This window comes from Jaculus jaculus, chromosome 10 (genome assembly GCF_020740685.1).
Source record: "Jaculus jaculus isolate mJacJac1 chromosome 10, mJacJac1.mat.Y.cur, whole genome shotgun sequence".
Taxonomy (NCBI): domain Eukaryota; kingdom Metazoa; phylum Chordata; class Mammalia; order Rodentia; family Dipodidae; genus Jaculus; species Jaculus jaculus.
In genome coordinates, this window is record NC_059111.1 from 76,673,763 (window position 1) to 76,817,941 (window position 144,179).

Genomic DNA, 144,179 nt, shown 5'->3' on the forward strand with positions numbered 1-144,179 from the left:
GAAAAAGGATTCCTAGACATCATTTCTGAGATAGCACAGGGGCTCGATGGTTCTAAGTCCCTTGAATTCTTAAATTTTCAGCAGCTATCATAGAACTGGAATGAAATTCTTTACAGTAACCAGAGAACATTCCCATTCTATCAGTCAGAACCCCATGATTCCCCATTTCCTGCAACAAAAGCGTTCATACATACGTGTCTTGTGCCTTTTGGTGGTTTTCCCTCATATCTTATGTTTAGAGGTTTACTATAAAGATTATTTCTGGACTCACAATATAGCTAACTAGTTGATCTGTTTTCGTATTTCATTTGTTAATGTTGTGTTTTTAGAGAGATTAATCCTTATACTGTCTCTGCCCTGATGTCCTAAACAGTTTTAGATGATATATTTTTAAGATAAGGTTTTTCCATTAAGATTCCTTTTGCACATCATAGGATATTTTTAAAAGGAAGGAAGAAATCACCATGGACTCACTAATCAAAAACAAACCACTCATGGCATTTTAAGTATATTTCCTTCATGTTTCTTTTCTGTGCATGGTGTATTTACATAGCTGTGAGCATATATACAAGTCTGTGTTCCTATACTGTTCCTATAACATGTTTCCTATTACAAAAATTCCTAAGCATCTTTGTTTAGTAGCTATGCTAAACCTAACAAGTGGTCCATCCATTACTTCCTTAGTCAAACCTCAACATTTAGTTGATTAAAAAACAAAAACAAAAGCATTATGGTTTGTTCTGAGACAGTACCTGTTTTCTATTAAAATATCCCCTCTCAGATAACCTGTAATTTTATCCAAGCTGCTAAGGAGTTGTAATAGTTGCACCAGGCTCACATAGTCATTTCCATGACAAATGTTTATAAATAATTAACTTCTCTGAAGAGACCTCAGGGAATCACGTTAATAATTGAAGAGAAAGGTTTTGTCATCTTCATGTTGAAAATATTACTTCATCTAGAATAGAAAACTTTCTAGTAACATGTTTTGCTTGTATGGTATGCTCTATCTGTGTTTGGTGTGCATGTGGGTCTGTATACGTATGACCATATGCATCTTCAGCTTGAGCTTTTCTTTTAGTCTAGTCACCAGACTGATTCCAGTGGCCTTTCAAATTCAGCACACATAAAACTGAATGCATCATCTTCCACAAGCAAACTTCCTTGTCCTCTTTGTTTTCCTGCACAAGGAAGGTGTAAGCTCTATCTACCACATTTGCCACTGCAAGGTTTAGTAGTACATAGAAAAACAGAGTGCTAGTGGGTTGGCCATCTTCCCTCTTTTCAAAATCAGCCACGTTCAATTACTTTTATCTATTTAATATCAATTCCTCCTGACTTTCAAGCCTACTGCTACTGCCTTAGCTTGGCCCTCACCATAGTCCATGTGGGATTTATCTAGAATTTCCTAATGAATTTCCCCATTCTTACATTTGTCCCATTAATCTCCTACCTGCAGATCTCCAAATGCAAGCAACATCTACGTTTTTCTCTTGCTCAAGTAGGCTCTCTGAAGTGTAATCTGGTTTTGAAATATTTCATAGTTCTGCAGTGCTCAGAAAAATAACAATGTCATTTCTTTATTCACTAAGCACCTCCCTTCCATATTTCCTTGCAATGCCTAAAGCAGACATAGATATCTTTGGGGTGTTTAGAAAACCTCTGTCACTTCCTTTCTGTGAGATCTGCACAACCTATCAGTTTGAAATTTATTTTGCGTGTCCGTTATAGTCCTCTCTGCATTGGCACCAGTCCCAGCTAATTGTATGAGAGATCTGAGCACAAACAAGCTAGAACAAGAACAGTATTTCTGTTGGAGTTGTTGGAACCCCAATCGAGGTCTTTTGTTTGAACTAAGGGATGGAAACTCAACCCATAAACTGAGACTGCCTTTCTCAGATTTCCACATGTGCAGAAAGTAGCTTGCTAAGGCAAAGAACTAAAGCTGATGTAGGCAGAGCAGCAAGATGAGAGATCACAAAGCTCCAGCATGGGCATTACACTCTACACAGAGCTAGTTCTATTCCCAAGTCCATTTTGGCTTTAGAATTATGCAAAAAACATCTGTATCCTTAAAAGAAAAATGTCATCTCATTTATAAAAAGTAGCTGAATAGATTCCTCTTACTTGTAGTCAAAGAGTTTTAATCAAGACGCCATTCATCTTCAGCCAGGGATTTCTCTTCCTTTGTGCTTCCCTCTACCTATAAAAACTTACTATTCCTGGGCTGGAGAGATGGTGTAGTGGTTAAGCGCTTGTCTGTGAAGCCTAAGGACCCCGGTTCAAGGCTCGGTTCCCCAGGTCCCATGTTAGCCAGATGCACAAGGGGCGCACGCGTCTGGAGTTCGTTTGCAGAGGCTGGAAACCCTGGTGTGCCCATTCTCTCTCTCTCCCTCTATTTGTCTTTCTCTCTGTGTCTGTCGCTCTCAAATAAATAAATAAATAATTGATTTAAAAAAAAACCTTACTATTCCTAACATCTGCCACACATCCTAGAAATAACTCTACCCATCTGTAAACAACTTAAGAACAAAAGAAATGTCTAAGGCATGTTTGTATCATGTCAGTGTCCATGACAGTCAGAGTCCATGGATGTTTAACTCATTTCCCTCACCAGAGATTATAATTTGATGACATATAGACAGTATTTATTCTGAATAAATAGTACATTTGGCCCACATAAAGAACATTTTGTGTTTGCATGTATAAAACCTGGTGTTTTACCTACTTTTCAAAGGATAAAGATCCCAAGACCATTCCTTAGTACTGCTGAGTATGTTGACCTCTTCTCTACTTGATAGATACTCCAGAGAATGCCATGTATTTGACTGATGGCTTCCATGAGTTTTGAGGAGGAGCCAAGTCAAACATTGACCACAGCACTTTGTTAGGCCCAAAGGGAGCCACAGTTATAAAGTAATTGCTGTCCTCACAATGCTACCAACATAGCACTTCCCAAAGCTATCAATGACTTTTTGTTAAGTTCAACGTACATTTGCCCCTTCTCCACAATGCCTTCTTGTATTTCCTTTATTGCTTGCAGGAAATTGATGTATCATCTCTTTCTTATCCTTTGATTAGCCATCATCTCCTTTTTAGCTTGTTTTGTTCAGTTTTCCATAATCAAAGTCTTTGCTATATTTTTCTTCAATTTTACTATATCCTAGGCTGTTATTCCTAACTATGGCTTACTTTTATTTAATTTGGACAGGATGCTAATTTCTCAGTGACTATTCCAGCCCAGGATTTATCTCTAAGATTTGTATTTTGAGTATTTCATATCAGCACTCCAATCTCAAACCCAACATATTCAAAACCATACTTTTAGCCTTTATACCCCCAACTAAACAACAATACAATAAATAACACCTTGCACAAAATTCTATATTTTCTCTATTCCTGAACCACCCCCCAGAGAAGATCATGCTATAAACAAGTGCCTTTTTCTAATCATTCCCCCACCATCAACTACATCCCATCTTCAAATGGCATATTCTAGTTAGTTCCTTAATATCTGTACAACTTAACACTAGGGTAATTGAATAAGGATCTAAAATCTAATCCTCATAACCTAAATTTTGCCTACATCAATTTTATTTCCTTATAAATAATCTGTAATTAGTAGTGTGATAATTCCAGATAAAAATCATTTAGTTTCAATGCCATTCCTTGCTAATGATATCCATACAAAGTGACATTAGGGCAGTTAGAAAGAAAGAGGACAGAGGCAGATTTTTTTATTTAAACAAGAAATATTGGGTTGGAGAGATCACTTAGCAGTTAAGGCACTTGCCTAAGAAGCCTAAGGACCCACGTTCCACTTTCCAATTCCCATGTAAGCCAGCTGCACAAGGTGACACGGTGTGTAAGGTTGCACAAGTGCACAAGGAGGCCGACACGACTGGAATTAGATTGCAGTGGCTGGAGGTCTGGTGCACCATTTCTCACTTCTCTTTCTGGTAAGAAAAATAAATACTTAAAATTTAAAATACTTAAATATTTTTTAAAAAAAAACAAATGTTTCCTGCTCATTTTCTTGGTGTTATCTCTGCTATTTAACCAAATACAGGTTCAAAACTTATAATATAACATTTGCTTAATGGCTTATTGACACTACTTAACTGGAAATTTTCCATGTGTGGAGCTCTTTGGAGTCCCAGCTAGTAGAGAGTACATTAGATTTTGCCCTGAGAAAACGGGGTGGCCCAAACCTATCAGGGAAGTTTGGGAGAATAATAGAAAGTTTTACTTCACCTGACTGAAAAGTTAAAAAGGAAATCACAATTCATTTTGGTTATTTCAATTTTAGTTATTAATAGGATGAGAAAAAAATAAAATTTTAAATCAGTGCTCTGTTGAATAATATTAAGAAACCAACAAGAAGAGGAAAAAAGAAAACCAGGGTCTTCAGCTCCATGCACAATGAGGGAACTAGAGTAAGCCATCCCTGGGACCACTTCCAGACTCAACACACGTGAAGGAGGGCATGGAGTGGATGGGTTCTGGTGCACCAATGGAGTTGTTATCCTGTGAATCCCGGATTGCAAGAGCAGCTTCACAGAATTTCTTAAAGCTAGGAAGCTTGTACTCACAAAAGAATGATGACAAGAGCTGCTTCTGATGTGACTCATTGACTCTCTCATGCCAACTGTGAAAGGCTCAGAAAACAAAGCAGCAGTCTTCATTGGCATTAACAAGGCGACAGAAGATTCCTTGTCAGCATTCAGAGTCTGGAGAGAAAAGTATTTGAGAAAAGGACATCTCCACAATTCCACAGTGACATCACGGTCTAAAGCCACCTCGTCAGAGTGCCTAACAATCTCCACAGATTAGTACTCTTTGCCCAAAAAAACAAACCAAGAACTTAGTACTGAGATAACTAGTCCTTTTTGGTTTTTATTCTACCTGAATTAAAACTCCCCACAAACTCAAGTTCTGCCCAAAGGAAGGGGCTCTAACTCTGCTTAGAACCAGCTCCCACCCACAGAGCGTCCAGGAAGGCTGCTGGGTTACCTGAGCCGCGAGCACCGCAGGCCGCCGCCCCGCTCGTGGCCCCGCCTCTCACCTTGCTGCGCTGCACTCGGGCTGCTAAGGTGCGTGCGTCGCGCGGTGATTGGCTGCGGCCCGGCGCTGCTGGCCTGCTATTGGCTGCCTGCCTCTCTTTGTTCCCGGTCCCTGCGGCGGCCCAACTGGGCGGCGGAAGTTCGACGGCGCCGGGTGAAGTGAGTGGCTGTGGCGCTCGAGTCTCCTTCCAACCCCCAGGAGAGGAGTGGGAGACCTGGCAGGCCTGGGCGCGAGATCTCGAGCGGAGGAAGGAGCTCCCCTCGGACGCACCACCACGGACCTGGAAGCCAAGATGAAGAAGGTGAGGGTACGGGTGGCTCACCTGAGCGGGCGGTGCCGCCCCCCTGGGCGCGGACGACCGAGGAGCTCTGCCGCTCAGGGGAGTCCCGGGGCTGATGTCACGTCCCTGTGGATGGAGGGCAAGCCCCTCCCTTCCGCGGACCCCGAAGCCCCCAGTGACCGTCTCGACTCGGGCTCCGGAGCCTGCGCTCCCCAGTCTCCTCGCCAGCCAGGGGGGAGGGTGTTCGAAACTTCCCTGAGCCTGTTTCAGCCGCGCCTGCCCAGAAGCCGGTGTTGAGAGCGAGGCTCGAGATCGAGACGCTCCTGCCTGCCTGGGGACACTCCGCTTGATGGAGCCTGTGTGGTTCAGGGGCACGGATGTGGCTTTGACAGCCCAGACTTCCTCCCTTTCCGAGAGAGTGCTGATGTAATGCACTTCCTTCACACCCGTGGCTGCTGATAACTCCTTCAAGTGATGACTTTTGAGGATGGAGGGGGTGTCACTGATTGCCACAGCCCTGCCTCTCTCCTAGGGGATAGTTTGCATAGTTTGCAGCCGGTATTCTGCGCCCTAGCCTAGGGAAACCCTTTTCTCACTGCTCCAGCGTGTCCAGGCCCGCGAGCGCCCACCTGAGGAGCTCAAGGTTTCGGGGAGCCTCCGGTAGCCTGGGAGAAAGAGGTGGAGACCAGACTATGTCAACGGAACGCTAAGATCACATTCCAGTGTAACGTTCTATATTCAAGCTCTTGTTCCTAGGAATTGCCCGTTTACTTAGCAGTAAATTTGAGTCACTTTTCAAATAGAGGAGGAAGTTGAACGAAGTGAGTGAGAAAACTTGACTTTTCTTGTTCACATGTGGTTGCTAGTATTTTTATTTTATCTTCTGACTTGTGCATTAATGAATTTTATTTTACATATAGAAGTGTATTTGTGAAATTGTATTCAAATGCAAGTAGGTTAGGAAGCTGTTTACCAATATGAATTCACAATGAAACTACTTTTCGGTCCCTTATGATTAAAATCAGCACTCAGAGGGGAAGTTGAGAACCGGAGAACATGCAATACCCTCGGAGTAGTGCAATTGCATTCTAGTCTCTTCCATTTGGGATCTTCTTTAGTTTTCCTAACATGGTTTTCTAGTTAATCTTACCACTAGAAAAAGAAAATATTTGCTGGGTAGTCTTTTGTTTATTACTGCATTATTTTTAGTTTTGTGTGAGAGCTTCTTGTGTTTTTAGTTTTGTATGAGAGCTACTCTCTAATATTTGTGTTTGGGGGGTGACAGGGGTCTTTGACTGTAAAAATTGACTGGAAAGCTACTTTGTAAGAAAGACCCTTAACAGCTGAGCCTCCAGGAAAAAAAAACAAAACAAAACAAAACTACTAGCCTCCAAAAAAACACTGCTTTGTAAAAGTCAACATCTTTTGAGACTAGGGAGGTATGAGTAGGCAATGACACTGTTTTGTATGATACTATCATGGTGTCTATATGCCACATGTATTTGTCAAAACCCATAAAATAGGTAATACCCAAAGCAAACCATAATATACAGCCTGAACGTTGGAGCTAGTGTGCTGTCAGTAGGGAGGTTGTGCTGGTGTTATGTGTCTGTGTGTGTGTGTGGGGGGGGAGACGGACAGTGGAGCTTTGGGGCTTTCTGCTCAGTTTTTCTATGAACCTAAAATAGCTTTTAAGAATAGGCTATTTACATCCAAAGGTGTTGTAAAAACTCCTTGAGACCATCAGTTATTCTTGCAGGAAACTCCAAAGTTAACAATGATATGAGGTTAGAAGGAAAAAAACATATCTGGATATTTATAAGCAATTTCCTAAAATGTGGGTTATAATAATGCTTTTTTAAAAAATATTTTTGGAGCCATGCATGGTGATGCATGCCTTTAATCCAAGCGCTTGGGAGGCAGAGGTAGGAGGATCACCACTAGTTCAAGGCCACCCTGAGACTTCATAGTGAATTTCAGGTCAGCCTGGGCTACAGTGAGACCCTACCTCGAAAACCCAAACACATCTTTTTTTTTTCCCCATTTTTATTGATTTATTTGAGAGAGAGAGAAGTAAATAAAGAGGGGGGGGGGAGGGAAAGAATAGGTGCACCAGGACCTCCAGTGGCTGGACATGAACTCCAGATGTATGCACCACCTTGTGCATCAGGTTTATATGGGTACTGGGGAATCGAACCTGGCTCCTCTGGCTTTGTAAGGAAGGACTTTAAATGGTAAGCCATCTCTCCAGCCTACAATAATGTTCTTGATATATGCCATAGCTTTCCTCTTCCATCCCTCTCCCACCCACCCACCCCCGTTTCTTTAAAAAGGATATCTTGAAGGTAGGGTCTCACTCTAGTTCTGGCTCTCCAAAGATGTCCTTTCAACCAAGCATTTTCTGTCTAATTTTACTTCTTTACACTCTCCCCCTAAGAAGGCATACATAAATGTAAAGAGAGAATCCCATACCATTAATAGTCCATCTTTCACTGTATTATCATTTCTGTCAATTCTTAGAACAGTCCTCTGCCAGTAAATCAGAATTAACTAAGAAACCCCAAAGGTGTCCTGTTTGATACCCATTTGCACAACCAACTCATAGTAGACTGGATTGGATAAAAGTTTCCCAGGACAAAATACTTTGAACATTCTAGGAATACTTTTTCTGTTCTACCATAATCTAAAACTCAACTTATTTTTAACTGTTTCTTAGCAATCCACTAGAAGAAAACCTTTACAAGCCTATATCTGACTCACCCACAGAGATTTCTTATTTTAATTTGTTATCCTGGAAATTTTAAGTCTCCCTTCTATTTATGAGAGAGAGAGATAGAGGACAGGCATGCCAAGACCTCTAGCAGCTGCAAACGAACTCCAAATGCATGCATCACCTTGTACATCTAGCTTTATGTGGGTATTGGAGAATTAAACTTGGGTCCTTTGGCTTTCCAGGCAAGCACCTTAATCAATAAGCCATCTTTCTAGCCTTCCCTTCTTTTTTGTCTTGAGTATACAAGAGAAGTTATAGGTTAAATGTACCATGGAAAATGCAACTTCAAAGTTGAAATAAAGAAAAACCATTTAAATAAAATGATACTGACTTGTGTATTAAAGATGTGTAACGTTTTTCTTCTAAAGTCTTTATCATATTGTTGAATTCATGAATTATTTTCTTTGGTCACATGAAAATGTGATTCTTTTCCCATGAACATTTCTTGTGGGGGGGAAAAAAAAATAGTGGGGCATGGTGGTGCACACCTTTAATCCCAGCACTTGGGAAGCAGAGGTAAGAGGATCACCATGAGTTTGAGGCCACCCTGAGACTACATCATGAATTACATCCAGGTCAGCCTGAGTTAGAGTGAGAACCTATGTCAAAAAACATTAAGTAAAATGAAATAAATAAAGGTTTTCCTTTTTGTTTAGTGACCTAAGTGGATGATACTAGTCTAAGATTTTTTGGATGACAAAAGAATTCCATATCCTTTCTGCAAATTTGAATTGATTACCAGTCAAACCCCACTTCTACAAACACAGGGGATTTTTCCTCTATTTTGTTTTGTTTGAATTCAGTGAATGGTTGCTAGGATGTGGAAGCTAGTTTAGCTATACAGAGTTTTGTTTTAATAATATTTTAGAGAAGAATTTGACTTTTATGTCCATGCCTTGTCTTCTGAGTTACTCATTGGACCTCTTCCAGATATCTTGTCTCATCTTAGCTGACTATGTGTAAGTAGAGTCTGTCTGCTTGCAGGAAAAGAAAAAAAACAAAACAAAAAAAAAAAAAAACAAAAACAATGCCTTTGAGAAGCAGAAATAATCATTTTTGTGGTGAATGGGAAATGATGGTCCACAGCCAGCTGTTTTCCTCTTTCCTTTTTGTGCTACTCTCCCATGAGAATCTTTTTTTTTTTTTCTTTAAAACATACCAGCAGGAAAGAAAAGTTTAGTAATTTCCCTTCTACGCCTAGAATTGAGAGAGGGCTTTAATTTTACTGTTTTTTTCTTTTGTTTTAACCTTTGTTCTAACCTCTTTCTTTTGATCCATCCTAACATCTTGCATGCCTTTCACAGGATTCTTTTCTTTATTCATTTAATTTTACTCTTTAAAAAAATGAGATGGGGCTGGAGGGGTAGTTTAGTGCGATTAAGGCGTTGGCCTGCAAAGCCAAAGAACCCAGGTTTGGTTCCCCAAGACCCACATTAGCCAGATGCACAAAGAGGCACATGCATCTGAAGTTCATCTGCTGTGGTTAGAGGCCCTGGTGTGCCCAATCCCCCCCCTTCTTTGTCAAATAATAAGTAAAAATAAAATATTTTTTTAAAATGAGGTTCATGTTAATGATTAAGTCACTGGAAATCCCCTCTCTGCCTCCAAGCTTATTTTAAAAGCTTTAATTATTGTGGCCCCATCCCCCCAAAACATGATGAGTACAGGTCCTTGCTACTGGGAAAACTAGGGAACCACAAACATTATTTGCATTAGAAATGAGAATAAGACTTCCCTAACAGGAGCCCCAGAGTGACAGGAAAAGAGAAAGTGTGTGGTGATACTAATTCCCAAATCTAACATTGGTTTCTGTGTGAAGCCTTTCTTGCTGTAATAAATATTAAAGCTTTTTTGCTGAAAGTCATTGGCATAGATGGGAGTGAAAGGGAGGGCCAGGCACATGTAGGGCCTTGCATTAGAGGGGGATACTCTGTCTCAGAACAATTGCAGAAGAAAGTAAAGTGGTCCTTAGCTTAGCCAGTCTTTGTTTTCTAACTCATGATGTGATACATTACACTGATTAGATATGAACTCCCTATTATTTTTAGTTTCACTGATTGCAACTGTTGTAGGTTTTTGCTGATTTCGTTCCTTTATGCAATTCTGTGCATCAGAAATTGAAACTTTTAAATCCACTCTTGCCTGGGCACCATCACCTCACCCTGTAACACTGCTTGTGCAGTAGTGCTCATGGTCCTTGTCCAATACTAACTAATACTTACTCCTCAAAGTCTACCCCATCATAAGGTGTCCTCTTCTAGGAAATCGTTCTCCAGGTTTCTACCTCTGTGGGAAAGCATTTTCGAAAATTCCCAAAGTATGTTACCTATAATTGTCTTAAGACACTCATTCTTCTCCACTGTGGGTTACTTACCTTTGTAATATTGCCTTGTTACCAAGAATGCAAGTTTCTTAAGATACAGATTTATATTTATTGTACTTGCATGTTTTGTTTGCTATTCAGAACAATCGTATGAAGACTTGAATCTCCTTAATTTAATCATCTTGAAAAAAGATGAAGTTGTTCAGGTAGCTTGAGCTGAAATTTACCATGAACTTGTACTATAATCTGCAGTCCTTATTCCTTTCTTCATCCCACCTACCTTCTGAGTCTAATAACAGCTTGCTTATCCACTAAATATATGTTGAGTAGAACTATCTCATAAAAAGAAATAAAATAGGGTACATTTAAACATTTACTTGTTTATTTAAAGAAATTATATTTGAGCCAGGCATGGTAGCACACACCTTTAATCCCAGCACTCGGGAGGCAGAGGTAGGAGGATTGCCATGAGTTCAAGGCTACCCTGAGATAACAGAGTTAATTCCAGGTCAGCCTGGGCTAGAAATTATATTTGATAAAACAGTTCCTATTCCACTGTAGTTTTCATCTTGCTATTTCCATGTTTGTGTGTTTATCCATGTTTTATGTATCCCCTTGAGTGTATGGTACTAGAGATGAAATCTAAAAACAGATTGTGAAAAGGAATTTGGGGAAGGCTTTTACAGGCAAAGAAATTGCTTAAGCTCCAATAGCATTCTTGATGTCATGTTCTAGGATTCTTCCAACATCCCACTTTGTGTTGGGAGCCAAGAGTAATGCTGTCTTGCAGCTATTTAATGTGTTGCTGAGCAGTCATGAGTCCTCATTTGGCTGTGTTTTGTGAGCTTAGCCAGTAGCATCTGAGTCTTCAGGGGCATTTGAGTGAGTTATAGAAGAGTGTGTTCTACCTTTGAACTCTACACTTGATAGGAATCTTCGTACATAATGGCTAAACTCCTTTTCCTAGTTACAGAATGCTCATACCACTGATGTAGTAGACTAGACAGCTAAAACAGAAACACAAAGAAAGAATAAATCAGTAATAAATAAAAAGAAAAGAATCAGACTCAATGCTGAGAGGCTATTTTAATTTCCACTTCTGCATACGAAAATTCTTATATTTTAGAAAACACCTGAATGATCAGCTCTACCTCGTGATTTTATTATGGACCATAATTGTGTGGAAAAGAATTATTAAATAGGACTTCCTAGAGAAAAGATAATTAATTGGAAAAATAGGGCTACTCCCTGTCTTTATTCTCTGAAAACTAGGATAAGAATATAGCTTGGGGGCTGGACAGATGGCTTAGTGGTTAAGTCACTGGCCTGCGAAACCTAAGGACCCATGTTCAAGCTCTCCGTAGATCCCACATCAGCCAAGTGCAAGTGTAAAGTTATAATGCAAGTGTAAAGTTGCATGTGTACACTAGATGGCGCAAGCATATGGTATTCAATTTTAGTGGCTGAGGCCCTGGCATGCCAGTTCTCTCTCGCCCTCACTCTTTCTCTCCTACTCCCTTACTCTCTCTAAAAAACATATATATAGTCAAATCATTGCAGTGTGTTTAGAAATCAGAAAAAGTCAGCTTTCTTAACTTCCATTATCAGTATATCTTTAACTTAGCTTGGGGCAGATGGGTAATACCTCTGAGTCTATTTTCCTGTGATGTTGGCCACTTTGGACCCTATTTTGCATAACCATAAAAACTTAAAAAATCAATATTAGAGACATGATTTCTAAGGTTCTTCTAAATTCTTTGACTCTTTTGGCTATAAAAAATTATGTCAGCAGTCTACCAAGTATAATATGCCATGGTATGTGAAATTCACACAAACCATGAGCATGTGGATATATACATATATATAGTGAAACAGTGTAATATGTATATGTTATATAATAATGTGTATGTATGCAAGCCTAAATGAAGAGGTATAATTGTAAGTATTACTAGTTTATAATAGTACAAGTATCAGAGTAGTATAGTACATATTTATTAATGTAAAGATAAAGATATCTATAGAACAAACAGTATTTTCCCTATAAGTTTTAGCTATATATTTTTATACTTAACTGGACCATGCTCATATTTGTACGGGCATTTGAAAAGTTAAATATAATTAAGTTTATAGTGTATTTCAAAAATATGTAAGCAGTTGTAAGTAGTATGGATCAAATAAGCCTAGAAATGATATGTTACTTGGTATTTTATCATGGAAAGGTGAAAAATAAAAGAGTATTGATTGTTTTTTTAAATTTATTATTTATTTATTTATTTGATACAAAGAAAGAGAGAGGGAGAGAATGGGCATGCCAGGGCCTTCAGCCACAGTAAACAAACTCCAGATATATGCGCCCCCTTGTGCATCTGGCTTATTTGGATCCTGGAGAATCGACTGGGATCCTTTGGCTTTGCAGGCAAATGCCTTAACCGCAAAGCCATCTCTCCAGCCCAGTATTTATTGTTTTTAAATATCATCTCTCTCAAATAAGATTCTTTGTCTAAACATTGCATTTAAAAAATGTACCCAGCACTGTTCCAGACTGTGGTAGTAGTAATGAAAAACAAAGACCCCTATGTTCATGTAAGAAGTGATAGAACAAAAACCTAAAAGAAAGTAAAAGCCCCCCCCCACACACACAAAAAAAAGTAAGCATGCTTATGATCGTTGCCATCTGTAAAGCCTTTATAAGTTAACAGTATACTCGACTTCTAACACAGGGTTCTTGGGTTTGCTCTTTATAAGTTAGCAGTATACTCAATTTCTCACATAGGGTTCTTGGGCTTCACTCTTGGTTTTGCAAACTTTGGGATTCGTAACTCCTTTATCTTAAGTAATGGAAAAAGAAGCTATAAAGCAAGTCTTTAGGGATTGGAATGTGAAAGTGATCATAAATGGATACAGCTATAATTGCAGTCTTGTATCCATCCAAAAAGTACCCAGTTTTCTAATGATTACAAATGCCTTACAAACGACTCATTGAATTTTCTGCTTTCAGTCACAGGGAATTTTTGTTTGGTAACTACTGCCATGGTAACTATAACTATTATTTTTAAAGTCATTTCATTAGGTCACTAATATGTAACACAGGAAATTATACTTTTTTAAAATGATGAAAAGTTCAATAAAATTATAAGAATTTTGATTAATGAAATAAACTTCAAAGAAGGGAAAATAAACAAGACTAATGAAATTAAAAACAACTTTTATAGCTTCATTTTTCATGATTTTAAAGAAAAATAACTTCATTGTTTAGTTCAATGTCCAGGTGTTTATGTCCAGTTTAGGTATATGTCAAGTGTTGTTATTAGAGGGCAGAATTTAAAGATTACTTTTCAACTAACTCGTTTTTATCTTTGATTCTCTTATAAAAGAACTACAGCCAAATTTATAGTTAGGACCATCTACTTCCGCCTTAAGTTTTGGTGTCTGTGTGACATAGTTGCATAGGCATTGTTGTTCTTACTTGGTCATAGTCACTAAAGTAAAATGCATACTTTAGAATTCTCTGATGCCCCCTTAATCTGCTGAGAATAGGGTTTGACTGGGTTTAGACAAGGTTTTTATTTATTTATTTATTTATTTATTTACTTCTTTGTATATATATGTGTACTCTGTTAAGGCAAGTTCTCCCATTTGAATCCAAGACTTTGTGATTCAAAAAATCTCACTAGCCAGTTTGCCCCACAAATTCCCTGTTTCTGCCTATTGAGCACCATCATTTATGTGGGGGTGGGGATCTGACCTTGAATCATGGTGCTTGAGGGTCAAGTACTTTATCTCCACTGAGCCATCTCCATGGGCAAAACTTTTATAGGTAGAGTACTTTATCAGAAGCCAGTACATGGGAAATGCTGAAGTGTTGTTTGCTTAGTGACAGCAAGGCTACTACTGTATGGCATGCTGACTCACCCTCGAACCATGAATGATTCAGCCTGTGTTTATAGAGTAACCTTCTAACCACCTCAAAACTGTAAAAAGAAGTTTCAAGAAGTTCATTGTGTAGCTTATCTGAACAATGAGCCTAACAAAGAAACGGGGCTAAAAGCCTCCTCAGGTGCTTTGGTGGGAAGTCCATTCATAAGTCAAGACCACTGGAACTCACTTTGCTTTGTTTGAAAATAAAGTGATATCACTAAGATGGATTTTTGTATTTACATGAACATATCCTCTTGATAGCCTTGGTGATATGAGTGAGTCACAGTGGCAGCAGACCTGTTAAGGTGCTTACCTTCAATATATGGAGCTGGGGCTCAGCAAAAAGCTTTTGTTTGTTTTTCCTAGAGAATATGAAAAATGAAATTTAAATTTAAGATGCCAGACTCTAGACTTCATTTTCAGTATCACTCATTGAGCTTATATAGATACTCTAAAACTGGTGTCAGCTTTGGACAAGAAACAGAGAGGAGGAAAAGTGGGAGGGAGGCAAGCAAGACACATTAGCAAATTGACTTAGAGTGCTGGGTAGGATGAAGTAAACCTTGTAACACTTCCTTTTGTCTGATACGGAACCACTTAAAGAAAAATCTCTCATGGGCTAATTAAAAATACAGCAAAAATGAATTACTAAAATAAATGACTATGCTGTTTTTTTTTAAAGTTACTAAAGGTAACAGACATAAAAATATTTAATCAAAGTACTTAACAACTCATAATTGCATGCTTTTCATTTTCTTTATATGGCCCATTATAGACTAGTGGTTCACAGCTTGCCAAGTGCTACGTTTTGAATAGTACTACGATACTTGTAATACCAACAAGTATTAGAGTCGCAGAGCATAAGTAATTAACTTTAATTGGATAGACTGAGTGTGTTTAATTGAGGCGGCAACTGCTATACAACAAACTAAATTTCAGGAGGTAAAGAAGGCATTCCACAGGAAGACTGACCAGCATGCTCCACAGGTCCATGGAGATGAATATCACTGAAGGCCTGCTTGTAGCTCACACCATTAGCATTTTCTGTTTGATTCTTCTAAAATAAAGCCATTGCACAAGGGCTACAGTTGTTTGTGATTTTTCCAGGGTACAGTTTCCAGTTCAGAAAATTATCATTGAGCTAGTGCAGAAGCCTTAGCTCCTTGCCCTGTAGCCTAATTATGGCCATCTTACAGTAAGAGGACATGTCACACTGTGTGCTAGTTAGTGTTGGTTGGACTTGGCTCAGAACTGTGTGTTGACATTGTCCTGACATGTATCTTTCATCCTACTGACACCACCAATCAGCCAAAGTTTTGTTTCTCTTTCCAAACAGAAGTAGCACATAGGGAAAGTGTGGCTTAGTGTCAATACCTCAGAGCCTAGGGTATTAGGATTGCAAAGTCTTATCTTAGTGATATAGTTTTGGTCCAGCAGCAGGTACTACCAGAGTGTCTGCAGCTCCAAGGACCCTCAGTTCGTAGTACAGCAACTCTTCAGTAGCCATCATAGTAACTTTCAAGCTTTCTGGAATTCTTCCAGAGGCTGGGCCTGTCATTATCTACAATTTGGGCTCTTCTTTACTTTGGCATCCTTAATTCTCTTTTTCCCTGCTTCTCTGGTACTCTCCATCCATTCTCTCATTGTTGCTGGATATGCCTGGACTGGAAGCCCAAGGAGTTCTTTTCTCCTTAGCCAACTTAGGCCGTTCTACCTGTAGTGAAGACCACAGGTGGACACAAAACACTTCTGGGGGTTTTATTGGGATCTGGGCTGCAGCACCAGGGTCACTGTACAAGAGATGCTGTCTTCCCCACTCCACCCCCAACTGCTCCAAGGAAAGTGAGAGGAACAGGTCTGCTAGTTCTGAAAGCAGTAACATATGTACACCATTTTCCATGGGCAGGCTAGGTGCTTTCCTCCCAAACAGATCCAAGGCTGCTCTGAGGAGGTACCAGGGCTCTGAATGGGGTCATCTAGAGCAGCCTTAGGTGAGTTCATCTGAAGTTGTCATGACTGCATCAAAGTCTCCCAAGGCAGAGGTGCATTGGAGAGGTGCCATGCCAGTTGCAGTGTTCCTACCTGCTTTGTGGTAGCTTTGATCTTCCCTGGGGCATTAGATCAAAAACTCTCTGAGCAGCTCTGAGTCTCTGTGAGTTAATGTGTGGATATGTGTGATTTTCTTGAGACAGGATCTTACTCTGTTGCACACACTAGCCTGAAACTCACTCTGCATTCCAGGCTGGCCTTGAACTTGTGGCAGTCCAACAACAGCCTCCTGAATGCTAGGATTACAGGTATGAGCCACTAAGCTCAGAATTAATGTTTTGTTTGAGATAGGATCTCATATAGTTCAAACTTGCCTTGACCTTACAATGGCTACTGTAAGTTACGGACCTCCTCCTTTCTTATATATTTCCACCGCCACATCTGGATTTTTTAAATTTATTTTTAAATAATTTTTTATTGGCAACTTTGTAATTATAGACAATAAGCCATGATAATTCCCTTCCCCATCACTTTTCCCTTTGCTACTCCACTCTCCATCATATCTTCTCTCAATTAGTCTCTCTTTTGTTTTGATGTCATGATCTTTTCCTCCTATTATGATGATCTTAGGTAGGTAGTGTCAGGCACTGTGAGGTCAAGGATATCCAGGCTATTTTGTGTCTGAAAGATTGTATTGTAAGCAGTCCTATCCTTTGGCTCTTAAAATTCTTTTCACCACCTCTTATGCAATGGACCCTGAGCATTGTAAGGCGTGATAGAGATGTTTCAGTGATGAGCACTTCTCTGTCATTTCTTCTCAGCACTATGGTGCATACCATTTGAATTATACCAGAGGTGACTGCCATCTGAAAAGAGAAGCTTCTCTAACCAAAGGTGAGAGAGAGTAGCATTAATGTATGAGTATGAACATGTAGAGAAGTGCTTACAAGGCAGTTTGGTTAGCCAGACACTAGCAAGTGTTACCCACCTAGGACTCATGACCTCCGCCATCATAGGTTTTTAGTCTCAGTCATGTGTTCTCTCCCATGGAGTGGGCCTCCAGCCCAATTAGAGGGGGGTTGTTTTCCCTCATAACAGACAAGCCATTATTGTACCCATTGGCTCATTTAGCCTAGCTGGCCAACTTAAGGCTTGCAGTGTCCACTGTTGTTTAACTCCACTGATGACTTCTCTCTCTCTCATGTAGTGTAGCTTTTTCCAGCTTTCAATCAGCTGGTGAACAGGGAGGAGGTGTTCAGCTCAGTTCCTTCAAGATTTCTTAGTGACTTTGCAGCCCTAGCATGTGGAGTCTTCGGCAGTAGGGTCTTACCATCTATTCCTAGTGGGAAACCAAGAGCCTTGGTAATAACCTCTAGTGATTTGGGGGCATCACCGACTTCCCTGGCCAACAGCTCACTGGAGATATCCCATCCCTGCCACTGAAACTTTTCTAGTTACAATCTATGGTTTCTGGGTGTGCCATTCTTCAAAAGAGTAAGTTTCCATATGGCTTATTCATACCTCCTTAGATTTTGAATAACTCTTCCCCGTACCCTCCCTTTACTCAATCTGTTCCCCTGACCTCACTTAGGCCTTCCTACCCCTAGTATTTTGTTCATCTACTTACTTATATACAATACCATCTCCTAAGTCCTCCTCTTTCTTGCTTACTGGCCTCTGCTACTGAGTTTTATTCCAATTCACATACAAGTCCAGACATTTGTAGCTAGAATCCATGTGGCACTTGGCTTTCTGGGCCTGGGTTACCTCACTAAGTATAATCCTTTCCTGGTCCATCCATTTCCCTGCAAATTTCATAATTTCATTTTTGTTTGTTTTGTTTCTACTGCTGAATAGAACTTCATTATATAAATGTACCACATCTTCACTCTCTACTCATCAGTTGAGGGACATCTAGGCTGGTTCCATTTCCTTGCTATTGTGAAGAGAGTGGCAATAAACATGGATGTGCAAATATCTCTAAGGTAATGCAATGAGTCGTTAGGATATGTGCCTAGGAGTGGTATAGCTAGGTCATATGGTAAACTTATTTTTAGCTGTCTTAGGAACCTCCAAACTGATTTCCACAATGGCTATATCAGATTGCATTCCCACCAATACCCTCACTAGCATTTATTGTCATTTGTTTTCATGATAGCCATTCTGACAGGAGTGAGATGTAATCTCAGAGTAGTTTTAATTTCCATTTTCCTGATGGCTAAGGATATAGAACTTTTTTTTCTTTTGGTTTTTCTTCAGACAGGGTTTCACTCTAGCCCAGGCTACCTGGAATTCACTTTGTAGTCTCAGGGTGGCCTCGAACTCATGATGATCCTCCTACCTTTGCCTCCCATGTGCTGGGATTAAAGGCATGTGCCACCATGCCTGTCGGGGGATGTAGAACATTTTTTTAGATGTTTATGTGCCATCTATATTTCTTGTTAGAGCTTTCTGTTTAGTTCCATAGGTCATTTTTAATTGTTTTTTAAATTCTTATTATTTAGTTTTTTGAGTTCTTTGTGTATCCTGGATATTAATCCTCTGTCAGATGTATAGCTGGCAAAGATTTTCTCTCATTCTGTAGGTTCTCTTTGCTCTTTCCACTGTGTCCCTTGTATAAAAGTTTTGTAACTTCATGAGGTTCCAGTAGTTGATTAGTGGTTTTGTTTCCTGAGCAACGGGGGTTATATTCAGAAAATTGTTGCCTGTGACAATATGTTGAAGAGTCCCCCCAACCTTTTCCTCTACCAGTTTCAGAGTTTCAGGATATCAGTCTTTTAAACACAGACACATCTGTCATGATGGCATTTTAAGGAACTGCTACAGGTGTGAGGGGCAATTTGATTGACAGCTTTTGTGGCTCCTGGAAATGGGTGAAGTTGTGGTTGCCACTGCCCCAGAGGGTCTTCTGAGCATCAACAGTATCATTCACAATCCAGGCAGGCTCAGGAACTGTGAAGATAGCAGCAGCAAGCTTCCTGTTTGACCTTCATCCCTGCCACCTCTGGGGTACTCAGTTCTTTACTGAGGCACCACTGAGTCCATAGGCATGGAAAGGGTCTGACAGTTGTCAGTCATGTAGCCATCAAGCGGCTGAGCTGTCTGAGCCAGACAGCCTTAGTCATTAGAGGAAATACTAGGAACACTTGCAATACAGAACAAACAGAGAATGGATATTCTTTTTCAGTGACCTTTCTCAAACAGTGACTCACTCCTGGCCAAATACCCTTCAGGAGGGTGCATCTGACTCTCATAGATGATGTGTCCCTGAAACAAGGGTTTGGAGCAGTGGAGGACCAGCAGGAGCACTTTAAAAAGTCACATGAGCCACTTCGTATGTGAAAGTAGTCACATTCCAAACCTCACAATTAAGAGGAAAAGAAGTTCAGGAAGCAACTGTGAGGCTGTGGCAGATATTTGTGAGTTTGATACTACCTCAGAGACATGAAAAATCGAGACCACTATTTCAGCATAATTTGTGCAGTGGTGGGATTCGTGGTAGGACTTGGGGATGCATTTCTGAAGATCTTTCATATCTTATAAGTTTCTGCTGCAATGATACCCTAAGTTACTGATACATCAAAGCTGCATCTTTGATCCTTCAGAAAGTCTATACAGGATACTCTCCAGTATCTCTCACTTGATTTCTCTGTTTTTAATAATCTAGTCATGCTTCCATTAGCTTTGAGACCCACGGGCCACTACAATTCTGTGAAGTGCAGATAATACCTCACTGATGGATTATTGTGAAGTTAAACAGTGTATATAAACATGTAGATTAGTGCCTGGCATCATAGGTGCTCAATGTTAATTATTTATAAACCCTGATCAATGTGCCCAGTTAGCTAGACCTAAGTACTAGCAGATATTTAAGAACCAGATTATATTGTGGCTTGAGAGTTTTAAATTAAGTTTATGGCCCTAACTCCTACTAGCTGTGTGAATTTGGCAAAATTACTCAACCATGAAACCTTAATATCTTCAACTGAAAATGAATTTCATCTATATACCGTACTAGGAGGATATTAAATGAATGTTTTAAAACACAGCATATGTATGATACCTACACATAGAACATATGCCAGCGTATCATAGTCATCACCATTTTTACTTTTGTTTCTTTGCTTGTTGCATGAAGATAAAAGAAAGTTAAATTAGTATGCAATTGAAATGTGGTCCTAGTTGAATTCATGTTTTAAAAATGTTCAAGTCTCTTGAACCATTAGACAGATGTAAAATAATGCTTGGTTACCTTCTTCAGTGGGGAAATCCTTGTCCAGAAGTATATGAACCAAACCACTTCTGTGTCCCACACACTGTCTCTCATTTTCCTGGATAAACCCAGGGCTTGATTCATGCTAGGGAAGCATGCTTCCACATCTCCCGTCCCAAATTGCTCCTCTAACCCTTCAAAGGTCATAAGGAATCTAAATTAGTTGAGGTTTCTATGTTTACAAGTACATCATATAAGCATAACTTTGTTTTTCCAGAGCAAGGGATGTTATGGACTGGGCAGACAGTTTATAGCAGATGTGAGGACCCGGCAGTAGGGGTTCTGCTTAAGCCCCCCCCCCCCACTTTTCAGGCTTCTAAGGCCTCTCACTGTGCTTCAGGCCTGGCTTTTGCTCTCCATGCCCATCCTTTCCTCAATTTCTAGATCTTCTACTGCGCCTTACTCTCTGGGTTCTGTTGATTTCCTGCTCCCTTGGGCAGCCACCTCCAAGACCACTCAGCCAACAACATGATTTTTTCTCTAGTCAGTGAACACATCTCTACCTCCCTCTTTCCTGTGTGTGTGCCAACTAGACAGTTAGGGACAAATGGCTATAAATCACATTATTGTTAGTCATCCTCCCCACACTATAACCCGTATGTTATAATAGGTTACTTCTGGAAAATGATGCTGTAGGTCTTAGGCATATCAAGAATGATTGAGCCGGGTGTGGTGGTACACACCTTTAATCCTAGCACCCGGCAGGCAGACTATGGTAGGAGGATCACCGTGAGTTCGAGGCCACCCTGAGATGACATAGGGAATTCCAGATCAGCCTGGGCTAGAGTGAGATCCTACCTGGAAAACACACACATACACACACACACACACACACACACACACACACACACACAGATAGCATTATTCAAGTTTGAGAGTAAAGAAGTGACTTAACAGTAGCCTCTATGTGTGTATCTGCCTATGTGACCCACTCTGTAGATCCAGGTGTAGCAGTGGTAACCAAGCCCAAATTAGGAATGCTTGCTGTGAGCCAAATTTTTTTACAAATCTCCTATAGATACCCTTTACATCAGGTTTTAAAAATCCCCTTTGTAGCTAATAAATATAAGGCTTTGAAGGTATGATGCTTAAGCTCATGTCATTGTGGAGTCCTTCAGTGCAAGCAGTCCTAATTAAGAAGCCATTTTAGCTGCAGTCATAGTCTGTGAATTGTGACATCTTTACAGCTTGCATTGTGTTTTCTCAAAGTTATAGATTTTGAAGGAAGGAGTCGTTCTCCTAATAGACCTTATTCCCAGAAGAGGTGTGCTATTGGTCAATGTGATATAAAAATTATTTTATAGTAGACAGTTAAAAATATTTATAAGGCACTTGCATAAACTATAGAGACAGACTACATTTCTTTTCATCATTTGCTTACCTAAAATAAGTGGAAGCCTTAAAAGAAAAATCTAAATTACATCACCCTGAATACTTTTGTGTGTATCAGTTAGATTTTTTTTTAAATTAAGAACATACTTTGTATAGATTCATCATGTGTTAGATTTTGAGTAGTTAAGTATGGTAGTTTGATCTGTGTGTCCCCCATAAACTCATGTGTTCTGAGTGCTGGGGCCCCAATTGATGGCAATTTGGGAATTACAGTCTCCAGAGAAGTTGTGTTGTTGGGGGGTGGACATGTTGGTGTTATTGCCAGCTTTCTCTGGCCAGTGTTCAGTACACTTTCCTGCTGCTGCTGTCCACCTGATGCTGGCCAGGAGGTGATGTCCAGCTTCATGCCACTTTTTTTCCTGCCATCATGGAGCTTCCCCTCCAGTCTATAAGCCAAAATAAACTCTTTCCTCCCACAAACTGCTTTTGGTTGGGTTCTTCGTGAAGCAACATGAAGCTGACTGCAACAGCAAAATTGGGACCGAAAGTGCATTCATTCCTGGTAGAAACCGGACTAAGGTTTTTGGTCTTTTGGAACTGATTTGTGGGAAGAAAGTGGAAGGATTTGAAACCTTGGACTAAGAAAGCTGAATGACCTTAATTCAGTAAGCACTATGGACTATGAGGTTTGGCTTATGAGGAGAAAGAGCTTTGTCCAGATTAGGCTAGAAACAGTTTGCATGGGAGGCTTGCTGTGTTCTGCCTCCCTGTGTCCTGAGAACTTGTGCAGGTTTGTATTGCATACAAATAGACTAGTGTGAGCAGAGGGGTATAGTACCAAAATTTAAAAAAGAGGAAATACAATTTTAGAGCCAGAACTGCTGTAATTATTGGGGAGATTATAGCTACCAAGATTGATATTGGGTCAGTTGATCTGCATTGGGATAGCAGGATTGACTTCTGAATTAAAGGACCTGAATGTTGAAGGAGTTTGCTGTTCTTCAAAGTTAGCTTATTCTCCCTCCCTGGATTAACAGATTGGTAGCCCACTTGGTCTTAGGGGGTATAACAAATGCAGGAAACAGAGGGTCATTGGGTTTGCAACACAGTTTTGGTTTTTGGAAATGGCCATGGATAATGTGAAGCTGGCTTGTTAGATTACCTGTGTAGAGCCTGGTGGATCCATGAGGATGAACTGTTGGTTGCATTGGAGAGCCAGTAGACATGCCAGGACTATAGGAATAGCTGCTAAGAAGAGCTGCTAGCACCAGGTGAAGTTTTTCTGGACTGTGAGTAGCCCAGTTGGAGGGGCAGAATTGGTACTTTAGAGACTTGTCCCTAGCTAGAATTATCGAACTTGGAGATTTGTCACTAGTTAGAGTTGTCAGACGTGAGCTACAGTTTAATGTTTGCCCTGTTTGGTTTAAATCTTATATTGGTTCAGTCTTTCTTTGTTATGCCTAATACCATATTTTGCAGGGTGAATGTTTACTCTGTGCCATTATGGTATTTTTCTTTTTTATTAACAGCTCAGTTAAAAGACCTTGGACTATGGATATGTTTTAAACATCATTGGGATTGATTAAAACTATGGGAACTTTTAAAGTTGGTCTGAGTGTATTGCATTTTACATCTTTTATGGTTATTGGTTTATGGGGGCCAGGGGTGGAATGTGGTGTGAGACCAAATATAACCATTTAAAAAAAAAAAGGCCCAGGCCTGACTTAGATAGAGCGCTAGCTGGCCAATGTGCTGACCTTTTGCTTCTGTAACCTTTGCTTGCTTAATTGCTGCCTTTCCCCCTAACATTTCTGAGGAATCTCCACTTCAAGGACATTGCAGAAACACTCCCTGGGGAGGCCCTCCAACTACCTGCTTAGATAAGAAACTGAGGAATCTCCACTTCAAGGACAATGGAGATGTCTTCATCTGCCTGGAGTGCCCCTAGCTCCTACCCCCAACTTTGCCCACTGAAACCCCAAGCCAATCAGAACTGTTTAAATCAACCAAGCATGTATCTATCCCCTACTTCTTTGTTCGAATTCCTATATGAACCCCTTCCCCCAAAAGAAAGGGGCTCTCTCCCTCAGTACCGCTGTGCTGGACTGTGGGGACGGAGCCCAGGCCTAGGCTTGCAATAAAGAAACCTGTTGCTTTTGCATTCGAGTGTCTCGGCTTCTGTGGCGGTTCTCTGGGTGACTGGGGGACTTGGCTCTTGGTGAGAGGTCTTGGTACAACAGTGGTAGTTTGATTCAGGTGTCCCCTATAAAGAATACTTTCCTCCCACAAACTGCTTTTGCTTGGTTTCTATTTGCCAGCAATATGAAGTTGACTGCAATATCAAGTATTATTGGAAATATAAGTAATGCTGACTGTAAGTACTTCCTAGATTGAATCCTTATAGCAGAGAGAGACAGTGTAAGAGACAGCCTCAGAATGCTAGGATGAACTTCCAACCCAGGCACAGTTATGGAAAGAGGGGAATTAATTTGAAGCTAAAGAACCAGGGAGAGTTGCATAATGGCAGAAGTTGGCCCTCTTTCATAGGCCCACACAGAGAGAAAAGCCACCACCACCATAAGCAAGCACACTGGGGAAGCCAGGCAGAACTCAGGCACTTTGCATATCTTAGGCAGGAATGCACGTATGTTCCCAGTGACATGTCCTCTAGCTAGGCGGGTGGAGGTCTAAATTACAAGTTTTGATAAACTTTTGAATATATTGGGGGACCTCCACTCAAAATACCACATTCCACCCAACAGACTAACAAACATCTCACATTGTAAATTGTGTTCAGTTCAATTTCAAAGATCCCCACCATCTTTACCAAGTTAAAATAGCTCCAAATTCCGAAGTCTCATCTGAGATTTAAGATTGTCTCTTAGCTGGAAGTGCTGTAAAATCAAACTAATTAGATATTTTGAACATAAAAAGGCACCGAGTAAACATTTCCAACTGCTATAAAGCATAGCAAGGAGAGAGACTGGAACAATGCAAACTCAATAACCATCAAACAAACATCATACCTCTGCAGTTCCAATCCAGTATTCTCACCAATGACTGGCAGGCTCTGAATTTTGCAATTATGCCCCTCCAACTGTGTGGACAAGCCATGGAAAACTGCCATCCCAGGTCAACAGCAATCAGTGGTAGCCCTTGCACAGTTGTGGTATATCCAAAGCATCGTTGGGTCTCTATGCTAGCCATGGTCCATCTTCCAGTGGTTTTACCAGCCTTTTCATGATGGTCATCATGCCCTGCCTGTATGCCACGTCTCAGCAATGGCTCCTGGAACTGCCTGTACTTCATGACCACTCCTCCCATTTTTCTTGCTCCCAAAACCAATACCAGGTGTGCAGGATACAGCCATATTCTTAATTCCGGGACAAAGTAAATCATTACCTTGAAGACCATATTCCTTCTTTTCAGATCTCCTTTCAAAAGAGTGCATTCCTACCACTCTGTCTTTCTGGACTAAAATTACCTCAGGCATTCTCTCCATTATTTTAAGAAGTTGGGCCATCTTCCTTAAGATTGCTAATGTGCTTGATAATAGCAGCTTCAGTTACCTAAAACCAGTCTCTGTGCCAGTGAATTGTAAACCTGCTTGAAATTTTCCAACTTAAAACCTGAAATCTCTCAGTCCCATACCTTTAGCCAGTCATATCAGTCCATTAGAAAGTTAACCTTGATCAAATTCTCTGGGCCTGGTCAGCAGAATGCAGCCAGCCCTTCTGCCAGTAGTCCAGTTCTAACAAGTCTTCTGCAGTCCTTCTTTCCCTTTAGAAAGTTCATAAGACAAACTTCCAAACACAGTTCTATCTGCACTTAGCATTTTCAAACTCTCATCAGAATAGTCCATAAAACTTGGCTGACTGCTCCAGAAGGCATTTTCAATTACAAGCACCAGATTTCCTATTCCTCCAGCACAAAAGTTCCAAAAGATAAAAATCCGCATGGTCAGATTCATCTCAGAAACTCTACCCCACTCCTGGTACCAATTCTGCAGCAGCCTTAGGGTGCTAGGATGAACTTTCAAACCAGGAACAGCTATTGAAGGAAAGGAATTTATTTGAAGCTTACAGATCCAGGGGAAGTTCCGTAATGGCAGAAGAAGTTGGCCCCCTATCACAGGCCCAAGCAGAGAGAAGGACTACCACCAACACCGTAACATAAACAAGCATACCCAGGCAGAGCTCAGGCACTTTGCATATCTTAGGCTGGAATTTAGGTCTGCCCCCAGTGACACCTCCTCCAGCTAAGTGGTTGGAGATCTAAATTACAAGCTTTAATAAACTAACTGGATTGGGGGAAATCCATTCAAACTACCACAGATAGAAGAGAGGCAGGAAGAATGGACATGCCAGGGCCTGTAGCCCCTGCAGATGAAATCCAGATGCATGCACCACTTTTTACATGTGCCTTTAATGGGTATTGGGGAATCAAGCCTCAGTTGTTAATGCTTTGTAGATAAGCAATTTAACCATTGAGCCATCTCTCCAGCCCTAGGACTCAGTTTTGTATGTGTTTTCTTTTAGTTTGTAGCTCCAAATGGGTTTATATAAATCTTTTTTTTTCTATTTTGTTCTCTATTTTCTTTAAAAAAATCATGACATAAAATTGTAAAAGTTTTCTCATATGTTTCAGGAAATTCTTAACAATCAAGCTCTGTATTGTATATAGTTATTTATAATCTCATTGTGGCTGCATGACTGTGTTCCACACAGTTACATCAGTCTACAATGTTGAGGAGAATGGGATTTAGAGAGTAAAGAGCCATCTTCTGTACTGATGAATATAAAACTTTTTTGATCACTACTGAGTGAACAGCTTAACAAGTTACAGAGGAGACATTTAAAAGGAAAGATCAAATTTCTATTGTAGGATGCCCATTTGTATAAAGAGACATTTAAATGTCAAACAAAAAAAAGCAACATGGTAATAATCACCCCTTAGATCCATTTATAATATAGCTCCTTCATCAAGCATCACTTAGTCTTTGGATTTTAAACCAAAGCAGACACAAGGACGTAGTTAGTAGGCAGCCTCTAAAGATGGTCCCCAGTGATGCTTGCCTATGATTTTTATTCTTGTGTCTTTTCCTTTTCTTTTAACTATGGGCTGGGAACTGGTCATTGCTGCCATCAAATAAAATGTGGCAGAGGTAATAGTGCCACTTCCAAGATTGAGGACTGTGGCTTCCATCTTACATGCACTCAGTCTCTGACATCATTCACCTTGGAGAAAGCCAGCTACCATGTCATGAGGCACCCATGTCGAGAGACCCATGTGAGATAGCAGGCAAGGCAAGTGGTCTTTTCTTGATGGAAGGTGGAAATGATTGCAGGCTTTGTTGACCTCTGGTTGTAAACTTGCAGCATCTCCTGAGTCAGTCCATCTCATAAGTCACACCTACATGCTTAAACTACAGAAGTTATAATGTGACAAATATTCCTTATTTTTGACCCCAGAGCTTTATACTTAATTAAAAAGATTTTAGTATTAATCTAGGAATTATTTCACTTGAAAAAATATTTGAGTTTTTTCTTATTATACTGCCTCTTAATACCACACAATGTATAAGTCTTCCATATAATATAGAAAATAATGTTGGTACTTACAATGATTCTAAAATAAAATCTTATAATCTTTGTTTAAAGTACAATTTTACTATTGACAACTTCAATACATACAAACAATGTCATGATAATTCCCTCCCTTCCCCCATCTTTCCCTTCACAACTCCACTCTCCATTATATCCCCTCCCTCTCTCCCTTAGTCTGTCTGTATTTTGATGTCATAATCTTTTTCTCCTATTATGTGGGTCTTGTGAAGGTATTGCTAGGCACTGTGAGGTCATGGGTATTGAGGCCAATTTCTGTCTGTACAGTTGCATTGTAAGGAGTCATACCCTTCTTTCGGCTCTTACATTCTCTCTGCCACCTCTTCCACAATGGACCCTGAGCCTTGGAAGGTTTGATAGGAATATTTCAGTGCTGGACACTTCTCCATTACTTCTTCTCCATGCTGTGTTGCCTTTTACGTCATCCCAGTGGTCCTCGCCATCTGGAAAGTGAAGCCTCGGTAACCAAAAATGAGAGTAGTATTAATATGTGAATATGAACATTACATGTAGTGCTTACTGGGCTGTTTGGTGAGCATAATATATGCATTTAACCAGACACGAACAGGCTTTATATCCCTAAGTCTCATGACCTCCCCTGCCATAGGCTTTTGGTTAGGTTTCCAGTACCAGGCATGTATTTTCTCCCATAGAGTGGGCCTCCAGTCCAGTTAGAGAGCAGTTGGTTTCCCCCAGAGCAGAAATGCCACTATGGCACCCTTTCAGTCATTTGGCCGGCCTGGCCAAATATGAGGCTTCCAGTGTCCATTGTTTTTACCACTGATGACTTCTGCCTCCCATAGGGCTGCATGCAGTGCAGCTTTTTCCAGCTTTCAGATGGCTGGTTTATAGGGAGGAGGTTTTCAGCTCAGCCCCAGCTTGACTTCTCAGTAACCTTGGTGTCAAAGCATATGAAGTCTTCAGCAGTAGGGTCTTGCCGTCTGTTTCTCATGGGAAACCAAGGGCCTTGGCAATAGCCTGTATAATGTTTTGTAGGCAACAGGGCCTCCCTGGCCAGCAACTCACTGGAAGGTATCCTATCCTTGGCACTGAAAATTTTCAAGTAACAATCTATGGGTTCTGGATATGCCATTATTGAAAAAAGTAGGGTTTCATATGTCTTCTTTATAATATCTTGAATTTTGATTGCCCTTTCCGCCCTTCTTTTACTTAATCTCTTCTGTTAGCCTCACTTAGGACTTTCCACTCCGAGTTCTTCTACTTACATATATAAAATGTAATATCACCGTACTTCTCCTCCCTCCCTTATAGCCTTTTTCTAGTTTACTAGCCTCTGCTACCAATTTTTGGTTCCAGCTAACACACAAGACTACACATTTGTAGCTAGGATCCACATACGAGAAAGAACATGCAATGTTTGGCTTTCTGGGCCTGGGTTATCTCACTTAGTATAATCCTTTCCTGGTCCATTGATTTCCCTGAAAATTTCATAATTTCATTTTTCTTTACCATTGAATCAAGCTCCATTGTGTAAATGTACCACATCTTTATTATCAATGTATCTGTTGAGGGACATCTACGCTGGTTCCATTTCCTAGCTATTGTGAATAGAGCAATAGTAAACATGGTTGTACAAGTATCTAAGGTAGTATGAAGAATCACTAAGATATATGCCTAGGAATCAGATAGCTGGATCATATGGTAAATCTATTTTTAACTGTCTCAAGAACCTCCACACTGATATGCTCAAAGGCTGTACCAGATTACATTCCCACCAATAATGTAGAATTGTTCTGCTTTTTCCACATCCTCGCCAACATTTATTGTCATTTGTTTGCTTGATCATATACATTCTGACAGTAGTGAGATGGAATCTCTATTTCTTCTGTTCCCAGTTTCTATCAATCTTTTAGTATGAAGGGATGTTGTATTTTGTTGAATGCCTTTGCTGCATCTATTGAGATGGTCATGTGATTCTTTGTTCTTCAGTCCATTTATATAATATATTTTATTTATTGATTTGTGTATGTTGAACCATCCCTGCAGTTCTGGGATAAAGCCTTCTTGGTTGGGGTGAATAATCTTTCTGATACATTCTTGTATTCTGTTCGGAATTTTTGCATCTATGTTCATGAGGGAGAATAGTCTGTAATTTTCTTTTTTTGTTCTGTCTTTGTCTGGAATTGGTACCAGGGTGATGCTGGCTTCATAGAAGGAGTTCAGTAGAATTCCTTCCTTTTCTATTTTATGGAAAAGTTTGAGAAGCAGCGGTGTTAGTTCTTCCATGAATATCTGGTAAAAATTTACCAGTGAATCCATTTGGGCATGGACTTTTTTAGTTGGGAGACTGGTTGGCTCTCCATACTTGTTATGGTTTATCTCATATTTATTTAACTTTTGTAGGTTAGATGAGTCAAGGAAATCATTCATTTCTTTCAGATTTTCAAACTTAGAGGCATATATATTCTTAAGGTATGGCCTTACGATTCTGAATTCATAATGGCGCCTTTTTCATTCCAATTTTATTTATTTTTGTCTCTTTCTTTCTTGTCAGATTTGCTAAGGGTTTATCAATTTTGTTTATCCTTTAAAAGAACTAAGTCTTTGTTTCATTGACTCTTTGGATTTTTTTAGTTTTTTTTTTTTTTATTGACAACTTCCATGTTTGTAAACAATATCCCATGGTAATTCCCTCCATCCCCCAACTTTCCCCTTTGAAACTCAATTCTCCATCTCCTCTCTCCATCATATCCCCTCCCCACCCCCAATCAGTCTCTTTTATTTTGATGTCATAATCTTTTCCTCCTATTGTGATGGTTTGTGTAGGTAGTGTCAGGCACTGTGAGGTCATGGATATCCAGGTCATTTTGTGTCTGGAGGAGCACGTTGAAAGGAGTCATACCCTTCCTTTGGCTCTTACATTCTTTCCACCACCTCTTCTGCAATGGGCCCTGAGCCTTGGAAGGTGTGATTGAGATATTTCAGTGCTGAGCACTCCTTTGTCACTTCTAATCAGCACCATGGTGCCTTCTGAATCATCCCAAGGTCATTGCCATCTGAAAAGAGAAGGTTCTGTAACCAAAAGTGAGAGTAGCATTAATATATGGGTATAAACATTACGAGAAGTGCTTACTGAGCAGTTTGGTGAGCATGGTATATACATTAAGTCAGACAGCAGCTAACATTACACCCCTAGGGCTCATGACTACCCCTGTTGTAGGTTTTCAGTATCAGGGGTTTATTCCCTCCCATCGAGCTGGCCTCTAGTCAAATTAAAGTGCGGTTGTATTCCCTTATAACAGAGGTGCAACTGGGGCTGGCCAGATGTAAGACTTTCAGTGTCCTCTGTTGAGAATCTTCACTGGTGATTTCTCTCTCTCCCACTGAAGTTCATTCAGCATGGCTTTTTCCAGCCTTCTGTCAGCTGGTCTACATGGAAGAAGTTTACAACTCAGCTCCAGGAGGATTTTTCAGTGACCTTTCAGCCCAAATATGTGGAGTCTTCAGCAATAGGGTCTTACCATCCATTCCTGGTGGGAAACCAAGGGCCTCAGCAATAGCCTGCAGTGTTTTAGGGGCATCAGGGACCTTCCTGACCAACAACTCACTGGAAGGTATCCAGTCCCTGGCACTGAAAATTTTCTACTAATAATCAATGGCTCCTGTGTTCCATTGTCCAAAACCGTAGGTTTCCATATGACTTATTTATATCCTCGTAGATTTTGATTAGTCCTCCTTCCGCTTTTCCTTTACTCAATCTCTTCCTGTGACCTCACTTAGGTCTTTTCACCCCCATTAATCTGTTCTACTTACACGTATATAATACCATCCTCTTAAATTCCCCCTCCCTCCCTTTCTGTTCCCTTTATATCTCCTTTCTAGCTTACTAGAATGTTCCATGTGCTGCTGAGAAAAATGTATATTCTACAGTGTTTGGATGGAATGTTCTATAGATATCTGCTAGGTCCATTTGTTCCATGACATCATTTAATCCAGATGTCTCTGATTATTTTTTGCTGGGCTGACCTGTCAATTGATGAGACTGAGGTATTGAAGTCACCCATAACAATTGTGTTTGGTTTCATATGTGACCATAAGTCTAATAATGTTTGATGAAATTGGGAGCCCCTGTGTTAGGTGCATATGCATTTATGATTGTAATGTCCTCCTGTTGGAGTGTACCTTTAATCAATATTAAGTGACCTTCTTTATCTTTCCTCACTAATGTTGGATTGAAAGCTATCCTGTCAAATATTCCTCACTAATGTTGGTTTGAAGGCTATCCTGTCATATATTAGGATAGCAACACCTGCTTGTTTCTTAGGCCCATTTGTTTGAAATGTCATTTTCCATCCTTTCACCTTAAGACAGTGTGAATCTTTTGAGAGAGATGAGTTTCCTGAAGGCAAGAAACAGCAGGATCCTGCCTTATCCCGTTGGTAAGCCTGTGTCTTTTGGTTGGGGCATTGAGGCCATTGATATTAAGAGTTATTATTGAAAGATACGTGTTTATTCTTGCCATTCTTACTGTTTGTAGTGCTTCCTGATTTCCCTTTACTCTCGTTTTAAGTGTTATTTGAGTATGGGTTATTTTTTTCCTGTGTCATGTGTGTGCCTTTTAGCTTGAAGGATTCTTTCAAGTATTTTCTATAGAGCTAGCTTAGTTGTCATGAATTTCTTTAGCAGGTTTTTGTCATGGAATGTCCTTATTTCTCCTTCAATTTGGACAGCTTTGCAGAGTAAAGTAATCTTGGTTGACAGCTGTTATCTTTCAGAATTTGGAATACATCATTCCAAGCCCTTCTAAAGTTTGTTTTGAGTAATCTGCAGTTATTCTGATGGGCTTGCCTTTATAGGGGACTTGCTTTTTCTTTCTGTCTGCTTTCAATATAATATCTGTGGTTTGTGTGTTTAGCAGTTTAATTATAACATGGCATGGAAAGGTTCTTTCTAGGTTTTGTCTGTTTGGTGTTCTGAAAGCCTCCTATACCTACACTGGCATTTCTTTCCAATATGGGGGATTTTTTTTGTGTGTGTGATTTTGTTGAAAATGCCTACTATGCCTTTGGATTGAAATTCTTCTCCTATTACTATATTCTGAATTCTTACCTTTGATCTTTTCATAGTGTCTCAAATATCATCAAATTCCCATTCATGCCTTCCTATTTGCTTATCTTTCTCTTTGTTGGACAGTATTAGATCTGCCACCTGGTCTTTTAGTATAGATATTCTGTTCTCTCCTTCACCCATTCTACTGGTTAGACTTTCCATAGAATATTTTATTTTACTGACTATATTCTTCAGAGCTAGGATTTCAGCCAGGCTTTTCTTCAGTGTTTCTGTTTCCTTACTCATGTCTTGTAATGACCTCCTTATTTCATTAAGTTGCTTTCCTTTGTTTTCTTGGAATTCCTTCAGGAGTTTGTTTTCTTCCTTAATTCCTTTGTTTTCTTCTTTGATTTCTTGGAATGTACATAAAATAATTTTTTGAAATCTTTCTCAGGCATTTAATCTAAAACAGTCTCATAGGGGTCATTTCTGACAGATTTATACTTTTTGGTGAGATTGTATTTTCTTGATTCTTTGTGTTTCTTGTGTTGTAATATATCAGTTTTTGCATCCTGAGTTGATTCGATGCTTGGCTTTTCTAATTATCTGTGGTGCCTTTAGACTTGTAAATCCAACTTTATGCACCTTCAGGGTAGGAGTTTAAGTTAAGATGCCAAGTGTAACTCTTGTACTCAGATCCAACTGCAGAAGTAATCTTAGGTGTTGAGTTTGCCTGCTATTCAAGTATTCTAATGGGCTGGGTCAAGCAATTTACTGGCACAATTCTAAAATTCAACTGAGCAGTGTACACATTCTATAAAAACCAGCACAGAGTATGCAAGTGTGGGGATTGAAACCAACAGATAATCCTAGAAAGCAGAAATCCCTAAGGGTGTGTGTTGCTCTACACCTTTAATCCTGTCCGGTGGGAAGTTGAGATTTCTGTTCTGAAATGGGTTTCAGGTCAGCCTTTGTCTGAATCATACCCTGCCCCCAATAATGACAGAAAAAAAAAAAAAAAAAGACAAAGACCCTATAAATCTGAAAGCACCAAAGGCAAAAGTAGTCAACCCCTAATATAGCTTAATTGAAAATGGCAAAGCCAGCAACAAATATGTAACCCATCATCTTCCCTGACATGGAAAGAGAGATTAGCACTTCCAGTGCAGGCCTATGTACCTGCTTTTTTTGTCAATTTTCCCCTTAACTTTAGGGATGGCTTCCAGTTTCACTAATGCTGAGTGCCCACCTCTATCCATCTATGGTGTGCTGTGATCTGGTACTCTGATCAGCTGTGCTGGATGTCTTGCATGCATTCTCAGGAGGTTCGAGGTTCTGATGGTTGGGGGATGGGAGAATGCAGGAAGCCTGCTGTTGTACTGGAACTGCTCAGCTGGCCCCACCTGTATACCTTTCTGTGGTTACTTAGCTGATCTCTGCTGTTTCCCCTTCAGGTTTGATGGGATTAGAAAGTCCCCTTATTTGGTCTCTGCTCCTGCAGCTGGGTGCCAGGCCGGGTGGGCATGTGGATCTTGGGGATTCATGTGGGCTGCCTCTGGGATTCTGGCTGGTTTCCTTCTTTCTCGGGGATCTTGGTCTCTCCTGCTTCTCCATTGTGGCCAATAAAAACCTATACACCATCACTTTTCAGAAGAAAAGTGTATTTTGCTGTGGTTTTACTTAAATCTCTACACTGGTTTGGTGTGACTCCTAAGCAGCCATCTTACCCAGAAGTCTCAGATCTTATAATCGTGAAACATAACTTTTTCATTCATATTTATTTGTTTTCTTGTTAATTTTTTTCCTCCTTGCTATTACAATGAAAAGACCTTTAATCAAGACCTGAGGGCATTTTCTTGACTCATGCCCTATCCTTTTGAGGGTCCTCCTGTATGAATTGACCACCTCAGGTGGCTAAATGTGAGTACCACTCGTGGACCACCATCCAAGTTCCCTATAGTCTGAGGTTTGTCTGCAACAGAAGAGAGCTTTGCTGGTACTTGAGGGTAATTCAGCCTAAAATTCATTATTCCCAAGAACTTACTCTTAAGATAATTACTTACCTTCAGCATCTCATTTTGGAGGGGAAGAATGTAGCTTTATGGTTAAGATCCCTGTATTAATTAAGAGTTAAAAAAAAATGCAAGAGTCAGTTGTAGATCAGCTACTTGAGCAGAGTAATCAGGTAAATTGCTTTATTTTTTGCAAGTCTGAGTTCCTTTCATTTTCCATGGTTTGCTGAAGATTAATTGAGATGAGATAGCTCATAGGTAGTAGCCTTTTAAAAATTTTCATTTATTTATTGAGAGAGAGAGAGAGAGGGAGGGAGAGAATGGGCACACCAGGGCCTCCAGCCACTGCAAATGAACTCCAGACATATGCACCTCCTTGTGCTTCTGGTTTACATATGTCCTTGGGAAATTGAACCTGAGTCTTTTGGCTTTGTAGGCAAGTGCTTTACCCACTGAGCAATCTCTCCAGTCCATTTTGACAAGTGAAGTATTTTCACTACCTCTTTCACCACTGCAGGTCTCAGTGCTCATTTAGAAAAATATGTGTAATTAGAAGTACACCAGCATATTACCCCATCCAAAGACACTGTGCTCTATAAAAGCATCAGGATCTACTTGTCTTTAAAAGTTGTGTTACCAGCCAGGCGTGGTGGGGCACGCCTTTAATCCCAGCAGAGATAGTAGGATCACCATGAGTTCAAGGCCACCCAGAGACTACAAGGTGAATTCCAGGTCAGCCTGAGCTAGAATGAAACCCTACCTTGAAAAAACAAAACAAAACAAAACAAAGTTGTGTTACTGTAATCACAAAGGCTTTGGTGATATGTTACCACCTGTTTACATCTCAGGACCAAGTAAATAACATTGCTTTGGTGACAGTCTCTCTGTCACTGACTGCATAATGTTCCAAGGAATATGACCCAGTATCTCTTAAATAATAATTATTATAAAATTGTTTGGACTAAAAGATGTCTGGTTTTCTTTTCTCCTAACACAATGTGTAGTTATTAACCACTGGTGTAAACTAAAAGTTTCAGGCCCTTTGGCTCGTAACAGTTTTCATGTTGGAGACTTATACAGAGCTTCCAGCACTATACTTTCAGTACTGGAGGAGCTGCACACATGGGACTAGATCCTATAATCTTCAGTGAAGATCTGCTTCTGGATAAGTAGTATTGATAACTGCAGACCCTTGATTGATATATTCTGTTCTTAAGTTGTAATCTTTTTTTCTTATGTTAAAAAGTTTATTTCTTCAGCAAAAAAAAGAAAAAAATATATTTCTTCCTATTTTTAAAGCTGATCTTTTAGAGAATATTTGTTTACTGCAAGCTCTTTAGGCACTGGCATTAAGAACAGCTGTCTTCAGTATGTATTGGGATAAAAATATGGGCAACACTAATACCTCAGACATTCTTGAAATTGTTCAGAGGCTAAAGTTTTAGGCCCATGTCTGGCAGTGTTGGTAGGCTGCTGCTGTCACTGCCATAATCCCTTCAGGAGTCCTTAAAATTGTTTTTTGAAAAGTAATGGGAATTTCTGGAGATCAAGATACCATGTTAATTCGCATTTAATAATTAAAACAAATAGCCAAAACTTTCTTAATATTGCTATAAATCTCTGGCCCTATAACCAGTAAGAGATATTCATTTGTAAAGAAGCAGCTTACAGTCAATAGTAAATTCAACTGTTAACAATCCTACTGTAATATAGGACTAAATATAGAATTTCTACCAAGACTTGTGAGAATTCAGAAGTTTATTTTTATTGTTACTTTATTTATCTGAAAGACAAAAAGAGACAAAGAGAGGAAGAGAAGGAGAGAGAGAGTGGATACACCAGGTCCTCTAGCCACTGCAAATGAACTCCAGACACATGTGATGCCTTGTGTATCTGGTGTATGTGGTACTGGGGAGTCGAACCTGGGTTCTTAGGCTTCACAGGCAAGTGACTTAACCACTAAACCATCTCTCCAGCCCAGAATTCATAATTTTTTTTCAGTTAACAGTTGAACAAAGGTTATTAGAGTTGGATCTGTAGACTGGGTAGAGTGAGATTTCAGCAGATAGAAAAGAGAAATGTAGATCCCAGCAAAGGGCTAAGCTTCCTTAGGTACAAAGCTGCTAGAGGGAAGAGGTGTAAGGTATGCTGGCCTTGCAAACAAAGCAGTGCCAACTTTTCAAATAGTTTATTTGCCATGCTGAGAGAATATTAAAAGCATCGGATAAGAGGAGTTTAGTCGCTTTTAGGTTGATTGCATTTTGGGGGTGTTGTGCAGTGTGTGGTACGTGTTAGGTACTTTGTATGCATGTGTATGTTTGCAGATACTTGGGCCCCATGCACACATGTGAGGAGGACAGAGAACGGGTCCTCATCTTCATGTTTCCTTAAAATGGAACCTCTCAGTGACCCTTAAGCTGCTTGCTGGTTTTGTTTGTTTGTTTGTATGTTTGTTGTTGTTCATATAGCTGACAGTGAGCCCTAGCGTTCCACTCCCCAGGTGGCAGGTTACAGGAATGTGTGGCTACTCCTAACTGCTTACATGCATGCTGAGGAATTGAACTCAAGTAAGTCAGGCTGTCTCAGATATTCATGCTTACATGAGAAGCACTTGTACCTGCTGAACCATCTCACAGCCCCACCCTTAGGTTTTATTAACTTTAGAAGCAGCAAGGTGGTGTTATACTTAATATGGGAGCAATCAATTGGAGTGTAGTCCTAGGCTGGCACGACAGGAGATTGGCCTTCAATATTGATGTAGATGAGGGAACTAACTAGTGTTTTAGACTTAAAGCCTAAGTTTCTCTATGCAAAGATAAAGAGGACTTCAGTCAATCACTTGGGTGACCAGGTAAGTGGTGAAAACCATTTCTTCCTTCTTCTTCTTACATATTTCAGAATAGGAGATGGAAAGTTTTGATCTTGTAAGCAAAGAAAAAAATAGAACAGTTTTATTATGAATAATTATTCATAGCTCTTCATAATTATTTGTGTTTATACCTAAAATAGTTGACAAAGTATGTTATATAAAAATTGAAAGATGTCTCCAAATTATAGGTTTTCTGTACCCTACACCACCATTTTTTGTACTTAAAATGTTATAGAGAAAGGAAATAGGTAATGAACCCAAAACTCAAACTTAACACCTACTGTCAAAGGTTAGTCAATATATGTTGACTGGAGGTGAGAAACTTCACAGGTAATACTTTCTTAGAGAGCCACAAACTGAGAAGCACCTTAAGAAATGAAGTTCCTTTGTCGAGAATATTCATCCATAGGAACAAAAATCTAAGGTGTTTTTGAGTATAGTATGAATATACATATATACATGCATGCATGTGTATCTGGAAGGTGGGCAAATACACAAAGAGAATATGTATATTTCATATGCTCTATATTGGAGGGCTTAATTCCAAGGTGACTAAAAAAGTCTTAGCTACACTTGTTTATTTAGTAACCACATATTCCTTGCTCCAGAGGGAAATTTGGTTATGAAAACAGATGAATTGGATGATCTCATTCTGAAGTATGGCATAATATCTTCCAGATCCAGTCAATCCCACATCATGTTTAAAATACCAGATGTTGTATATCCCCTCCTTTTCTTTGTCTTTTCCTTTAAAGTATCTGGCATGGAGTAACCTCCTCTGGATCAAGGGGTCACCTGAAATATTGCCAACTTATATGGTTCTGTAAAATTATGATTATGCAGAAATTGATTCCATTCCCATTTCTTATTCTAAAACAAACAACAGGAAAACAGAGTGTAGGGAGACAGATCATGGAAATATAAGTTCATTTTCTGAAGCCTCTATAGTTAAAAGTATTTTGAAAGTTTTTGTGTAAGAGTACTGTTTCAGGATAAATATTACAGGACCCCTGTTTTTGTTTTTTGGGGTTTTTTGGCCCCCAGTGGTCCTTGATAGGCACTTCCAAAGCTTGACTATGATTTCTCCAAGTATAGTCAATTTAGAGGACCTGTTTTCTTGGATAATGAAGAAAAATAATAATCTTTCATATATTTTTATTAACATTGACTAGAATGTGTTACTAAAATTATATGAAATAGACAGCTTTGGAACTTGTATGTTTATGAAAACCATGTGTTTGTAGGCACCAAGTGTTGACTCTGCAGGGAATACCATCTCACATTGCTCGTGAAATAATTACATACAGTAGAACTGAGAAGTGTCAGTGACAGCTGGAGTCCTTTGTTTCCTATATGAACTTTGCAGACTTCCTCTAAACTGAGGTACAGATGCTTCTGACAAGAGCCACTAATACACTACCTTTCTCAAATGATTAATTTCTGTTTTGCAGAAACAGAAATTTTGATCAGGTTGAAGAATAGGTAACCTCAGTAAGATAAAGTTATGTGATACATATTTTGCAGTCAAAAGTTTTAGAACTAGCTTAGTGGTTAAGGTGCTTGCCTACAAAGCCTAAGAACCCAGGTTTAATTGCCCAGTACCCACATAAGCACAAGGTGTCATGTGTCTGGAATTCATTTGCAGTGGCTGAAGGCCCTGGCATACTTCCTTGCCCAGCCTCTCTCTCCCCTTCCCTCTCTTTCTCACATAATAAAGAAAAGAAGGGAGGGAGGGAGGGAAATAAAGAATTTTTTTTTTAAATTTTAGAATTAAAAAATGTCAAATCAAGGCTGTGGAGATGACTCAGAGGTTAGAGTACTCACACCTAATGTTCACACCTGCACACACAGGTGCATATGCCACACACATCACATCACACACTACACATACATGCAAAAAATACCACATAGAATCAGTCTAACTCAATTGCTTAATTATCTCGACAAAACCTAGAGAAGAAAATGACTTTCCAAATCACTGAACTTGGGTGTTGTTGACTCTGGACCAGATCACAGTTTTTCTTATCCTCCTTTAGTGATTTTTTTTCTACATTTTTACAGTTCTGTTTTGTTAGGATTCTAGCACTTATAACTGTGTAATTTTCATCATTTCCTTAACACCTACATTGGTCATTCTGACAGTGCACAAACACTTGTGACTTGTCCAAGTCAAATTGGTCCAAGGATCTGGATTTCACTTCCTCATCTTCCAGTCTAGCTTAGTTGATAAGGAGCACACCCTCTCCTCCTGCATACTCCTGCATGCACCCTGGATAGCGTTAAAGTAACACTTTCTCTATTACTCCTCACTAAGAATTCTCAAGCACAGACAACTGGATAGAACCTAGCCTGGAAGATTTTGATATCACAGAATAATAATCACTTCTCTTGAGGAAAGGCAAAGGATGTTCACTAAAAGTGAGGTGGTCTGGGCTGAGATTAAAAAAGGGGGAGGAAGTATAAGAATTGTGGGTCCTGTGTTCCAGGGCATCCCAAAGTAAGTGAAGGAGGGAGAGAAATTGGTAGAGTCATTAGAACATACAGAATGTTTGAACTGAAACTAGAGTTGGGAAGCCCAGGTGCTCTGACACCATGCGGATAAGCTGGGTGATGGATCTTGAAAAACTAACTACCCTAGCAGTTCTGGCCCTGAAACTCACTTTTCTACAGAGCAGGGTTGCTCTGTTCTCCTTTATCTGATATGTGTTTGACTTGGGAGTGGAAGACTAGCAGGTTCCTAGATGCTTCAGTTGGGGACAGGGCAGAAGATTCTGCCTCATACTCACAGAGGTATATGTTCTTCTAGGTAGTGTATGGTATATATGGGCTATTACGTCTGTGCTTTAGATTATATCAGTCTGGAGTAGGCCCATCTACTAAACAGGGAAACAGAATTAATCACATACCTCTTTTGTTAGAGTAGCCTTGTCCTTCTTTGTCCTTATAAAATTTAAAAAGAATTATACTGTAGAAGTTTTTACCCTATAATATGACAGAAGATATATATCTTCAACAGAATGTCTTTGAGGTTTAAGCTTTACAGTACAGCCTTGTAGATATAAATTAAGTTCATTGCCAATCTGAAACTCAGATTGTTTTAGCTGCTAGCAGTGCTTTGAAAACTAACTGTGTGTTTTTTGTTTTTTAATGAGGACTACTTCCCTTGGGTTATAGTAGGTGAGAGGAGAGGGTATCTGTTATGACCTCTTTCTGTTTTCTTTCATTTGTTCTCTGTGACATTTTCATTTCCTGCTCTCTTGTCTGAGCTCAGAGAGAAGATGAAAGCATGTGTTTGGAAAGGTCAGGAGTCACCACTTTCTCCAGGGAGTCACACAATGCAGGATGGAGTCTGTGGAGTTTCTGTTGGCCTTCATGCAGACCAGGGTGGAGGAACCCTGGAGTGAATCTTCATGAGCTTTACAGGCAACCTACAGAGCCAGTTTCTCAAATTACTGCTTTTCTCCAAGCTGCAACTCTGAGACTCCTGGTAGCCCCAAATGTCTTCCCGCAGTGTTAGACAAACAGAGGCTGGGTTCCCACCCTCACTTGTATTGTCCGCATTGCAGGAGGCAGTTCTCTAGGGCATCCTCTGTACCAGTCCGATCTTACGCCTTCTCTGGAGACGTCTTCCCCTCTGATAAACCGGGTGGACCCGACATTAATGAATTTTTCACACCGCTGTGACAATACCCACTATTTTCTTCCTTGCAAATAGGAAAAGGAAAACCAAGCACCCTTCCTGCCCCTCTGCTGGCTTTGCATACTTCTTCCCATAGCTGCTCAATGCTGCTATGCCTTCTATTTCAGTTCAGAAAGGCTTCCCTGCCTCTCTCACTGATTCAGGGCTCGCCTTTATCAAGCTCTTAGCAAGTCATCTCCACTTAGAGACAAGCATAATTTTAGGTCTCCTTTGCATTGACTTGCTGAACATCCAGGATCAAAAAACTCTCCCCTCTGAAATGTAGTTTTTGAGCTTTGACATGAAGGAGATGCCTAGTCCTAGCCAAATAAAAAGTGTGGGAAGGGGCACTTTAGATTAGTAGATGCTTCCTTATACCATGGGTTCTGGTAATTCCAACAGTACACCCATTTTTTTCTCTCTGTCTCCCTCTCTCTCTAGTAAATAAATAAATAAAAATAAGTTTTAAAAGAAGTTAAAAAGTGGGTTAGAAAAAAATAACATGGTGCCCTCTGTAAGGTTAAATTAGTAGTGAGTTATGCTGGGTGTTAATGCAAAATTTTTCTGACTAATCAGTTCTTGTAGCTGAATTTTCAGGTTAAGACCAGAAATAGAGTATTGTTCTAGTATGTTAGTGATGTTTATTAAATCTTGTATTATTCAGACCAGGCAACTCAGATTTAATGGCAGGCAAGAATTTGTTTAGGTAGACACATTTCTTTTTGAGATATTGTCTAAGCTAGTATGTTTCAGTATTTTACATACTCTATACTTGTATATATAAGTTCTGTGTCACAAGATAAAATGGCTTTCTTTTTAAAAAACTTATTTATTTATTTGAGAGAGAGAGAAAAAATAGGCAAACTAGGGCCTCCAGCCACTGAAAATGAACTCCAGATTCATGTGCCCTTGTTCATCTGCCTTATGTGGGTCTTGGGGAATCAAACGGGGGTTCCTTGGTCTTGCAGACAAGTTTCTTAACCATTGAGCCATTTCCTCAGCCCTGAAATGGCTTACTTATTGGGAAGTATTAAAAGCCAGTGGATGTAGCTGAGTAATATTACTATGTGATTAAAGCTCAGTAATATAAATGTTTATTTTCATTTATGATCAGTGCTTAGCAAGGAAGCATGGAAGTCTGCTTCCATGAAGCAGATCCACACTCCAGGAAGATTCAGGATCAGCAGTGACTCTGTAAGGGAAGACTCAAGTGGGATGGAAAAGAATACACTCTTTAGATTGGCTCTTCATTTTGCTATGGACTTTATAACAAAGGAAACTTTTACACATTAGAAGAAACTAGAAAACTCAAATTACTAGCTTCCATTCTCTCTTGTTTGTTATTGTATTTTGTACCATGAACTGTGATCATCAGTGACCAGAAACAAGTTGATTCTGGGGAAAAAAAAAAACACCTAGAACAACCCAGTTTAGTGTTGATGCTCAGTCTATAATTTGGAGAATGTCAGTTCTTTGAAAATTGGTAGGGAGATGAAGTTTATTTAATGCTAGAATGACCATTTTTTTAGAGAGTAGATTGTGATGATCTGACAGAAAAAAATAACATGGTTATCCCAAGCAGCTAGGTAGACCAACTGGTTTTGACCATATCACTATCATTATGGTAAGAGGATGTTTTTTGTTGTTGTTGTTGTTTGGTTTTTTTCTTTAGGAAAAAAGAAAGGGTTTCATTTAAACTGAGGGTTTTTCGGGTAACCTTTCAAGGGACAAGTTGCAATGTAGTTGTTGGTTGGGTAGTGATAAATACAATCTGGTAAAATTACAAAGAGCAGACAATGAAAAAGGTCTATGTGTTTAGTGGGCCTAATAGCACAAGCCTGAAATGTCAGCTACTTGGGAGGCTACGGCAGGAGGATTGCAAGTTGAAGGCCTGCCTAGGCTTCAGAGTGAGTTCAAAACCAGCCTGAGCAACTTAGTGAGACCATGTCTTAAAAAGTAAAACTGTTGCTTGGGAAATAGCTCAGTGCTAGAGAGTACTGGATTGATACAGGTAGATGTTCCTCTACCTCCACTGCCCCCCCCCACCACGGCCCTGCCCCTGTCCCCAGCACGCAAAGCATCTAGGATTTATCCAACTTGAGGTCATACTTCAGGTACTCACTGGTAACTAGTTTGTCATAGTGACTGATGGGATACTCAAGATAGGAAATAATCCTGTCACTGATGATTTGTCAATGTAAAGCCTGCTCATTCTCTTCACCTGTGACTAGTTGAATAGAGGAGCTTGCATGGCCCTGTGTGTCCTTGCTGTCTTCACACCACCCTTCTACTCATTCAGCCTTACCTCAGCAAGTTATCAAAAATGCTTGGTATTGTTTACTGTCATAAAGAGAAAGGAATGTTTTCCCACAGTGAAGACTACAGTGCAGCCCCTATTCCAACCCCTAGGCATGAGACCACCGGCCTAAGAGATAGAAAGAACTATGCGCAGATCTCTTTTTATTGACACTTGGATCTTCTGAAATGTTGAGGGGTCAATTAAGTCATCTCCAAAATGGAGAATAATATTGTCTGCTTCATAAACATTTTATAAAGTTTTAGTAAGATCTGCAATTTCATAAATAACCTGTTACTCATAGCATTCAATACATGTTTGCAGTTACAGAAATATTTTAACTATAATTCCTAAAATTTTTCTACATTCCTTGTTTGCTACAGAACTTGTCATTTGGGGCCAGACTTGCTTTCGGAGTTCTGCTTTCTGAGTGCTCACTGTACTTAATATATCCAGGACAGGTAGCAGTCAAAGACGTAACTTTTTGTGACTTGATGTGTTTTCAGTCTTTCATGAAGCAGTATTTGATTATTGTTTTCATGCTAAAAATAATGAGGATATAAAGTATGTCATGCATGTACTTGGCCACCTACATGCATAGGTATCATCATTGGCCAAACAATGTGAGACTCATAAAAGGATAGTTTCAAAGTTAATGTAAACAGGAGTGTTAAGTAAAGGGTATTTTTAAAAATTTTTAAATTTGTGATACAGATCCATGTTGTTTTCCTAACAGATGGGCTTAGGTCATGAGCAAGGATTCGGAGCCCCGTGCCTCAAGTGCAAAGAAAACTGTGAAGGATTTGAACTGCACTTCTGGAGGTAATGTTCTTAAAGCTATAGCATCATTGTCATTTACACTTATCAGTAATTCCTTGGAGAGTGCACTCCCTTACAAGTTTTCAGGTGCAGTTGCTTAGTTGCAGTTCTTTTATTTTCTGAGAAATGAATAAAAAGCAAAGCTGTTCTGTCTTGCTGTCATTGAGTTTTACTGAGCAGTTTGATAAAACCTATAGTTTATTTACTATCTAGTAGATTTCCTATAGACCCCCAAAACTGAGCATGCTTTTTCTGAGTGGCAAAGAGCTTGTGGTGACCTTCCAGGACTGTTAATTAATTTGTTATTCTTAACAGTGGCCGACTTCTCGCATCTCATGTGTGCATTTTCACTAAACAGTAAGAACACATCTGTATCAAGTTGTCAGGAAATGACATTGAACTCATGTATCTTAAGAATTTGTCAATAGTAAATATATTACTGAAAAACATTTAAAAACTTGGATTTACTTTCGAAGAATAATTGATTGCCAGTGTCTGCTTTGAATGATAGGCAGATGAGTGTGTGCATCGTAAATGTCAATTTTGGATAGATTTCATTTGCATGTCTTTTAAAAGTAATAGTTGCATGTAAATCTAAAATCAGTATTTGAAGTCTCTTCTTGTGAAGAAAATAAATGTTCTTGAACATACCTGCTCAAAATTAGAATCCTTGCTTTGTTGTTAGAAAACAGAAAGTTCACTTATGCACTGTTTGGGTGGTGGCTGCCTCATCACAGCTGAAGTCTGATAACTACTTCTGTGCTACAGGTTTCCATGGGAAAGTAAGAATAAACACTTTTATCAGCCACTGTGGCTGTGTACGTTGTAAGCTAAAGGAGATACAACAAAATCTAACATTAGTGACCTGTAACAGCTAGCATGTTTAATAAGTCTCCAGAAACAGAGACAAACACTTTAAAAATGAGGGCCCTAGAAATCTGTCATTCTAGGAATAATGATTTTGTTCTTCACTTTTGCTGTTTCTTTTCAGAAACTTAGAAATTTCCAGGAATTTTTTTTTAATTATAGCCTGAAATAGCTGTCCTAAACTGCCTTCTCATGGCATAGAGCAGTCTGACGGTATGCCTTTGAGGTTCTGAAAAAGGTGACTCACCAACTATAAAATAATTCCATGGATTAGAATATGGCTGTTCGCTGGTCTCCAATCCCTGCAGATACCAAAGTCTGCACATGTTCAGGGTCTTTCATAAATTCATAGTGTTTGCATGCAGCCTGGCCATATACACCTAATACAATGTAATTCTTTGTAAACAGCTTTTACACTATATTTTTTGGGGGGAGAGAAGGGATAGTGAAAATTTAAATCTTTTCTTATCTGATACAGGTGCAAATTGTTTTCTTTTTCTGTTTAATATTCTCAATTTGTTGAAGTAAACCACAGCTGAGGAACCCAAGGATACCTGTGACACTTTACCTCTTACTATGTGGACCACTTTTCTGTGCCTACCAGTTGACTTTGCAGAGGGAACTAGTGCCCCCTGCTGGGCATATTGTTTTTTAATCTTAAAATCTTTGTAGTTCAACAATTGCAGTTGCTACAATTACTGTTGTGATTTTTTTAAAGCTCATTTTAAAGAGGCAATCTCCTTTTCTCCAAAGCAAGTTAGTTTTTGCTTGGTATGAATTATTTTCCTATTTCAGAAAAGTCTGTCAAGCAAGAGCAGATTTCCCTGGCATGAAAATCACCTTTTAATTTTAGTTAGCCAGATGGTATTTCTTAGTAGTTCTGTCATCTTCCTGGCAGGAGTCCAGGCCCATTCCTCTGTTAGGATTCTTGTTCCTTCTCTGACTCTTTCACCATAACTGGAAGACCAGAGACACATGCCTCTGACCTCCAGGTTCACTTTTTTAGTAGTCTTTAAAATAGTCTAGATGAGTAGACCTGGGTGTGAGGAAGAGTACAGCTATAGACCAAGGCCACAGGGTCCCAGCCACTAGGCCTCCTCCTCCATCTTTGCCATGAACCTTGACTTCTAGCCTCATGGGCACATTTAGAAACTCTGAGCTTCAGATGGAGAGATACCTTATCAGTTAAAGCCCTTGCCTGCAAAACCTAAGAACCCAGGCTCAATTCCCCGGTACCCACATAAACTAGATGCACATAGTGATGCATGCATCTGGAGTTGGTTTGCAGATGCTAGAGGCGCCCATCCTCTCTGTATTCCTCTCTTTCCCTCTCTCTCTCTCTCTCTCTCTGTGTGTGTGTGTGTGTGTATCTTTCTATCTTCTGTCTTTCTCTCAAATAAATAAAGAAAAGAAATTTTTAAAATTAGGGCTGGAGAGATGGCTTAGCGGTTAAGCGCTTGCCTGTGAAGCCTAAGGACCCCGGTTCGAGGCTCGGTTCCCCAGGACCCACGTTAGCCAGATGCACAAGGGGGCGCACGCGTCTGGAGTTTGTTTGCAGAGGCTGGAAGCCCTGGCGCGCCCATTCTCTCTCTCTCCCTCTATCTGTCTTTCTCTCTGTGTCTCGCTCTCAAATAAATAAATAAATAATTTAAAAAAAATTTTAAAAGTCTGAGTTGGATTGTTCTCTAGCTCTTCACCATACAAAATCATTAAATAATATGCTAGAATGGGTTAATCAAATGTATTATACACTTCCTTGTCACTGCTCACTAACCCTCACTGTGATTACTCTTTACAGTCAGCCCCTGGTCTTTGGTGATAGACCTAGCATGTGAGCTCTGCTTCTTTTTCCTGCCCCTCTCACTTTCCTTTGAAGTGTGGTGTGTGCCAACTACCTGGTCCATGTTGCTCCCTGAAATTCTTGGAATTTCTTATGACACAAAGACCCTACCTCCCAGCACCAGAAAGTAATAATCTAAGCTCAATCACTACTTTTGACAACTATTTCTTACCCACTGGGCCAGCTTGGAATGCCACAATAAAGTAAAATCCTCTTGCTGGATTGTAGACAGCCACCTTCTCACTGTGCGTCCTTCAGTCTTTCCTGGGTGTATCAGCCTGTACATTTGTTTGTGTACATGTAGTATATGCATTTAGAGAGATTGAAACCATCCTTTTTTGTACCAAGCCTCTATTGTTATCAGATTAGAAACTTAACCTTATGAACTCGTCAAGCCTTAATTACCTTCTGGAAGCCTAAACTTCACATATAATCCCATTAGGCATTAGAATTTGAACATGCACATTTGAGGGGTACAGTTTGTACTCTTGTACCTTTCCTTTGCTTCTACTTGTTCCCAAGTTAGAGATCGTTTCCCCTGTATACTTAATAGAAAATCAAGAACTAAATAGCCTGGCTCACTCTTCATCTTGTGGATGCCGGTGTTGCTTCCTGTTGCCCATTGCTGAGAGCAAGGAATAGTCAGCCCCCTGGATATGGGTGGAGCATGAAAGGGGAATAGAAGATACTTCATACACTTATAGGAGTTCAGAGTAGAACTTATAACTTAGCTCAACAAATCTCATTTTATAAATCAAATAGCTAAAAACCAAAAATGTTAAATTAAAATGACTGTGCTAGGGTGTTTGTTTGTTTGTTTGTTTGTTTTTTTGAGGCAACCCCAACAGACTGGCCTTTTTAAAAAAATGAGTGTGTGTGAGAGAGAGAGAGAGAGAAAGAGAGAGAGAGACCTCCAGCTACTGTAACTGAATTCCAGACGTTTTCGTCACCTTATATGTATGTCACCTTATGCATATGTCACCTTGTGCATCTGGCTTATGTGGGACCTGGGGAGTCGAACATGGTTCCTTAGGCTTCACAGGCAAGTGCCTTAACCACTAAGCCATCTCTCCAGCCCTGTAGTGAGTTCTTGATGAGAAACAGTATTTTCAAATAGTTTCTGTGTGCCACACACAGGTAAACACTTGGAATAGTTTTCTTTTGTGGTACAACAAACGACTACCACATGAGCTGGTTAAAATCAACATCCATTTAATGCATAGATCAGAAGTTTGTTGGGCAGGGGGAACAGCCAGATTCTCTTTCATGCATCAAAAACGGCAGAAATCAAAGTGTTGCCCTTGCTAGATTTTTATCTAGCAGCTCAATGAAAGAATCTGCCTGTAGTTCATCCCTAGTATTGGTTGGAGACTTGAGCTCCTTGTCTCCTTGCTCCCTGTGACCTGGAACTGCTTGAAATCCATTCACATCCTTTGACGTACAGTTCTTCCATCTTCAGAGCAACAGTAGTTCTCGTCTCCCTCCCCCTCTCCTTAGGGGGGGGGGTGAGGTAGCATGTCCAGCTCAGGCCAATGGAATTCACTCTGTAGTCTCAGGGTGGCCTTGAACTCATGGCAATCCTCCTGCCTCTGCCTCCCGAGTGCTGAGATTAAAGGTGTGTGCCACCACACCCGGCTAGTTCCAATCTTTCTAATCTCTGACTTCCTCTTCTCTTTACAAACTGACAAAATGCATTCCTTTTGGTGGGGGGGTTGACTATTAGATTAGGCATACCATATTAGTAACATGTTCATGGGAGTTGTAACAGGGACAGATGTCTTAAGGCTATTTTAAAATTCTTCTTACCACAGCACTTAATTTTTCTAATTGTACCAAACTTACCTCATATCCATTTTATATTTATATCTATATGTGTGTGTATATGTGTTTGTGTGTGTGTATTATTTTCTTTGTATTTATAACTTATTAGAGTCGTGGTTTGGAGGTGACAGAGCTAAATTTGGACCCAAAGTTTGCCCACACCTTCCTGTGCCCTTTATATATGGTAATTTAGAAACTAGAACACACACACTTTTATTTTCATAATGAAGCCACTTGGACCTGCACCAGGCCTTCCCCTGTGATGTGTTGGTTTTTGTGACAGTGATCCTTGGGAAGAATGAGGTCTCTTAGGAGTTCTTCCCTTACTCAGCATTGGCATTGATGGCAAGATTGGAGGGAAATGAGAGGCTGAGGAAGCCTGATGTCTACCCAAGAACTACAATATGTTGGGCATACTTCCAAGTATTATTTACATAAAAAGATTTATGAAATTATGGACACAAAGTCAAGATTTTAAGTAGATAATTATTTCATGTTCAAAGTATAATAATAATAATACAACCTTAGATCACTTGTCATATAAGAAACAGAATTATTGTTTTATCTTACTTGTATTAAATCCTTCCATTAAAGCAGTGTGTGTTACAAAAGAAAATGAGACGGTACCCCTTGATTGTAGAGCACATCTGTTTGGATTGCTCCTGCATCAAGAGCTCATAGACATTCAAGCTTCCCCACCATAAACGGAGTAGTTCTTGCGTCCAGTTCTGTAACAAAGGTCCACGCTCCAGTCCATATTTGTATCTCCCTGTTAAAAAAGGGCAGCTTCCAGCCCTTTTAAATTACGGTTTGTAGCAGTGATGCAGCCTGGACTTTAAATCACCAGGGAAGCTGGCAGCACGTCAGAGCACTCCAGTTTCTGCTACTTGCTATGGAAAAATAATAATTTTTATGAATAGTGATATGAAAACATTTCTCTTTAAACATGAATTAATGTCTTGACTACTTTTTCTGTGTTAACATTCTCAGATTCCAGTATGGAGTTTTGGCTTGCTCTGCATAGTGATATTTGCTGATATGTATATATGAGGCACAAAACTTTTTATATACATGGTTTTTTTTTTAGTGCAAACAACCCTCTTCCCCTACCCGTTAGCACCTCAGGCCACTGCTACATTTTTTTAAAAAGTGAAGATAAAGAGAATTTTTATAGCAACATAATTCTAAATCCTTCTGCCACTGCCCCTTCCACATGTGTGGCACTGTAGACTAAAACCCTAAGAATTTTTTCTGAAAAATTTTCAGAACAGTTTTAAAGTTGTCAGGTGGCAAAGGCAGATTTCCACAGCAGCTGGCTCCTGGCCTGACCTGCTTCTGTTTCTTGATGGCTGGAGGCGGGTAGCGTTCCCGTGGTGGTGGTGGGAGTGGACCTTCTGTACCCACGTCCCAGCTGTAAGGATACTATGGCTGTAGCTGCTGTAAGGACGAGAGTCCGCTGAGGGCACTGTCCCTGCCTGTCTGAGTCACAGTCTTACCACAACTCTGACCCAAGAGAGCTAGGGTCTCAAAGGGGTTACTCTCCAGTCACCATTTTAAGTTGGTAATGAAACAGTTACAGGTTTTCTGCACTTAGAAAACTAAGAATCAAGCACCATGTGATTTTTTTTTTAAAGTTAATTTTCCTGCTGCTGTTGGCAGGTTGTTTTAATCTGGCACTGTTTGCTTGGCAAAGGTGTACAGCAGTGGGTGAAGGAATAGATAGGCAGAGAAGCTTCCTCTGAATACAGAGCCTCCAGGGAACAACCGGCATAGATGGAAATGGGACCAAGTTTCTTATGTCATTGGCTAATACCATCTTTGTGTGTACAACTTTACCATAAGTACCATTTCACTTTGCTTACCATATCCCACAGTTGATGCTTTCTAAACCTAGCTTCATTGTCCTTACTGTTCATTTGTCAAATTCTAAAGCCCAGCATTTCTTACTGTGTGCTGCATGCTTACTGCTGGCAAAGTAGATGTCCTGAGTTAATGTCTGTATTCACCACACAGCGTTGAATCCTGATTTAACATCTCTATTCACTATACAACCTTGAAACCTGACTGAGCACTCACTTGGTTGCTGACTAGTACGAGGGCCAGAATACACAGCCATACAAGGCCCTGGTTTACTGGATTAAGAGCTAAATTCCCCGGTACCTCTTTCCTCCCCCAGAAGGCTGGATACTTTTAAGCTTGACCAACAACAGTGTGTTAGTTTTGTAAATGATTCCATTGTAGTTGGTAACTGAATTACAGGAATAAAGACCGCACTGTGGTAGGATAATGTTCCCCTTGCGACTAGATGGGAATATGAGATACCATATGTAAGACCTTTTTACAGCTGTAATAAAATATGCTAATTCCTCACAGACTTTTCCAAATAAAGTGTTTTTCTTTTTTGACCAGTGTGTGTATAAGGAAAGTCATGTGCCTTCATCCCCCATCTCTCACACCCTTCCCTCCCCCTTCTCCCCTGCCCTCCAGGTCACATCTATTTTCAGTTTATGTATTAGAAAGCTGTAAAAAATCTCGGGATAAAATATATAATTATTTACATTTTGTTTGGCAAAGATATCCATTAACATTTTAGGTCTTTGGTTTTTTTTTGCTTCTGATATAAATAAGTCACCTGATGTATGTTAATTTTAAATACAGAAAACCTATAGAATTTGATTTATGTTCATTTAACATTTTTTATTTATTTATTTTCAAGCAGAGAGAGAGAGAGAGAAAGATACCAAGAGAGAGAATAGGCACACCAGGGCCTCCAGCCACTACAAACAAACTCCAGATGCATGTGCCATTTTGTGCAGGTGGCTTTACTTAGGTACTAGGGAATTGAATCTAGGTCATTAGGCTTTGCAGGCAAGCACCTTAACCACCGAGTCATCTCTCCAGTCGTATGTTAATTTTAAATGCAGAAAACCTATGAAGCTTTTCTCAGTGCTAATGCTTCGCACTTCTGTTGGTCAGTCATGGTGTCTGTGGGTGACCCTCAGTTACTTTCTTCCTTTCCAATGTATCCTTGTCACTTCTGTTTCACTACTTTGAATAATACCCATAAGACAATGTGAATCGAATTGGACATAGCAAGGGTAGTTTCTTGTTTCAGATCTTACAACTAATGGAGTGTGTGTATTGTCTGTTCAGTGTTTGGGGATTGGAATGTGTGTGTGTGAGTGTGTGTGTGTGTGTGTGTGTGTGTGTGTGTGTGTGTAAGAGAGAGAGAGGGGGGGAATGAGTTCCCATTCAGAGACTTTTTGGGGTTATCCTGATTCTTCTGATGAGATCACTAAACCAAATGTGATCATAAGAGATGCTGAAGTGTTCCTTGTATTGTTCCTGTATAATGAAAAGCAAGAATTTGCTTTTAAGTTTCTTTTATTACCATTATTTTCCTTCTTTGTGATTTAGATTTATTTTCCTTTGTTAATTCATAACTTCCTGAGTAGAATACTTTGTTTAGCTATTGTTATTTCTTCTTTTCAATATGAGTAAGCGTTAAAGTTCTTTTGTTAGTGATGTAGGTGTTTCAGCTTGCATACTTAACCCAACAGCATAATGTTCATTTGCATCTTTTAAGCATGTATCTTCCTGAACAATGTCTTAAAGGAATTTTTAAAAATTTTTTTGTTATTTTTATTTATTTATTTGAGAGTATCAGAGAGAGGAAGAGGCAGATAGAGAGAGAGAATGGGCGCTCCAGGACTTCCAGCCACTGCAAACGAACTCCAGATGCGTGCGCCCCCTTGTGCATCTGGCTAACGTGGGTCCTGGGGAGTCGAGCCTTGAACCAGGGTCCTTAGGCTTCACAGGCAAGTGCCTAACCGCTAAGCCATCTCTCCAGCCTTTAAAGGAATTTTTTAAAAATGTTTTTTTATTTTTATTGACTTATTTGAGAGCAACAGAAAGACCGAGAAAGAGGCAGAGAGAAGAGAGAGAGAGAGAGAGAGAGAGAGAGAATGGACATGTCAGGGCTTCCAGCCACTGCAGATGAACTCCAGACACTTGCACCTCCTTGTGCATCTGGCTAGTGTGGGTCCTGGGGAATCCAGCCTCGAACTGGGGTCCTTAGGCTTCACAGGCAAATGCGTAACCGCTAAGCCATCTCTCCAGCCTTTAAAGGGATTTTTAAATGCCAGATCCGTGGCCCTGTGTTTCCATTCCAGCTGTAATTGTCAGTCCCACAGGCTCCCCCTGCCTCATTGTCTCCTGAGTGGTCACCTTTCCACCTTCTATCCTCTGCCAGAAATCATCCCAAGTCTTTGGTCACTTTGCTTAGGAGATGGTTTTCTGTCCAACATATCCACATCGTATGCTATTCCCTGACTCCTATATTTGAATTTTTTTTAACTGAGCTAGTTTTTCAAATGGGTAGTTTATTTATTGAGAGAGAGAGAGAGTGGCTGTGTGTAGAGTGAGTATGTTTGTGGGGAGGACACACCAGGGCCACCAGCTACTGCATACAGACTCCAAATCCATGCACCACTTTTTACATCTCACATTACATAGGTACTGGGAAATCAAACAGCCCACAGGACAAAGGCTTTTAACCACTGAACCATCTTTCCCCTCTCTAGCTAGTTTTTAACACTTGATTTATATGTTCTGCTGTGTAATTGACATTCTTTATCAGGTTCACAGGCATACCAAAGTTACCTGTAGTTTAGCTTTGAAGACATTCATCAGTCTTCCTTACTCTTCATTATCTCGGCTCTGTTTCTCTTTGTATTTATATGTAAATAAATTAAATGTTCCTTATCCCAGAAATCAGTGGGGATTTTTATTTGTTTGTTTGCTTGCTTGCTTGTTTGTTTTTTGAGAAAATGTCACTTTGCCCAAAGCAGCCATAAAGATCATTCCAGTTAGGTTTACTTCAAGGACTGTCAGTTACCTGAGTCCAGGTTACAATACACCTCACCTGGAACAACAGTAACCATCTAACATGTGAATTCCATTTGTGAAGGACAGCATTTCTCCTGTTACTAAATACCGTACCACTGAAAAGTCAGTGCACAATTAACACATTATGTGGTCTCTTCTCATTCATTCTCCACATGTATTTTGTTCAGTATTTCATCTGGTCATGTTAATTCTTACATATTATTCAGTGTCTCCTGATTTCTCTTATAATGAAGGCCAGTCTCCCTGATATGTCCTACCAGTGTCTCAGGCTTGCTTACCTCTTCAGCCATGTCACCATCTCACTAACTTACCTCATAACCCACATACCAGCTTTTCTGGTTACGGTACCTACAGGAATATGTCTTTTCAAAATCAGGATCACTGCAAGTACTCCTCTTTCTATCACATGTTGGTAAGCTTTACTTGTCCTCCTCCCAAAACACACACATACACACAACCCCATACACACATACACACACACCTATGTTTTTTGTTGTTTTTTTTTTTTTCTTAGCTCTGAACCTAAATGTCACTTTCCTGTGGAATCCTTTCCTACCAGTCTCAAGTCCAGGTTATGCCCTGTCAGGGTAGCCTGGTACTTTTCTTTCCTAACGCATCTGCAATTAAAGATGTGTGTTTGTGGTGTTTTTAATGTTTATCTTCTCACCAGACAGTTAATTCTAAAAGGCCAGAGACTGGCTAGACCCATGACCCATATTTTCACTGTGACCTGGTATCAAGCCCACTTTTGGTTGACACATGAGCATGCATGTAGGTTGCATGAGTGAGTGACTGATACTAGACAGATCAGAGCGAGAGGACTGCCACCTTGAACCATAACACCATGCTTTTATGCATCTGTCTTTTTTACATAATGGAACACATGGTAAGTGGTCAGTAAGTGTTTGGAAAATTAAGAAGAAAAGAGAAAAGTAAAGTGGAGAAAGGAAATATAAAGGAGAGAATGCAGGGGGAATCTTGGAAAGGGAAAACAAATGGAAATGGAATAGGAAAGGCAGTAAGAAAAGCTATAAAACTAAATGAAGGATTATAGTCTCCTGGGGGAAAGTTACATAAATCTTCCTCATAGTTAAAAAAAGTAAAAAGCCTTGGAAAGCAAAGAAATATCAATATGCTGTGAGTGAAATGTGACACTTTTTGCAGTTTTTTGGTGGTTTTATTGTCTTATTTTGGTGATAAAGTGAGGAATAACTGGTGGAGTTGCTTGCAGACAGGCCCCTTCAACACACACTTTTAAAGTAAAGTTCCTTCTGCAAAGACTTGTAAAGCAAAGGATGTTTACATGGTTCTTCTGCTATCTTATATGTATGAAAACTCATACCTCCCCCTCAATCAAGAACTTTCTTTACAGGCTGTTATAAATATGTTTTATATTTCACAGTATTTTATGAACAACTAATGAATATACATGCATAATTGCCACTATTAGACATAGTTTATCATTTTCTACTTTATTTCCCAAATTATAGAAAAATATGTCGGAACTGCAAGTGTGGGCAAGAAGAACACGATGTTCTCTTGAGCAATGAAGAGGATCGAAAAGTAGGGAAGCTCTTCGAAGATACCAAGTACACCACCCTGATTGCAAAGCTGAAATCAGATGGAATCCCCATGTATAAGCGCAATGTTATGATACTGACCAATCCAGTGGCTGCCAAGAAGAATGTCTCCATCAACACTGTGACCTATGAGTGGGCTCCCCCTGTCCAGAATCAGGCACTGGTAAATAATAGGTGTAACAAGAGCCCTTTACTGAAGGCTGTCTGTCTAGGGTAATCCCTTTGATAATATATTCAACCACCCCATCTCTTGTTTCTCTTGTGGTTCACATTACCTTGACATTTGACTCCTATGACAATTTTTTGAATTTTGAATATGACATTAGATACCTCATAGACTTTATCCAACTACCTGTTAGGAAATGTCCTAACATCTTTAAAAATTACACAAAGGCAGAAGTAAGAGAAATGCTGTGAGTTTGAGGCCACCCTGAAACAACATAGTGAGTTCCAAGTCAGTCTGAGTCAGAGTAAGACCCTATCTCAAAATAACAACAACAAAAACAAAATTACATGAAAATCAGATGTTTTACATCAGTCTAGCTAACTCAGTGTACTCAGGATTTTTCTCAAGAAGGGAAAGAATAATAGAATTTTACCATTTTTTAAAACTGAACAAAAAAAAAATAGCCAACATGCTTGTTTTACTATATAAAGCCAAAAAGTAGCTTTGTACTAAGCTTTTTCCTCTATTATGACAACTGTATGAAGTATTTGGAAGTATATGAGGAAGACTGGGTAGGTCATTATATTTGTTATGATGAACATGCTATTGATCTGCAGGCCTAAAGTTCTCTGTTAGCCTCTCATTTGTTGATTGAACACAAGTAAACAGTAGTAATCCAGATGGTTTTACAAACTGAGAGAAAGTTAATTTCAAGGAGAAAATTAAAATGTGGGTTATGTCAACTAAATCTGTTTAGTGTACCATTTTTAGTGTGTTAATATCTCAGTATCTTAGTGTGAAGATAAAACCAAACCAACTTCTTAAGTAACTGGCTTCTGTTGTTTGTTCTGAGAGATTTGCTTTCCCAGTTAACACTGGTCTGTCTCCTTCTGGTCAGGCCAGGCAGTACATGCAGATGCTGCCCAAGGAGAAGCAGCCAGTGGCAGGCTCGGAGGGAGCACAGTACCGGAAGAAGCAGCTGGCAAAGCAGCTCCCTGCACATGACCAGGACCCTTCTAAGTGCCATGAGTTGTCTCCTAAAGAGGTGAAGGAGATGGAGCAGTTTGTGAAGAAGTACAAGAACGAGGCTTTGGGAGTTGGAGATGTGAAACTTCCCTGTGAGATGAGCACTCCGAGCGCTGACAGAGAGTACATCCCTGGTGGGGATAGAAGCACCCCGGCAACAGTGGGGACTGTGGAAACTAAGTCTACTGAGCCCAAAAAGACCCGATATGTGAGTAGAGTAGTCACCCTGTTGGCTCAGTTTGTTTCCTTTGTGGGTTCTTTCCCTTTCTTTGAACTTTTTTAAGGTCTCTTCTCCAAAGGAATTAGTAGGAAAGAAATGAAATGAAAATTCAGTTTCTACTTGGAGAGTCATTATGCTTGGTAATTCTATCTAAAGACAAATTTTCTGATTATTGTCAAGGATGATTGAGAGTTTCATGCATATATAATAGTTGGTGCTGATGTTTGGATTGATATAGCATACTGATCTAATTAATAACCTATTTATAAACATGACTTTGGTATTGCTTACTGATGTCTTCGTGTAAACAAAAATAATTTTATATTTTGGGCTAGAAATAGGGCTTAGCAGTTAAGGTACTTGCATGTAAAGCCTAAGAACCCAGGTTCGATTCCCCATTATACACATAAGCCAGATGCACATGGTGGCGCATGTGTGTGGAGTTCATTTGCAGTGGCTAGAGGCCTTGGTGTATTCATTCTGTCTCTATGTCTCCCTTTATCTCTCTCTCTCTAATAAATAAATAAAAATAAAATATTTTTAAAAATAATGCTTATTTAGATAGATTCAATTTTGCTTTTGAGATCATGCCTGAAGTTTAGACTTAAATTTACTTGGCCATATTAGCAAACTATTTCTTTTTAAGTCTGTCCTAGAGAAGGAAGTTGAAATATCTTATAATGACTAAAGACAGAATTATGATGTAGTTTATAAAACCTAGGGGTGGAAGTGACTGTCTTTTTCATAGATCTAATTAACACAGCAACTAATTAGGTTTAGTCTTGAAAAAAGGTAGCTAATTAATCCTACTGTAAAGATGTTTTATTGGTTTTTTTTTTTTTTTTTTTTGAGAGGACTCATGTAAAATTGAGGTAAAAATTACCATTAACCCTTTCTGTATGGGTGAGTCAGTTCAGGAAACCATTCTGTTTGCCATGAGATGGCAAAAGCAGGTAGGAACAGTTTGATGAAAGGTAAGAGATGATGTCTCATGGAAGTACAGATGAACATGAGTGCTTTCTCTTGAAACTGTTGCTCCAACTTCTTGCTGAGGCTACTGCTAGGATTGCCAGTCCTCATGGCTGTGTTGTCTGCATGCCTTCCTGTAGTCCTGCTACTGCTGCAAGCTGACTATGAAGGAAGGGGACCCAGCCATCTATGCTGAAAGGGCCGGCTATGACAAACTGTGGCACCCAGCGTGTTTCGTCTGCAGCACCTGTGGTGAACTCCTGGTCGATATGATTTACTTCTGGAAGAATGGGAACCTGTACTGTGGCAGACATTACTGTGACAGTGAGAAACCCCGTTGTGCTGGCTGCGATGAGGTATGTGGCCTAGGGCACCCACAGGCAAACTCTTACTCTTAATCCCACATGGCTCTCTGACTCAGAAGTAACAAGAATTAATAATACTGCTTTATTTACATCCAAAGAAGCTAAATGCAAACTGCTTTAGGTTTTTTCCATCAGGTGTATTGATATAACTAAAAAAGGACTATCAAAAAGAAAAAATTGATTTAGATAACATAATAACATAAATTCCAGCTTAATATTATCATTCTCAAACTTTTAGCCCCAAGAAAGTGTAAGATCGGCTTGCAGATCCAAATACTTGTCTAATGAACTTGTATTTTTCTCCTCTTCCAAGCTCATATTCAGCAATGAGTATACCCAGGCAGAAAACCAGAATTGGCATCTGAAACACTTCTGCTGCTTTGACTGTGACAGCATCCTAGCAGGAGAAATATATGTGATGGTCAGTGACAAGCCTGTTTGCAAGCCCTGCTATGTGAAGAACCATGCTGTGGTAAGCAGTGTTGTTGGGCACATTTGCTTCAGCCTGCTTTGTGACTTACATGTCTGCCTCTCTTTGTACCTTCTACAAAGGGGAGTCATCTTTTTACATAGAAAGCATAGGAATCCCCCTCTAGCTATTAAAATCCAGGCATTCAAAAACGTACATGCACTGACCACCAACCGCCTCAAGAGGGCTCCTTCTCCCTGTGTTTACAATGTAGATTATACTTGCTGCTTGATGATACTCAAAAAAAAAAAAAAAAAATCCTTTATGTGAATGGGCAAATTTATTCTCATTGGTACAGATAAGATTTCAGATTTCATTTGCATACCATTTCTGTTCATGTCACTGTACCACTCACTAGCCCTATTATCCCCATATCTTCTTTGGTGTCTCTACTTCGGCAGTAGTTGAATTCACCTGACTTATTTTGACTATTTCTTATTTACTTTGGGATCACCATGGATCTTGCTTTTTCCTGGGAACAAGATGTTAAATAACTATGTGTCCTAACACATTACATAGCCTAATATGTTGGCCATTATTTCTAGATAGACAAGGGAATCATAATGTATAATTTTATGTGGTATGTTAACATTATTCTTAAACACTAAACATGAATTCTCCATAAGGGCAGCGATATTTTTCCCAGCACAAGAACAGCACAGTAGGTGCTTATAACTGGAGTGAAAGCTTAGTAGCTGAAACTGATTAATTCAGCTGTTATATGTTACTTTCTGTTACATTGTGTCTAATAAATTGAAGGAAACAAGCATTAAAAAAATAATCTCCATACCTAATTTTATAGTATCCCATCATTTCTTTTAGAAAATATGTTTTTGGCATTGACCTTTGCCTAATATTGAAATGAGCACATCTGCCCAATCCCCTGAATAAATTCTGACAGAGTGCCATGCATGCATACATACAGTGTTCTGCACAGAGTGAAACATGAAGGATGATCAGCTCACAGCATCGATCTACCTAGCTCTTCTCATATCTAAAAAAAAAAAAAAAAGGAGAGACAGAGAGAGAGAAATCCCACAAACATATGTACTGAGGAAAAATCCTCAACTCCAAAAAGGGCATTTCTGAGATAAAAGTTACCAGGAAGGAGGGAAATAAGAGGCACACCTGGTTTGTCTCTGTGTAGTCACCAAGGATTCACATCTTTGGCATTTCTCAGGGACCATGTGTCAGAAAGCTTATCACAGCAAATATCCTTAACTGTTTCACATCCTGTATTCAAATGAAAGAAAATTGAAGGAATAGCTCTTGACCTGTGAGCAATTTTTTTTATATTTATTAACAACTTCCATGATTATAAAAAATACCCCATGGTAATATCCTCCCTCCCCCCACCTACCCCTTTGAAACTCCATTCTCCATCATACCTCCTCCCCATCTCAGTCAGTCTCTCTTTTACTTTTGATGTCATGATCTTTTCCTCCTCTTATGATGGTCTTATGCAGGTAGTGTCAGGCACTGTGAGGCCATGGATATCCAGACCATTTTGTGTCTATAGGGAGCATGTTGTATGGAGGCCTGCCCTTCCTTTGACTCTTACATTCTTTCTGCCACCTCTTCCATGTTAGACCCTGAGCCTTGGAAGGCGTGATAGAGATATTGTGGTACCGAGCACTGAGGTCATTTCTTTCCATCACCATGATACCTTCTGAGTCGTCCCAAGGTTACTGCTACATAAAAAGAGAAGATTCTGTACCAGAAGTGAGAGTAGCATTAATATAAGGGTGTGAACATTAACAGAAGTGCTTACTGGACAGTTTGATAAGCATAATATATACATTCAGCCAGACAACAGCAGACATTACACCCCTAAGGCTCATGACTACCTCTGTTTTAAGTTTCCAGTATCAGGGATGTATTCCCTCCCATGGAGTGGGCCTCCAGTCCAATTAGAGGGCAGTTGATTTCCCCCATAACAGATGTGCTACTCTTGCACCTGTTGGCTCATTTGGCCTGGCTGGGCAATTATAAGGTTTGCAGGGTCCACTGTTGAGTATTTTCACTGGTGATTTCTTTTTCTTCTATTGAACTGCATGCAGAATGGCTTCTTCCAGCTTTTTGTCAGCTGATCTACAGGGAGGAGGTTATCAGCTCAGATCCAGCAGGATTTCTCAGTGGCCTTGCAGCCCAAGTATATGGAGTCTTCAGCAATAGGGTCTTGCTATCTATTCCTGGTGGGAAACCAAGGGCCTCAGCAATGGCCTTGTTGCAGTCCAGTTCGCATTGCTGTTAGAACTCACCCAACCAAGAGCAGCTTCTGGGAAAAAGAGATTTATTTTGGCTTACAGGCTTGAGGGGAAGCTCCACAATGGCAGGGGAAAACGATGGCATGAGCAGAGGGTGCACATCACCCCCCTGGCCAACATAAGGTGGACTATAGCAACAAGAGGGTGTGCCAAACACTGGCATAGGGAAACTGGCTATAAGGCCCATAAGCCTGCCCCCAACAATACACTCCCTCCAGGAGGCATTAATTCCCAAATATCCATCATCTGGGAACCTAGCATTCACAACACTTAAGTTTATGGGGGACACCTGAATCAAACCACCACAGGCCTATAATGTTTTGGGGCATCAGGGACCCCTGACCAACAACTCACTGGAAGATTTAAGAATTTAGGAAATTCAGGGTCAGGTATACATAAAGAGTGTGATTCCACTTAAGGCCTTCAGGGTACCTGGCAGCACTGAGCCTTTTGAATAAGCAAGGATCTGCAAATGTTACCTGGAATTACAGATAAGACTGGAAGAATAGTGATCAAATACTTTAGTAAAACTAAATGCTATTCAATCACAGACTCTTAAGTTCAGTATACCACTCAGGTATTCATTGATTATTTTTTGACCTAAGTACTTAATTCTACAAGTAATTGGCCTTTTTTTGTGTATGGATTCTAACTAGTTATAAAAAGGTGTACAAGTAGTATCTTTGAAGAGTGGAGGATAAAAAGGTATACCATAGTCTAAAGAAAGGAATTAAAACGTGAACTCTGAAATGCTTCTGTTTCATGCAATTTTAAAATATTGAAAGATTAATGTTAACTATCGGAAACTATTCTACATGAACTATAAAGACATAAAATGTATTCAGAAACAACTGTTTACTTGGTGCAGTTCCAAATTAAGAGTATACTTATCATAGTTATAACATTGTTGTATTTAGGACTTGTGTCTGGGTTTTGCAAAGAAAGTGTCATACTGTTTCCCAAAGAAGAATTAATGTCATTTGTAGATTATAGGGCTATAATCTGTGTAATAAGAAGGAGTGTAGATACCAAGAGCATGGAAAGACTATTGCAGATCTGAACATGTGTAAGAAGGCCTCCCTTCACTTCCTAGTTACCCATCCACCGATTGGCAATTGAATTGTAAGGGCTTTTTATCTAAGGAGGTTAAATACCGTCTTCAGTCCCTTCTGCCCATGCAGTTCAGTACATCTTGATAATGAGAGGAAAAGACCAAGGCTGCTTAGGAAAGATTAGTCACTGTCATCTGGTACTAGAAATTACCACTAGCTTCTTCACTTGTTATAAAATATTTAAAAGACTGGATTTTTCATATTCACTCAGAACATACATAAAAATGATGACATATATGGACTGCCCAATTTTAGAGATCTCAGAGGGTTAGTTTTCTGCTATAATATAGAAGATTGTCTTTTGTTTTCTTCACTTACATGTTCAGTTAAAGCTACGTATGTGTTTGTGCATCATCTGTATATTTGAGCGTAATGCACAGGTAATGCTAACTGGTGAAGGGGATGTGAGTACTAATGTTCTATAGAATTAGCTTATACAGAAATTATGACTCAGAGAAGAACAGAAACCAACTAACTACAAGTTATTTTTAGTGCAAACTCATTGTTCTCAAACACTGTTAGTATTTTGAGTCCCTAATTACTTTGCACATGATTTTAGGTTACTTCTGTCTGAACTTTAGTGGTGTTAATTGTCTCATGAGTCATTGGTAAAGCTGGATTAGTTATCATTTTAGAGATTTAGTGAGTGAAGAAAAATATCATATAAATTTCTTTTTAATTACAAATGTGCAGTCTAATAAAATGTGCTGGAACTAAATGCACTGCTCTGGAGTTTGCTGTCAAGATCTTCCACATCAGCTCCATGGCTCGATCTTATAATCATCAGGTCACCTCTTTGGCCTTCACCTGCATTGCATTTCTCATGCCCAGCAGTTGCTGCTACAAAATCTGACCAGAGGGCCATTCTCAGTTAAATATTTTTTGGTTGCCATCTTTTAATTTTCCATCTACAGAATCATGTTCAGGTTATCTAAGGTGCAAATGTCAGTGTCAAAATTTGATCCCTCACTCTGTTCTCCTGTGTCATTCCTGAGCAGGTGTGTCAAGGGTGCCACAATGCCATCGACCCAGAAGTGCAGCGAGTGACATACAACAACTTCAGCTGGCACGCATCCACAGAGTGCTTTCTGTGCTCCTGCTGCAGCAAGTGTCTCATTGGGCAGAAGTTCATGCCTGTGGAAGGGATGGTTTTCTGCTCAGTGGAGTGCAAGAAGATGATGTCTTAGAAGGCACCAAGCATTATTGAGCCATAGCTATCCAAAGTGGTCTGCATTTCTGTGATAAAATGCAATTTGAAAAAATAAAAAAGAAATACCTATAGCTAACCAAAAGATTTTGTTCAATATGTCTTTTTGTGTTATCAGTTTATGCTGTTTTCCCTATCTCAGTTTTAAAAGACTGCTTTAAGCATTTGATTTTTAAAAGCAGTAAAGAATTAGAAGGCCCAGGGAGATGGCTCAGCAGTTAAAGGCATTTGCTTGCCAAATCTGCTGGCCTGAATTTCCCAGCTGTAAAGCCAGACACAAAAAGTGGGCATACCCTGGTGTGCTATAGACACACACACACACACACAAAATAAAATTATAAAAAGAATTATAGCTTCCATTAATTTTTCAAATATGAAAACTCTTGAGTTGGAAGTATGCACTAAATTAATCTTTGTATTTCTCTACCCTAGTGCCAAACACAAATATGTATATTTAATATATATGTATGTCATTTTAAAAGTTAGTGTCCTGAATGGAAACACGAGTGTTTTTAGTTCTATATACTTTTTTTAATCTGTGTGTGAAACAGAAGAAAATTAAATTTGCCATGATGCCAAAATTCTGCACATACTGTTTGTCTTACTCTGAACTTGAAAATGATGTGCAGAGAATTCTGACAAGAAGTAGAACTGCAGTGCAGATGTGGAGCTGTGTTTCAGTGCCTGATTCCATGCCTGTCTTCACTGTCGTGACTCAGCAAAGGTGGCATATCCTTTCTTGCATTTCTCTATATTTGCCCTACCTCTCAATGTACTCTTTCGTAAGCTCTGATCTCCACCTGTGGCCTTGAGTATGTTATTATCCCAGGTGGGACAGTATCCCCACTTTGTGCTTTTATGTTCTTGTCATGAACATAAAAGCCACACTATCCACTTGCATTGTTTTTTTTCTCAATCTTTATTAACATTTTCCATGATTATAAAATGATATCCCATGGGGGCTAGAGAGATGGCTTAGCAGTTAAGCGCTTGCCTGTGAAGCCGAAGGACCCCAGTTTGAGGCTCGATTCTCCAGGACCCACATTAGCCAGATGCGCAAGTGGGCGCACGCTCCTGGAGTTCATTTGCAGTGGCTGGAAGCCCTGGCGCGCCCATACTTTCTCTCTCTCTATCTGCCTCTTTCTCTCTGTGTCACTCTCAAATAAATAAATAAAAATGAACAAAAATTAAAAAAAATATATCCTATGGTAATACCCTCCCTCCCCACCTGCTTTCCCCTTTGAAATTTCATTTCCCATCATATCCCCTCCCCATCTCAATTATTCTACTTACATATATACAATACCAACCTATTAAGTACCCTCCTCCCTTCCTTTCTCTTCCCTTTATATCTCCTTTTTAACTTACTGGCCTCTGCTACTGAGTTTTTTCCTTCTCACACACAAGCCCAATCATCTGTAGCTAGGATCCACATATGAAGGAGAACATGTGGTGCTTGGCTTTCTGGGCCTGGGATACCTCACTTAATATAATCCTTTCCAGATCCATCCATTTTTCTGCAAATTTCATAACTTCATTTTTCTTTACTGCTGAGTAGAACTCCATTGTATAAATGCACTTACATTGTTTTTGATCCAAAGAATATGTATAGTCTTTGTATCCAGGAAACTATAGCTTGTATTAATTGCACTTGCCATGGTTTGCCATGGTTTGAATACATTTTATGCATGACTTTCAACGTATGTAATGAATACTGTCTTACGATACTTCTCTGTGTGTTCATAAACATATGAATGTCTTCTTTTCCTGTGTATATGAATCCATAATTAATCGTAGTGTTTGTTTTCCCAGTATACTTTCATACATGGCTGTGCACTATAATATTAAATGGAATGAATGATATGTTTATTATTCAAAATAAAGTCTCACTTTAAATCACCATTTGTGACATCCTTTTCAGTTAAAGTTCCTTCTGCAGTTAAGCATCTATTACAGCAGGGGGTGATGTTTCCAAGAATAAAAACAACCCTGACAAAAATAAAGGCTACTTCAGACAGGATAGAACAGAAAACTAGACTTTCACTATAGAGAGAAAGATTCAGGTTTATGAAACTTTAAATCAGACATTTATCTTCAGGTCATGAAAGAAGTTTTGGGTTTTTTTTCCTTATTTTAGAAAATATGTCATCTTAAGTCTGAAAAGTTAATCAAACAAGTATTGCTTTTTTTATTTTGAGACAAGATATTTAGGTATCTCAGACTGGCCTCAAGCTCTTGATCCTCCTGCCTCAGCATCCTGTGTGGAGATTGTGGGAGTGCACCATCATGCCTGGTGGTAAGTATTCCCTTTACATATACTCAAGTTTCTGAAGGTACCTGTAGATGTGTGGCAACTGCTTATGAGAAAGGAAGTAGGTGGGGACCGGTAGGAGATTCTCTTCTGTTAGCCAACTTTGAGGTTGCTTTTTAGGTTTTTCTTTCTTCAGTCTGATGTATTTCTTTATGTACTAGAGTTAATTTTTTGTGACACATATGCAGGATAATTTTCTCTGGGTTTTATATTTCATTTGAATTACTTAGGATTATTTTTCTTTGGATAGTGCTATGTTCTGTATTTCTCTCTCTCTCTCTCTCTCTCTCTCCCTCCCCCTCCCTCTCTCTCTCTTTCTCTCTCTCTCTCTCTCTCTCTCTCTCTCTCCCCTCCTCTCAGAGGCAGAGTTTACAGTTTCACCCATGATGTAGCAACACTAAGGACTACGTGGTGAACGGGGAGAGTGGAGTCATTGGTGCTGCTGCATGATGGGAGCCCACCATTTCCCTCTGCAGAAGCCACCGCCTTGGATATTAAGAGGGAGGATGGTGACCTCTTGTTTACCTGTCCTCTGATCAGCAATGAGAACTCACTGCAGAAGGGTGGGATGAGGAAAAAGAGGGCTATACTTTCCCCCCAAGACCCTGGAAGCCCAAAAGATACTGAAGCAATACATTGTTACCTTTCATCCCCACAAGGACTATTAATTGTGAACTTTTTCATGGAGTCTGCACATACTTTGTCCATGTCTAAATAGAGTTTTGCTCATAACCCTTGGATACAATTATGATTTTAAGAAATCAGTGGACTTGTGTTACTCAATCCCATTTAAGAAATCTGAGTTGCCTCTGAGACTCCTTGGCCTTCATATCTAGGACATATTTTTTCACTTTTTTTTTCTAGAAAAGGGGGACTACAGACTGTTTTCTTTAATAAACTCTAGCCAAGGCATAGTAACTGAAGTCTTCAGACAGATTTCCAAATCTGACTCAAGTATTTCATCCCAATTTCACCAAGGGCAAGAGATTCAGTACTGACTCATTCTTAAGCAATTTTTAACACGTAGTGTTTAAGCTCATCCAACTTCACCATGGTTACCAAGGAGACATCACCACCCAAGACCAGTAATAAGCCTTTGTTTCAGGATGTCCTGGCATATCTGAACTTGTCCTCTGAATATGCCCTTAATTTTTTAGAAGACTTATGACTCAATGTCTCCATTAAAAAAAAAAAAACACTTTACCATTACTTCTTTACCACCCTGCTAACCTCTGCTGACCTAACTGCTCAACAATATTAATTCTTGACTGAATGCTCACATATGTGGATACCCACTGCACTGGAATGTGTGGAGGTTTAAGCAAACAAAAAATGTTCTGGCATGATTAATAGAATCTTTTATATATTTACCAATTGCTTATATAGCTTTAATTATTTTGCCCTTTCATGGGAAGCATATTGTTGCAGTTTCTATTTAACCTGGTAATATATTTTGAAACACTCAAAAGAAAATGCCATTAACCTTTCTTACTCGTTTTGAATGGCATTTTGAATGACATTTACAAAGGCTGCTATTGATTTTCCTTCAGAGATACTTTTCCTTAGGATATCTTGACCTTCAGACAACAACAAAAGCAACTTGTACCCGTTACCATTACAGTGTCAGCCATGATTAGATGTCAACAGGTTGCAGTTGACTTCTCCATAAACACTGACTGACTGAAGACTGGAGACACCATGGCATAGTTCAATAGAAGACTGGACTCCTAAAGGAGACCTTCTGACCAAATCCCACTGGTTCTCCTCTTTAGCTACACTTGAGTTTGGTAGAAGACAGGAGTGTTAGATACAGAAGTGTAGGTAATAACAGACCCATGTGTTGAGTGGACATACATAAGTGAATATGTTGAGATGAAAAACAAGTGGGAAAGCAAGAAATAATGAGCTGGAGACCTAAATTGTCAATATGGCATGTTCTGGAATTTGATAGAAGATGAAAACTTGCATATTTACAAGGGAACTACTGCATGGTTTATGTTGGGGGCTTTAGCACACAACCCCCAAAACATTGTGGTTTAATAGACTGTTCTTTATATATTTAAATGCCTAAAGAATGGCTAATTATTTTCCCCTGTCATTCTCAGTATGTCATTGTAAATTCTTTTTAATTTTATAATGAAGTTGGAAACAATCAGAATAAATGAAATGTCATTAAATGGGTGGAAAGGAAATGGTGGTAAAAATCAGCTATGTAGATTTCACAAAGTAGTGGTTGTCAGAAGCAAAAAGGAAATAATGAGATGACAATAAAAAATAAAAAAGAGAGACACCCTACCTCAGGGATGCAGTGGCATAACTACATGGGAGAAAAACAACCACCCCTACTTGAAAGTATTACAAGAAAAAGTCAGTGTCAGCAAGGATATGGAAATTAAGAGGTTTTGAGTACCAGGGCATGTGTAGCCCGCAGCTGGACTTCAGAAAGTACAGAGACACAACATGCATTTGGGGAAGGAGAGGGCCAGATAGCAGAATCACAAAGCAGAATGGGTATCAGGTTTTCAAATGTTGCCGAAAACTCTAGAAGCCTGGAGTCAACAGGGCAGAGCTGTTTGCTAGAGTTCCTCCTGGTGGATTCTTAGAGAAAGGTGAGTACTCAAGAATGCCTTAGGCAATAGCTATAAACATAACTAAGTCACTCAAAGACAAGATGTAAACTAATCCAGATGTCATCCCTCTGCTCCACTGCCTTCTACATATTGCTTTCAGTCCTAGTATTGAGCCCTTCCTTAGCACCAGTTCCTCACATGACACCATCAGAAGAAATAATAAAGAGGCAAAGGAATGTTTTGCACTTTCTAAATAAGGAAGAAAATCTCTGGGATGTATCAGCAGGCTTCCCTACCCTGTCATTTAATTGGCTAGAACTAGGTCACATGCTTGGTACATCACATGAAAAAATAAACTGTACATCTACGTTGGACTTTACCAGTCATAATTCATACCCTGAGGACTAGGTATGCAAACAATCCAAACAAAAATAGTTTCTCCGGCTGGAGAGATGGCTTAGCAGTTAAGGCATTTACCTGCAAAGCCAGATGATCCCTGTTCAACTCTCCAGGACCCATGTAAGCCATATGCACAAGGGGGTGCATGCATCTGGTGTTTATTTGCAGTGGCTGGAGGCCCTGGCATGCCCATTCTCTCTCTCTCCTTTATCCCTCTCAAATAAATAAATAAAAACATTTAAAAAATAGCTTCTTGGGCTGGAGAGATGGCTTAGCGATTCAGTGCTTGCCTATGAAGCCTAAGGACCCTGGTTCAAGGCTCGATTCCCCAGGACCCACGTTAGCCAGATGCACTAGGGGGCCCACGCATCTGGAGTTCCTTTGCAGTGGCTGGAAGCCCTGGTGCACCCATTCTTTCTCCCTCTCCCTCTTTCTCTCTCTGTCTGTCACTCTCAGATAAAGAAAAAAAAATTAATAAAAAATAAATTAAAAATAGCTTCTTTTGGGGCCAGGCATAGTGGCTCATATCTTTAATCCCAGCACTCAGGAGGCAGAGGTAGGAGAATCATCATGAGTTTAAGGCCCCCAGAGAAAGCTTGGTGATGACTTAGATCCAGTCTTCACCAGGTGTGCCCTCCTGCTTGTGTGGATGCTTCTGGAGCCTGGAGGTTCTGTTGACTGTGGGATGAGACAAGGGCATCATGTAAAAATATGTTTCTTAGACAAGAACCCATTTACATGGCCAGCAATAATGTAGCTTTAGAACAAGAGATACTGGGAGATCTTTAGCATGGCTAGCTACCAGACTTTGTGTGTCTAGCTCCTCCCACCATCTCTTTCCTTCTAATTCAAGACAGGAATCAATGTTACTTTATCAAGCCCTACCTGACCAAAAACAGAGATAACTTATTTCCTGATGTCCTTTACTACTACCTGGTTATCTGAAACACTTACTTGAATTTGTGTCTGCATCTCCATTACCAAAACATTAGATAACTCTAGCAGCTCTCAGAGGTTCATCAGAAATTCCTGTCAGTACTTCCTGTCTGTGGTCTAATTCAGTGTTCTAATTCAACAAATCTTAAACCTGAGTATGTATGAGAGTCACCTCAGGATTAAATGACTAGAGCCCATTCCATGGAATTTCTGATTCAGTGGGTCTTGGGTATGGCCTGAGGGTTTGAATCCTATCAAGTTGTGGGAGATGCTGAAACTGATGATTTGGGTTCACAGTTTGAGGACTTTGTTCTTACAGAGTGAAGGACCAAGATGGTATTTACTTTCTCTATTTAAAGCATTAGTATGACCAGCTTCTTTTCCTGCCCATCCTTGCATACACATTGTCATCTACATTCCCAAATGCTTGTAGTTTCTGGAAGCTGGCAGCTTCCTTCATACCTTTACGGCTTTGCAACAGTTGGAACCTTGGAAAACTAATCTATGGCACTTACTTACCCATTAAGATTGGGACCTGTGGTGGTTTGATGCATTTGTCCCCCATAAACTTAGGTGTTCTGAATGCTAGGTTCCCAGCTGATTGAGATTTGGGAATTAACACCTCTTGGAGGCGGTGTGTTGTTGGGAGTGGGCTTATGAATATTATAGCCAGTGTCCCCTTGCTCCTGTTTGGCACACTCTCCTGTTGTGGTTGTCCACCTGATGTTGGCCAGGGGATGATGTCCACTCTCTGCTCATGCCATCGTTTTCCCTGCCATCATGGAACTACCCCCTGAGCCTGTAAGCCAAAATAAACCTTTTTTTTTTTTTTTTCCCGCACAAGCTGTTCTTGGTTGGGTGATTTCTGCCAGCAATATGAACCTGACTGCAACAGGACCCATTTCTTATGTTCTTAAAGATGTTAATCTATCCATTTTCTCATGCCATGGTCCTACTGGAGTGTAAGGATATAATGTTACTCTGATTATTACCCTAGAACCTAAGACAGCACCTACCTCCTGATATACACCCCCAAAATGGAATAAGGAAATAAAGTAACATTTAAGTAAGTCATGGAAATGAGATAAGACTTTTAGTAGTTAAACTGGAGCTCATTTGATTAAGTATCTAAGGGATAGAGTAGGAAAATAAACATAACTCAGTAGCCACTAGAAATTTGAAGAATAATCATAGAGTTTAAAATGATAGTTTCACAATGACAATGTATGCTTCCAATTACATTGCCCTCGATGCTTATTAAAATTCCCTCTTCTTTCCCACCTGTTCCTCTCTACTTCTAGCTGCCAGTGATATCCTGACCAGCTTCTATTCTTATGGATTCAGTCATCTTTACTTTTTTCCTTTGCTTCATTCATTTATTTATATACATATATATATATATATATATATATATATATATATATGAATGAATATATATACATATATACATCCTTATGTAATATATAAATGAAGCAAATTATATATATTATATACATTTATATATGGATAAATAGATACATAGATAGATAGCTACAAATTTACTGAAAATCTGCCATGTGCCAGGAATTTCTGAAGAACAAAACAAACAAGAGAGTCACTCTTGTGTTGCTTGATATTACAGAAAGAAGAGAAATGTCTGAACTTTTAAAGTTTTTTTTTAAAATATTTTTTTGTTCATTTTTTATTTATTTATTTGAGAGCGACAGACACAGAGAGAAAGACAGATAGAGGGAGAGAGAGAGAATGGGCGCGCCAGGGCTTCCAGCCTCTGCAAACGAACTCCAGACGCGTGCGCCCCCTTGTGCATCTGGCTAACGTGGGACCTGGGGAACCGAGCCTCGAACCGGGGTCCTTAGGCTTCACAGGCAAGCGCTTAACCGCTAAGCCATCTCTCCAGCCCACTTTTAAAGTTTTATTAATCCAAATTTATCAATAAACTTCATTTGAGCACTCATTGCACTGCAAGGGAATCAGGATCATCTTCTTTGGCAACTTACTACCAAAGTTGTAGTAAGATATTTGGTTTGGCTATACTGATTTCTTAGCTCCCACCACTCCACCTTACTGAAGGTAATAAACAAGCCTCTGAAATATCAAGTCCTAGTTTATAGATTGTTTTTCTTTAAGGATCATGTACCAAAAATGAAAGCAATTTCTTTGTCTTCCCAATCTATACATAACCACTGACTAGAACATTTTACCCACTTCTCATTTTCCTTTCTCTTTTTCATTTCTATTTGAATTTGTCTAATAAACATTCTTCTCTGCACTTAGCTTCCTATCTCAATCATTGCTTTCAATCTGTTCTTCTTCCTTTCTCCTTTTTGACATCTTAATTTTTATCCACTAAATCCACATATATAATTGTGAATATTATATATACTATATATGAGGTATAGAAGTTTCTTCATCAGTATAGTCTCATTGTATGCTCATTAGTTTGGCTAACGTTACTGTCTTCAGCTACTATCTCACTAGTATTGGTGCAACTTAGACAGACTTGCTTCTTAAGTTCCACTGTCAATTTCCCCTTGAACCCTAGAAAGGATAGAAGTCCATATTCTTATCTTACTGCCAGAGACAAGGAACAATAATGAAAGCAAACCCATACAGAGAAAAAAATCCAAAACAAATTACTTTGATTCATTTGTTTAAAACCCATACACAAGCAGTACAGACAGCTCTCCAGGGTAGTTACTATTCCTGTGAACATTAAAAATTTATGTTTTGTGACAAATAAAACTAAAAGGAAATATACTGATTTGCTGTTATTTCTTCCGTAGAACATATTTTGTAATTTTTTTTCTTGAGAGAGAGAAAGAATTGACATGCCAGAGTCTCCAGCCACTGAAATCAAACACCAGACATGTGAGCTACCTTGTGCTCATGTGCAACCTTGTATGTTTGCATCACCTTGCACATCTGGCTTACATGGGATCTGGACAGTTAAACATGGTCCCTTAGGCTTCACAGGCAAGCACCTTAACCACTAAGCAATCTCTCCAGCCCCTGTAAATTATTGTATTCTATTCCAGTGTTGGCCTGTTTAAATTCTAATGTCCATATATGAAATGATAGTACTTTATCCATGTTAGTTCCCTGCAATAGTGACAAGAGAGAATTGCTTTATATTATAGAAATATTTGCAGATAAAGGAACATGATAACTTAAACCTGTTGCCAAGTAATTTAGGAAAGGTACCATTGATGCTAAGCAAGGCACTACATACCTACTATCCCAGCATATGGAAAGTTGAGTTAGAAGGAAAATTACTTCAAAGCCAGCCTGGGCTACTGAGATTCTGCTTCATAAAAAGATTTTAAAAGTATCATAAATAAGTTAATATATTTAGTTCAAAATACAGTATTTGGAAAAAAGACCTGAGAGTTAAAGTTTAGTTGACAATTAACATTTCATGGAGACACATCTCCTTGTGTAAATGGTGTAAAGAGTTACCTCCTGGTGGTTGTAGCTGTAAGGCAGATGCTCAGCTAAGTCCAAAGAACTACAGACTAACTCTGGGCTCTGCCACTCACCTGTAAGCTATAGGGCATAAGCCAAAACCACTTAAGTTCTCCGTGTTTCAATTTTTCATTTGTAACATGGAAATAGCAACCCCAATGTAGCAAATTACATTTTCAAAAAATGTTCACATTTGGTCATATAATATTATATATTCATAACCTCACCAGTCACCATCTGGAACACATCTTATCTCCCCTTGAAACTGAGTGGGACTCTGTGATTACTGAGACAAATAGAATGACAAGGTCATAAGAAATGGTGACACACTTCCCCTCTCTACTCCTGCTCTTGAAACCCAGTTATACTGCAGAGGAAAGGAGCCCATTCAGAGAGTCTATGTGGAAAGGCATACAAGGCAGAAGCAGCCTCCTAGCCTAATGCCAGCATCAGCTGCCAGATTCTTCTGTGAACAGTGCTTCTAACAACTCCAGTACCAAGCCTGAGTCTTCCAACTCAAGCCCTTGCCATTAGAAGATAGAGCTGAACTTGAATTGTTCTGTTCAAATTGCACAAAAACCATATGTAAAGTGAGAGCCTGTTTCACAATGCTGACATTTAGAGCCATTTATTATGTCCACATGGAATCTCAATTCTTATTGAGCTGAATTATTAAGGATTTATATATAGCCTTTATAACCTTAAGCTTATAAATTCTATTAGAGTATGTCACCATCAAAAACATTTGCAATAATGTAGATTAAGAAACCATGCAAAAATGCTACATATTAAAGAGGTTATGGCCATAGTCCTAGAGCAAGCGGATGTCCTATTTTCCTAGGGAAATCTTTAGATCTTGAATTTCTATGCTGGACAAAGGGACTCTCAACAGAGTTGCTAAAGTGGGAAACACCCTAAGTGTTGCTCAAGTCTCAGTGGGAAATAACTTGAAATACAGGTCCTATTGGTTGTCCAAGTTGTATGTTATATTTATGAAAGGTGGTAGAGATCTACTAATTGCACATAGACTTTCAAATACTATGGGATAAAATGTTATACAGGTTAGGCCTTGTCTTAAGAAGTTCAGTCCCATTAAACAGGTGCTTAATCACAGTGGTAATCCATTGTAATTTGCAGCAGAAATAAAGATCTAGGGAGTAGCCATGAAATTTATCAATAATTTGCACTGATGATCTCTTACAATTTTTAACTCAAATTTTAAAATTAATTTCTTCTATTTAATTATAAGTAATATGAGGATGATACTTCAAAAACATTCATTCTAAGAAAGCAAATGAACATTCCACTTGGAAAATATGTATATGATATATATCCCACATACCTTTTCTTTCCAAACTAAGTTCTTCTAATGAGTGTGAAATGGGACCAGGTAAAGTGGAAGCGGTAGACAGCATAGAACAATAGCAACGCCCAGTACTTCCAGTATGAACTTAGTTTCCAGGCCCCATTCTTCTTTTGCATTTTCATTTTTATTTCTGTGACATTTTCATATATATATTATCATTGTACTTTGCCCATGCTTGCTCCTGTTATCCTCCTGTCCTCCCTCACTAGTCCCCTTCCCTCACTAACCATCCCACGCTTTCATGTTTTATATAATATGCATATATTACTAAACATGGATTCTACATTTTCTGTGATTGAATATATTTCATATTTTTTCCTGTTGTTTCTCCTATTGCCCTCTTATTCTTTCCCTCTCCATCTCTTTCAGCCCTTTCAGTCCTCTTCATCATCCTTCTTCATGACAAGTGTGTGTGTGTGTGTGTGTGTGTGTGTGTGTGTGTAAAACCCACATATATAAAAAAACACTGATGTTTGCCTTTCTGAGTCAGGCTTATTTTGCTTAAGATGATGAACCTCCAGTTCCACCAATTTTCCTGAAAATGACATAAATTCATTCCTAGGGTAACTGTAAGGTGTTATGGTTTCTATTCTCATAGCTGCTCATGAGATGCTAAGCATTTTCCCCTGTCCACCCCAGTGCCAGCATAAAGCAGCAAGGCCTGCAGGTGAATCCCCTGCCTCACAAGAGCTGCATCCCTAGGGGCAAAAGTAGTGTGTTTTCCTTGTCTGTCCTCACAATGACATCTCTCACAAGGGTGGTTGTATCTTCTAAAAGCTTCTGCCCATCGAAATTTCTCTCTTAACGACTTGCTCCACTCCCGATTCACTGTTGGCTGTGGCACCACCACTGCCACCACCACCACCATCATCATCAGCATCATCATCAGCAGCAGCAGCAGCAGCAGCACCTCAGCCTGCTAGAGACAAAACCCTTTCTGTTGCTAAAAGAGAGGACCTCACTGCTGAGATGCCAAGGAAAACATACTTGTATTATGAAGTGTTTCTAACAAATGCTCTGGACATTGTTGAGGGGTAGCTTTCTAAATATCTAAGGAATCTGCAAGCAACCCAGACACACAAGCCAGCTTTGTAGTCCAAGCACAGTTTCTGGTTTTTTTTTTTTTTCATTTGTTTTGTTGTGTTATTTTGTTTGTTTCATTTCATTGTTTAGTTTTTGTGTGCTGTACAGCTGTGGCAGCAATGCCCGATTATCAATTGTGATGCCAACAGACGTTTTATAAAGTTGAATAATCCAAATGGTATAATATGTCCTGATTTTGAAATTTATGCAGTTTTATCATGATTTTGGCATTCTTTAACAGAATTTCCTAGTGGAATCAAAGGTTTATCCTTACAAAGTTTATAACCATTTCACAAAGTTCAAGACATTTGGCAGTTCTTAGAAGACTTAAAAACAGTAATAAAAGGTTGCCATGAGGAATTCAAAGCTTCCTTGTATGGTCATGCTGGTTCAAGCTCCACATACTTCAGCTTCATAAGTCTAACTGAGATGGTGGCGTGGTGGATCAGTACTGTGTAGCAGGGATATGTAAGAGGCTCATTGGCTGCTTGAGAGATGGGTCTGCAGTTAAAAGCTGTCCCTGCTTAAGCACGAAGGCCTGGGAGGGTCTGAGTCTGCTACAGTTTGATTCCATCAGAGCTCATGTAAAAATCTGGGCATGTTCTCACATGACTGTATCCTCAGTCTAGAGAATCACTAGGGTTCACCATTCCAAAAATGGCAGCTCTGGGTTGTAGGGGAAAAACCATCTCAAGGGATAGAGGAATGTGCAAAACTTCTGCTCAGGCTGATGCAAGTACATACATGATGCATGCTCTGCACACACATGTGTATACACTATCCATAACATACCACATCACACATACTATACACACATTCAGAAAAATGGATTTTGGAACAGTGGCAATTAATGCTTAAACTCTACAAACACTTTAAGGGGCCAAGAAGAAAGAGGAGAAGCAAAGAAAGAAGAAAGGAAAGGGAGAAAGAGAAAGAAAGGGATCTGATTTTTAGCTCCAATAGCCCCACCTTGCCTTGCAAATGTAAACTGAGATTTTGCCAGCCTGGAATGCACATTGTGTTCTTGCCTGCTCCAAGCTCACTCCAAATCTGTTCTCTCTCAAACCTCAGCATCCCAAGCTCTCAAACTGTTGGCAGCCAGTGAAAGGGGTTTCCTCATGAATCATAGTGGGCAGGGAGGTTGAATGATCTACCCTAGTCTTGTGCTATAATCTATGTAGAATATACTTGACATAGAAGACAGAAATCTAGAGTTTATTTCAATGTTTGAATTCAAACACACTCTCAAAAATTGGAGTGGAATAGGAAAAAATTATTCAGTGTTTCTCCTGCTACGGAAGTTTGTTCCCATTATCTCTGCAGGAGCAGGAACTGAGTTGTACACACTGAAGTTCTGAGATTTCTGATTAGGAAATGGTCTCTTTTGTGTGTGTGAGACTCTCTTAGACAGCCCAGCTTTCCTACAAAAGGTAATAAAGCTGTTAGTCCAGTGGCAAGCTGGAGCAAAAGATGTGTCCTTGACAATTTAAGTGTGGCACTGTCAAAGGGCTCAGTCAGTTCTACAAGCAAAGGTAGCCCTATCAGCCACATCTTTGACTACAGGAAGGTTATGAAGCTCAGAAACATAAAGTGTGTTGATAACTATCACAGAACTGATGTGAGAAAAATGCTTCGCACCTTATTCATCACCTGTTTATGCTGCCGAGAATATGGCCTGCTTAATAGTAATCCACACTTCTCTAGCAAAATGAATTAAGACCAGCTGTCAAGTTAAACATTACACTTAAGAGAAAATTGAAACTTCTCCACTTTAAATCTCATGAAGTTCTCAAACATTAACAAAATTTAAAAGGAATTGTGAAGGTATTTTTGAATAAACAGAAAAACTAGAACATTTGTGGCTATAAGATCAAAACTCGTTCTAAAAATTAAATGTATAAACTCACATATTCTCCCAAGTTATAGAGGATTATTCATGCTTCAGAAATATAGACTTGTAGTAGACAGCTTTAGGTTTGCTAAGATGAACTTTCAAATCAGGCACAGTTATGGAGGAAGGGATTCTTATTGAAGTTTACAGATCCAGGAGAAGCTCCATGATAGTAAAAGCTGGCCCTGCTTTGACAGGTCCCAGCAATGAGAGGCAGAGAAGCCACAATCCAAAAGCCACACAGCATACTTCAGGAACTCCATCTAAGCACTTTTCACATCTTTACATTGGAATTTCAAATCCAACCCCACACCTTAGGGCTGCTCCATAATATCTGCCCAGTGACACCTCCTCCAACCAAGTGGCTGCAGATATAAATTAAAAACTGTAATAAAATACTGAATATATTGGGAGCCATCTATTTTAATTACCACAAGACTATATATGACACAATGTTTTCTCTGGTTCTCAAGCAATCAAATTAGCATATGTTCTTAGCATGAATCTTATAAAGTTACTGAAATGGAAATATATCTGTTAACTGCTGACTTGGATTATTATTCAAAGAACAAAAATAAAGCTTTTTTCCTCACCTAACTCGTAATACATATTCCTAAATATCAGTGAGAGGTTTGTGGAAAGAGACATGAAAAAAAACCTAGTTTGGGATACTTATAATTTGAGCCTGACACAAAAATCTCTTCAAGATTAATAATGTGAGCCAGGTGTGGTGGCACGTGCCTTTTATCTCAGCACTCGGGAGGCAGAGGTAGGAGAATCATCATGAGTTCAAGGCCACCCTGAGACTACATACTGAGTTCCAGGTCAGCCAGAGTGAATCCCTAGCTCCAAAAACCAAAAAAAAAAGATTAATAATGTGATAGAGTCACCAGGTATAACTGATATCAACAGATCCATCAGATAATAGTCCTCACAGCAGGTAGAAAACATCAGGTCTGTGTTTACACATTTTTTCAGCAGTCAACACACATAGGTTAGCAAGAACCATAAGTACCAAGGTGTATAAGGACAGCATAAGCTCAAGATGCTCAACATGCCGTGAGGAGACAGATGTACAAGCAGCAATCTTTATGGAGTTTGGTGTTAATGCTTCTACCCTCCCAAGATTCTTACACTGAAGTCTTCACTCCAAGACAATAGTACAAAGTAGAGTCTTTGGGATGTGAATATGGTTGGTGAATGGAGCCCTCATGGAGAACATTTGCATTTTTATAAAGGAGGCCCAAGAGACTCCTTACCCCTTCTGCCATCTGACACTGAGTGGGAAGATGGTTATCTGTGAGGAAGCAGACCCTTATCAGACAATAAATCCACTGCAGATTTGATTTGGACTTTGCAGTTGCCAGAACTATAGTGAATTCCAGTGTTTTGTAAGCTCCTCAGTCGGTTACACTTGGTTGTAGCAGCCACAGTGAAGTAAGACACAGAGCATGGTGTGTCCTCAGTTGAGGAAGTAGAAGGGAGAGCAGACAGAACAGCACTGGAACTGGAGTCAGAGTGGCCCAGGAAGAGGTTAGGAGGTGGTGCAGCAGACATAACCTCACAAAAGTCTTGCAGAGAGAAGGCATTTCTCCGTGACATAAGTGTGGGTGTGATCAGAGGAGAGTGGTCTGACTAAAGAAAGGCCAGGAATATAAACAGAGAGGGTATAAGCCTTTAGGCTGGTGAGCAAAGGGGCCAGGTATATATTCAACAGCCTTGCTAAGGAGTGTGGGCCTCACAGCAGTGTTTTCAAGGGTGTTTTATAAAATATTAACTTTAGATCCTTAGTTCCTAAGTTGTTTATATTAAACTAGAAAGAAAAATAGTTCTGTTCAAATGCATTTGAGAAATGCTGAATTCCTTGTCTGTATAATTTCTGTCTCCAATATGTTAAACTGTGTGGATGTTTGAGGTATTTTAATAAATATAGAATTTCCCTTGCTTAAACGACTGAAGAAACCTTGTCTGCAAGGTCATTTTGAAGAGCTAGTTGCAATACAGTGCTACAAATAATTAAGTAGAACTGAAGGTCTTAATAACGGTTAAGGAAATTTGTGAACAAGTTTAAATTTCATAAATGCAAGTTTGGCAGTCAAGGAAAGGAGATGTTCAAAGTGAGATTGAGATGAGAATTAAATGTCTCAGGGAAACCTATGTGTATGGAGAGAAAAGTCTGCATCTGGTAGATTGTCAGACTTAACATGGAGAGTGAGAGGCGAAGGGAGGTATAAAGTAAATGATTCACTTAACAGACTGATTGAAAGTGTCACCATTGATAATGAGTCAGACAGTGGTGTAGGGAGGCTCCTGACATGGTGCCTACAGTGGCAAGGGAATGACCCTACTTATGCACCTTAAACAACAATGTATAAGCTGATGCTCATCTGGAAATCCTGCTGTAAAGTCAGGGGTTACTCTCAAGAAATGCCAGTATGGCAAAAGCCAAGGAAGGTCCAAGAACTAGGAGCCCAAAGACACAGGATGACTAAATGCAAGTTGCCATGGCCTGAAACAGTTGTCCCCCACAAACTTAGGTGTTATGAATGCTTAACTTGTAGTAATTTGGGAAATGTTGCAGTCAGGTTCACATTGCTGGTAGAAATCACCCAACCAAGAGCAGCTTGTGGAAAAAAAAAGAGAGTTATTTTGGCTTACAGGCTCAAGGGGAAGCTCCATAATGGCAGGGAAAATGATGGCATGAGCAGAGGGTGGACATCACCCCCTGGCCAACATAATATGGACAATACCAACAGGAGAGTGTGCCAAACACTGGCATGGGGAATCTGGCTATAACACCCATAAGCCCACCCCCAAACAATACACTCCCTCCAGAACGCATTAATTCCCGAATCTCCATCAGTTGGGAATGTAGCATTCAGAACACCTAAGTTTATGGGGGACACCTGAATAAAACCACCACATTCCACCCCTGGCCCCCATAAACTGATAACTATACATGATATAAAATGCAATGTATTCATCCAACTTTAAAAGTCCCCATAGTTTTTATCAATTCCAATGATGTTCATATGTCCCCATAGTCCAAGATCTTTTAACTGAGCCATAATACCAAAAAACCTGTAATGGCACAGAATAAACATTCCCACTGAAAAAGATGGCATTGGGCATAGCAAAGAAATACTCAAGCAATACTTGATTTAAACAGGGCAAACACCAAACTCTGTAGCTTCAAGTTCAACAACTCTAGTTAGTGACAAATCTCCCAGTCTGATAATTCCAACCAGGAACAAGTCTCCAGACTTCCAATTCTGCCCCTCCAGCTAGGCTACTCACAGTCTTAGAAAACTTCATTGGGGCTGGCAGCTTTCCTCAGCAGCCATCTCTTGGTCCTAAGATCTCCATTGGGTCTCCACTGCAATCCATGGTTCATCCTTATGGCCCCATGGGGTCTCTATGCAGGCAACCAGCAAACCTACTTCACATTGCAGATGGCCAGTTCCAAAACACAAGACTGTGTTGCAAACTCAATGACCCTCTCTTTTCTGCATTTTTTATACTCTATAATACCAGGCAGGGTGCCAATTTGTTAATCCAGGGGGGAATAAAGCTGACTTTGAAGAACAGGACACTCCTTGAGTACTCAGGCCCCTTCAAAAAGTTTACATTCTTCCTGTTACCCCAGTGCAGGTCAGCTGGCCCAGTCTCAAATGTTGTCATCTCTCAATTTCAGTTGAATGGGCAGGAGTTCATCCAAAGATTTTGTGTGTGTGTGTGCCATATCACTCTGCTCACACCACTTCATTTCTATGCAGAGCAACCCTGCACAACTTCTCAGGACACAGGCATAACAGCAAGCTTTTCACACAAACTGCTAGCCCAGTCCAAGCAAAGACCTTTCTCACCCTCATAAGCCAAACCTCACAGTCCATAGTTCTTACTGCATGCAGGTCTTTTAGCTCTGACCAGAATAGTCCATCAAGCTGTACTTACAGTACTGCAAGGCATCTCTTAGGCCAAGGTTTCAAATCCTTCCACATTACTCTTGAAAATCTGCTCCAAAAGGCCAAAGCCTCATAGTCAGGTGTCTAGCAGCAATCCCACTCCTCGGTAACACTTTACTGTTGCAGTCCAGTTCAGATTGCTGGTAGAAATCACCCAACTAAGAGCAGCTTGTGGGAAAAGGAGGTTTATTTTGTTTTACAGACTCAAGGGGAAGCTCCACGATGGTATTGAAAATGATGGCAGGAGCAGAGGGTGGACATCACCCACTGGCCAACATAAGGTGGACAACAGCAACAGGAGAGTGTGCCAAACACTAGCAAGGGGAAACTGGCTATAACACCCTTAAGTCTGCCCCCAACAATATACTCCCTCCAGGAGGCATTAATTACCAAATCTCCATTAGCTGGGAACCTAGCATTCAGAACACCTAAATTTATGGGGTAGACCTCAATCAAACTACCACAGGGGGTGTAGGCATGTTGGAGGAGGTGTGTTGGTGGGGGCACGTAGGGGTGTTATACTCAGCTCCCCCTTGCCAGTGTTAGTTGGCTCACTCTCCTCCTGCTGCTGTTTCTTTAAAATTTTTTAAAATTAGTTTTCTATTCAGCAAATACAGGCAGTTTGGTACCATTATTAGGCTCATCTGTGATCTACCTCCTCCCCATAGGCCCCTCGTTGTTGAGGTATATTGTGGAGTTGGCCCACAGTTATTGATACAATAAATGTCTCTGCATGTGGCTCTGACATTCTTTCCGCCCCCTCTTCCACAAAATTTCTCTGAGCCATGTTGGGTTCATTTTTGGTCTGCTTCAGTGATGAGGTGTTGGGGGCCTCTGAGGCTCTGGCTCTCTGATTTGGGAGGAGTTGATTTGTCTCTGCATTGGTCTCCTTCCCCCTTGTGCTGCTGTTTTTTTTTTTTGTTTCTTTGTTTGCTTTGTTTTGTTTTGTTTTGTTTTGTTTTGTTTTGTTTTGTTTTGTTCGAGGTAGGGTTTCACTCTGTTCCAGGCTGACCTTGAATTAACTCTGTAGTCTCAGGTTGGCCATGATCTCACGGGGATCCTCCTACCTCTGCCTCCCGAGTGCTGGGATTAAAGGTGTGCACCACCACGCCCTGCTGCTGTTTTTCATCTGCTGGGGCAGAAGTGATGTCCAACCTCCACTCAGTCTATGCTTTCCCCTGCCAGCATGGAGCTTCCCTTTGATTCTGTAAGCCAAAATACTTTCCTCGCCCCAAGGAGACAGTAATTATAGCACAAGAGATTCTGCATTGAGTCCTGGAACAGACACAGAGACAACTACTGTAATCTTAATAAGTACAATCAGTTAGATAGTACTATACCAGTATTGACTCGTGATGATGGTAAGTTTACTATGGTTACACTGGAGGATATTCTTATACTTGGGAATTATAACCAAAATATTTAGGGGAATAAAAAGGAACATGAGACCTGTAACTTACTGTCAAACATTAAAGAAATATGTAGAATATATATATATTCATATGTATTTTATATGAAATATGTTAGAAAGAGAATAAAGCAAACATGAGAAATGTTAAAAATTAGTGATTATTTTGAGCAAAAGGCCTATGAAAAATGTTAGTAGTCTTTGCAGTTTTTCTATGAGTTCAAAATTATTTCATAAAAAGTTTTAAAAGATACTCAATAATTCCACTTGTAGGAATTTATACTAAGAAACAAAGTTTAAAAAGTACGAAATGTATGATTCTGCTATTTCCAGAAGCAGCGTAGGATACACAAAGGCATAAGCCTTGGAGGAAGAGGTTTGAGGGAGGAAAGTGGGGAGTTCTGTTTCAGACATGTTTCTTCAAAATGCCTACATACACACACACACACACACACACACACACACACACACACACGAAATTAGGAGATATATATATATATATATGTATATATACATATATATATATACACACACATATAGTTTAGTATTTATACATTTAGTTTAGGAGATATATATATATGTATATGAAATATGTATATGTATACACATATATGTATATATATGTATATGAAAGAGGCACAAATGACTTACATTTGTTTAGACAAAATATTCATATATATTTGATATTTTAAACAATAATAATGAGGAAAAGTCTATATGTGTTTTCAAAAGATAATTGGAAATGGCAACATATTAATTGGGACTTAAAAATTCTGCAAGAAAACCAATCAGCACCATGTTTTCAACTTCATGATTTATAAGAATTTGTATTCCAGGAGTCAATTTGGATAGCAGGTTGGTCAAAGATAAACATTATGGCAAAAATACTTGCTTTAATATAGACTTTCCTTTGACTTAAACTAATTTCATTATAAAATGGTGAACACTGATGGCAAAATAGATTACATTAGCTAGGCTAAACAAATCTAGGGTTTTTCAAAACTTCTGGGTATAAAAGTGAACAGACTTGTTTTGTTGAAATAAATATTATCTCAAACTTGTGTACATGGGCAGTTTCAAATTTTCCAAGGCCAGATGTTGGATATTCTTATGTGTCTCATTTGTTATATAATTTCATAGATAACCTCCTACCAGCTATTGGCTTTAGCTCACGCCAACATGGAAACTTCTCATGCATAATCTATTTCCATTTCTTGTCGCAATTATTGGAATAATAGCAAGGTAATTTTTCAGCTATTTTCACAGGATACAAATGTTAGTCAAATTCTATCAAGATGAGTGTCTAGCTAGGCTGCTTGAATTTAATTTTGACTCTGTCCTTATGAACTGACTCAAGTCCAGTACTGTTTTGTACTTTTTAAAAATATATATATATATATTTTTATTTATTTATTTGGGAGAGAGCGAGAGACAGAGAGAGAGAGAGAGAGAGAGAGAGAGAGAGAGAGAGAGATAATGGGAATACTAGGGCCTCTAGCCACTGCAAATAAACTCCAGACACATGCACCCTCTTATGCATCTGGCTTATGTGGGCCCTGGAGAATCAAACAGGGGTCCTTTGGCTTTGAAGGCAAATGCCTTACCTGCTAAGCTATCTCTCCAGCCTCCGTTTTGTACTTTTTTTTTTATCTACCTGTAAAATGGAACAATAGTCATATGGTGAGCTACTTACCTTTTGCAAAGGAAAAAGAATCCCATCAGTCTACCCTGGGATGCTCAAGATGATGTTTACTCTTGAAGAATCAAGCCTGATACTTTCCAACCACAACCCAGAGAGGAAGACTCGACCAGCATGTCACATATAGTAGTTCTAGAATAAGTGGCCTCTATGAGGCTGTTGGACTCACTGACACCTCTGCTAGATTTCTGGATGCTTCCAGAAGGGAGTGTGTGGCCACTGCCCATGCACAGACTCCATTCTGCTTAACATCACTGAGCTCTGGCTTAGAAGCAGGCAAGCTTCTTTTCTCCATGCCCCTCTGCCACAAGACTTATGGGCTGTATGCTTCCATCACTGTAGTTCAAAAACTCTGAAAGCTGTTCACTAACCAACTTTAAATTATCAAGATGTCTACTGTAGTATTTTCCTTGTAAAACTTGTCAAGAGTTGTAACTGTAGGCCATAGCAATGGTTAATTTCATTTTTCCACTTGACATGATTAAGAATCACAAGAGAAGCAAATCTCTGGGCATGCCCCTGTCAGAGGGGGATTTCTGTATTAGGTTAAGTGAGGTGGGAAGACCCACCAAAATGTGGACAATTCTATTCCATGAGCTGGGAATCCTGGACTGAATTTACAGAAGAAAGATAGCACAGCACAAAAATTCTTTTATCTCTGCTTCCTGACTGCAGATGTAATATGACCAGCTGCCTCAAGCACCTTCATGACTCCCCCTCAAGATGCACTGTACGCTCGAGCTGTGAAGAATATAAACCCTTCCTTCCTTAGGTTGCTTTTGATAGTTTGCCACATCACTGAGACAAGTTAACTAACATTGTCATTATGAGGAAATCCTTTCCTGTGTGAGTGCCTTGAGAATATAGCCTGAGGTTAGGAATATCCATGGCTGTATATGGACAGGGCAAGGCATGGATTGTTGTACGCTGCCACAGAGCCCAATTTCACCTTCATACTAAGAAAAGCTTATGTTATACCCTAGGATAAAATATTTAGTGGGTGTGCTCTTTCCAAAATGCTTTAAAGATAGTTTCTCATCATGGCCTTCTCTGAACAGTTTGCACAAAACAGAGGTCACCTAAGAAGCAGCTATTATAAGAACATCAAGAACAATTTAAATCAATGCCCTGATGACTCAGATATCTGCATGTTCATGAATACTCCCCCCCCCCCCGCCCATGGACAATGTGATCTCTCTGAGCCAAACAAAATATTTCTTCAAACCTTGTTTGCATGTCCAGTTATCTTTCCAGAATGATAACAGAAGTCAGAAGTTCCAAGGTAGTGATTGGGAAAGTCGACTCACAGAGGGAGGGGACCCAGAATTGGGTAGTGGCTAACCCAGTGCTGAAGAAGGAGCCATGAAGAGCAAACTGTGACCCTGGGGTAGTGAAGGAGAAACAAACAGTTCTGCCATAGATTTAATTCCAAAGCCAAGTAGAGAAAGGAGTGAATCGTTTCTACCATTAACAACCAAACTCTTCAGGGTCTCTTGTACTATACTCAATGAATGCTCCCAATAAAACATAACATGAAACTTGAAAGCATTTTCTGATGTGTTCCCAGTCCCCATTCACCACATATCTATATTTTTATCTACCAAAATTATGAATTTATTTATTTATTTATGAAAATGAACTGCAAACGAACTCCAGACACAAGTCCACAATGTGTATCTGGCTTTCATGGGTTCTGGAGAGTCGAACTGGGATCCTTTCTCTTTTCAGGAAAGTGCCTTAACAACTAAGCCATCTTTGCAACCCCCAAATTATGAATTTTAAAATAGAAACTAATCTGCCTTTCCAAGACAGTCAGTCAACTGCTGAGGTGAAATTAGCAGACGAGCTTCATATGAGCAGCATAGCGTGGGACAGTGCCTCTGCCCTGGGGCAGAGTGCACGTGCTGCGGGATTCCCACCCTTCAGTTCTAGGATCAGAACACCAGCTAGGGCTACTTGGCAGGAAGCCCAGTACATGCTGTGGGCAAATCAGGCAGAAAACCCACTGAGGATAATTTCTGTCACTGGACACACCTCAGAATGCTGCAGCCAGGCCTATGTGCCCACCCTCCACTGAGAGTGAGGGCTCTGTGTTAATTTTCTGTGGCTTCTATAAAAATTGCCACACAAAGAAAGCCAGGTGTGGTGGCACAAGCCTTTAATCCCAGCACTCTGGAGAATGAGGTAGGAGGATTGCTGTGAGTTCAATGCCACCCTGGGATTACATAGTGAATTCCAGGTCAACCTGGCCTAGAGTGAAACACTACCTCAACAAAACAAAACAAAACAAAACACATAAATTCAGCAACTTAAAATAATAAGCATGACTGTCTTGCAGTGCTGGTGAATGGAAATCTGAAACTAAGTGCCACCAAGGCCTATATTTGTACTGGAAACTTAAAGGGAGAATCCTAGGATGCCTCCACTTGTTTCTGGTGACACTGTTGGCATTCTTTAACTTGTGGCCCATGGATGTGTTTTTATAGTATCTATCTCCAAGGTTACACCATTTCATCTTCTTCTGTCAAATCTGCAGTTATGAACTGAGTGTATCTGCATGTTTTTACCCAAATCCATTTGCTAAAATTCTGACCCCAATGTGATAGTATTAATATGTGTGACCTTTGACAAGTGGTTACGTCATACTCAAAGAATGTTTCCCATAACAGAGAAGAGTAAAGCCCCTATTACTGGAATTATTGACATTGAATAAAAGTGTCAGCATGACCTAGTAATCAAAACTAGCCTTTGAAATTTTTAATTTTTTTTATTATTGACAACTTCCATAATTTTAGACAACCTGTGATATTTCCGTTGCCCCTCTTTCCCCTCCATAACTACACTCTGTATCATATCCCCACCCCAAGCCTCTAAATCAGTCTCTCTTTTATTTTGGTGTGATCATGTTTTCCTCCTATTATAATAATCTTGTGTAAGTAGTGCCAGACACTGCAAGATCATGGATTTCCAGTCCATTTTGTGTCTGAAAGAGTGCATTGTAAGGAGTCCTACCCTTCCTTTGGCTCTTATATTCTTTCTGCCACCTCTTCTGCAATGTACCCTGATCCTTGGAAGGTGTGGTAGAGATATTTCAGTGCTGAGCACTCCTCTCTCACTTCTCAGCACTATGGTCATTTTGAGTCATCCTAGAGGTTATCACCATCTAAAAAGAAAATCTTCTCTAACCAAAAGTGAGAGTAGCATTAATATGAGTATGAACATTAAGAAAAGTGCTTACCGGGTAATTTAGTGAGCATAATATATGCATTTAGCCAGATACCAGCAGGCATTATATCCCCATCATAGGTTTTCAGTACCAGGTGTATATGTATTCCCTCCTGTGAAGTGGACCTCCATTCCAATCAGAGAGCAGTTTTTTCCCCATAACAGACATGCTATTACATCTGTTTGCTCATTTGGTCTGGCTGGCCAAATTTAAGGTTTGCAGTGTCCACTGTTGTTTATCTCCAATGGGGACTTCACTCTCTCCTACAGAATTGCATACAACATAGTTTTTTTTTCCAGGTTTCTGCCACCTGTTCTATACAGAAAAGGTTTTTCTCAGCTCCATCAAGATTTCTTGGTAACCTTACAGCACAAGCATGTGGAGTCTTCAGTACTAGAGTATTACCATCTTAATCCTGGTGGAAATCCAAGAGCCTCAGCAGTGGTATCCAATTTTGGGGGCACCAGGGACCTCCCTGGCCAATAACTCACTAGAAGATATCCAATCCAAGGCACTGAAAATTTTCTAGTAACAATCTATGGCTCCTGGGTGCACCATTGCCCCAAAAAGTCGGTTTTCATATGATTTACTCATACCTGCTTAGATTTTGATTAACACTCTCCCACCCTTTCTTTACTCAATCTCATCCCCTGACTGTAATTAAGCCTTTCCAGCCCCAGTAATCTATTCTTCTATTTACATATACACAATACCATCCGCTTAAGTCCTCCCCTCTCCTCCCTCACTTATAGCTCCTTTCTAGCTTACTGGCCTCTGCTACTGAGTTTTATTCCAACTTAAGGACAAGTCCAAATATTTGTAGCTAGAGCCACATATGAAAGAAAACGTGTGGTGCTTGGCTTTCTGGGCCTGGGTGACCTCAATAAATATAATCCTTTCTAGGTCCATACATTTCCCTGCATATTTCATAATTTCACTTTGCTTTACCACTGAATAGTACTCCATTGTAGGAATGTACCACATCTTCATTATCTACTCATAAGTTGAGGGATATGTAGGATGGTTCCATTTCCCAGCTATTGTGGAGAGAGTAGCAATAAACATGGATGTGCAAGTATCTAAGGCAGTTTAGTGAGTCCTTAGGATACATTCTTAGGAGGGTATATTTGGGTCATATGTTAAATCTATTTTTAGCTGTCTCAGAAATCTTCACATTGGTTTCCAAAAAGGCTTTATCAGATTAAATTCCCACCAACAGTGTAGAAGGGTTCCTCTTTTTCCCCCATCCACACCAGCATTTATTGTCATTTGATTTCTTGATAACAGCCATTCTGACAGGAATGAGATGGAATCTCAGAGTAGTTTTTTTTTTTAAATTTTATTTATTTATTTATTTGAGAGCGACAGACACAGAGAGAAAGACAGATAGAGGGAGAGAGAGAATGGGCGCGCCAGGGCTTCCAGCCTCTGCAAACGAACTCCAGCGCGTGTGCCCCCTTGTGCATCTGGCTAACGTGGGACCTGGGGAACCGAGCCTCGAACCGGGGTCCTTCACAGGCAAGCGCTTAACCGCTAAGCCATCTCTCCAGCCCTCAGAGTAGTTTTAATTTGTATTTCCCTGATGGTCAAGGATGTAGAATATTTTTGTGATGTTCATATGCCATTTTTATTTCTTCTTTTGAAAATTCCTTTTATTTAGTTCCACGGTCCATTTTTTTAATTTGGTTTTTTGATTATTATTATTTAGTTTTTTGAGTTATTTGTATATCCTGAATAGTAATCCTCTGTCAGATGTATGGCTGGCAAAGAGTTTCTCCCATTATGTAGGTTGCCTCTTGACTCTTCACAGTGTCCTTTGCTGTACAAATACTTTGTAATTTCATGAGGTCCCAGCAGTTGATTAGTGATTTTATTCTTGAACAACTGAGGTTATATTCAGAAAGTCATTGCCTATGACAATATGTTGAAGAGTTTCCTCGACTTTTTTTCTCTAGTATTTGCAGAGTTTCTGGCCTGATTTTAAGGTCTTTGGTCCATTTGGACTTAATTATTTTTCATGGAGAGAGATAAGGATCTATTTTCACCCTTCTACATATAGATATCCAGTTTTCCCAGCACCAAAGGACAAAAAACACATGACCCTCTCAATAGATGCAGAAAAGACATTTTACAAAATCCAACATCCCTTCATAATAAAAGTCCCACAGTAACTGAGAATAGAAGGAACATATCTCAACATAATAAAGGCTATTTATGACAAACCTACAGCCAACATAATACTAAATGGGGAAAACTTGAAAGTTTTTCACTAAAATCTGTAACAAGACAAGGATGTCCACTGTCCCCATTTTTATCTAATACTGGAAGTCTTAGCTATAGCAATAAAGCAAGAGAAACACGTGAAAGAAATACAAATTGGAAAGGAAGAAATCAAACTATCATTATTTGCAGATAATATGATTCTATACAAAAAGGACCCTAAGGATTTGACCAGCAAACTGTTAAAGCTGGATAAACACTTTTAGCAATGTATAAGGATACAAAATAAACCCAGAAATCTTCCTGTATACTAAGATAACAAATATGTTAAAAATCAAATCAGGGAATCATTCCCCTTCACAATTGCCTTAAACAATAATAAACTACCTTGGAATAAACCTAACCAAAGAAGTGAAGGATCTCTATAACAAAAACATTAAAACACTCTAGGAAGAAATTGTGGAAGACACTAGGAAATGGAAAGATAGCCCATGTTCTTGGACTGGAAGAACCAAGATTGTGTAAATGTCAATCTTATGAAAAGCAATCTACACATTTAATGAAATTCTCATCAAATCTCCAATGGCATTCTTCATGGAAACAGAAAAAAACAATCAAATTTATTTGGAAGCACAACCCCCCCCCCCGCTCAAATATGCAAAATTATTTTGAGCAACAAAAATAAGGCTAGTGGTATCACCTTAGCTGATTTTAAGCTATAGTATAGAGCCATAGTAACAAAAGCAGCCTGGAACCGGCACAAAAACAGACACGTAGATCAATGGAACAGAATAGAGGGCCCAGATGTAAGTCCGAGTAGCTACAGCCACCTGATCTCCAACAAAAAGTCCCCTAATACTCAAAACTGGCTTTTAGCTTGAAAAATTAAAGAGGAAAACAAGGGAAATGAAGAGCAGTAAGAGGGGGAGGAGACTAAAGAAAGTTACTTGGTTTGAGATTTTAAAAAATATTATAAATGAGAAAGTACAAATAAAGAAATAAACAATATTTTCAAAGAAAGTCATGCACATGAAAGTCACATTATGGAAGTGCTTGGTTTAAGTTTAATGCCTGTTCTTCAGCTTGCTTATTTATGAACTGACTCCACCTGCTTGCTTTAATGTACCTAGAAGCTGGCTGCCCAAACTGCAGCTCTCTCAACAGGCATGTGGGTGAAGTGCAGACAAATGACTAGGAAGCAGTCCAAGTCCTTATCCTGCAACAATTTTTAAAATAATAAATAATAAATAAAAATAAATCAATAAATAAATAATAAAGGTATGTCAGATAGTGGTTCCTTTGGAAGAAAGCAGTCTTCACATTCCAGAAACCCAAAGAAAGGTCATTTATAAGACAAGCTGTGCACATAGAATAATCTGTAGAATAATCTGTCCCTCCCTGGACTAGACCTTTAACTCTGCTTTGGGGTAGCTGAGGGAATGGGTAAAGCAAGTGAAAATCCACTGGGTCATGCACCTTTAGAGAGAGAGAAAGCTCAGAGAAGAGTAGGTTTGGAACATCCATTTAATGGCCTTATTTTTAAAAATTTTTTGTTTATTTTTATTTACTTATTAGCAACAGAGAGAGAAAGATGGGGGCAGGGAGAGAGAGAGAGAGAGAGAGAGAGAGAGAGAGAATGGGTGCACCAGGGCCTCCAGCCACTGCAAACGCACTCCAGATGCATGCACCATCTTGTGCATCTGGTTTATGTGGGTCCTGGGGAATCAAGCCTCGAACTGGTGTCCTTAGGCTTCACAGGAAAACACTTAACCACTAAGCCATTTCTCCAGCCCATTTGGCCCACAATAGGTAAGGTTTAGGTTTCAATACCTAATGGATCATGAGGTAATGAAATCAATTTAATAAATAGAAGAGCACCAGAATACTAGGACAAATGAAAGACTTGCAAACAATGCCAGGGCCGGCATAGCATGTTGTAGTGAAAATTGACCACCACAGAGACTAGAACCTAGGTTATTTGCATCCACTGCAAATCATATTTGAAATTTAATTAAATGATCCATGAGAATTTATAACTTCATTCTATAAATGCTCTAGAAACATATTTCTGGTTGGTTCAGAAGTCTGACTCAGTATAAATTAGACAATGGGCTTTTGCCTGGATTCTCCTTAGAGTATCCAGAAAGCCCAGGAAAATCGTGATGAAACTCCTCATGATGCAATGCCCACTCCCCCACTTCTTCCTTCCTATGGAGAGTTTGACTCACCCCACTGACCTTTCAAATTATCCTAACCTCTGGAGAGTCATGTTACCTCCATATTTGCTGCTAAGAACTGAACTTTGGAACAAGACAGGATCTGAGTGGCCACTGGCTTCATTTGGTCTTTTAAAACTTAGAACAAAGATTTATGAAATAAGATAAAGCAAACTAATATAAATGTGTTAAAAGTTATTTCTGGGTCATATTCTAACAACTAGTGACTTATGTAGGATTAACACAGGGATATGAGAATAGATCCTAGAGAAGCTGCAAAAGAAAGGTCTGCAGTTGTACAAGTACTGGTTCTCAATAAGTCATTCAAGCCCAGGTTGTAGAATGCTTATCACACAGTAAAGGAGCTACATAATTGCTGTAGGGACCCAAGATAAAAAAAAATGCTTTGACAGAAATTGAACTTAGGGGCTGGGTAGATGGCTGGAAAACCTTAACATTCAGGTTCTACATCCCAGAACCCATATTTGAAGGTATTTTATCCACAGTGGTTGTCAGTTTTATTTTAGGTGGTAAAAACAGACAATGGCTATGGTAAATAAGCCTCCAGGAAAAGAAAAGCAAAAGAATAATGCAAACTTTGATTTTGTTCCAACTTCTCCTCCAGTTAAGCAATCGTCATTATTGGCCCTTTGCTCAGAACTCCTCAGGCTGGAGTTTGAAATATAAGAAAGTTAAAGCCAATGTTTTAAAGTAAGTGACAGAGACCCAAAGGCTGAGCTCCAAGATGTGACCTGGGAGTGACGACCTTGAAGAAGAGGGTCAGGCTGCCCTTGTTGGCCTCTTGGAATTATTATCTAGCTGATGAGATCTTATTAAAGTGTGTAGCAATGGAAAAAGACTTAGCCCTTCCTGTTTTTTTTTTTTTTTTTGTCTTTATGAAAAGATGAGACAGACCATGATCTTTAGGGGAGGAGAAAAAAAAGGAGGAAGCAAAGACACAAAGAAAAAAGAAATAATTATTTTAAAAAGAAACTAAAGAAGTTACAGGTAAATTGAGAATTATATTCTCAAATATTTGCTTTGTGTTTTCCAAGTTGCTATTATTTTAGTTTGCTTTTTCCCGTTTCCTTAGAATCTGTGCATCTTAGAATTTAGAAAGAGTTCTATAAATCACAATGTGGTTGTAGTACCTCCTCTTTGGTCTAGAACCCCTGTATATCCCTCTAAATATGAAAGCCTTTCAGAACTTGTTTCCTTAAACGCAATGTTGAAAATGCCTCAAATTAGTACAACCAATGTGAGGTTACCTACATTTTCATGCAAATGCAATGCCACAACATATAAAACACCTTGAGTTCTAATTATTTTATACATATTTGGACCTTACAACCATCTGTATAATTAGCTAGCTAAAAAAAAAGATGAAAGGCTTGTTATGAGAACCCAGAACAGGCCAGGAAATGAAAAATGGTATTCAGTTTCATTCATGCTACAGTTACAAATGTTTGCTGGATGGTTTTAAGCAGACTCGTGTTTAAGCTTCCTTCCTGAGAAACAGATATATTGTTCCAAAACTAGGGGCTGGAGAGATGGCTTAGTGGTTAAAGCATTTGCCTGCAAAGCCAAAGGATCCTGGTTTGATTCTCCAGGACTCATATAAGCCGTATGCGCAAGGAGGCCCATGCATCTGGCGTTCGTTTGCAGTAGTAGCTGGAGGCCCTGGCAAGCCCATCCTCTTCCTCTCTCTCTCTCTCTCTCTCTTTCTTTCTACCTCTTTCTCTCTCTCTCTCAAATAAATAAATAAATAAATAAATAAATAAATAAATAAATAAATATATTTTAAAATGACTTCCAATTTTATTAAAAGTTGGTATCCAGGGGCTGGACAGATCGCTTAGCAGCTAAGGTGCTTACCTGCAAAGCCTCCAGGTACCACTTAAGCCCAATGCACATAGAGTTCATATACAATAGCTATGGGCCCTGGTCTGCCCATTCTCACTCTTTCTTTCCCTCTCTCTGTCTATAATAAATAAACAAAAATAAATCTTAAAAAATTGGTATCCTGGGCTGGAGAGATGGCTTAGCGGTTAAGCGCTTGCCTGTGAAGCCTAAGGACCCCGGTTCAAGGCTCCACTCCCCAGGACCCACGTTAGCCAGATGCACAAGGGGGCGCACACATCTGAAATTCGTCTGCAGTGGCTGGAAGCCCTGGCGCGCCCATTCTCTCCCTCTCACTCTACCTCTTTCTCTGTCTGTTGCTTTCAAATAAATAAATAAAAATAAACCAAAAAAAAAAATTGGTATCCTATAATATTTCTGCTCAAAATCTCTGACATCAGAACTTTGAAAACTATATTCTTTTTTTCTCCTGGAATAAATGTTACTATATAAAAACTAATTTTGTTTCATTTTCTTTGACTCTGTTGCCTGAAAGAAAATTGTTTTTTCTTTATAGTTGATCAAGAATCCCAGTGACAGGAATAAGATGTCTACCAATAAATTCTTGTTCAGGGAGGCTACAGAGGTCCCTAAAACAATAGAAGTTATTGCCATTACTCTTGATTGCAAAGTAGGTGGTAAGTCCCTATGACTGGAGATACCACATGAGTTGGTAGCAGAATAGAAAGAATTCAAGCTGACACTGAGCTGGAAGCCTCCTCCCTGATGTCTAGCTGTTATAGTAATGAAAGGTGCTTTGGAGGCTGCTATGGGAGAAGTCATCAACCATCTTAAACAGCTGGGGACCCTGTGAACTTGACAACTAGCCTGTGAGACAAGATGTGCCCATTGATATGACTGCTATAGAGATTACATATTTTTTTTTTTTATTGGATTTGAGGCCTGCTCCACAGGAGCGAATTCATGCCTGGTATTGTCAACTGGATCAAAAGCCAGTGGCTAGGAAGGCCATAGGTCCAATGTATGTGTGGTGGTGAGGGACAGGAACATTCTATTGTTATGCTCAATGGACGGGTTACCAAACTGTCTTCTAAATAAGTAAGTTTACACCCATAGATTCATGCTGCTTTCAGCCACAATTGCAGAAGTTTAATTTTGCAGTGGCCAGAGATTAATGCAGAGATACATACCTGGCCCAAGTGCTAAGAAGTGGCATTTGTGTGCTCATTCCCAAATGGAATAGCTATACCACCCCTTTCCACACTCAGGGAAGAGCTCTAAAGTGGGCTTGGAAGAAATGTTAGCTGGAAGATGGGGAGGGTGGAGTTGAATACTGGCTTTTGGACATGGCATGGCCATTACATTCATGAACTCTCAACAGCTGTAGTTTCTTGCACAAGATTGAGCTGTCATCATTCCATCATGTGTGGGAGAAAGCCTGGTGAGCTCTCACCCTTCCTTGAGGAGCAATTGGCAGTTAACATTTGCTGGGAGAGAGACAGTCATGTTCAGGGGTAAAGCTGCTGGTGAATTTCCCCAACAAGGTAAGTAACCCCAGCCATGCTCAGGCAAGCAACTCTAATTTAACTTGGTGGTCACAAAAAATATACATAAAAGTAGGAAGGGGACTGGTTGGTAAAAAGAAAGCTGGAGTGGAAGGAGGATAAAAGAGGGTAATAGGAGGTGAATATGATCCAAATATATTATAAACATATGTGGTACATTACATACTAACTTATTTATATTAGTAATCTTCCTCTCCATGTCATATTAACTGCACTTAGTAGTATATGTCATATTAAATTTATTATCATGTCATATTAATTTTTAATTCATACCTTATGTGGTGGTTTAGACGAAATACCCCCATCTCCTCCAGTATACTTAGTCCTCAGCTGGTGGCAGTTTGTGAGGAGCCTTGCTGGAGGAGGTATGTTGCTGGAGGGGTGCTTTGGGTCAGCTTCCCCTTGCCAGACAGAGTTCAGCTTTTTTCAGAGTTCTAGCTGTGTTCTGCCAGCTTCTGTGGCAAGATGTGAGGGCCAGACTCTGCCATTGTTCCCCTGCCATGGCAAAACTTCCCCACCCAGACTGCAAGTTGAAATAAACCAACCCTCCTATCAACTGCTTTTAGTTTTGTTTTGTTCCAGCAATGGGGAGCTAACTATCACACTTTACAAGTGTTTAGAATAAACTGTTATTGTATGCATATTGTATACTGTATCAAAATTTTAATTCATATCTTATAAGTTTTGAAAATGAATTTTGGCCATTCACATGAAATGATCTTATTCCAGACTGAGTTTTTCATTCCTTTTGCTTACCATGGTCATCAGTGTACAACTCTGTGGATGTGTTGATCTATGGGCATTTCTGCATCTTGGCATTCTTAGCCTTGCATCTTAGATAGTGTGCTAAAATCTGTCTGAGAGCCCCTCACCTCATCTCTTGGTATGTCATTTTGGGTCTACTTTGGAAAATTTGATACCAGTTTTTTCCCACTTTCGGTACACTGACGCACACAAGGACGCTCCAATCAAGCCACACACTTCGTTCCCATTATGAAATGCAGTTAAGATACAGTTGCAGGGCCCGTTGCAACTCAGTCAGAAATTGTGCAGGTTTCTCCTGCTCTGCGAGCCTTGGCATAAAGCCCTGGAAAAGTAAGTTCTCACACAGCGCAAGCACATGGAAATGTTGTCATACATTTCTCTTGACCTTCCAAGGGTGCTTGTTGGCCCATGTCTCATCTCGTCTCTCCCGGTGGAAGACGTTGGTTAAGAATAGCACAGTGTATGAAATCATAATATTAATGTTCCTGGTGGACAGGATTAGGGGTAGCACTTTGCCACACCAGAATATATTCACTCATTGAATGTACATCGCTTGAGCCAACTGTGCACGTACCCTTGGCCATTTATAGCTGCAAACACAAAGGGTGGAAATCGTGAGTACTTGTGTGTATGAGGACGTATGACAATTATGAATGAACAAAAAAGTACACATAAGACCGGCGGTGTAAGTGTCCTGAACCCAAAGGCCAGGGCGGCCGGAGGTGGAAGTGTTGAGAATGAAAGGCAGTTTTTAGTTAGAGGTGGTGGGAGCCAAGACAAGGAGAACCCACGAGGGACTTGAGCATCCACGTGGAGGAACATGAGAAAACACTTGCGGTTGTGTTCTGAGTAGAGGAGTAACTGACCTCTTTCAAAAGAGATTGCTTTTATTATTCTAAGTCATCACATTTTCTGAACTTTATAGAAAGACTTGTTCTATCACTCTTACTTGTAAGAGAAAGGCGGTGTTACCCTGGTGGGTCACTCTGCCCTCTCTTCCCCGGCCATCCAGAGACAGTGAGTGAGATTTCCACTGGGCTCCAATGTAGGCGGACCTTAGCAAGGACCTCGCACTCCCCTTCCCAGGGAGCACACTTCCTCTGTCCCAGCCTCCCAGGAGCCTCACCCCCCCAGGATTTTGTGTGCGCCTGCGCAGAAGTGCTTCCTACTTCCTTTTCTATATAACCATGACTCACAGCTGGCCTGTTCTTTGTCTAGCTTTCACTTTTCACAGAATTTGAAGTGGTCGTTAAAAAAAGTTGTGTTGGGGCTGACCAGATGGGTCAACAGGGGTCAGGGTTCAAATCCTCAGTACCCACTTAAAAACAGATGCATTAAGTGGCTTATACATTTGGAGTTTGTTTGCAGTGGTTAAGAGACCCTGGCACACCCATTCTCCACCCTCCTCTCTCTCTCTCCTGATTGCAAGTTTATATATATATCAAAATAAAATATATCAAAATAAATCCACAGTATGTATGTATGTATGTATGTATGTATGTATGTATATGTATGACTGTGGGTTTATTTTGAAAGCATTTGACCTTTAGTAAAAATAAATATAAGAACATTTTCAATTTTTAAAATATAAGAATGCTGTTAAATTCACAAAGTTATGTTGGATTGCCATTAAGGAAGAGCATTGAAGGCATTAAAACAACCAATGAATTACCTTATACCCAGAATAGTTACACAAAATGTCTTGAATATTTTCTACTGGAAGATGTCAAACTTATTTGTTGTGATAAAAGGAATTACAAATTATCAGGGAAAAGTCCAGGACTTGGGGCCTAATATTTACTTTATTTAGAGTGATAACTGAGCACAGCAGAATCAACTGCATTAACTTTATGAGAATCAGTTCCATGCTGGTTTTATGGTTCAAGATGTAAAGGACGAGTGGTTGTATGGGTTATCTATAAACTAAGACTCAAAATTAATAAACAGCTAAATGAGTAAAATGCAACCCTTTAATCTACAGTTACTTTGTAACAGAACTCTTGGTTATGGTAGAGACAACCTAAGTTTTGAAGGGTAAACATGAAAAAAGACCTAAAGTGTTCATATCCATGTAAGATGTATGAGGCAGCATATCACAAACCTTCATATATTGTCTGTTATTGTGGTAATCTTTTTCAACATGTTTTTACCAGATGTATTATATTTTTGGGTGGAAAATCTAGCAAACTGCACAAAAGATATGCAATTTTTGTCACTTCCATTAACTACATATGAGAAATTTCTAAAACCCAACCACCATTCTCTGGTTTGGCTGAATAGATGGCACATTGTGAAGTATAGTGATGTTTGCACTACAGCTTTCTGAACACGAGCATTTCCATGTTTTCATGATGTGTCTAGATTTGAAAGGCAATTGTCATTATTACTAAAAAAAATTAAAAATACCTATTTATTTGAGAGACAGACAAAGTGAGAGAAACAGAGAGTCAGTAATGGGTACATCAGGGCTTCTTGCCAGTGCAAACAAACTCCAGACACTCTACATCTGACTTCACACAGGTACTGGGGAACTGAACCTGAGTCCTTAGACTTTGCAAGCAAGTGCCTTTACCCATTGAAGCATCTCCCAGACCTACTGAAAACTTCTTTTGTCATGTCAAAACAAAAATGAAAAAAAATAGGGGCTGGCAAGATTGCTGAGTGATTAAAGGTGCTTTCTTGCAAAGCTTGAGGGCACAATTTTGATTCCCCAGTATCCACCTAAAGCCAGATGCACTAAGTGGTGCATGTATCTAGAGTTCATTTCTAGTGATGGGATGTCCTGGCTTTGCCCATACTCACTCTCTATGTCTACCTCCTTCTCTCTGTCTCTTAAATAAATAAATAAATAGAATATATATTTGAAATAAAAAAGTGAAAGATAGCCATCTTTTTGCCTCTATCTTGTATTTATTCATTTAAAACAACACTAGAATCTAGAGAAAGAAAGCATTATAACCACAGGGAGACAATTAATATTCATATAAGTTTATACTAATTAAAGTTTCTACCAAAGCTAGGTGTGGTGATACATCCCTTTAATTCCAGTATTCGAGAAGCTGAAGTAGGATTGCTGTGAGTTCAAGGCCAGCCTGGAGCTACAGAGTTCCAGGTCAGCCTGGGCTAGAGTGAGACCCGAATTTCAAAAATAAAACTTCCACCAAGAAACATTACAAGAACTTTATGAGTTGTCTATTATGTTTCTAAGGGCAACATGTCACTTAAAAGAGAATTGAATATTAGTCACTGAGCCAGCTGACATGAAATATCCTGAAATATTATATTATGGCTTGTATATGAAAAAAATTTAATAGTGATTTTCCCAAATTTTACAAGAATTCCAAAACTTTACAGAGCAGTTCCAACATAGACGTGGAAAGAACTTACAAAGTAATAGAAGCAAAACTTTCATTCACCATGCCAGAACAAAAACTGAAATACCCTCCTAATATCTATTGAAAACATTATTTATATATTTCTAAAACACTAGCATATGAGAAGATGAAAGTAAGCAGGCAAAATTCATTAAAAGTAGTATTTAGAGGTATATAATAAAAATACTGTGATTCTAGGATTTTGTGAAAATATTTTTACTTATTAGAGAGAGAAAGAGAGACAGAGAGAGAATGATGGGTGTACCAGGACCTCTCGCCACTGTAAACGAACTCCAGATGTATGTGCCATTTTGTGTAACTGGTATTACAAGGGTACTAGGGAATTCAAGTCTAAGCTGGTAGGCTTTGTAAGCAAGCACCTTAAAACACTGAATCATCTCCCATGTCCATTATTATGTATTTAATTTTGTGAAGTTTATAGTGTCTTTAAGTATTTTCAATTTTGCAACTAGGGTTTTTTTTTGCTTCTAGGGGAGAAAGTTTCTCCATCACCACTGTCAGACAAGGATTATCAGAGAATCATGCCAAGCACAGCATCTGACATTGCCTCAGAGCTTTCTAAGGACCACAGTTGCTACTGTTTGTATGTAAAGCTGAGCTTTCTGTAGAAGAGAGGAAGAGAATGAGGATGTTGAATTTCCCATGATCCTATTTGGAACTGCCTAGAGAGGAAAAGAGATCCTCTCAAAGAGAGGTTATATGGGGTATTAAAAACATAAAATTTCTTCCTTGTAAAATTTGGAAGTTTGAGTTGTTATAACCCCCAGAACAAGAAAATAAAATTGATCTTAATATATATTACAAGGCTTTAAAAGTATACATTTCCATTTCCGTTTTATTATATATTACAAAAACCTCTTGCTCTTGCTCATTGTCACCAAAACTTTTATGATAAAAACGTCCTTCCATCGCTAGGCAAGTTGGTTATACCACTAGTAGGTGAATAAGTTACTGGGTCAACATTCACCAATTAGCATACATATATGAAATATAGACCACATTTTTGGACCATGTGTGACCCTAAAATCATTAAGCATCATGGAATTTAAGCAGGCAGGATATAGCAGTGTTATATCCAGGTTAATTAAAGAAAGTCTAACAATTATCAAGTATATTTACATCCAATATTATGATAATTGATTACCTGCATGATGGCAGATAACTGCTGTGGCATTTTCTTGTCTTTAGATTTCAATAAAATCAAGCAGACCAAAAATGAACCCAACATGGCTCAGGGAAATTTTGCGGAAGAGGGAGCAGAAAGAATGTCAGAGCCACACGTTGGGTCATGATACACAGAGACATTTCTCCTACCCATAACTGTGGGCCAACTCCACAATGCATAACCAATATACCTCAACAAGGAGGGGCCAGAGGGAAGGGATAGGACATGGATAAGCCTAACAATGGTACCAACTTGACTGTGTTCACTGAGTACAAAACTAATTAGTGAAAAATAAATTTTAAAAATACACTATGAAGTAAGCAATATTGTCATCATTTTTAAGAGTGTCTAAGACCATGTAGTAACATGTAACAATCACAGTTATATTTGGGGTCTACTGGCCTTCATATTTCATCTCTTTCTACTGTATAATATACCTCCTTCTTACCTTTAGAAATTTGAAAAAGTTTGCATATACATATGAGAGAGCCCTTCCCTCACCTCCACTTTGAAACTTCAAGAACTGTTAAATGCCTTTGGAACAGTGCAATACTCATAAATAATACAAATCCAACAGTACTGAAAAAAAAATGACCCAGTATATGTATTTCAATTTACTTAAAAATTATAATTTGGTAATTTCTGTTTGTTGAAAACTTCATGGAAACTCCATTTTTTTATGATTTGAACTTTCCAGTTTTAAGCATATTGAACCAGTAGTGTTTGAAAGTGGCCAATATTCTCGATTAGTTTATATACTTAGGCTTTAACATGCATGAGTGAGTTTAATTTGATTTCTTCCATTGCAGTCCCCAGTTAAAAATCTCAATAACATGTGTAGAGTGTAATGTTAATAGGTAGAAAGAGTGCAGAGTTGATAGAGAGAAGAATGAGGGAGGGGGAAACAACACAGACATAATTTTATCATATGGAAACTGTGAAGGAGAGCTGACCCAAGTGTCTGTCCTTTGTGGTAGGAGGCCTAGAGAAAGGACTTATTGAGACATAGCAAAGATGTGAGGAAATGGCAGTGGAAGTGTGCTCTATTTCTAACTAATGCTGGCAATGCCACTACTAATGATAGGTGGCATATATAGTGCAAAGTGCCAATAAGCACCAAGTAACATGTGCTACCACATTTGGTCCAATCATTAAAACTTATAATACAAGTAATACTTTTATGTACATTCTATGGATGAGTTAATGGAGGAAGAAGGATGGTGAACAACTTGCCCCGTTTTTGCTTTCATGTATAGAGCCATCTGGTGTAAGCTGTAGTATTTCTAGAATCACAGTTCATGTACAATAGGGAAATTCTCCAACTTAGTTCCATGAAACATAGGCTTACTTTACTGCTTAGATATCTAAACAGAAACCTATAGCTTTATCTCCATGACTTAAGTTTTATTGTCTTCTAAGTCCTTCTAAATGGGATCAGTGTAAAAGGAACAAATGATTTTTATAGGTCAAGGAAAACCTAACAATTGAAGTCATGTGAGTCCTACTCAAACTCCTTACAGGGCTGTATATTTCATAGGAAAATTCTTCTGTATTTCTCTTCTTGCTTTTCTCTTCCTCCTAGTTCCCATCTCCTTCTTTGCTTTTTGACAATTAAAGTTCTCTATCCACTTTCACTGAATCTCTTCACAGGGACAGACCCTCACTATTTCAGTTATCGCCCTTGCTATGGTTTAGGTATCCCTCAAGGACTGCTATGATTATAGGATTGGTTCCGAAGAGGGAAACATTAGAAAGTCATGTGAAACTTTAGAAGTGAGTCCTAATGAGAGATTCGTAGGTAGTTGGGACAATGCTTTTTTTGAAGGAAGTTCTCATATGGCCTTTTGAATTTTTATGAGCAGATTATACACAAGGAACGAGCCTGGCCTCTTCTGTTCTCTCTGCTCTAATTCCAGATGTAACAACTTGCTTGCTCCCATGCACACTCTCAGCTATTGCTATCTAACTCATGAGGTAATTGAGCCAAGGGGTGCCACCACCATAGAGCCTGCTTGATGCTATTTGTATTTGGAACCCCAAATTTTGAGATGCATAATGCTCCTCTTCTTCCTTATTGGCTTGTGTCATTACAGTGAGGCCAAACCTAGTGAACACAAGACGGTTTGGCACTAAGTAGGGCTTTGATTCTAGCCTTGACTCTACACGACCATACCAGGAGATGCCATGATTACATGACATAGGTGTGTCTCCATGTCAACTTTTCAAGAATATACATTATATGGCAATGGTTCTTCCTCCTCTGGGGGCTTTTGATTGACTTCTTCATCTCAGAACAAAATAATGAGGGAGAACTTGTGGGGGTTTACAGAGCTACACTCTTGGAACATTTGACAAAAAAGCCAAACTTTATTGAACAGTGATAAGAAATAGGAGACACACAGTAAGAACAAGCCACAAGGCAAGGGGCTGTATGAGGTAGGAAGGCACAAGGAGGAGAGAGAAAAGTGATGATACAAGGTCATTTCAGTATAGTATCAAATGCAAAGCAGAAATATTTGGAGGCAAAAGAGGATGGTTTCCATACCCTGAGAACAAGAATCCCACTAATAAAGGATAGAAAGAGAGTATCACTGAGGGTCAGATGGGCAGTCTGCACAAAGTGGCGGAGTGAGTCTCGGCTTTGCAAGAGAACTAGGAACCCTACAGTACCTCAGAAACTATGGGCCCAGGTGCTCAGGAGATTGCTGGGCAGGTAAGACTGTTTACTGTGCATGTATGAAGACCTGAGTTCAAGTCACAGCCCCCACATAAAATCTGGGCATAGTAAGGCACATCTGTAATCCCAGTATTGAGGTAGACAGAGGGGAGAGCCTTGGTGGAACTTGCTGTGCACTAATCTAACTGAAAAATGGCATGAACTCCAGGCTCAGCGAGAGGCTGTCTAGTGGAAACAAGGGAGAGGAGTGATACAGAAGGACTCCTGACACCTTCCTCTGGCCTCCTAATGCATGTGCAAAGCGCACACACGTGCACACCAAAACAAATAAAATATGAACCCAAATCTAATGCAAACTCAAGTTTGTCTTTTTTAAATCCCCTGGGCCAATTTAAATGTGACTTGTGAAGTCATTCCATTTTATTTGTTGATTTTAGGGTGAACATATTTATTTATTTATTGCTGACTTCAATTCACTGATAAAAGTATTACTTTTAGGTATCAAGAGAAAGGAACACATCAGTTTCCAAAATATTAGACTATAAATAACTCAAGGGGGAGGGGCAATGTTATTTAACTCTGCTCCCTTAGCAACTGGCCAGGGTCTGGCTTCTTCCAGTTACTCAATAAATATTTGTTGAATGATTCAAATTTCAAGCAGCCTGCCCCAGGTTGCCAGGTGTTGTGTTAATAGCAAAGGACCAGATTAAAGACAGAAGTTATTGGACAATCAAAGCAGGCAGTGAAAGAGAGTGCCAAAGGATAAAAAAGTAGTTTAAATATTTAATTTAATTTATTTACTTTTTGGTTTTTTGAGGTAGGGTCCCACTCTAGCTCAGGGTGACCTGTAATTCACTATGTAGTTTCAGGGTGGACTTGAACTCATGGAGATCCTCCTACACCTGCCTCCCAAGTGCTGGGATTAAAGGCATGTGTCACCATGCCTGGATTAAATATTTTATTTTTATTTATTTGAGAGAGAGGGAAAGCACATCACTGCAAAAAACAAAACAAAACAAAAAAAACCCTCCAGATTCATGAAACTGGCTTATGTGGGTACTAAGGAATTGAACCTAGGCCCTTAAGCTTCACAGGCATGTGCCTTAACTGCTAAGCCATCTCTCTCTAGCCCCAAAACTACTTTAAACATGTACTAAATATGAAATGACCAACATGCTTAGGTGTTTGAGCACTTGGTCCTCAGTTGTGGGTACTCTTTTGGGAGATTGTGGAAACTTCAGAATGTGTGGTCGAACTAGCAGAAATGGGTCACTAAAAGTAGGTTTTACAGACTATATTGGCCTCTGGTTCTGGCTCAAACTCTGCTTCCTGGTCAGCTGTCATGATGTGACCAGCTGCCTCATGCTTCGTAAGCATGAATGAAGCCAATCTTACAATCACATGCCTTCCCAAATCAATCTCTGCTCCCTTAAGGTGTTTCATTCAGGATATCTGTCATGGTAATGAGAAAAGTAACTAATATGTTTTTAGTATTTTGAAATGACTGTCTAGGTTTTCCTGGAAATAGAGTACTACATGTGGGACTAGCCATACACTGACTAGTGGAACAAAGCCATTTACCCCAATACTACCAGCAACAGCTCAAAGTGTTTGTGGTGCTTTAAACATTTGTACAAGTCTGGAGGTACCACAGCTAGCCCCACAAAGCACTCTTCTGAGTGAGGCAGTAAGGGCATACACTCATTATTCATCATAGCTGCCACTGAGCTTCCTAACATTGGAAGCTGATTGAATAGATATCTACAGACTTGTTTCTGGCATCATTGACTATATGTGTGAAACTGTAATGATTCATCTTCACAATGAACTTGACTGGATTCACCACTTGCCTGAAGCGCACCCCTGGGCATATCTGTGTAGTTTGTTCCAGAGAGAATTGGCCTGGGGAAATTCACCAGGATGGGAAGAACCACTCTGAATGTAGGTGGAACAGACTGAATAAAAGTGGGGAAAGGAGAAACTCAGTGGAGCTTTCTTCTTCTCTGCTTCTTAGACTACCATGACATGAATTGTTTGATCTTCCTCACTGTCCCTGATGATGGACTGAACCTCCTGGAACTGCAGACCCAATGAAGTTCTTCCTCCTTTACGTGGATTCTGTCTGAAACTCCAACTCAGGAATGTGTAAAGACTGTATTATCTACACCAAACAAACTGGGAGGGTTCTGTATAGACAAATGAAGCTCTTCAACAAGTTCTCTAAGTCCCTTAAAATCCATTTAACAGAAGGTTTTCCTTCTACTACATAGTAATGTCAAAACACAAAAATTGTAACAAATTTAATTTTAGGTCTAATGGGATTTATTTGACATTAATTGGTTGGAGGAGTCTTCATTGTATAAAATAGAATGAGAATTATACTAGACAATATTAGAAGAGTATTTTGTAAGGTGTGAGCAACAAAATAGCAATAGGAAAAAAAAGACCTGAATACTATCAGGTTACTTCACAATAGTGTCTTGTAGAAGTTAAATCAGAGAGAACTGCTTTATTATACTGACACAGGTAGATGGAAGTATCCAGTATTCTGAAAACAAAACAAAACTGTCCTGTCCTGTCCTGTCCTGTCCTGATATATATCTGCTTCCTTAAAGTTTCAGTCAGGTGATGTGACATTTATCAGAATGACTCCATTTGGCCTGGTCTATTGGCATCAAGTGCAGGTGCTCAGTCCAGGGCATAGAAAGGCCCTACATGATTGTTAACAGTAACCATGAGACAAATAGCCACCTTTGATCCATGGGAAAGTCAAAACAAATGGTAAAGAGAGATTTTCTTCCCAGAATATTTTATTAGCTCACTAATCTCGTTGGCATTACTTGACAAGGAAATGGGGAGCGAAGGGATCAGGACTGCAGCCCTTAGCTTCAGATTTCGTGTATTTAGCTTTAAACTTACTTTAACTTAAATCTATCTACTGTTCCTTTTAGCATTATTTATAAAAAGCTTCTCTTTCTCTTCATCTCTAAACTGATGTAAAAAGGATGTACTTTACATTACTCTAGGAAATGATTACACATTTTTAAAAGTCTGATATTCACAAATGTTTAATTTAAGTAGAAAATTTAATCATGTTTTTTTTCAAAAGTGAGTCCTGCCTTTCTGGCTTCCCTTTGGAGATTTTTTATTTATGTCTTACTATGAAGACTGTAGACTGTGAAGTAATTTGTGCTCTTCCATCAGTCAGAACTAGGTGACAGACATTCCAGTATATCATTGCACCAAATTTTGTTCTAACAGTGAATGTGGCACCTTGGACACCTTGCACATTTCCTTTAAGATGTCTCTTCTTTTGTAGATGATGTATTCAGACCTTGTGTTACTCTTAACCACTGTGAGCACAGTTTGGCTCCAACACAACAATTGCAACTAAAACAAAATCTGCCCCTGCCTGGCCAGAGCCTATGGACTTTGAAATTTAGTTAAATTTCATTTTCTCCTTCTACTAATTGTGATGTCAGACTCAAAACATTTCCCAGCTCCAGGGTAGAATGTCTCCTTTGCTCCTACCTCAGAATCATGCAACTGGAACTACAAATGCTACCAAATCCCTTAGCGTACATGACACTGATATAGGAAGTCTGCTGCCATAAGATGGGTTAGATTTTTATAGAAGAATATAAAAATCCTCACTGAGCTGTACTATCAGTAACTCAGCAAGTGATATAGGTGATACTGAAACATGTAATGCCTACCTTTTCTACTAACTGCATTTATAGTGGAATTAAGATGTATAGGAACCAAAAACATAATATAGAACAAATCAAGGTAAAGAAAAAGCCAATTTTGTGACCCAGTGAGAGCTAACAATGGACAGAGGGGAAAGGTCCCTATGGAGAGAAAGTATAGAAGAGAGACTTTTAATCTTTTTTTGAGTGTGATAGTTTTATGGGTGTATGGGTGTGTGGCATGTACAAAAATGTAAATGTGTTCATGTGTGAGTGCAAGCATGGAAGCCAAAGGTCAGTGTCCTCCTCAATACCTCTCCACCTTTGTTTCTGAGATAGATTCTTACTCAGCTAGACCAGTTAGTCATAATTACCAGGGATTCTCCATCTCCACTTCCCCACTGCTGAAATTACAGGCATATGCCACCACACCCAGATTTTATATAGGTTCCGCAGATCCAAACTCAAGTCCTCATGCTCACACAAGCACTGAGTTCTCTCTCCCAACAGGGAGTAGGTTTTAACTCATGTCATAAAGGATGTACAAAGTAGGGATAGGACTAGCAAGAATATGAACAAATTTCTTGGGCAAGTATTGCCTGGGAGGATATGGACTGAGTAAATATCAGGGTGGTGGAAATTTGATACTCTGGTCTAGTCTGTTGAAAACAGAAAGAATTATGAAATAAGGTTCATGAAGACATAGGCTGCTAAATTTTTTTTTGAGGGGGTGGGTATGAAATTTTTGTAGCAGTTAAGTGATACGGCAAAGGCATGAAACTCTGGGAAGAGCATGGTGCATGTGAGAGCCCTTAGCTAGTATGCATACTCCATCAGCTGCTCCTTCCAACAGGGACAATCAGTCATGCTTCCTGTAGGACCCCACCACAATAGGACAAGTTTAATCAAAACATGCTGAGTGACTGAATAAGGAGGGAATGTCTGGAAGAAGCAAGGCCCATCAAGAAGTCATGCAATTCATTTGGACCGGAGGAAATAAGTTTGCTTATGTTCTAAAACAATAGCTCTCAACTGGGGAGTGGCTGAACCTCCCAAGGGACATTTGACAATGTTTGCAGATATATACATGCAGACATATGTATATATACAGAGAGATATGTATTCATAACTCAGTATAGTTTGATATCTGGAAGGTAGAAGCCAGGTATACTGCTAATGCATAGTTTAGTTCCTGCAACAAAGAACTATGCAAGCTAAAACGCTGATAGTGCCAAGGTTGAGGTGACTAGATTTAGAAGGAAAGCAGTAAAGTTTTTTTTTTTAATGGACATAAAACACAAGCGAAGATATTCAAATTGGTGAATGTTTTCATCAAGGAGGCAAAAAAGCAAAAAGGTCAAGGACTATGCAGGCATTTCCTCCTGGGGAGCAGCTATGCTACATGGAAAACATGCATCTACAGGTTGATAGGTCTGAGTTGAGTTGCTGAATTCATGAGAAAGGCAAAATGTATAAACAGATTTGCTATAACTGGGGAAAGGTTAAAAGTAACACTTTAAAATTGTCTTTTTCTTTGATTCTGTACCTGTTAAATATTCAACTAAATAATTTTGAAATATAAGCATTACCACCTAATTCTTTCATCCAGCTAATGACTTATTTGCAAAATCTTCCAAATTGATTTTGAGCACACAATTTAAGTATAGCATAGTATAGTCTATTCTCCCTATACAGTGCAGAGCAATTCTATAACATAAATCAGATTTTGTTACTCCTCAGTACATAATTCCACATTAATGGGATTAAATGCTAGGCCTCCTCTTTAAGGTTTCATACAATATTACTTTGCAGCCTCTCTGATCTCAAATCTACTTCTCTCTCTGAATTTCTTCTGCTCTAGTCATGCTGATCACTTTGTTTCTAACACACAGTGTTCACTTGGTCCCAGATGTTTCCTTCTTTTTTTAAAAAAAAAATTTTTTTTGAGGAAAGCCCAACAGACTGGACTTATTATTTATGAGAGAGGGAGAGAGAGATAATTGGTGCCCCAGGGCCTCCAGCCACTGTAATCAAACTCCAGACATTTGCGCCACCTTGTACACATGTATGACCTTGTGCACATGCATCACCTTGTGCATTTGGCTTACGTGAGATCTGGGGAGTCTACCCTGGGTTTTTAGGCTTTGTAGACAAGTGCCTTAATTGCTAAGCCATCTCTCCAGCCCAGATGCTTCCTTCTTTATTGTCTTCAGGTCTCTGCTTACAGGTCACTTTTTCATAGATGCTATCTCAGATTACCCAATTTCAAATAACAGCCACTCATAGTGGTCTTGTAACATAATCTCCACCTCAAATTCCTTCATGTTGCAGTTTGATGTGAAACTCATTGACTGCTTTCTTCTACCAATATGGAAGCTTCATGAGATAGAATGTTTCTTTTGTCTGATGCTGTTTCTCTGGCATAGCATGTGGCATCTGACATGCAACATACACTTCGTAACACATCTCAAGTAAATAAGTGACATCTCCAAATCATTAAAAGACCATATAGATTTTTTCATAAATAAGAGCTGATTTTCATATATATTTAGAACACAATGACACGTATGTCATCTTAGGGTAATTGAGGCTACCAAAGATGATACAAATTGAAAGACAAAGGAAGAGCTTTAACTTGTTCATAACAGATAACATGGCAAAATCCAATTTGATTCAGAGGTATTTTAAACATGGATGACCAAACACTATCATGTGTGAAAGTAACCAGGCTGCTTCTACAGCAATCTGACAGAATACACATGCTTACCTATCTTGCCTGAAATACAGCATTTAAAATTAAAAAAAAAAAACTATTAAAGCTAAACTTATATATTCCCAATGACTAAACAATTCTACATACATTCTCAACAGTGATGCATTTGTGTCTTTATCACAATGCATGTACAAGTGTTAACAGCAGCACAAATCTCATCTTATGCCAGATCCTAGATGACTCAAATGATCAACAAAAGTAGAATGTGCAATTCAATGCTACACATTTCAAAACTTCACAGAAATGAGAATAAATGATTATATTCTCATTCAGCATTATGGATGAATTTCACAAAATACATCAAGTTAAAGGAGCAAGGTATATGAGCAAATATAATATCTGTTTCCTTTTATATACAGTCTAAAATGTCAACATTGAGCCTGGAGAGATTCCTCAGTGGTTATGGTGCTTGTCTGCAAAGCCTAATGGCCTGGGTTCCATTCCCCAGAACCACATAAAGCCACATGAAGAAAGTAGCACATGCATCTGGAGTTCATTTCTAAAAAAAAAAAAAAAAAAAAAAATTTATTGTTATTTTTACTTATTTGAGAGTGACAGAGAGAGAGAGAAAGAGGGAGAGGGAGAGAGGGAGGGAGGGAGGGAGAGAGGGGGGGGAATGGGTACTCCAGGGCCTCCAGCCACTGCATCACATGCACCCCCTTGTGCATCTGGCTAACGTGAGTCCTGGGGAACTGAGCCTCGAACTGGGATCCTCTTAGGCTTCACAGGCAAGCACTTAACCACTAAGCCATCTCTCCAGCCCCTGGAGTTCATTTGTAATGGCTAGAGGCCTTGGCATACCCATTATCCACCCCCCCCCCCCCCGTCCTTCTATCTCTCTCTGTTTTCAAACAAACAAACAAATATTTTTTACATATTTTTATTTTTATTTATTTGTTTGACAGAGAAAGAGGAAGAGAGAGGGAGAGAAACAGAGAGAGAATGGGCACACCAGGACTTCCACCAACTGCAAACAAACTCCAGATGCATGCCCCCCCCCCTTGTTCATCTGTCTAATGTGGGTCCTGGGGAATGGAACCTGGGTCCTTTGGCTTTGCAGGCAAATGCCTTAATCACTAAGCCATCCCTCCAACCCCAAACAAATACTTTTTTAAAAGACAACACTGAACAAGAAATTAGTGCTACCCACATTGAGCTGTTGATCAGAGACCACTATGAGGTCCCCAAAACAGAGAAACTTTTGTCCAAGCCTTTAATTGCTAGCCTGAGGTAAAAGACAAGACCCTATTGTTGAAGTCACCATATACCATATACCAACAAAGAACACCAAAATACCTGGCTGGAATGTGGAAGAGAGCCATTCCCCAGACAGCCCATCTAATACTGGAAAGTGCTATACAAGCTACTGGGGGAAAGTGGCTAAGAAAGGTGTGAGCAACCAGGGGTCTAAGCTACTCAGAAGCAAACACCCTAACAAGAAGTACACACCAGTGCAATGTTGGCGCATAGCCTTGGTGGGTAACCAGTGGTTTTCTGATTGGCTGGAGATCTATCAGTGGAAACAAGCCTACATCTATAACTGGGAACCAGGTCAGAAGCTTATGGAAACAAAGGTTATGCTCTCCAATGTCAAGTTCCCACTAGTCCTTGGCTAAAACAAGGGCTAAATCCATCAAAATATCCTTAAATAAATCATTCTTATCCTATTTAATCTATGCTGATTTTACTCTCTGTTGGAGAATCATTCTTAGAAGGTAGCGAGAGCTGAGGAGATTTCAGTCAAGGCCCAGGTGTAACCACAGAGGAACTGGAGAGAAGAGCAAGAGTCCTGCTTCCATGGAGAGCCTGACAATCAGTGCCAGGGTGAAGGAGGCAGACACTGAAGTTACTCAACACATACCAAAGCAGAAACCTAGAGGCTCCTAAGAGCTCATCACTGAAGTAGACTTAAAACATACCCACAATGACTCAGGGAATTTTGTGGAAAATGGGGCAGAAAGATTATAAGATCCACAGGTTGAGATGCCATGTCCAGAGGCACTGCTTCCCCCAATAATTGACTGCTGCCCTGACAACACATAACTCACAACCCTATGGAGAATACCAGCAACCCCACTGAAGAGGGATGGGGGCAGGGAGGAGGGAAAAGATGGTACTAACACATGATGTATCCATACAAAGTATGTTCTTAATAAAAAAGTCAACACTGATATGATTTATAAACTATATGAATATAATATAAGTTATATGATGTAGTAGATGTTAGATTACAGTTATGAGCAAGGAATGTGCAGCACTGGGGAGAATAAACAAAAGGTCTCTGGGATACAGTCAATGCTCTGCTTTTCATTTTGGGTGTCATTTCCTGTGTCTTCATTTTGCAAAAGTTCTCTGATTTATTCACTCATTTTATATCCCTTTATTTAAGCATATTTTATTTTAATAGTTTTTAAAACCTGAAAAAACCACATGCTCAATCAAATCTGAACATCCTGTTTACCCAACTAAAGCTTTTGTCTGGATTTTTATTCTGAAAATTGCTTACCAGCAACTTTTAGACTTACCTTTTATACACAGACTGTTCCTGGACACTCTCTGACAAACATTAATTAAAGTCACCTCCTTTTATAGGTGTTGGCTTCCCTAATTAAAACAAAGCAATTCCTTCCAACATTTGAGCTGAAGAAAGTTCCAAAGAACTCCAGTTATATAAGCTTCTGACACTCTCTCTCTGCCTTTTTGCCACCGTGTTTATGGACTGCTGCTGACAGAACTCACTCCTTATATTTTACCATGTGGCTATGGCATAGACAAAGTCCTTTCAGTTGCACCTATATGGAAACAATAAAAGAAGCTGATATTTTTAAAATAAACTCCAACACCAGAAAAGAAAAAGAACATTGCGGGCTATTTTCAAGGCTTTGAGTACCCACCTGAGCTACTACTGAAGACTCCTCTTGCATGGGCTGCACACCTCTGAAACCAAGTTGGAGCTGAGCTGGAAACCTCTTCCCTGTTTGCTAGCTGTCAGGATGCTGGAAAGAGATATGCAGTTTGTTGTGGAAGGAAGGTACCTCATGGTTGGCCATACAGGCCAAATGTACCCACTGGTGCAATGGTGGTATGTATGTTATGAGGGAAACTAACTGCTTTCTGACTTAACTCCAGGCCCACTCCATAGGAGGGAATTCTTGCTTTGAACTGAAACCCTATAAGCTGGGAGGTCAGAAGACCCACTGGGAAACTACTACTGTTGTCTGGCAAAATGGATATATTATGCACACAAAACTTCCCTCTAAATACTTAAGCTTATGCTCAAATCTTAATGCTACTATCACTTTTGGTTAGATAAGTTTCTCTTTTCAGATGGCAGTGACCACTGGGTGATTCAAAATTCATCAAAGTGCTAAGAAGAAGTGACAGAGGAGTGTAATCAGCTCTAAGTGAGACATCTCTATCACACCCTCCAAGGCTCAAGCCCATTGTAGAAGAGGTGACAGAAAGGACAGAGAGGAGTGTTTACAATACTGTCTTCCAGAACTGCTAATGTTACCCACTTCTTTTCTTCCTGTTCTATGAAGGCAAGTGCTCTCCTTCTCATGGAAAGCATTCCCTCATGACACAGACTCATGACATCTCCCATGTGGTGTAATTGGTCTTATAATCAACTACTCATAGTCTGGAATTTGACTTCATTACATGGCTTTGTTGCTGGTAGTGGAGGTTTGGGGGATTTTCGCAGATTGGGCATTCTACCCAGTGTTTCCAGGCTCATGTCACCATTGCAGAGGGATACTACACACTCAAAGAGCAAGTCTAGGCTTGGAGCTAGCTTGTTTTACGGACAATCTTTAATAGATTTAAGCTGGTAAAAGACAATTCCAGGAGTGGGTCAATATTTCCCCGTACTAGACTTTACTCACCTTTGTGTCTTCACATGGGATTTTTCTGGACACAACATAGCATCAGATGCATGATGGTAGAAGACAACTCTGCAAGGCTTGTGGTATGGAGATGCCATTATTATGAAGAGAACACTTAGCAGTTGTCTCAATGAACCATGTAGCCCCAGCTCACTTTGGGTGGTCTCATGTCTACTGTGGGAGTAGTCACATTATGTCTGTCATATTACAGCTCAGTGTTGCATGAGACTTCAGCCACTATGCCGCTCCCTCCTTGTTCTTAGCCTGACCCCATTCATAATACCCACTGTGATGCCTTCTCTCAGAGGTTTGCAGGAGGGAGAACCATAGTTCTTCTCTTCTTTTTGAAGTTCTATTTCTTTGGCCTAGTAATGCTCTTGCAAGTGAATGCTTACACTCCCTCTGTGCTGGCTGTCTGCTACACACCTGCCTTTCTGATGTGCTACATCGGTGCAAACAAGCAAACATAAAGGATCTGGTTTGTTTGCTTCTCCAGAAAACAGAACCTATTTAATTTTCTAAAGGATACCTCATATAATTCTATTACTATTTGGTTGGCTATGGAAGCTATACCAGAAGCCATGAACAAGCACTATTTTTTTCCACACACTGAACTCAGATACAATGAAGATAATGAGGGAGTCCAATCAGTCAACTCATAAAAGGTAGCTTGAGGAATGTGGCTTTAGAGTTGTACCTCCATCTCATTGCCAACACATAAGCCTTGGGTAAGACAGGTAGAGCAGTGATCCAAGACAGAGCTGCAGACACCCAGCCTTACCAGGCAATTCCCTCAGCAGCATAGTTGGCCTAACTTAGCTTTCTGGGTAGGAGAGAGTCAGTGTGGCCAGAGCTGGGACTGGCAAGCTTCTTCACATAGAAATGAGGGGCCTGTTGAAAGGAGGTTCTTCCCTGTTGGAATATGGAGAACAACTTCATATGTGTTTGTCTCCTTTTATGTCATTATCTCTCATTTCCTTCATATTAGCCATTTGTATTTGTTGTGAATGAAGAATTATCTCTTTTTTTCTTTATGTATATATTATTATTAGTTTTCTATTCAGCAAATACAGGCAGTTTGGTACCATTATTAGGCTCATCCGTGACCTACCCCCTCCCCATTAGCTCCTCCTTGTTGAGGTATATGGGTCATGCATTGTGGAGTTAGCCCACAATTATTGGGCAGAATAAATGTTTCTGCGTATCAGGACCCAACATGTGGCTCTGACATTCTTTCCACCCCCTCTTCTGCAAAATTTCCCTGAGCCATGTTGGGTTCATTTTTGGTCTGCTTCAGTGATGAGGTGTTGGGGGCCTCTGAGGCTCTGGCTCTCTGATTTGGGAGGAGTTGATTTTTCTCTGTATTGGTCTCCTTCCCCCTTGTGCTGGTATCTGGTTCATCAGGTAAACAGCACCCTTGCTTGTTTGGCCGATTTTTTTAGTTTCAGCCAGGGCCCTTTTGAGGTATGATGGGGTGTCTCACTCGTTAGGATCTGCATCTATCTGAAAAAGAGAAGCAGATTCTCCAACAGAGAGTAAGTTAGCTCCAGGACAAATGAAATAACTCTTAGGTTGTTTAAAGAGAGTTTAATAGGTGTAGGCCCTCTTGTATCCCATGAGCGATGGTAACTTGATATTGGAGAGAGGGCTTATGTTTGGATATGGTTCTGACTTGTTTCCCAGCTCCAGCTATGGGTGCCGTACCACTGAGGGGATCAGTTAGCCAAATCAAGAGCAGTTGGTTCCCCACCATGGCTGTGTGCCACTATTGCACTTGTGTGGGCATCACAGCTGGTTATTTGTTGCTAAGTAGGTTAGACCATGAGTTGTTTGGACAGATATTGGTCATTTTCCCCCAGTTGCCCATGTAGCACCTTCTGGCACTAGATATGCTGACTGTCTGGGGACTGACTCTCTCCTGGCTTCCAGCCATGTCATTCCATTTTACATGTCAGCTGCATATGGTGTCTTCAGCAATAGGGTCTTACCACTAACTTTGGTGGGTCATCAAGTACTCTGACAGAAATCTGTCATTCTTTTAGGAAACCTTGTAGGTTTCTCTGATCAAAAGCTCATTGTGGATGATAGCCACATGCTGGTACTGGGAGTTACAGGTCAGTGCCCACTAAGAAAATGTGGAAAAATATCACTAACATACAAGAGTTAGAGAGGAGTGAGGGAGGAGAGGGAGAGGGAGGGAGGGAAGATGTAGAAGGTTTAGGTTAGACTTGATCCTACCCTCTCCAGTGTCTTGTGGTTCAGGTGTTTCCTGTAAGGGCCTGGTAAAGGTTCAACCATTTGGTCTGCCTTTTAGGAAGTAGATTTTTATCGTAGCATTGCCATTTGGGTCTAGATTAGTGTTTCCCACCACTTCGATGCCCTTCCCACCCTCCCCATCCATCCTAGTGTCTAGTCCATGAGATGCTTTCTGGGTATGTAAGGTATCTTGGGTAGATTCAGGTTAGGTGCTATAGATGAGTGAGAATATGTGGAAATTTTTTTTTCTGTGATTGGGTAAGTTCACTGAGAATGATCTGTTCCAGGTTCAACCATTTTTCCTCAAATTCCTTGGTGTTGTTTTTTCTTACTGCTGTGTAGAATTCCATTGTGTAGATATACCACATCTTAGTTATCCATTCTTCTAGGGATGGACATTTGGATTGATTCCAGCTCTTAGCTATTATGAATTGAGCTGCTACAAACATGGTTGAGCAAATCTCTCTGGCCTGTGGTTTGAAGGGTTTAGGGTAGATGCCCAGGAAGGGAATAACTGGGTCTGTTGGTATCTCTGTAGTCAGCTTTTTCAGGAGTCTCCATATTGCTTTCCAAAGTGGTTGTATCATCCTACATTCCCACCAACAGTGGATGAGTGTTCTGACTTCTCCACATCCTCACTAGCATTTATTTTCATTTGATTTTTTGATGTTTGCTATCCTTATTGGGGTAAGGTAGAATCTCATAGTTGTTTTAATTTTCATTTCTCTGATGATTAGGGATGATGAACATTTTCTTAAGTGTGTGTTTGCCATTTGTGTTTCTACCTCTGTGAACTGCTGTTCAGCTCTTTGCCCCATTTTGTGAGTGGGGTGTTTGACTTCTTACTGTTTAGACTTTTGAGTTATTTGTAGATTCTAGAGATTAGGCCTCTATCAGTTGAATAACCTGCAAATATTTTCTCCCATTCTGTGGGTAATCTATTGGCTTTGCTTATTGTATGCTTGTCTGTAAAGAAACTCTTCAGCTTCATGTGATCCCATTGGTTGAGTGACTGTTTAAGATCATGAGCTACTGGGGTTTCATTCAGGAAGTCTTTTTCCATTCCTATATCATGGAAAGTACTTCCAAATTTTCTTCCAGTAGTATTCGAGTTTCTAGTCTTATATTGAGGTCTTTGACCCTGTTGAATTTGAGCATAGTGCATGGTGAAATGTGTGGATCAAGTTTCAGTTTCCTGCATGTGGTTATCCAGTTTATGCAGCACCATTTGTTGAAGATGCTGTCTTTTTTTTTTTCCTGCCTATATTGTTCAGGCCTTTGTCGAATATCAAGTAGCTATAGTTGCTTGACCCAAAGCCCAGGTCCTCAAGTTCTGTAGATGTCCATTAGGTCTAAGTACTCTATGGTTTTGTTGAGGTCTCTTACTTCCCTGTTAAGTTTCTGTTTGGATGATCTGTCTATTACTGATAATGGTGTATTGAAGTCTCCAGCTATGATGGTGTTGGTGGTTATTTCTGTTTTATTGTCAAGTAGGTTTTGTTTTATGCACTGTGGTGCCCCTGTGTTTGGTGCATACAAATTTATGATTGTAATATCCTCTTGATGGATTGTTCCCTTGATGAGTAGGAAGTAGCCTTCTTTGTCTTTTTTGATTATTTTTGGTTTGAAGTCTATTTTACCCAATATTAATATAGCTACACCTGCTTGTTTCTTATTCCCATTTGCTTGGAATATTGTCTTCCACACCTTTACCCTGAGGAGGTGTCTGTCCTGAGTGGTGAGGTGGGTTTCTTGAAGGCAACAGATTGAGGGGTCTAATTTTTTGATCCATCCTGTTAGCTTGTGTCTCTTGATGGGTGAATTAAGGCCATTAATATTTAGGGTAATGACTGTGAGATTTGATTTGATCCCTGCCATATTGTGGTGGTAGATGTGTGTTGGTGTTTTCATGGGCTTTGAAGTTTTTGTGCCTACTGTGGGTTTGGTTGTTGTGATCTGCTTCTTGTAGGCATTTGAGTTTGGTTATTTGTTTCTTCTTTGTGAAGAATTTCCTGAAATACTCTCTGTAGATTTGGTTTTGTGTTAATATAATTGTAAAGCTGAGTTTTGTCATGGAAAGTTTTCCTTTCACCATCTATTATAAGGGAGACTTTTGCTGGGTAGAGTAGTTTCGGTTGGAATCCATAGGTTCTTAGACTTTGGAGAGTTTCATTCCAGGCCCTTCTAGCTTTCAGGGTTTCCATTGAGAAGTCTGAAGTAATTCTGAAGGGGTTACCTTTGAAAGTGGTGTGCTGTTTTTCCCTAGCTGTTTTTAGGATTTTCTCTTTGGTGTCAATGCTTAAAGTCTCAATGATAATATGTCTTGGAGAGTTTCTCCTTTGGTCCAGTCTGTTTGGAGTTCTGTTGCCTTCTTGTATCTTGATGGGCCTTTCTTTTAAGAGACTGGGGAAGTTGTCTTCAGTTATTTTGTTAAATAAGTTCTCCATGCCTTTGGTCTGAAATTCTTCTCCTTCTGGTATTCCAGTGATTCTAATATTAGGACGTTTAAGTATATCCCACAATTCCCTCATGTTCTGTTCACAGGAACTTTTGAACTCTAGAACTTTTTCTTCTATCTTGTCTTCCAGATCAGAGTTTCTATCCTTCACTTCCCTGACTCTATGCTTGAGAGCTTCTAGAGAGTTTTGGACATGTTCAATTAGGTTTGCATTTTATACTACTTTTCTATGTATCATTTCCTTCGCTCTGTCAAATCATTTTCTGATTTTCTTGATGATTCTTGGAATTCATCCTTGCATTTCTTTATGTCTTCATTTAGTATGGCCAGCTGATTTTTAAGGTCCTCTTTTTTTTCATTATCCCTCAAACTATTAACTCTCTTTGAACTCCTTCCAATCTCTTATCAAATTGTTCTAGCTTAGTGATGGTAGCATCCACACAATTATTGGTCCTTTTTTGCTTTCCTACAAGTTCTACCAGTAGGTTGGTCAGGGTTGCATTGCTCATAGCTTCAATTTGATGTTCTGATCCTAGTAACTCTTCTATGTTTTGGTTCGATGCATTCATTGTACGACTGGGAGGTCTAACTGGGTTTTCTTGCATTTAAATTTTCATGTTATTTCTTTTGCGCTGTGGTCTGCCCATGACAGTGTATGGGCAGGTAGGGGGTGGATCAGCCTGGGCTCTAGTGCAATGGGAATCTGAGGCAGCCTGGGGCAGTTGCCAAGCAGACTGGGCTTTGGCTCCCACTTGCTAAAGCCACCTATCTACTGACTGACTGGGGTCCCAAAGGTGTCTGAATTCTCAAGCGGTAATGCACCAAAGCTGCCTCCGTTCAAGCTTGGAGGGGGACTGAGGTACCAAACCCTGAAGCAGCCCAAACTCTGGCTGGGAACACTGGGACCCAGAAACAGTCTGCGCTCCCCCAGAACAGAAGAATGTGGGATGGTTGGTGTGGCAAACAGGTAGGGGAGGGCACCTGAGCTGGCACAAGCAAGAGACAAAGTCTGGGCTTGTGTGGCAGTTGCTGTGGGACTTGGCTTGCTGAACAGTAATGTGGGCAAGTGTGCAGAGCAGTTTAAGCTTCTGCACACAGGGATTGGTGCACCATCGGAGCGCGGAGAAGGGCCTGGCAGTGGTGGGGTGTGGACCGTGGCGGCAGGCCATGACGGCTATTTCCTGTTAGGGGTGGTCTACCCAACTGAGAGGGGATCCACGCTTCCCTGTTTCCCTCCCCCTCAGTGCCCTCCCACTGATAAGAAGACCAAGAAAACCCTTAATGTCTTGCCTTTCTTTCCCTGGGATTTGCAGTGCAGCTAGGTGGTTGCCATCTTGGCTGGAAGTCCCAAGAATTATGTTTTTAAGTACCCATTTAAGTATTACCCTTGAATATCCTTATCTAAAACAACTCTTGCTCTTGTATTTCTCAAGCTGAACTCTCTTGCTTTTTACTTAAATATGAACCATTATTATAACTAATATCAAAAGGCAAGAGAGGAGAAGTTACGTTGCCCTGTAGGGGTGGGTGTGGAGGATTGTCCATTATCCAGTAAATAATCTCCCAGTCACTATTATGCAAATGATCATAATTTAAATTAGTGGGTCAAAAATAAATAAAAGCAAATAAAATTTTAAAAATAATAAAAATGCTAGTAGAGTGGGGAACTAATAGGAGGAAAAAGTGTTCTAGTCAGAAAGAAAAGGGGAAATAAAAGGGTAAAAGGGGATCAAAACACATTGTATATGTGTATGGAATTGTTAAAACATTTGATTGTTTCAACCCCTTCCTACAAAATAAAAGGCTAAATTTCAATAAAGTAGAAAGGAGTATTCTATTTTGCTTTTGTTGGTAATTCATAAATTGCACATCTGTGAGATAAAAAGGTATTCCAAGGAGCTGAACAGAGGATGGAGACTTTTTTTTTTTTTTTGTAGAAAAGACTAGGGGGAAAAAAAACAGAAGCAGGGTAATTTTCTTCTTTATGTAGTTACAGAACAGGGGAATTTCTTTTAATGCTTTCTGATGGCTGGGCTCTTTCTGATGGATGGTGATGACTCTCCTGTTTGTTTTTAAAAATTGGTCTTCTTTCTTTTTTAAAATTTTTTGTTTATTTTTTAGTTATTTATTTGAGAGCAACAGAGAGAGAGAGAAAGAGAGAGAGAGAGAGAGAGAGACACGGCGGGGGAGAGAGGGGAAGTTATCCTGTAAACAAATAGATAACCTTAAAATTGAATATTGGGGGGGCTGGGGAAATGGCTTAGCAGTTAAGGCACTTGTGTGCAAAACCAAAGGACCTAGATTTGATTCCCCAGGACCCATGTAAGCCAGATGCACAAGGAGGCACATGTGTCTGGAGTTCATTTGCAGCAGCTGGAGGCTCTGGCATACCCATTCTCTCACTCAATCTCTGCTTCTCTCTGTCTCTCTCAAATAAATAAATAAAAAGTATGTTTAAAAAATTGAATATCTTGGGGCTGGAGAGATGGCTTAGTGGTTAAGGCATTTGCCTGCCAAACCAGTGGATCCCAGTTCCACTTTCCAAGACCCACGTAAGCCAGATGCACAAGGGTCACATGCATCTGGAGTTAGTTTGCAGTGGCTGGAGGCTCTGGCATGCCCTTTCTCCCTCTCAGTCTCTCTCTCTCCCTCTCCCTCTTTCTCGCTCTCAAATAAGTAAATAAAAATATTTTTTTTAAATTTGAATATTTGGGGCTGGAGAGATGGCTTAGCATTTAAGGCACTTACTTGCCTGGGAAGCCTATGAACCTAGGATTGATTCCCCTGTTCCCCATGTAAGCCAGATGCACAAGGTGGCACATGTGTCTGGAGTTCCAGTTGTTAGAGGCCTGGATCATCCATTCTCTTTCTCTCTCTCCCTCTCTCTCTCTAAACACAAATAAGATATTTTTAAAAAGTAATAAAAACTGACTATTTGAACATTCTGAAAGATCCATGATTCACAAATGGAACGAGTGAATCCATTCTACAAAGTAAATCCTCTGCTTCTGTGACTGCTTTTGCTCTGTTGTCATCAGACCTGTCAGGCAAAGTTCTTTGGCTCTCTGGCCACCAATCTTCACACTTGTCTTTGAAATGATTTCAGTATCCTCTCTGTGTGGTCTCACTGCTTGTCTTAATTTGCATTAGCTAAATTCATTCATTCCCTAGATGGATTATTTGGCATACCTCCCCCCCCCCCCACAATGGTGCCCATGTTGTAAAGCTGCCTTTTACAGGCTCTTATTATAAATAAGTATTCAAGATGTTCATTTGTCAAAGATTGCAGATCTTAAGGTAGAGATTTTTTTTTAAATGAACACAGACAGAGCTTGAGTTTGGCTTAAGTAAGATCTGAAATCCATTTGACTTTTATTAAAATCATTTTCTGCAGAAGATGAAAAATTCTTCTGGCAATCAGTGGCTTGTGTGATACTGGAGTCTGCCCAGAGGAAGCAGCCAGCAGAGAGTCTCGCTGCTCTACAGATTTGCATTGTTCTGCTAACTTTCCTTTGCCAAAAACACTCAGTTGGTCCCTTTCACCAACCTCTAAGGTCACAAGACAGACAGTTCTTTCTTGATTACTCAAACAAATACACATCTGATTCAGTGTGGGGATGGGAGTTGCCAACAGTCAATGCTTAGGAAGGGCAAGGCTTCTTTCATTTTATGAGCCAGCCTGATGAATCATCACACCCATGACTAATGATGGCCATGAAATGTGCCCAGTTAATATCGTCTGTTTTGACAGAGGGAAATTCTAAAGAAGAACCAAAGAAGTATGGAAGAAAGCTAGACACTTGTACATGAATATATGGATGGCCAAAAACTCTAATAGGCTTAATTGATCTCTGTATACTCATTCAAATAAGTCTAAGAAAACATCAAACTGACTTGGACTTTAGTTTGGCTTTCCTCACAGGAGTTAACTTCATGGGTTCAGAGAAGGCTTTCCAAATGTTTCTAAATCTCATGAGGTTAAGCCTAGACAATGACTTCAGTAATAATGCTGATAATTTTTATTTCAAGGATTCTGATAAAACAGACTTAAGTATATACACATATATATGTAAAATTTATGCACACATATAGATATATGCATATATATATATAATATAAATATATAAGATATGTACAGGCATGTCACTATATATGAAATTACATGCAAGTGAATCAATAGACAGAGGTATACAGACCTATGTTTCCTTTGTATTGTTAGCAGAATATGTTAATGAGAAATGCATTCTTTTTCCTTTCTGTTGTGAGCTAGGGCATGCATTTAGCCAAGCTGGCCTTCTATCTGCCATCCTCCTGCCTTACCCTCACTAGTCTGAGATTATAGGCAGGCATCAATATATCCAACAAGAAAAACTCTTGTCTTGAACTTTAGTCTGTTGGGGTAGACAATAAACAAAAAGAAAAATTCTAATGCAACTAATTGTGCTCATGCACAGGATAACATGAGACTAAAGAGTACATCTTGGCAAGAAAAGAGCATTTCAGAAAGAATTTTTGGTAAGCAAGACATGATCTGATCCATCCAAAGGGATTTGTAGCCATCAGTTTTTTGGAGGAGGAGGGGGTTAGGGACAGTGAATGAGGGAAATCTTGACAGAGCAGAGATAGACATTTAAAATAGTACTATATTTGACAAATGATTTTTAAAAAGTGAGTTGGGTGTGTTGACACAGGTTTTTAATCCCAACTCTTGGGAGGCAGAGGTAGGAGGATTGCTGTGAGTTGGAGGCCAGCCTGAGACTACATATTGAATTTCAGGTCAGCCTGGGCTAAAGTGAGACCCTACCTCAAATAACCTCCTCCAAAAAAACAATCAAGAATACAATTATATATAAGGATAATACATAATGAATAAGTGTGATTCATTATGGAAATTCAGATTCAAATTTTAAAATTTAAAATTAATTAAAGAATGCATTATATTTTATAAAACATGACCAATTGATTGGAGGAATTAGCAGTTAAGGCACTTGCCTGCAAAGCCAAAGCACCCAGGTTTGATTCCCCAGTATTCACATAAGTCAAGTGCTGCATGCATCTGGAGTTCCCTTGCTGGAGGCCCTGGTACACCATTTTGTCTGCCTCTTTCTCTATGTGTCAAATAAGTAAAAAAATAAAAAAAGAATACATATTTTGGAAAAATAATGACCAACTCTGTACGTACAGAAAGAGCAATTAGTAAAATTCAGCATCTATTCATGATAGAAATGACACACCTTATCAACCTAGGGAGAGGAAACTTCTTCAAGGATATCTATTACAGCATCAGGGCAGCCTCTTGATAGCTGTGTTAGTTTTTCATTGCTGTGAGCAAATACCTGAAGAGAAGTTACTTAAGGGAGAAAAGGGTTTAGTTTTGGCTTACAGTTCTGAAGGGGAGTTTCATGGTGGAGAAGGTATGGTGGCAGGAACAGAAAACTGGCTTATTGCATGTATTAGAGTCAGCAAGCAGAAAGATAGGCTATAAAACCTCAAGGTCCACTCACAGTGACTTACTTTTTCCAGTAAGTCTTCAACTCCTAAGGTTCTAGAACCTTCCCAAGAAGTGCTAACAGCTGGGAGCTAAATATTGAAACATATGAGCATATGGGAACATTTACCTTTGAACTAATCCCCGACCCCTGACTCACATAGGCTCCTGCACATCCATCTCAAGGTACAAAACAAATTCAATTAAACTTCAAAAGTTCCCATAGTCGGGCTGGAGAGATAGATGGCTTAGTGGTTAAGCACTTGCCTGTGAAGCCTAAGGACCCCCGTTCCAGGCTAGATTCCCCAGGACCCACGTTAGCCAGATGCACAAGGGGGCGCCTGTGTCTGGAGTTCGTTTGCAGTGGCTGGAGGCACTGGCACACCCTTTCTCTCTTTCTAGCTCTCTCTGTCGCTCATAAACAAACAAACAAACAAACAAATAAATAAATAAAAATAAACAAAATTTTTCAAAGTTCCCATAGTCTTTTATATTCCCAACACTTTTCAAATGTCCAAGAAATACAACAGTGTCAACTGTGAATTTTTAAAAATCAAAGCACAAGTTACGGTCTGGAAAAATGGCTTAGTGGTTAAGGCATTTGCCTGCAAAGCCAAAGGACCTAGGTTCAATTCCCCAGGACCCATGTAAGCCAGAATCACAAGGGGAACATGCATCTGGAATTCATTTCAGGGACTAGAGGCCCTAGCATGCGCGCGCGCTGTCTCTCTCTCTCTCTCTCTCTCTCCCCCCCCCCCCTCTCTGCTTGCAAATGAATAAATAAAATTTAAAAAAAATACAAGTTACATACTTCCAACATATTAAGACACAGAATAAATGTCCCCACTCTAAACGGGAAAGACAGGGGTATATCAAGCAACATCAAAACCCAGCATGGCAAACACTAAATCCTATAATTCTATGTTTGGCATCTGAGACCTATGATGAAATGGTTTGTATTCCAAAAGGCTTAGGTAGCTCTGATGAATCTAGCTGTGCTGCTGTAGCACACACAGCCACTCTCCTAGGCCATGTCCATTCCAAGCCCGTAGACTTTCTTGGCAGGCATTCCATCATCCTGGCATCTCCAGCATCCGGGGTCAGCACTGCAACTTAGGCCTCAACTTCACTGCTTCACACATGGACACATCCGGGCCTCTTTATAGGGAATCTGACCCTGCCTCACATTGCCTAGCCTCAACTGTTCTCCACAATCATGGAGCAAGATGCTGTGATTCTCTTAGTGTTGATTTTTCTTGTTGATAAAAACCAACACCACATTTTCCTTTTCCTTTCTAAAGAATTTGCATTTTTCATTAGCTACAGCTTTAAATTGGTGGGTTCTTGCCCCCAGAACATCTTTTCTATTGTCCAGTATAAATCTCATTAGTTACTATAGCCATTTTGTCAACTGTAGTCTCTTTACCCCAAACTTTAAAATTGCTCACATTTCTTTCCTTGCCACACTTCACATTTTACATATTCTTCTGCTCTGCAGTTCCTTCTCTTTCATGGTACATCTCAGAAAGTGAAGTTAACTGAAGCCATGACACAGCCAGAAAGCTGGACTGTCTTGAATTTTCCTCTGCCAAATAAACGTATCCTCTACCTTCAAGCTCAAACTCAAGTTATTAAGACACAGATGGAATAAATTCTTTTAAATAATTCTCTTAAAATAAATTCTTTACCATATTATCACATGAATTATATCTAGCCTAGTTCCTAATAGAGTTCTTGTTTCCCTCTGAAAACTCAGGAGCCTAACCTCCACATTCCACATTTCTTTAGGCCTTCTGATCTTTCAAACTATCATAGGAATGACCTGCTTACAATATTGTATGGTTTCTCTAGCCCAAAGTTCCAAAGTCATTGACTTTCCTCTAATAAATAAATACCAAAGGCTTTTGAGCCACATGGTCAAGTTTATACAAGCAATAACCCCACTTCTCAGAACAAATTTTATGTATTACTTACATTTCCATTGCTGTTAATAAATACCTGACCAGAAGCAGCTTATGGAAGTTGAAGAGTTTAGTTTGGGCTTAAAGTTTTTACAATTATTTTTTATTGACAGCTTCCATAATTATAGTCGATAAACCATGATCATTCCCACCATCTCTACTTACGCCTTTGCAACTCCACTCTCTATCATATCCACTCCCCCTCTCAATTAGCCTCTCTTGTACTTTGATATCATCATCATTTCCTCCTATTATGAGGGTCATGTGCAGGTAGTGCCAGGCACTGCAAGGTTATTGATATCCAGGCAATTTTGTGTTGGAAGAGTGCATTGTAAGTAGGCCTACCCTTCCTTTGACTTTTACATTCTTTCCTCCACCTCTTTCACAATGGGCCTTGATCCTTCGATGGTGTGTTAAAGATGTTCCAGTGCAAAGGTTCTCTAACCAAAAGTGAAAATAGCATTAATATATTGGTATGAACATTAAGAGAGCTGCTTACCAGGCAGTTTGGTGAGCCTAATAAATGCTTTTAGCCAGGCACCTGCACGTGTTATGCCCTCATCGTAAGTTATCAGTATCAGGCATGCATTCCTTCCCATGGAGTGGACCTCCAATCCAATAAGACAACAGTTTGCTTTCCCAATAATAGATATGCCACTATTGCACCCATTGGCTCAGTAGGCCTGGCTGGAAAAACTTAAGGCTTGCAGTGTCCACTGTTGTTTATCTTCACTGATGACTTCTGTCTCTCCCATAGATATGTATGCAGTGTAGCTTTTCCAACATTCTGTCAGCTGTTCTACAAGGAAGAGCTATTCAGCTCAGCTTCAAAAAGGTTTCTCAGTGACCTTGCAGCCAAAGTATGTGGAGTCTTCAACAATAGGGTCTTACCATCTATTCCTGGTAGGAAATCAAAAGCCTTGGCAATGGCCTGTGATATTTTGGGGATATCAGGGAACTTCCTGGCCAGCAACTCATTGGGAGGTAACCCATCTATCACACTGAAATTTTTTTAGTAACAATCTATGGCTTCTAGATGTACCATTGTCCAAAAATGTAGGTTTCTATATGGCTAATTAATACCCTCTTAGATATTGATTAACCATCTCCCACCTTTCCTTTACTCAATATCTTCCCCTGACCTAATTCAAGCCATTCCATCCCTAGTAAGATGCTTGTCTACTTACATGTATACAATACCTACAATACCTACAATACCATCCCCTAAGTACTCCCCTCCCCCTCTCCTCCCTTCCTTACGGCCGCTTTCTAGCTTACTGGCCTCTGCTACCAAGTTTTATTCCAATTCACATAAAACTCTAGAAATTTGTAGCTAGGATCCACAGATGAGAGAGAACAATTGGTTCTTGGCTTTCTGGGCCTGGCTTACCTCAGTAAGTATAATCCTTTCCAGGTCCATCAATTTCCCTACAAATTTCGTAATTTCATTTTCTTTACCACTGAAAAGAGCTACATTGTATCACATCTTCATTATTAACTTATCAATTGAGGGACACATAGGCTGGTCCCATTTCCTAGCTGTTGTGAATAGAGAAGCAATAAACATGGTTGAGCAAGTGTTTATAAGGTAGTGAGACCCGTCCTTAGGATATATGCCTATGAGAGGTATAGCTGGGCCATATGTTAAATCTATTTTTAGCTGTCTCAGGAACCTTCACAGTGATATCCACAATTTATATAACAGTTTACATTCCTACTAACATGGTAGAAGGGTTATTCTTTTTTTGTATCTTTGCCAACATTTATTGTCATTTGTTTTCTTGATAATAGCCATTCTGAGAGGAGTGAGATGGAATCTAAAGTAATTTTAATTTTTATTTCAGTAATGTATAAGGATGTATAATATTCTTTTTAGATATTTATAGGCCACCTATATTTCATCTTTTGAGAAATATTTAGCTCCATAGCCCATTTTTAGTTGGGTTGTTTGATTTATTATTATTCAGTTTTTTTTTTTGAATTCTTTGTATGTCTTGGATATTAATATTCTGTCATATGTGTAGATGGCAAAGATTTTTTTCCCCCATTCTGTAGTTTGTCTTTTTACTCTATCTGCAGTTTCCTTTGCTGTATTAAAGCTTTTTCATTTCATGAGTTTTTAATTTCATGAGTTGATTAGTGGTCTGTATTTCCTGAGCAACTGGAGTTATATTTAGAAAGCATTGCCTATGTCAATCTGTTGAAGTGTTAGGGTTAGGGTTAGGGTTAGGGTTCTCTAGCAGTTTCAGCTTCAGGTCTGATATTAAGGACTTTGATCTATCTGGACTTGGTTTTTATGCACGGAGAGAGATAATGATCTATTTTCATCCTTCTAATACAGATAACCAGTTTTCCCAAAACCATTTGTTGAAGATGCTTTTCTCCAATGAGTAATTTTTATTTTGGACAAAAATCAAATGGCTGTAGCTTTCCAGACTTACATCTGGATCCTCTATTCTGTTCCATTGATCTATGTTTCTGTCTTTGTGCCAGTACCATACCGTTTTTGTTACTATAGCTCTATAATATATGTTATAATAAGGTATGGTGATACTGCCAGCTTTATTATTGTTGCTCAAAATTGTTTTGGCTATTCAAGGTTTTTGTGCTTCCAAATGAATGTTATGATTTTTTTTTTAAATTTCTGTGAAAAATGTCATTGGAATTTTGATGGGCATTGCATTAAATATGTATATTTCTTTTGGTAAGATTGACATTTGCATAATATTTATTCTTCAAATCAAGGAACATGGGATGTCTTTTCATTTCCTAGTGTCTTGCAATTTCTCTCTTGATGTTTTAATTGTAGAGATCTTTCACTCCCTTGGTTAGGTTTATTTCAAGGTACTTTTTTGTTTATTTTTATTTATTTATTTGAGAGCTGCAGACAGACACAGAGAGAAAGAGGCAGAGAGAGAGAGAGAGAGAGAGAGGGCGGGGGGAGAAAATAGGTGCATCAGGGCCTACAGCTACTAGAAATGAACTCCATATGTATGTGCCACCTTGTACATCTGGCTTACATGGATACTGGAGAATCTAGCCTTGAACCAGGGTCCTTAGGCTTCACAGGCAAGTGCTTAACTGCTAAACCATCTGTCCAGCACCAAGTACTTTTTTTTTCCCAAAGGCAATAGTGAATGGAAGTTATTCCTTGATTTCATCCTCAACATGTTTTTGTTGTTGTTGTTGTTGTTAGTATACAGGAAGGCTACTCATTTATATGTGTTTATTTTGTATCCTGATACATTGCTAAAAATGGTCATCAGCTCTGAGAGGTTCCTGGTAGAGTCTTTGGCATCCTTTATATAATAAATCATATCATCTGCAAATAATGATAGTTTGATCTCTTCCTTTCCAATGTGTATCCCTTTTATGAATGTCTCTTGTCTTATTGCTATAGCTAAGACTTTCAGTACTATATTAAATAAAAGTGGGGACAATGGACACCCTTGTCTTGTTCCTGATTTTAGTGGAAAAGTTTAAAGGTTTTCCCTTTTATTATTTTGTTGGTTGTAGGTTTATCATAAAGTCTTTATTATGTTGAAATATGTTCCTTCTACTCCTAATTTCTGTAGGTCTTTTACCATGAAGGTATGTTGAATTTTGTAAAATGCCTTTTCTGCATCTATTGAGATGATCATGTGATTGTTGTTCTTCAGTCTATTTATATAGTGTATTGCTTTCATTGTTTCATGTTTTCTAGGCCCATTTGCTTGAAGTACTGTTTTCCATTTTTCTACCCTAAGACATTGTTCATCTTTTATGGAAAGGTGAGTTTCTTGGAGGCGTATAATCTTTTAGCCTACTTTTGTATGGAATGCTTTTATTTCTCTGTCAATTAGGATGGATAGCTTTGCTGGACAAAGTAATCTTGGTTAATAGTTGTTATCTTTCAGAACTTGAAGTACACTATTCCAAGACCGTCTGGCTTTTAAAGTTTGTGTTGAGTACTTTGCTGTGATCCTGATCTGATGGGCTTTTCTTTTTATGTGACTTGATTTTTCTCTCTAACTGCTTTCAACATATTTTCTTTGGTTTGTGTGTTTTGTAGTTTACTTATAATACGGCAGTGAGAGGTTCTTTCCTGATTTTGTCTGTTAGGTGTTCTAAAGGCTTCCTGTATGTGTACTGGCATCACTTTCCCTAATTGGGGGAAATTTTCTTCTATGATTTTACTGAAAACACCTTTCATGCCTTTGGAGTGAAATTCTTCTCCTTCTACTATGCCCTGAATTCTTATGTTTGATCTCTTCATAGTGTCCTGAATGTCTTGAATGTTCCATTCATGCCTTCCTATTACTTTGTCTTTCTCTTTGTTATCTGTATTAGATCTACAACCTGGTCTTTTAGTTATGTATTCTGTCCTCTCCTTGATCAGTTCTACTGGTGATACTTTCCATCGAGTATTTATTTTTATTTTTTTATTAGTTTTGTATTCAGCAAATACAGGAAGTTTGGTACCATTATTAGGCTCACCCATGTCCTGCCCCCTCCCCATTGGCTCCTCCTTGTTGAGGTATATGGATCATGCATTGTGGAGTTAGCCCACAGTTATTGGTAAGATAAATGTCTCTGCATATCAGGACCCAACATGGGACTCTGACATTCTTTCCGCCCCCTCTTCCACAAAATTTCCCTGAGCCATGTTGGGTTCATTTTTGGTCTGCTTCAGTGATGAGGTGTTGGGGGCCTCTGAGGCTCTGGCTCTCTGATTTGGGAGGAGTTGATTTTTCTCTGTATTGGTCTCCTTCCCCTTGTGCTGGTATCCAGTTCATCAGGAAAACAGCACCCTTGCTTGTTTCACCAATTTTCCTTAGTTTCAGCCAGGGCCCTTTTGAGGTATGTTTCTGTGCTATGGTTGATAATTCCTTATACACCTTCACTTTTTTGTAGAAGAGTGTATTTTGCTATTTTCCTGCTTATTCTCTCCCTCCCTCCCCCAACACACAGGCTATTTTAGTGTGGCTACTATGCTGCCACCCTATGTGGAAGTCCTGGGCTTACAGTTTTAGGGGAAACTTTCATCATTGTGGAAGAAAAGTCAGAAGTGGTAAGCTGGCTAGCCACATTGCTTTGGCAATCAGAAATCAGAGGAGAGTCAGGCACAGTGGTACACACCTTTAATACCAGCACTAGGGACACAGAGGTAGGAGTATCACTGTAAGTTTGAGGCTACCCTGAGACCATATAGTGAATTCCAGGTCAGCCTGGATTATAAGGAGACCTTATCTCTAAAACAAAACAAAAACTTACTATTTAGAGCTAGAGAGATGGCTTCATTTGCCTTCAAAGCCAAAGGACCCAAGTTTCATTCCCCAGGACTCACATAAGCTAGATGTACACGGTGGAACAGACATCTGGAGTTTATTTGCAGTGGCTGAAAGCCCTGGAGCACCCATACTCTTTCTCTCTATATATGCCCCTTTCTCTCTCTCTCTCTTGCTATATCTCTCTAAGAAATAATTTTAAAAATTAATAAAAATAAAACAAGAAATCAGAGGAAAAAGAGGGAACAGGGCCCCGATAAAACTCCTCAGTGTTGCCCCAAGGTTCTACTTCCTCCAGCAAGTTACCATCTACTAAAGGTGCTACAACCTTCCCAAACAACAACAAAGAAATCATATTTGTTCTTCTTATTGCTATTCCTAGATTAGCTAACTATAAAATAATCCCAAAGTGGGACTTCTGGTCAAGATAGTGTTTGACTAACTGTGCCACAACTCCCAGGGAAGAAGAGGCAAGGCATTAAGGGGTCATTGGGTATTTTAGGGGAGAGTCATTTATAATAGATTGCCAGTGGGAGAGTGCAGAAGGTCAAAACAGGGAATCAGCTGATTCTCATGCTCTTGGGTAACCCACCACTCCCCCAATACCCCCAAGCAGCCATCCCAGCCAGAGTCCCAGCCTAAGTCTAGGCCCACACTAACTGCAAGCAAGGGGACTCAGGCCAGTGGTTCTACCTGTGCCGCCAGGCACAGGTGATCGCCTGAATACCCTGCCTGCCTGTGTGTCCTGAGACCCTCTCCACTTCACCCTGCTCTGCCCCCACGTGACTTCAGATACACTCTGTCCATGTTCCTATGTAATTTCAGACCCTCTCCACACTTCCCTGCCCCTCCCGTGAATATGGACCCTCTCTGCTCTGCTCGGCTCCCCCTCTCCAACTTCAGACCTTCTCTGCTATACCCTGGCCCCCATAACTTTGGACCTTATCTGCTCCACTCTACCCTGCATGACTTCAGACTATCTGTTCCACCCTGCCCCATGTAACTTCAGACCCAATACACTCCACCCTGCCCTGTCCCCATGCCCATCCCCCACCTCTGAGAAGCCGCAACACCTCCCCCGCCCATCAGTGACCATAGTTCCCTTTTCCATGCCCCCACACTATGATGGGCAGATGACAATGAAAAACGAAAAGCATAAAAATATCAAATGCAAGTAAATCAAATAAGATTGCCCAGTCCTACAATGGATGTCTCTAATCAAAACATAGAAGAGACATTAGGATCAGAACCCCAAATTAAAGTTATGAGCAATGAACCCTGACCAAGCTACTGGTAGGACTTGAAGAAGAGAAACAAAGGACTGGTCATCATGTAGAGGCTGCCATCACTAGACTAGACCTAATAGATAAGAAAATGGAAGAGGCCCAAAGACAGTTGAAGGATATGAAGTAGAGCAAGAAAAGAGGACCTAAAAAAATATGTATATGCTAAATAAACACAAAGAAATGCAAGGATGAATTCCAAGAAGCATCAAGAAAATCAGAAAATGATGTGAAAAGGGAACTTCACAGAGGGATGGAAACCATACATAGAAAAGTAGTAGAAAATGCAAACCTAATTGAACAAGACCAAAACTATTTAGAAGCTCTCAAGAATATAGTCAGCCATTTGGAGGATAGAAGCCCAGATCTGGAAGACAAAACAAAAGAAACAGTTTGAGAGTTCAAAATTTTCTTTGAACAGAACATGAGGAAACTCTGGGATAACCTTAAATGTCCTAGCATTCCAATCATGGGTATACTGGTAGAGCAGAAATTCAGATCAAAGGCATGGAGAATTTATTTAACAAAACAATTGAAGAAAAATTTCCCACTCTCTCAAAAGAAAGGCCTATCAAGATACAAGAAGCTAATAGGACTCCAAACAGATTGGACCAAAGCAGAAGCTCTCAAAAAAAAAAAAAAAAAAAAAAAACAACCTTATGGGACACAATGAAGGATGAAGGTTGTTCATAGCAGTAAATGCCTTCATAACAAAGACAGAGAGATCCCAAATCAATGACCTAACCATCCTCCTAAAGGCACTGGAAAAGCAAGAAGAATGCAACCCCAAAAGCTCCAGACAGAAAGAAAGAATTAAGATCAGAGTAGAAATTAATGAATTGGAAACTAAGAAAACAATTAAGAAAATTGATGAAACAAAGAGATGGTTCTTTGAAAAAATAAACAAGATTGGCAAAACTCTGGCCAATTTGATCAAGTGAAAAAGATGCTTCAAATTAACAAAATTAGAAGTGAAACAGGAGAGATCACAACAGATATAAGTGAAATTGGGATGATCATGAGGTCTTACTTCAAAAACCTCTACTCCACAAAAGTAGAAAATATGGATGAAATGGATAAATTTCTAGACACATACCATCTTGACCAAGACTTTGGGTCAAGTAACTACAGTTTCTTGATATTTGACAAAAGCCCTAATAATATAGGCTGGATAAAAGACAGCATCTTCAACAAATGGTGCTGGAGAAACTGGATAACCATATGCAGGAAATTGAAACTTGATCCACACATTTTGCCATGCACAAAACTCAAGACCAAATGGATCAAAGACCTCAATATAACACTGGAAACTTGGCTACTACTGAAAGAAAATTTAGGAGGAACATTGCCTTATAAGGAATGTGAAACGACTTCTTGAACAAAGCCCCATTAGCACAGGATTTTAAACAATCACTCAACCAATGTGATCTCATGAAGCTGAAAACTTTCTTTACAGACAAACATACAACAAGCAGAGCCAATAGATTAGCCACAGAATGGGAGAAAATATTTGCTGAATATCCAACTGACAGAGGTCTAATCTCTAGAATCTTCAAAGAACTCAAAAACCTAAAAAATAAAATGTCAAATAACTCACTCACAGAATGGGGCAAAGAACTGGATAAGCGGTTCACAGAGGAAGAAATACAAATGACAAACGCACAATTAAAAAAAAAAAATGTTCATCATCCCTAATCATCAGGGAAATGCAAATTAAAACAACTATAAGATTCCCCCTTACCTTAGTAAGGATAGCAAACTTCAAAAAATCAAATGAAAATAAATGCTGGTGAGGATGTGGAGAATTAGGAACCCTCATCCACTGTTGGTGGGAATGTAAGATGGTACAAACACTTTGGAAGGCAATATGGAGACTCCTAAAAAAGCTGACTACACAGTTACCAACAGACCCAGTTATTCCCTGACTGGACATGTACCCTAAATGCTCCATGACTCAGTTCACAGAGATTTGCTAACCATATTTGTTGTGGCTCAATTCATAATAGCTAAGAGCCGGAATCAACCCAGATGTTCCTCATTAGACGATTGGATAACTAAGATGTGGTATATCTTCATGACAGAATTATACACAGTAGTACGGAAAAATGACACAATGAAATTTGAAGAAAAATGGTAGAAACTGGAACAGATCATTTTCTCTTTTTTCTCAATTTTTATTAACATTTTCCATGATTATAAAAAGTATCACATGGTAATACCCTCCCTCACCGCATTTTCCCCTTTGAAATTCCATTCTCCATCATATCCCCTCTCCATCTCAATCAGTCTCTCATTTATTTTGATGTCATGGTCTTTTCCTCCTCTTATGATGGTCTTGTGTAGGTAGTGTCAGGCAATATGAGGTCATGGATATCCAGGCCATTTTATATCTGGAGGGAGCATGTTGGAAGGAGGCCTACCCTTCCTTTGGCTCTTACATTCTTTCCGCCACCTCTTCCACATTAGACCCCGAGCCTTGGAAGGTGTGATCAAGATGTTACTCAGGACTCCAGTCACTTCTTTTCAGCACTATGATACCATCTGAGTCATCCCAAAGTCACTGTCATCTGAAAAGAGAAGATCTACCCAAAGTGTGAGTAGCATTAATATAAGGGTATAAGTATTAAGGGAAGTGCTTACTGGGCAGTTTGATAAGCATAGTATATACATTTTTCCAGACATCAGCAGATGTTACACCCCTAGGTCTCATGACTACCCCTGTTTTAAGTTTTCAGTATCAGGAATGTGTTCCCCCCATGGAGCGGGCCTCCAGTCCAATTGGAGGGCAGTTGGTTTCCACCATGACAGATGTGCCACTATTGCACCTGTTGGCTCATTTGGGCTGGCTGGCCAAATATAAGGCTTGCAGTGTCCACTGTTGAGTATCTCCACTGGTGGTATCTCTTTCTCCCATTGAAGCACATGTAGAATGGCTTCTTCCAGCTTTCTGTCAGCTGGTCTACATGGAGCAGGTTATCAGCTCAGTTCCAGCAGGATTTTTTGGTGGCCTTGCAGCCCAAGTATGTGGAGTCTTCAGCAAGAGGGTCTTACTATCTATTCCTAGTGGGAAACCAAGTGCCTTGGCAATGGCCTATAATGTTTGGGGGGCATCAGGTATCTCCCTGGCCAACAACTCACTGGAGGTATCCCATCCCTGTCACTGAAAATTTTCTAACAATGATCTATGGCTCCTGAGTGTTCCATTGTCCAAAACTGGAGGATTCCATATGATTTATTTGCATCCTCTTAGATTTTGATTAGCCCTCCCTCCACATTTCCTTTACTCAATCTCTTCCCCTGAACTCACTTTGGGCCTTTTCTACTTACATATATACAATACCAACCTATTAAGTGCCCTCCTCCCTTCCTTCCTCTTCCCTTTATATCTCCTTTTAAACTTACTGGTCTCTGCTACTGAGTTTTTTCCTTCTCACACAGAAGCACAATCATCTGTAGCTAGGATCCACATATGAAGGAGAACATGCGGCATTTGGCTTTCTGGGCCTGGGTTACCTCATTTAGTATAATCCTTTCGAGATCCATCCATTTTCCTGCTAATTTCATAACTTCATTTTTATTTACCGCTGAGATCATTCTCAGTGAACTCACCCAATCACAGAAAGATAATCACCACATAGTTTCACTCATCTATAGCTCCTAACCTGAATCTACACAAGTTGCTGACATACCTAGCAATCATCTCCAGGACTGGACAATAGGCAGGGTGGGGAGGGAGGTGTGGGTAAGGGAGGGTGTAGGGGACACAAAACTGGACCCAAACAGCAATGGCACCATAAAACTCTACATCCTAAAATACAGACCAAATAGTTGAACCTTCACCAGGCCCTTAGAGGGAACACCTGATTCACAAAGCCCTGGAGAGGGGATAATGAAAACTGACTTTTATCTCCTCCTGTTTCTATTTCTTTCTCTCTTCTCCCTTGTCTCTCTATCTATGTTATATCACTTATCTTTTTCTTCCTTCTCTTGGGTGATGAACTGTAACCCCCAGTACCAGCAGGCAGCTATCACCCACAATGAACTTTTGATAAGAGAGACCTACAAGGTTTCCTAAAATGAAGACATATTTCTGTCAGAACCCTTGATGACCCCCAATAGGTTAGTGGTAAGACCCTACTGCTGAAGACACCATATGCTGTTGGCATGTAACATGTAGTAACATGGCTGGAAGCTTGAAGAGAGTCAGTCCTCAGACAGTTAGTGTGTCTAGTGCCAGAAGGTACTACATGAGCGACTGGGGGGAAATGAGCAATATCTGTCCAAGCAACATATGGTCTAACCTACTTAGCAGCAAACAACCTGACGTGATGCTCACACAAGTGCAACCAAACCAGATATCCAGAGACACAGATGCTCCCAAGATCTCAAAACTGAAGCAGACCTAAAATGAACCCAACATGGCTCTGGGAAGTTTGCTAAAGAGGGGCAGAAAGAATGTCAGAGCCACACATTGGGTCATGATACGCAGAGACATTCCCTTCTACCCAAAACTTAAGGCTAACTCCACAATGCTCAACTCATATACCCCAACAAGGAGGTTCCCTGTGGAGAGGGAGGATAGGGAGGAGGCTAACAATGGTACCAACTTGACTGTATTCACTGAGTAAAAAATTTTTAAAAATCCCCCAAAATATATAAAAAAGCCATGAGAAGTAGTAAGTGAGTTAAGCAAGTTTTTATGATACAAGGTCAATGTACATTGTATAGAAAACTTAGAAGCTTAAAATTTTTAAACAGTCCAATTTAGAATTAAAGCATATAACCACATGAATTTAGGTTAAAAAACAAACAAACTATGAAAATATATGAAAATTTAAACGTGGTAGAATCCCAAGGGATACATTCTGCAAAATGTGTATATAAAACTTTTTAGCAGAAATTGAATTGGACATGTACAATTTAGGCTAGGGATATAGATTAATGGTAGAGTATATGCTCAGGATTTGTGAGGCCCTAGATTTGACCTCTAGGACTTGAAAAAATATTCCATGATCATAGATTGCAAAATATGTTCATCCATAACTCCAAGTAGTGCCTGTTCCCATGAGTGAAACTGGAAAAATTCCAGATTTACAGGATGTTAGCCCTCCCTGAGAACTACTCATCTAATCAATCAGTAAAGCAAGACCCCAAAGTTCGTTATGATCTCATGTGTCATCTATGACTGAAACTTACCTCTAGTTTCTCCTTTATCTTTTCCCCAAAGCACAATCATCTATATACTTCCTGTTATCCAGCTACAGATGACTTGCCTCTAACCTTGCTCATTGTGACATAATTAACATTAGGGATTCATAACCAAGGTAGTTAGAAGTATTAAATATTTTAAGATTATTCATGATTATAGACTCAAAGAGGGCAAATTGAAACTATTTCCATGATTCAGGTGACAGGTAGCATGGACTCAAGTGACGATGGTGAGGATCTAGTTTTGGATAGTTTAGGATATATGGCCAAAGGAATTACAGATTAATTGGACATGAAATATGAGAGGAAATGGGAATAAAACAATAACTCCATGATTCCCATTTTGGTTGTTTATACTGTCAAAGAGATGAGAAGAATGCATTCCATTTTTCTGAGATAGAGAAAACTTCATGAAGTTTCTGGAGACTAAGAGTTCCATTATAGCCATGGTAAGTTTGAAATTCACATAGGAAGATATATAAAGTTAGAAATTGAGGGTACAAATCTTTAATGCATCGAAATGATCTGTGTTGGAGATTTAGGGTCATCTGTATATAGAGATATCGAAAAGGAAAGGCATGCATAAAGTTGACACAGGGCATGAGTCTGACTATGGGTTCCTGGGTTCTTGCTCTGGGGAAACATTCCAGTGCTTGGAGATCAAAAAGACAAGACAGGACCATATACAAGAGGCCAAGTGAGAACTGAAACAAAGAAGAATGAGGAATGGCACTGACCTTGACAATGTATAGGACAGCCTTTAGGGGAATACAGATAGAGAACAAAAAGGCAGATAAATGAGGAGACAGTTGGAGGAGTTCAATGAGTTAAGGAAAGTTTGTTTATTTATAATATTTAAGACCAGAGATAATACTATATGCTGTATGATGATGGAAATGATAGAGGTTAAAAAATAACTTGGGCTGGAGAGATGGCTTAGCGGTTAAGCACTTGCCTGTGAAGCCTAAGGACCCCGGTTCGAGGCTTGGTTCTCCAGGTCCCACGTTAGCCAGATGCACAAGGGGGTGCACGCATCTGGAGTTCGTTTGCAGAGGCTGGAAGCCCTGGCGCGCCATTCTCTCTCTCCCTCTATCTGTCTTTCTCTCTATGTCTGTCGCTCTCAAATAAATAAATAAAAAATTAAAAAAAAATAACTTGATGATTTTTCTTCCATCTCATATTTGTGTGTGTTCTATATGTATCATTTGATATATAAGGAATGCAATGTCTGAATTAGTTGGATTGATGGCTTAAAGAAGTATCATTGGCTAAGGAGGAGGCTCAGTCAATAAAATATTGCCATGCAAACATGCAGGGCAGAGTTCTGATCCCCAGCACCCATGTAAATGCTGAGTGGGGGTAGCAGCCCCTGTAACACCAATGCTCAGCAGGCAGAAACAGGATCCCTGGAGCAAGCTGCCTAGCTAGCGTAGTTGAATTATCAAGCCCTTGGTTGATGTGAGAGATCCTGTCTCAGTAAATAAGGTGGAAAGCAATTGAGGAAGACTCCCAGCATCAACCTCTAGTATCCCCATGCATGCACACATAAGTGTATGTACACATGAGTGCCCACACACATGCAAACATGATTATGTATACACTCACAGGAAGAAGGATCAAACACACTTTGCCACAAAATTCATTTTATTTGGATTTATTTATCTTAATGAATGGTTAACAAATCAAAATGAGCACTCATGTTTATAATGAGTTATACATTTATTCAGAGACATCAGGAGTCAGATTTGACTTTTTTTTCTAGATTTTGAGATACGGTCTCACTCGAGCCCAGGCTGACCTGGAATTCACTATGTAGTCTTAGGGTGGCCTCGAACTCACAGTGGTCCTCCTACCTCTGCCTCCCAAGTGCTGGGATTAAAGGCATGTGCCACCACGTCCTGCTTGATATTATATTTTTAATGATCAGCTTAACTTTTAGAATTTTAGAACATAATCTTAACATCTAGTTTAGAGTGTCAGATGTTTAAACTCCTATTGACATTGCATTCACCAGATAATGGTCTCAGTATATCCTGATTTTTTTCAAAAGTGACATTTTGTATACAATCATTACTTGCACAAGTTATGTTTTACTAAGCATAAATGGGGCATTGTTTTTAGGAAAATATGATTTACTTAATAAGATCCAGACAAATAAATAGCCATAAGATAAGAATTGCTAATAGTTAATGAGTACATCCCACAGACTGGGTACCAAGCTGCAAACTTTATGTTGATTATCCAGTTTATTCCCCACAGCAATCCTACCATGTGATTGCCACTATGTCGCTATTTTACAAGCCAGGAAACAGAATCACTGCAGAGGACAAATGACTTGTGGAAGGCCTCAGAACTAGTGAGTAACGAAGCTGAAATTTCAGGTCACACCTTCAAGGGTCACAGTACCCACAATCTCAGGTTAGCCTGTGGCTAGCAGTAGGAAATCATCCATTTCTGTTCATATGAAAGAGAAATTAGATTGCATAGGATTCGGAGAGTGAGTAATGAATTCATAATTCAAATCATGGAGTTACAGATTGATTCAACATAACACAATATTTCGTACTGAGAAAAAAATTAGCAAAATCTACTATTAGGTAAGGGGAACACACTGTTTCTCCAAAATTTGAATTTGAAGATAATCTATATATTCAGTGCCCATTTTGAAAAGCAAGGCCAAACACTGAAAATACTAACAGCAACTTTATGAGGCAGACAGAATTCCTGTGGGACTTGATATTAAACTATTTTCAGTAGGAAGCACAAATATTTTGTTCAAAATGCTATGAAACGCCTCTAAAACATCTCCTAATAGGGTCATATGTGGCATGTTGAAAAGAGCAGAAACTAGTTTGTTGCTCTGCCTCTAGTATGGTTCAGGTACTTAAAAAGTTTGTGTCTACTACTATTGATTTTGTTCTGACTAAACGCCTACCTTGTTTCATTACATGTCAATATTATAAAGCTACCACTGATAAGAATTATATTTTTAATTTTAACTCAGGTTGGAAATTTAATTCTAAAAGTAGTATTTCCTTTGTGCCTGTGCTATTTGAAACAGACTGCTACTTTGTGTATTTCTGTATGTTTCCAAGGAAGGTGTAGTTTAAGTCCTAAATTTAAGCATCTGTTACTGTTTTTCATTTAACCTAGTGAAGACAGTTCCACAGTTTGCAGAGAGACATGGTCTCAAACTGGCCAGAGGTGTTCTTTGGTGCCTCTCACAGTTACCAAATCTAGAGATAAGGAATGAGTAGAATAGTTGCCTACCAGTATGAGGCATAACACTAGACAGGTTAATTCTAAAACAAAAACAAGCATTCCACTTTTATCCATTCTGTGACTGTGTTTTACCCCTGGGAGCTGCTCTTCTTCCCATGTGCAGAGGTGCCTCCTGCCTGCCCTCAAGACTTGTTCATTGAATAGACTCATTTTCACCTTAAGGAAAATTAAATCTGCTTCTGTGTTTTTATTTCAATCTTTGTGTTACAACAAGGCGTAGTAAACATTATCACTCCACTGCCACCATATTCTTTAAGTACATTTTGCACATTAAGGATAAAGTAGAAAAGGAGATAAGGAAGCTAGCAAGGAGTATTCATGAGGAAACTTTTATGCAGCTCAAGTAACACAAATCTATACAAAGCAATACACAGCTATCTCCCAGATAAACTACAATAAATTGTACAAAATAATAAATGAATCTGAGGTGCTTAAATCACAGAATACTAGAACTGGATGGCACCTGAAAATTCATTATTTTCTTCCCTTCTACTCCAGGCAATTATGTTCTCTATAAAAGTTCTAACAGATGGTCAAGAACTTATACCACTCTTTTGGATTTTTATGTTAAAATGGCTAGATTTAAGAATCTAGCTTTTTGGCAAGCTGCTTTTCAACTGCAGGAATGCATCTGCTCAAAACTCCAAATTAAACATGCCTCCCAAATGAGTCAAGTATGTTTTATAAAGTCCTAGTCCATTATAGCATGTGGTAAGCATGAATTTCAAGTTAATTCTGCAATGATGGTATGAAGTTCTTTGTTCCAGATGAAGAAACATTGAATATAGTTGGTGATGCTTCAACCTAGGAGGCAAGGGTTGTGGACTGAGATAAGTATGTGCCAATTCTGAATGTGTCATGGCATCCAATTTCAGAGAGGGGTGTAGCTATGTTTCACAAGACAGTTTCATTTGACAATCTTAAGTCATTCTACTCAATACACATGAAATCTCATACGAAAATAGGCATGATGGGAAAGTGTGTGTGTGAATCAAACACAACTAGCAATAAGCAGCACCAGTGAGATGGGGACATACTCCTTAAATGCTACACACATTGTCATTCTCAGCTCAGAATTTGAGGTGCTGAAACATAGCAAATAATTGTGAAGAAATGTTTGTGAGCATGGCTTACTATCATTGTTCATACATATATCCACATAAAAATTCATTATGGAACTGGAGAGATTGCTTACTGGTTAAGGCACTTGCCTGTGAAGCCTAAGGACCCAGTTTCAATTCTGTTGAACCCATGTAAGCCAGATGAAAATGACTATGCATGCATCTAGAGTTCATTTGCAGTGGCTAGAGGTCCTGACATGCCCATGTTCTCTACTTTCATCTCATAAATAAATAAATAAATAAATAAATAAATAAATAAATAAATTCCCTTGTGGTGATTGTTAATATAAACACTGCTGCAAAATTTCACTTTATTTATTTATTTATTTTGTAAGGTAGGTTCTCTATCTGGCCCAGGCTGACCCAGAATTCACTATGTAGTTTCAGGGTGTCCTCGAACTCACAGTGGTCCTCCTACCTCTGCCACCCAATGGTGGGATTAAAGGCATGTACAACCATGCCTGGCAAATTTTCACTTTTAAATATATTAATTATCCATCAACAGAAAACAGTGCTGCACACATTTGAAATTCAACGTATTACCACCAGTTCTGAAGACTGAAAGTAATCATTAGGAGACTTATCTATCACTGATAGCACCCCTGCCTGTATAAGTTCAGCATGACTCATTTAATAAGGAAGATACTTGATTAATATTCAATAATATATGACCAAACATTTAAAATAATTTCCATCCTAATGTGGAAAACAAAGATGACATTTAAAATTCAGTACTATACTAATGCTATACTTATGAACTCTATGAATATTCATTAAAGGCAAAAATTTAGTATTAACAAAAATCTTTGAGGTGTGCCATAGTCAAAATCCATTTGAGCAGACTAGACTCCCTACAACCTAAGAAGATAATCTTTGTGAATTTGTCATTGTAGAAGGATTTCCTTATGGAAATTTCCAAATTTTAACTCTAATTTCCGTCTTCTTGCTTTTCTTTCTTTACCAATTCTTCAAACTACCTTTCTCTAATAAAAAAAAAAATCACATAAAGAAAGATTAAAGGGAAGGAAGGGAAGGAAGGGAAGGAGGGAGGGAGGGAGAAAGGGAAGGAGAGAGGAAAGAAGACAGGGGAGGAAAGAGGCCAGTAAAAGTCTTCACAAAGGTTTTTGGACTTGAATGGTTCTTATGAAACTTTTGGAAAAGTCAAATACAAACTAACTGGAAACATATGAGTTAGAATTCCCTCTGAAATCTACAATCAGGGTAAAGGACATGGCACACTGCAAAATCAAGGATAGTCAGTGTTCCCATGCCTAAATTTTCTCCCATTTACTATATTTAAGAGAGGCATGTGCAGGTACAAGCTAGCAAAGCTGCCTCGTTGTCGGACTGGTGTTCTTATTCTCCCACACCTCACTCTCCACCTGACAAGTGGCATTAGAGCCTCAGCTGAGATGGCTAAAGGCAACCTCAAATGTAAAGTGTGATTGTTCTACTCACTCTGTGAAATCTCTTTCTAAGACTTTGATGGGCTTCAAAAATTTGTTTAATGCAAAGCCAATTTATTATATTCCTTTTATCATCTGAAGCAAAATGTATAAGACTTTCATTCCATTGCTCTTGATTATCAACATTCTGTGCATCCAATAAGTAATGTACTACGTATCAGGCACATGTGTCTGGACCAGTGAACCACTGGTGTTTCATAGAGCTGTTATTGGCAGGAGAGGATTTGAGCAGTTCATGTTGCTTAGAGAAATGTGCCCACATTGCACCAGACAAAGCTACGGTGAGAGCTAAGGAAGGAAAAGACTTGTAGGAGTCTGAGTAGGAAGTCACGAGGGAGCAAAGAGGAAAATGAATGAACAGATGGCTTAGGTACAAACTTGGCATGACACTGTCTCACTTTATGAATCAACACTGAATTTCACTGGAAAAATATATGTGTGGATATAAAGTATGTATAAGAAGCTTGATAAATACCTAATGTTCTTCAGGTTTTGTTATACATTTCACCTGTGACGTAATGTGTTTAAGATAACACACCACCTTCTTTGCCTCACTTTTGTTGTGGGCCAGTATCTGGAACAGGTGAGTTGAACTCTCTGCCTGAGAGCCACTAAGGCTGCAAATACAGTGACCATAGGCTTTGTTCTCATGTTGAGGCTTAACTGGTGAAGAGCAAATTTTCCAGGGTAGAATTAGTTTCTTTGTGGAGGTATGACCATATTTTTAGCTGGAGGTCACCTTCAGGTATTACAGATAGTTCCATGTTACTGAACCCCATCAATAGC

General features: G+C 39.5%; 1 protein-coding gene across 1 annotated transcript; it reads left to right on the forward strand.

Moving 5' to 3' along the window:
- The first annotated feature begins 5,168 nt into the window (after positions 1-5,168).
- Positions 5,169-63,413, forward strand: Tes (testin LIM domain protein). The gene is made up of 7 exons (XM_004658567.3): positions 5,169-5,365; positions 44,179-44,264; positions 55,188-55,440; positions 56,342-56,677; positions 57,799-58,014; positions 58,337-58,495; positions 62,870-63,413. The coding sequence occupies exons 1-7, from the start codon at positions 5,357-5,359 to the stop codon at positions 63,056-63,058; spliced, it is 1,248 nt and encodes a 415-aa protein (XP_004658624.2). The 5' UTR covers positions 5,169-5,356; the 3' UTR covers positions 63,059-63,413.
- The last annotated feature ends 80,766 nt before the right edge of the window (positions 63,414-144,179 follow it).

Excerpts from the sequence above, each read along its gene's own strand:
- Tes (XM_004658567.3), top strand. Across the intron at positions 55,441-56,341 it reads CTGTCCAGAATCAGGCACTG|GCCAGGCAGTACATGCAGAT; the intron begins GTAAATAATAGG and ends CCTTCTGGTCAG. Across the intron at positions 56,678-57,798 it reads AGCCCAAAAAGACCCGATAT|TCCTGCTACTGCTGCAAGCT; the intron begins GTGAGTAGAGTA and ends GCCTTCCTGTAG.